We start from the raw sequence: 120,000 nt of genomic DNA, 5'->3' as shown, positions 1-120,000 counted from the left end.
AGGGATAGAGCCGAAAAAAACCAAGAAAAGCAAAGTTAGAAAGGAAGACAACCAAGAAAAACAGGGTTAGAGCCGAAAAGAATCAAGAAAACCAGGGTTAGAGCCGAAAAAAACCAAGAAAACCAGAGTTAGATTGGAAAAAAACCAAGAAAAACAGGATTAGAAAGGAAGAAAACCAAGAAAACCCGGGTTAGAACGGAAGAAAACCAAGAAAAACAGAGTTACACCGGAAGAAAACCAAGAAAAGCAGGGTTAGAGCGGAAGAAAACCAAGAAAAGCCGGATTAGAAAGGAAGAAAACCAAGAAAAATAGGGTTAGAGCCGAAAAAAACCAAGAAAAACGGGGTTAGATCGGAAGAAAACCAAGAAAAACAGAGCTAGATCCGGAGAAAACAAAGGAAAGCAGGGTTAGAGCGGAAAAAACCAAGAAAAGCAGGGTTAGAGCCGAAAAAAACCAAGTAAAACAGGGTTAGAGCCAAAAAAACCAAGAAAAGCCGTTTTAGAACAGAATTAAACCAAGAAAAACAGGGTTAGACCGGAAGAAAACCAAGAAAAGCGGGGTTAGAACGGAAGAAAACCAAGAAAAACAGGGTTAAAGCCGAAGATAACCAAGAAATACCGGGTTAGATCCGAAAAAAACGAAGAAAAACAGGGTTAGAGCGGAAGAAAACCAAGAAAAACAGGGTTAGAGCCAAAGAAAACCAAGAAAAACAGGGTTAGAGCCGAAAAAAACAAAGAAAAACAGGGTTAGAGCAGAAGAAAACTAAGAAAAGACGGGTAAGAATGGAAGAAAACCAAGAAAAACTGGGTTAGACCGGAAGAAAACCAAGAAAAACAGGGTTAGAAAGGGAGAAAACCAAGAAAAGCCGGGTTAGAACGGAAGAAAACCAAGAAAAACAGGGTTACACCGGAAGAAAACCAAGAAAAGCAGGGTTAGAGAGGAAGAAAACCAAGAAAAGCCGGGTTAGAACGGAAGAAAACCAAGAAAAACGGGGTTAGAGCCGAAGAAAACAAAGAAAAACGGGGTTAGAGCCGAAGAAAACCAAGAAAAACAGGGTTAGAGCCGAAGAAAACCAAGAAAAACAGGGTTAGAGCCAGAAAAAACCAAGAAAAGCCACAGTTAGAGCCGAAATAAAACAAGAAAACCAGGGTTAGATCGGAAAAAAACCAAGAAAAACAGGATTAGGAAGGAAGAAAACCAAGAAAAGCCGGGTTAGAACGGAAGAAAACCAAGAAAAGCAGGGTTAGAGAGGAAGAAAACCAAGAAAAGCCTGGTTAGAACGGAAGAAAAGCAAGAAAAACAGGGTTAAAGCCGAAAAAAACCAAGAAAAACAGGGTTAGAGCGGAAGAAAACCAAGAAAAACAGGGCTAGATCCGGAGAAAACCAAGGAAAGCAGGGTTAGAGCGGAAGAAAACCAAGAAAAACAGGGTTAGAGCCGAAAAAAATCAAGAAAAGCAGGTTTAGAGACGAAAAAAACCAAGAAAAACAGGGTTAGAGCGGAAGAAAACCAATAAAAGCAGGGTTAGAGCGGAAGAAAACCAACAAAAACAAAGTTAGAGCCGAAAAAAACCAAGAAAAACAGGGTTAGAGCAGAAAAAAACCAAGGTAAACAAGGTTAGAGACGAAAAGAAACAAGAAAAACAGGGTTAGAACGGAATAAAACCAAGAAAAACAGGGTTAGAGCAGAAGAAAACCAATAAACCCGGGTTAGAACGGAAGAAAACCAAGAAAAACAGGGTTAGATCCAAAAAAAACCAAGAAAAGCCGGGTTTGAACGGAAGAAAACCAAGAAAAACAGGGTTAGAACCGAAGAAAACCAAGAAAAACAGGGTTAGAGCGGAAGGAAACCAAGAAAAACAGGGTTAGAGTCGGAGAAAACCAAGAAAAACAGGGTTAGAGCGGAAGAAAACCAAGAAAAACAGGGTTAGAGCCGAAAAAAACCAAGAAAAACTGGGTTAGAGCCGAAAAAAACCAAGAAAAGCCGGGTTAGAGCGGAAGTAAACCAAGAAAAACAGGGTTAGAGCCGAAAAAAAACAAGAAAAGCCGGGTTAGAACGGAAGAAAACCAAGAAAAGCAGGGTTAGAACGGAAGAAAACCAAGAAAAACAGGGTTAGAGCCGAAAAAAAACAAGAAAAGCCGGGTTAGAACGGAAGAAAACCAAGAAAAACAGGGTTAGAGCTGAAAAAAACCAAGAAAAACAGGTTTAGAGCCAAAAAAAAACCAAGAAAAACAGGGATAGAGCCGAAAAAAACCAAGAAAAGCAAAGTTAGAAAGGAAGACAACCAAGAAAAACAGGGTTAGAGCCGAAAAGAATCAAGAAAACCAGGGTTAGAGCCGAAAAAAACCAAGAAAACCAGAGTTAGATTGGAAAAAAACCAAGAAAAACAGGATTAGAAAGGAAGAAAACCAAGAAAACCCGGGTTAGAACGGAAGAAAACCAAGAAAAACAGAGTTACACCGGAAGAAAACCAAGAAAAGCAGGGTTAGAGCGGAAGAAAACCAAGAAAAGCCGGATTAGAAAGGAAGAAAACCAAGAAAAATAGGGTTAGAGCCGAAAAAAACCAAGAAAAACGGGGTTAGATCGGAAGAAAACCAAGAAAAACAGAGCTAGATCCGGAGAAAACAAAGGAAAGCAGGGTTAGAGCGGAAAAAACCAAGAAAAGCAGGGTTAGAGCCGAAAAAAACCAAGTAAAACAGGGTTAGAGCCAAAAAAACCAAGAAAAGCCGTTTTAGAACAGAATTAAACCAAGAAAAACAGGGTTAGACCGGAAGAAAACCAAGAAAAGCGGGGTTAGAACGGAAGAAAACCAAGAAAAACAGGGTTAAAGCCGAAGATAACCAAGAAATACCGGGTTAGATCCGAAAAAAACGAAGAAAAACAGGGTTAGAGCGGAAGAAAACCAAGAAAAACAGGGTTAGAGCCAAAGAAAACCAAGAAAAACAGGGTTAGAGCCGAAAAAAACAAAGAAAAACAGGGTTAGAGCAGAAGAAAACTAAGAAAAGACGGGTAAGAATGGAAGAAAACCAAGAAAAACTGGGTTAGACCGGAAGAAAACCAAGAAAAACAGGGTTAGAAAGGGAGAAAACCAAGAAAAGCCGGGTTAGAACGGAAGAAAACCAAGAAAAACAGGGTTACACCGGAAGAAAACCAAGAAAAGCAGGGTTAGAGAGGAAGAAAACCAAGAAAAGCCGGGTTAGAACGGAAGAAAACCAAGAAAAACGGGGTTAGAGCCGAAGAAAACAAAGAAAAACGGGGTTAGAGCCGAAGAAAACCAAGAAAAACAGGGTTAGAGCCGAAGAAAACCAAGAAAAACAGGGTTAGAGCCAGAAAAAACCAAGAAAAGCCACAGTTAGAGCCGAAATAAAACAAGAAAATCAGGGTTAGATCGGAAAAAAACCAAGAAAAACAGGATTAGGAAGGAAGAAAACCAAGAAAAGCCGGGTTAGAACGGAAGAAAACCAAGAAAAGCAGGGTTAGAGAGGAAGAAAACCAAGAAAAGCCTGGTTAGAACGGAAGAAAAGCAAGAAAAACAGGGTTAAAGCCGAAAAAAACCAAGAAAAACAGGGTTAGAGCGGAAGAAAACCAAGAAAAACAGGGCTAGATCCGGAGAAAACCAAGGAAAGCAGGGTTAGAGCGGAAGAAAACCAAGAAAAGCAGGGTTAGAGCCGAAAAAAACCAAGAAAAGCCGGATTGGAACAGAAGAAAACCAAGAAAAACAGGGTTAGAGCAGAAGAAAACCAAGAAAAGACGGGTTAGAACGGAAGAAAACCAAGAAAAACAGGGTAAGAGCCGGAAAAAAACAAGAAAAGCCGGGTTAGAACGGAAGAAAACCAAGAAAAGCCGGGTTAGAGCCAAAAAAAACCAAGAAAAGCCGGGTTAGAACGGAAGTAAACCAAGAAAAACGGGGTTAGAACCGAAGAAAACCAAGAAAAACAGGGTTAGAGCGGAAGGAAACCAAGAAAAACACGGTTAGAGTCGGACAAAACCAAGAAAAACAGGGTTAGAGCGGAAGAAAACCAAGAAAAACAGGGTTAGAGCGGAAGAAAACCAAGAAAAACAGGGTTAGAGCCGAAAAAAAACAAGAAAAGCCGGGTTAGAGCGGAAGTAAACCAAGAAAAACAGGGTTAGAGCCGAAAAAAAACAAGAAAAAAAATCCTAACCCTCACCCTAACCCTAACCCTAACCCTAACCCTAACCCTAACCCTAACCCTAACCCTAACCCTAACCCTAACCCTAACCCTAACCCTAACCCTACTCTAGCCCTAACCCTAACCCTAACCCTAACCCTAACCCTAACCCGAACCCTAACCCTAACCCTAGCCCTAACCCTAACCCTAACCCTAACCCTAACCCTACCCTAAACCTAACCCTAACCCTAACCCTAACCCTAACCCTAACCCTAACCCTAACCCTAAACCCAACCCTAACCCTAACCCTAACCCTAACCCTAACCTAACCCTAACCACTAAAACCAAGAAAAACAAGGTTATAGCCGAAAAAAAAACAAGAAAAACAGGGTTAGAGTGGAAGAAAACCAAGAAAAACAGGGTTAGAGCCGAAAAAAATCAAGAAAAGCAGGTTTAGAGACGAAAAAAACCAAGAAAAACAGAATTAGAGCGGAAGAAAACCAATAAAAGCAGGGTTAGAGCGGAAGAAAACCAACAAAAACAAAGTTACAGCCGAAAAAAAACAAGAAAAACAGGGTTAGAGCCGAAAAAAACCAAGAAAAACAAGGTTTGAGACGAAAAGAACTAAGAAAAGCCGGGTAAGAACGGAAGAAAACCAAGAAAAACAGGGTTAGAGCGGAAGAAAATCAAGAAAAGCCGGGTTAGAACGGAAGAAAACCAAGAAAAACAGGGTTAGAGCAGAAGAAAACCAAGAAAAGCCGGGTTAGAACGGAAGAAAACCACGAAAAACAGGGTTAGAGCCGAAAAAAAACAAGAAAAGCCAAGTTAGAACGGAAGAAAACCAAGAAAAACAGGGTTAGAGCCAAAAAAAACCAAGAAAAGCCGGGTTAGAACGGAAGTAAACCAAGAAAAACGGGGTGAGAACCGAAGAAAAGCAAGAAAAACAAAGTTAGAGCGGAAGGGAACCAAGAAAAACAGGGTTAGAGTCGGAGAAAACCAAGAAAAACAGGGTTAGAGCGGAAGAAAACCAAGAAAAACAGGGTTAGAGCCGAAAAAAACCAAGAAAAACAGGGTTAGAGCCGAAAAAAACCAAGAAAAGCCATGTTAGAACGGAAGTAAACCAAGAAAAACGGGGTGAGAACCGAAGAAAAGCAAGAAAAACAAAGTTAGAGCGGAAGGAAACCAAGAAAAACAGGGTTAGAGTCGGAGAAAACCAAGAAAAACAGGGTTAGAGCGGAAGAAAACCAAGAAAAACAGGGTTAGAGCGGAAGAAAACCAAGAAAAACAGGGTTAGAGCCGAAAAAAACCAAGAAAAACAGGGTTAGAGCCAAAAAAAAACCAAGAAAAGCCGGGTTAGAACGGAAGTAAACCAAGAAAAACGGGGTGAGAACCGAAGAAAAGCAAGAAAAACAAAGTTAGAGCGGAAGGAAACCAAGAAAAACAGGGTTAGAGTCGGAGAAAACCAAGAAAAACAGGGTTAGAGCGGAAGAAAACCAAGAAAAACAGGGTTAGAGCCGAAAAAAACCAAGAAAAACAGGGTTAGAGCCGAAAAAAACCAAGAAAAGCCGGGTTAGAGCGGAAGTAAACCAAGAAAAACAGGGTTAGAGCCGAAAAAAACCAAGAAAAAAAACCCTAACCCTCACCCTCACCCTAACCCTAACCCTAACCCTAACCCTAACCCTAACCCTAACCCTAACCCTAACCCTAACCCTAACCCTAACCCTAACCCTAACCCTAACCCTACTCTAGCCCTAACCCTAACCCTAACCCTAACCCTAACCCTAACCCTAACCCTAGCCCTAACCCTAACCCTAACCCTAACCCTAACCCTACCCTAACCCTAACCCTAACCCTAACCCTAACCCTGACCCTAACCCTAACCCTACCCCTAACCCTAACCCTAACCCCAACCCTAACCCTAACCCTAACCCTAACCCTATCCTAACCCTAACCACTAAAACCAAGAAAAACAAGGTTATAGCCGAAAAAAAAACAAGAAAAACAGGGTTAGAGCGGAAGAAAACCAAGAAAAACAGGGTTAGAGCCGAAAAAAATCAAGAAAAGCAGGTTTAGAGACGAAAAAAACCAAGAAAAACAGGGTTAGAGCGGAAGAAAACCAATAAAAGCAGGGTTAGAGCGGAAGAAAACCAACAAAAACAAAGTTAGAGCCGAAAAAAACCAAGAAAAACAGGGTTAGAGCAGAAAAAAACCAAGGTAAACAAGGTTAGAGACGAAAAGAAACAAGAAAAACAGGGTTAGAACGGAATAAAACCAAGAAAAACAGGGTTAGAGCAGAAGAAAACCAATAAACCCGGGTTAGAACGGAAGAAAACCAAGAAAAACAGGGTTAGATCCAAAAAAAACCAAGAAAAGCCGGGTTTGAACGGAAGAAAACCAAGAAAAACAGGGTTAGAACCGAAGAAAACCAAGAAAAACAGGGTTAGAGCGGAAGGAAACCAAGAAAAACAGGGTTAGAGTCGGAGAAAACCAAGAAAAACAGGGTTAGAGCGGAAGAAAACCAAGAAAAACAGGGTTAGAGCCGAAAAAAACCAAGAAAAACTGGGTTAGAGCCGAAAAAAACCAAGAAAAGCCGGGTTAGAGCGGAAGTAAACCAAGAAAAACAGGGTTAGAGCCGAAAAAAAACAAGAAAAGCCGGGTTAGAACGGAAGAAAACCAAGAAAAGCAGGGTTAGAACGGAAGAAAACCAAGAAAAACAGGGTTAGAGCCGAAAAAAAACAAGAAAAGCCGGGTTAGAACGGAAGAAAACCAAGAAAAACAGGGTTAGAGCTGAAAAAAACCAAGAAAAACAGGTTTAGAGCCAAAAAAAAACCAAGAAAAACAGGGATAGAGCCGAAAAAAACCAAGAAAAGCAAAGTTAGAAAGGAAGACAACCAAGAAAAACAGGGTTAGAGCCGAAAAGAATCAAGAAAACCAGGGTTAGAGCCGAAAAAAACCAAGAAAACCAGAGTTAGATTGGAAAAAAACCAAGAAAAACAGGATTAGAAAGGAAGAAAACCAAGAAAACCCGGGTTAGAACGGAAGAAAACCAAGAAAAACAGAGTTACACCGGAAGAAAACCAAGAAAAGCAGGGTTAGAGCGGAAGAAAACCAAGAAAAGCCGGATTAGAAAGGAAGAAAACCAAGAAAAATAGGGTTAGAGCCGAAAAAAACCAAGAAAAACGGGGTTAGATCGGAAGAAAACCAAGAAAAACAGAGCTAGATCCGGAGAAAACAAAGGAAAGCAGGGTTAGAGCGGAAAAAACCAAGAAAAGCAGGGTTAGAGCCGAAAAAAACCAAGTAAAACAGGGTTAGAGCCAAAAAAACCAAGAAAAGCCGTTTTAGAACAGAATTAAACCAAGAAAAACAGGGTTAGACCGGAAGAAAACCAAGAAAAGCGGGGTTAGAACGGAAGAAAACCAAGAAAAACAGGGTTAAAGCCGAAGATAACCAAGAAATACCGGGTTAGATCCGAAAAAAACGAAGAAAAACAGGGTTAGAGCGGAAGAAAACCAAGAAAAACAGGGTTAGAGCCAAAGAAAACCAAGAAAAACAGGGTTAGAGCCGAAAAAAACAAAGAAAAACAGGGTTAGAGCAGAAGAAAACTAAGAAAAGACGGGTAAGAATGGAAGAAAACCAAGAAAAACTGGGTTAGACCGGAAGAAAACCAAGAAAAACAGGGTTAGAAAGGGAGAAAACCAAGAAAAGCCGGGTTAGAACGGAAGAAAACCAAGAAAAACAGGGTTACACCGGAAGAAAACCAAGAAAAGCAGGGTTAGAGAGGAAGAAAACCAAGAAAAGCCGGGTTAGAACGGAAGAAAACCAAGAAAAACGGGGTTAGAGCCGAAGAAAACAAAGAAAAACGGGGTTAGAGCCGAAGAAAACCAAGAAAAACAGGGTTAGAGCCGAAGAAAACCAAGAAAAACAGGGTTAGAGCCAGAAAAAACCAAGAAAAGCCACAGTTAGAGCCGAAATAAAACAAGAAAACCAGGGTTAGATCGGAAAAAAACCAAGAAAAACAGGATTAGGAAGGAAGAAAACCAAGAAAAGCCGGGTTAGAACGGAAGAAAACCAAGAAAAGCAGGGTTAGAGAGGAAGAAAACCAAGAAAAGCCTGGTTAGAACGGAAGAAAAGCAAGAAAAACAGGGTTAAAGCCGAAAAAAACCAAGAAAAACAGGGTTAGAGCGGAAGAAAACCAAGAAAAACAGGGCTAGATCCGGAGAAAACCAAGGAAAGCAGGGTTAGAGCGGAAGAAAACCAAGAAAAGCAGGGTTAGAGCCGAAAAAAACCAAGAAAAGCCGGATTGGAACAGAAGAAAACCAAGAAAAACAGGGTTAGAGCAGAAGAAAACCAAGAAAAGACGGGTTAGAACGGAAGAAAACCAAGAAAAACAGGGTAAGAGCCGGAAAAAAACAAGAAAAGCCGGGTTAGAACGGAAGAAAACCAAGAAAAGCCGGGTTAGAGCCAAAAAAAACCAAGAAAAGCCGGGTTAGAACGGAAGTAAACCAAGAAAAACGGGGTTAGAACCGAAGAAAACCAAGAAAAACAGGGTTAGAGCGGAAGGAAACCAAGAAAAACACGGTTAGAGTCGGACAAAACCAAGAAAAACAGGGTTAGAGCGGAAGAAAACCAAGAAAAACTGGGTTAGAGCAAAAGAAAACCAAGAAAAACAGGGTTAGAGCCGAAAAAAAACAAGAAAAGCCGGGTTAGAGCGGAAGTAAACCAAGAAAAACAGGGTTAGAGCCGAAAAAAAACAAGAAAAAAAATCCTAACCCTCACCCTAACCCTAACCCTAACCCTAACCCTAACCCTAACCCTAACCCTAACCCTAACCCTAACCCTAACCCTAACCCTAACCCTAACCCTAACCCTACTCTAGCCCTAACCCTAACCCTAACCCTAACCCTAACCCTAACCCGAACCCTAACCCTAACCCTAGCCCTAACCCTAACCCTAACCCTAACCCTAACCCTACCCTAAACCTAACCCTAACCCTAACCCTAACCCTAACCCTAACCCTAACCCTAACCCTAAACCCAACCCTAACCCTAACCCTAACCCTAACCCTAACCTAACCCTAACCACTAAAACCAAGAAAAACAAGGTTATAGCCGAAAAAAAAACAAGAAAAACAGGGTTAGAGTGGAAGAAAACCAAGAAAAACAGGGTTAGAGCCGAAAAAAATCAAGAAAAGCAGGTTTAGAGACGAAAAAAACCAAGAAAAACAGAATTAGAGCGGAAGAAAACCAATAAAAGCAGGGTTAGAGCGGAAGAAAACCAACAAAAACAAAGTTACAGCCGAAAAAAAACAAGAAAAACAGGGTTAGAGCCGAAAAAAACCAAGAAAAACAAGGTTTGAGACGAAAAGAACTAAGAAAAGCCGGGTAAGAACGGAAGAAAACCAAGAAAAACAGGGTTAGAGCGGAAGAAAATCAAGAAAAGCCGGGTTAGAACGGAAGAAAACCAAGAAAAACAGGGTTAGAGCAGAAGAAAACCAAGAAAAGCCGGGTTAGAACGGAAGAAAACCACGAAAAACAGGGTTAGAGCCGAAAAAAAACAAGAAAAGCCAAGTTAGAACGGAAGAAAACCAAGAAAAACAGGGTTAGAGCCAAAAAAAACCAAGAAAAGCCGGGTTAGAACGGAAGTAAACCAAGAAAAACAGGGTGAGAACCGAAGAAAAGCAAGAAAAACAAAGTTAGAGCGGAAGGAAACCAAGAAAAACAGGGTTAGAGTCGGAGAAAACCAAGAAAAACAGGGTTAGAGCGGAAGAAAACCAAGAAAAACAGGGTTAGAGCCGAAAAAAACCAAGAAAAACAGGGTTAGAGCCGAAAAAAACCAAGAAAAGCCGGGTTAGAGCGGAAGTAAACCAAGAAAAACAGGGTTAGAGCCGAAAAAAACCAAGAAAAAAAACCCTAACCCTCACCCTCACCCTAACCCTAACCCTAACCCTAACCCTAACCCTAACCCTAACCCTAACCCTAACACTAACCCTAACCCTAACCCTAACCCTACTCTAGCCCTAACCCTAACCCTAACCCTAACCCTAACCCTAACCCTAACCCTAACCCTAGCCCTAACCCTAACCCTAACCCTAACCCTAACCCTACCCTAACCCTAACCCTAACCCTAACCCTAACCCTGACCCTAACCCTAACCCTACCCCTAACCCTAACCCTAACCCCAACCCTAACCCTAACCCTAACCCTAACCCTATCCTAACCCTAACCACTAAAACCAAGAAAAACAAGGTTATAGCCGAAAAAAAAACAAGAAAAACAGGGATAGAGCGGAAGAAAACCAAGAAAAACAGGGTTAGAGCCGAAAAAAATCAAGAAAAGCAGGTTTAGAGACGAAAAAAACCAAGAAAAACAGGGTTAGAGCGGAAGAAAACCAATAAAAGCAGGGTTAGAGCGGAAGAAAACCAACAAAAACAAAGTTAGAGCCGAAAAAAACCAAGAAAAACAGGGTTAGAGCAGAAAAAAACCAAGGTAAACAAGGTTAGAGACGAAAAGAAACAAGAAAAACAGGGTTAGAACGGAATAAAACCAAGAAAAACAGGGTTAGAGCAGAAGAAAACCAATAAACCCGGGTTAGAACGGAAGAAAACCAAGAAAAACAGGGTTAGATCCGAAAAAAACCAAGAAAAGCCGGGTTTGAACGGAAGAAAACCAAGAAAAACAGGGTTAGAACCGAAGAAAACCAAGAAAAACAGGGTTAGAGCGGAAGGAAACCAAGAAAAACAGGGTTAGAGTCGGAGAAAACCAAGAAAAACAGGGTTAGAGCGGAAGAAAACCAAGAAAAACAGGGTTAGAGCCGAAAAAAACCAAGAAAAACTGGGTTAGAGCCGAAAAAAACCAAGAAAAGCCGGGTTAGAGCGGAAGTAAACCAAGAAAAACAGGGTTAGAGCCGAAAAAAAACAAGAAAAGCCGGGTTAGAACGGAAGAAAACCAAGAAAAGCAGGGTTAGAACGGAAGAAAACCAAGAAAAACAGGGTTAGAGCCGAAAAAAAACAAGAAAAGCCGGGTTAGAACGGAAGAAAACCAAGAAAAACAGGGTTAGAGCTGAAAAAAACCAAGAAAAACAGGTTTAGAGCCAAAAAAAAACCAAGAAAAACAGGGATAGAGCCGAAAAAAACCAAGAAAAGCAAAGTTAGAAAGGAAGACAACCAAGAAAAACAGGGTTAGAGCCGAAAAGAATCAAGAAAACCAGGGTTAGAGCCGAAAAAAACCAAGAAAACCAGAGTTAGATTGGAAAAAAACCAAGAAAAACAGGATTAGAAAGGAAGAAAACCAAGAAAACCCGGGTTAGAACGGAAGAAAACCAAGAAAAACAGAGTTACACCGGAAGAAAACCAAGAAAAGCAGGGTTAGAGCGGAAGAAAACCAAGAAAAGCCGGATTAGAAAGGAAGAAAACCAAGAAAAATAGGGTTAGAGCCGAAAAAAACCAAGAAAAACGGGGTTAGATCGGAAGAAAACCAAGAAAAACAGAGCTAGATCCGGAGAAAACAAAGGAAAGCAGGGTTAGAGCGGAAAAAACCAAGAAAAGCAGGGTTAGAGCCGAAAAAAACCAAGTAAAACAGGGTTAGAGCCAAAAAAACCAAGAAAAGCCGTTTTAGAACAGAATTAAACCAAGAAAAACAGGGTTAGACCGGAAGAAAACCAAGAAAAGCGGGGTTAGAACGGAAGAAAACCAAGAAAAACAGGGTTAAAGCCGAAGATAACCAAGAAATACCGGGTTAGATCCGAAAAAAACGAAGAAAAACAGGGTTAGAGCGGAAGAAAACCAAGAAAAACAGGGTTAGAGCCAAAGAAAACCAAGAAAAACAGGGTTAGAGCCGAAAAAAACAAAGAAAAACAGGGTTAGAGCAGAAGAAAACTAAGAAAAGACGGGTAAGAATGGAAGAAAACCAAGAAAAACTGGGTTAGACCGGAAGAAAACCAAGAAAAACAGGGTTAGAAAGGGAGAAAACCAAGAAAAGCCGGGTTAGAACGGAAGAAAACCAAGAAAAACAGGGTTACACCGGAAGAAAACCAAGAAAAGCAGGGTTAGAGAGGAAGAAAACCAAGAAAAGCCGGGTTAGAACGGAAGAAAACCAAGAAAAACGGGGTTAGAGCCGAAGAAAACAAAGAAAAACGGGGTTAGAGCCGAAGAAAACCAAGAAAAACAGGGTTAGAGCCGAAGAAAACCAAGAAAAACAGGGTTAGAGCCAGAAAAAACCAAGAAAAGCCACAGTTAGAGCCGAAATAAAACAAGAAAACCAGGGTTAGATCGGAAAAAAACCAAGAAAAACAGGATTAGGAAGGAAGAAAACCAAGAAAAGCCGGGTTAGAACGGAAGAAAACCAAGAAAAGCAGGGTTAGAGAGGAAGAAAACCAAGAAAAGCCTGGTTAGAACGGAAGAAAAGCAAGAAAAACAGGGTTAAAGCCGAAAAAAACCAAGAAAAACAGGGTTAGAGCGGAAGAAAACCAAGAAAAACAGGGCTAGATCCGGAGAAAACCAAGGAAAGCAGGGTTAGAGCGGAAGAAAACCAAGAAAAGCAGGGTTAGAGCCGAAAAAAACCAAGAAAAGCCGGATTGGAACAGAAGAAAACCAAGAAAAACAGGGTTAGAGCAGAAGAAAACCAAGAAAAGACGGGTTAGAACGGAAGAAAACCAAGAAAAACAGGGTAAGAGCCGGAAAAAAACAAGAAAAGCCGGGTTAGAACGGAAGAAAACCAAGAAAAGCCGGGTTAGAGCCAAAAAAAACCAAGAAAAGCCGGGTTAGAACGGAAGTAAACCAAGAAAAACGGGGTTAGAACCGAAGAAAACCAAGAAAAACAGGGTTAGAGCGGAAGGAAACCAAGAAAAACACGGTTAGAGTCGGACAAAACCAAGAAAAACAGGGTTAGAGCGGAAGAAAACCAAGAAAAACTGGGTTAGAGCAAAAGAAAACCAAGAAAAACAGGGTTAGAGCCGAAAAAAAACAAGAAAAGCCGGGTTAGAGCGGAAGTAAACCAAGAAAAACAGGGTTAGAGCCGAAAAAAAACAAGAAAAAAAATCCTAACCCTCACCCTAACCCTAACCCTAACCCTAACCCTAACCCTAACCCTAACCCTAACCCTAACCCTAACCCTAACCCTAACCCTAACCCTAACCCTAACCCTACTCTAGCCCTAACCCTAACCCTAACCCTAACCCTAACCCTAACCCGAACCCTAACCCTAACCCTAGCCCTAACCCTAACCCTAACCCTAACCCTAACCCTACCCTAAACCTAACCCTAACCCTAACCCTAACCCTAACCCTAACCCTAACCCTAACCCTAAACCCAACCCTAACCCTAACCCTAACCCTAACCCTAACCTAACCCTAACCACTAAAACCAAGAAAAACAAGGTTATAGCCGAAAAAAAAACAAGAAAAACAGGGTTAGAGTGGAAGAAAACCAAGAAAAACAGGGTTAGAGCCGAAAAAAATCAAGAAAAGCAGGTTTAGAGACGAAAAAAACCAAGAAAAACAGAATTAGAGCGGAAGAAAACCAATAAAAGCAGGGTTAGAGCGGAAGAAAACCAACAAAAACAAAGTTACAGCCGAAAAAAAACAAGAAAAACAGGGTTAGAGCCGAAAAAAACCAAGAAAAACAAGGTTTGAGACGAAAAGAACTAAGAAAAGCCGGGTAAGAACGGAAGAAAACCAAGAAAAACAGGGTTAGAGCGGAAGAAAATCAAGAAAAGCCGGGTTAGAACGGAAGAAAACCAAGAAAAACAGGGTTAGAGCAGAAGAAAACCAAGAAAAGCCGGGTTAGAACGGAAGAAAACCACGAAAAACAGGGTTAGAGCCGAAAAAAAACAAGAAAAGCCAAGTTAGAACGGAAGAAAACCAAGAAAAACAGGGTTAGAGCCAAAAAAAACCAAGAAAAGCCGGGTTAGAACGGAAGTAAACCAAGAAAAACAGGGTGAGAACCGAAGAAAAGCAAGAAAAACAAAGTTAGAGCGGAAGGAAACCAAGAAAAACAGGGTTAGAGTCGGAGAAAACCAAGAAAAACAGGGTTAGAGCGGAAGAAAACCAAGAAAAACAGGGTTAGAGCCGAAAAAAACCAAGAAAAACAGGGTTAGAGCCGAAAAAAACCAAGAAAAGCCGGGTTAGAGCGGAAGTAAACCAAGAAAAACAGGGTTAGAGCCGAAAAAAACCAAGAAAAAAAACCCTAACCCTCACCCTCACCCTAACCCTAACCCTAACCCTAACCCTAACCCTAACCCTAACCCTAACCCTAACACTAACCCTAACCCTAACCCTAACCCTACTCTAGCCCTAACCCTAACCCTAACCCTAACCCTAACCCTAACCCTAACCCTAACCCTAGCCCTAACCCTAACCCTAACCCTAACCCTAACCCTACCCTAACCCTAACCCTAACCCTAACCCTAACCCTGACCCTAACCCTAACCCTACCCCTAACCCTAACCCTAACCCCAACCCTAACCCTAACCCTAACCCTAACCCTATCCTAACCCTAACCACTAAAACCAAGAAAAACAAGGTTATAGCCGAAAAAAAAACAAGAAAAACAGGGATAGAGCGGAAGAAAACCAAGAAAAACAGGGTTAGAGCCGAAAAAAATCAAGAAAAGCAGGTTTAGAGACGAAAAAAACCAAGAAAAACAGGGTTAGAGCGGAAGAAAACCAATAAAAGCAGGGTTAGAGCGGAAGAAAACCAACAAAAACAAAGTTAGAGCCGAAAAAAACCAAGAAAAACAGGGTTAGAGCAGAAAAAAACCAAGGTAAACAAGGTTAGAGACGAAAAGAAACAAGAAAAACAGGGTTAGAACGGAATAAAACCAAGAAAAACAGGGTTAGAGCAGAAGAAAACCAATAAACCCGGGTTAGAACGGAAGAAAACCAAGAAAAACAGGGTTAGATCCGAAAAAAACCAAGAAAAGCCGGGTTTGAACGGAAGAAAACCAAGAAAAACAGGGTTAGAACCGAAGAAAACCAAGAAAAACAGGGTTAGAGCGGAAGGAAACCAAGAAAAACAGGGTTAGAGTCGGAGAAAACCAAGAAAAACAGGGTTAGAGCGGAAGAAAACCAAGAAAAACAGGGTTAGAGCCGAAAAAAACCAAGAAAAACTGGGTTAGAGCCGAAAAAAACCAAGAAAAGCCGGGTTAGAGCGGAAGTAAACCAAGAAAAACAGGGTTAGAGCCGAAAAAAAACAAGAAAAGCCGGGTTAGAACGGAAGAAAACCAAGAAAAGCAGGGTTAGAACGGAAGAAAACCAAGAAAAACAGGGTTAGAGCCGAAAAAAAACAAGAAAAGCCGGGTTAGAACGGAAGAAAACCAAGAAAAACAGGGTTAGAGCTGAAAAAAACCAAGAAAAACAGGTTTAGAGCCAAAAAAAAACCAAGAAAAACAGGGATAGAGCCGAAAAAAACCAAGAAAAGCAAAGTTAGAAAGGAAGACAACCAAGAAAAACAGGGTTAGAGCCGAAAAGAATCAAGAAAACCAGGGTTAGAGCCGAAAAAAACCAAGAAAACCAGAGTTAGATTGGAAAAAAACCAAGAAAAACAGGATTAGAAAGGAAGAAAACCAAGAAAACCCGGGTTAGAACGGAAGAAAACCAAGAAAAACAGAGTTACACCGGAAGAAAACCAAGAAAAGCAGGGTTAGAGCGGAAGAAAACCAAGAAAAGCCGGATTAGAAAGGAAGAAAACCAAGAAAAATAGGGTTAGAGCCGAAAAAAACCAAGAAAAACGGGGTTAGATCGGAAGAAAACCAAGAAAAACAGAGCTAGATCCGGAGAAAACAAAGGAAAGCAGGGTTAGAGCGGAAAAAACCAAGAAAAGCAGGGTTAGAGCCGAAAAAAACCAAGTAAAACAGGGTTAGAGCCAAAAAAACCAAGAAAAGCCGTTTTAGAACAGAATTAAACCAAGAAAAACAGGGTTAGACCGGAAGAAAACCAAGAAAAGCGGGGTTAGAACGGAAGAAAACCAAGAAAAACAGGGTTAAAGCCGAAGATAACCAAGAAATACCGGGTTAGATCCGAAAAAAACGAAGAAAAACAGGGTTAGAGCGGAAGAAAACCAAGAAAAACAGGGTTAGAGCCAAAGAAAACCAAGAAAAACAGGGTTAGAGCCGAAAAAAACAAAGAAAAACAGGGTTAGAGCAGAAGAAAACTAAGAAAAGACGGGTAAGAATGGAAGAAAACCAAGAAAAACTGGGTTAGACCGGAAGAAAACCAAGAAAAACAGGGTTAGAAAGGGAGAAAACCAAGAAAAGCCGGGTTAGAACGGAAGAAAACCAAGAAAAACAGGGTTACACCGGAAGAAAACCAAGAAAAGCAGGGTTAGAGAGGAAGAAAACCAAGAAAAGCCGGGTTAGAACGGAAGAAAACCAAGAAAAACGGGGTTAGAGCCGAAGAAAACAAAGAAAAACGGGGTTAGAGCCGAAGAAAACCAAGAAAAACAGGGTTAGAGCCGAAGAAAACCAAGAAAAACAGGGTTAGAGCCAGAAAAAACCAAGAAAAGCCACAGTTAGAGCCGAAATAAAACAAGAAAACCAGGGTTAGATCGGAAAAAAACCAAGAAAAACAGGATTAGGAAGGAAGAAAACCAAGAAAAGCCGGGTTAGAACGGAAGAAAACCAAGAAAAGCAGGGTTAGAGAGGAAGAAAACCAAGAAAAGCCTGGTTAGAACGGAAGAAAAGCAAGAAAAACAGGGTTAAAGCCGAAAAAAACCAAGAAAAACAGGGTTAGAGCGGAAGAAAACCAAGAAAAACAGGGCTAGATCCGGAGAAAACCAAGGAAAGCAGGGTTAGAGCGGAAGAAAACCAAGAAAAGCAGGGTTAGAGCCGAAAAAAACCAAGAAAAGCCGGATTGGAACAGAAGAAAACCAAGAAAAACAGGGTTAGAGCAGAAGAAAACCAAGAAAAGACGGGTTAGAACGGAAGAAAACCAAGAAAAACAGGGTAAGAGCCGGAAAAAAACAAGAAAAGCCGGGTTAGAACGGAAGAAAACCAAGAAAAGCCGGGTTAGAGCCAAAAAAAACCAAGAAAAGCCGGGTTAGAACGGAAGTAAACCAAGAAAAACGGGGTTAGAACCGAAGAAAACCAAGAAAAACAGGGTTAGAGCGGAAGGAAACCAAGAAAAACACGGTTAGAGTCGGACAAAACCAAGAAAAACAGGGTTAGAGCGGAAGAAAACCAAGAAAAACTGGGTTAGAGCAAAAGAAAACCAAGAAAAACAGGGTTAGAGCCGAAAAAAAACAAGAAAAGCCGGGTTAGAGCGGAAGTAAACCAAGAAAAACAGGGTTAGAGCCGAAAAAAAACAAGAAAAAAAATCCTAACCCTCACCCTAACCCTAACCCTAACCCTAACCCTAACCCTAACCCTAACCCTAACCCTAACCCTAACCCTAACCCTAACCCTAACCCTAACCCTAACCCTACTCTAGCCCTAACCCTAACCCTAACCCTAACCCTAACCCTAACCCGAACCCTAACCCTAACCCTAGCCCTAACCCTAACCCTAACCCTAACCCTAACCCTACCCTAAACCTAACCCTAACCCTAACCCTAACCCTAACCCTAACCCTAACCCTAACCCTAAACCCAACCCTAACCCTAACCCTAACCCTAACCCTAACCTAACCCTAACCACTAAAACCAAGAAAAACAAGGTTATAGCCGAAAAAAAAACAAGAAAAACAGGGTTAGAGTGGAAGAAAACCAAGAAAAACAGGGTTAGAGCCGAAAAAAATCAAGAAAAGCAGGTTTAGAGACGAAAAAAACCAAGAAAAACAGAATTAGAGCGGAAGAAAACCAATAAAAGCAGGGTTAGAGCGGAAGAAAACCAACAAAAACAAAGTTACAGCCGAAAAAAAACAAGAAAAACAGGGTTAGAGCCGAAAAAAACCAAGAAAAACAAGGTTTGAGACGAAAAGAACTAAGAAAAGCCGGGTAAGAACGGAAGAAAACCAAGAAAAACAGGGTTAGAGCGGAAGAAAATCAAGAAAAGCCGGGTTAGAACGGAAGAAAACCAAGAAAAACAGGGTTAGAGCAGAAGAAAACCAAGAAAAGCCGGGTTAGAACGGAAGAAAACCACGAAAAACAGGGTTAGAGCCGAAAAAAAACAAGAAAAGCCAAGTTAGAACGGAAGAAAACCAAGAAAAACAGGGTTAGAGCCAAAAAAAACCAAGAAAAGCCGGGTTAGAACGGAAGTAAACCAAGAAAAACAGGGTGAGAACCGAAGAAAAGCAAGAAAAACAAAGTTAGAGCGGAAGGAAACCAAGAAAAACAGGGTTAGAGTCGGAGAAAACCAAGAAAAACAGGGTTAGAGCGGAAGAAAACCAAGAAAAACAGGGTTAGAGCCGAAAAAAACCAAGAAAAACAGGGTTAGAGCCGAAAAAAACCAAGAAAAGCCGGGTTAGAGCGGAAGTAAACCAAGAAAAACAGGGTTAGAGCCGAAAAAAACCAAGAAAAAAAACCCTAACCCTCACCCTCACCCTAACCCTAACCCTAACCCTAACCCTAACCCTAACCCTAACCCTAACCCTAACACTAACCCTAACCCTAACCCTAACCCTACTCTAGCCCTAACCCTAACCCTAACCCTAACCCTAACCCTAACCCTAACCCTAACCCTAGCCCTAACCCTAACCCTAACCCTAACCCTAACCCTACCCTAACCCTAACCCTAACCCTAACCCTAACCCTGACCCTAACCCTAACCCTACCCCTAACCCTAACCCTAACCCCAACCCTAACCCTAACCCTAACCCTAACCCTATCCTAACCCTAACCACTAAAACCAAGAAAAACAAGGTTATAGCCGAAAAAAAAACAAGAAAAACAGGGATAGAGCGGAAGAAAACCAAGAAAAACAGGGTTAGAGCCGAAAAAAATCAAGAAAAGCAGGTTTAGAGACGAAAAAAACCAAGAAAAACAGGGTTAGAGCGGAAGAAAACCAATAAAAGCAGGGTTAGAGCGGAAGAAAACCAACAAAAACAAAGTTAGAGCCGAAAAAAACCAAGAAAAACAGGGTTAGAGCAGAAAAAAACCAAGGTAAACAAGGTTAGAGACGAAAAGAAACAAGAAAAACAGGGTTAGAACGGAATAAAACCAAGAAAAACAGGGTTAGAGCAGAAGAAAACCAATAAACCCGGGTTAGAACGGAAGAAAACCAAGAAAAACAGGGTTAGATCCGAAAAAAACCAAGAAAAGCCGGGTTTGAACGGAAGAAAACCAAGAAAAACAGGGTTAGAACCGAAGAAAACCAAGAAAAACAGGGTTAGAGCGGAAGGAAACCAAGAAAAACAGGGTTAGAGTCGGAGAAAACCAAGAAAAACAGGGTTAGAGCGGAAGAAAACCAAGAAAAACAGGGTTAGAGCCGAAAAAAACCAAGAAAAACTGGGTTAGAGCCGAAAAAAACCAAGAAAAGCCGGGTTAGAGCGGAAGTAAACCAAGAAAAACAGGGTTAGAGCCGAAAAAAAACAAGAAAAGCCGGGTTAGAACGGAAGAAAACCAAGAAAAGCAGGGTTAGAACGGAAGAAAACCAAGAAAAACAGGGTTAGAGCCGAAAAAAAACAAGAAAAGCCGGGTTAGAACGGAAGAAAACCAAGAAAAACAGGGTTAGAGCTGAAAAAAACCAAGAAAAACAGGTTTAGAGCCAAAAAAAAACCAAGAAAAACAGGGATAGAGCCGAAAAAAACCAAGAAAAGCAAAGTTAGAAAGGAAGACAACCAAGAAAAACAGGGTTAGAGCCGAAAAGAATCAAGAAAACCAGGGTTAGAGCCGAAAAAAACCAAGAAAACCAGAGTTAGATTGGAAAAAAACCAAGAAAAACAGGATTAGAAAGGAAGAAAACCAAGAAAACCCGGGTTAGAACGGAAGAAAACCAAGAAAAACAGAGTTACACCGGAAGAAAACCAAGAAAAGCAGGGTTAGAGCGGAAGAAAACCAAGAAAAGCCGGATTAGAAAGGAAGAAAACCAAGAAAAATAGGGTTAGAGCCGAAAAAAACCAAGAAAAACGGGGTTAGATCGGAAGAAAACCAAGAAAAACAGAGCTAGATCCGGAGAAAACAAAGGAAAGCAGGGTTAGAGCGGAAAAAACCAAGAAAAGCAGGGTTAGAGCCGAAAAAAACCAAGTAAAACAGGGTTAGAGCCAAAAAAACCAAGAAAAGCCGTTTTAGAACAGAATTAAACCAAGAAAAACAGGGTTAGACCGGAAGAAAACCAAGAAAAGCGGGGTTAGAACGGAAGAAAACCAAGAAAAACAGGGTTAAAGCCGAAGATAACCAAGAAATACCGGGTTAGATCCGAAAAAAACGAAGAAAAACAGGGTTAGAGCGGAAGAAAACCAAGAAAAACAGGGTTAGAGCCAAAGAAAACCAAGAAAAACAGGGTTAGAGCCGAAAAAAACAAAGAAAAACAGGGTTAGAGCAGAAGAAAACTAAGAAAAGACGGGTAAGAATGGAAGAAAACCAAGAAAAACTGGGTTAGACCGGAAGAAAACCAAGAAAAACAGGGTTAGAAAGGGAGAAAACCAAGAAAAGCCGGGTTAGAACGGAAGAAAACCAAGAAAAACAGGGTTACACCGGAAGAAAACCAAGAAAAGCAGGGTTAGAGAGGAAGAAAACCAAGAAAAGCCGGGTTAGAACGGAAGAAAACCAAGAAAAACGGGGTTAGAGCCGAAGAAAACAAAGAAAAACGGGGTTAGAGCCGAAGAAAACCAAGAAAAACAGGGTTAGAGCCGAAGAAAACCAAGAAAAACAGGGTTAGAGCCAGAAAAAACCAAGAAAAGCCACAGTTAGAGCCGAAATAAAACAAGAAAACCAGGGTTAGATCGGAAAAAAACCAAGAAAAACAGGATTAGGAAGGAAGAAAACCAAGAAAAGCCGGGTTAGAACGGAAGAAAACCAAGAAAAGCAGGGTTAGAGAGGAAGAAAACCAAGAAAAGCCTGGTTAGAACGGAAGAAAAGCAAGAAAAACAGGGTTAAAGCCGAAAAAAACCAAGAAAAACAGGGTTAGAGCGGAAGAAAACCAAGAAAAACAGGGCTAGATCCGGAGAAAACCAAGGAAAGCAGGGTTAGAGCGGAAGAAAACCAAGAAAAGCAGGGTTAGAGCCGAAAAAAACCAAGAAAAGCCGGATTGGAACAGAAGAAAACCAAGAAAAACAGGGTTAGAGCAGAAGAAAACCAAGAAAAGACGGGTTAGAACGGAAGAAAACCAAGAAAAACAGGGTAAGAGCCGGAAAAAAACAAGAAAAGCCGGGTTAGAACGGAAGAAAACCAAGAAAAGCCGGGTTAGAGCCAAAAAAAACCAAGAAAAGCCGGGTTAGAACGGAAGTAAACCAAGAAAAACGGGGTTAGAACCGAAGAAAACCAAGAAAAACAGGGTTAGAGCGGAAGGAAACCAAGAAAAACACGGTTAGAGTCGGACAAAACCAAGAAAAACAGGGTTAGAGCGGAAGAAAACCAAGAAAAACAGGGTTAGAGCGGAAGAAAACCAAGAAAAACAGGGTTAGAGCCGAAAAAAAACAAGAAAAGCCGGGTTAGAGCGGAAGTAAACCAAGAAAAACAGGGTTAGAGCCGAAAAAAAACAAGAAAAAAAATCCTAACCCTCACCCTAACCCTAACCCTAACCCTAACCCTAACCCTAACCCTAACCCTAACCCTAACCCTACTCTAGCCCTAACCCTAACCCTAACCCTAACCCTAACCCTAACCCGAACCCTAACCCTAACCCTAGCCCTAACCCTAACCCTAACCCTAACCCTAACCCTACCCTAAACCTAACCCTAACCCTAACCCTAACCCTAACCCTAACCCTAACCCTAACCCTAAACCCAACCCTAACCCTAACCCTAACCCTAACCCTAACCTAACCCTAACCACTAAAACCAAGAAAAACAAGGTTATAGCCGAAAAAAAAACAAGAAAAACAGGGTTAGAGTGGAAGAAAACCAAGAAAAACAGGGTTAGAGCCGAAAAAAATCAAGAAAAGCAGGTTTAGAGACGAAAAAAACCAAGAAAAACAGAATTAGAGCGGAAGAAAACCAATAAAAGCAGGGTTAGAGCGGAAGAAAACCAACAAAAACAAAGTTACAGCCGAAAAAAAACAAGAAAAACAGGGTTAGAGCCGAAAAAACCCAAGAAAAACAAGGTTTGAGACGAAAAGAACTAAGAAAAGCCGGGTAAGAACGGAAGAAAACCAAGAAAAACAGGGTTAGAGCGGAAGAAAATCAAGAAAAGCCGGGTTAGAACGGAAGAAAACCAAGAAAAACAGGGTTAGAGCAGAAGAAAACCAAGAAAAGCCGGGTTAGAACGGAAGAAAACCACGAAAAACAGGGTTAGAGCCGAAAAAAAACAAGAAAAGCCAAGTTAGAACGGAAGAAAACCAAGAAAAACAGGGTTAGAGCCAAAAAAAACCAAGAAAAGCCGGGTTAGAACGGAAGTAAACCAAGAAAAACGGGGTGAGAACCGAAGAAAAGCAAGAAAAACAAAGTTAGAGCGGAAGGAAACCAAGAAAAACAGGGTTAGAGTCGGAGAAAACCAAGAAAAACAGGGTTAGAGCGGAAGAAAACCAAGAAAAACAGGGTTAGAGCCGAAAAAAACCAAGAAAAACAGGGTTAGAGCCGAAAAAAACCAAGAAAAGCCGGGTTAGAGCGGAAGTAAACCAAGAAAAACAGGGTTAGAGCCGAAAAAAACCAAGAAAAAAAACCCTAACCCTCACCCTCACCCTAACCCTAACCCTAACCCTAACCCTAACCCTAACCCTAACCCTAACCCTAACACTAACCCTAACCCTAACCCTGACCCTACTCTAGCCCTAACCCTAACCCTAACCCTAACCCTAACCCTAACCCTAACCCTAACCCTAGCCCTAACCCTAACCCTAACCCTAACCCTAACCCTACCCTAACCCTAACCCTAACCCTAACCCTAACCCTGACCCTAACCCTAACCCTACCCCTAACCCTAACCCTAACCCCAACCCTAACCCTAACCCTAACCCTAACCCTATCCTAACCCTAACCACTAAAACCAAGAAAAACAAGGTTATAGCCGAAAAAAAAACAAGAAAAACAGGGTTAGAGCGGAAGAAAACCAAGAAAAACAGGGTTAGAGCCGAAAAAAATCAAGAAAAGCAGGTTTAGAGACGAAAAAAACCAAGAAAAACAGGGTTAGAGCGGAAGAAAACCAATAAAAGCAGGGTTAGAGCGGAAGAAAACCAACAAAAACAAAGTTAGAGCCGAAAAAAACCAAGAAAAACAGGGTTAGAGCAGAAAAAAACCAAGGTAAACAAGGTTAGAGACGAAAAGAAACAAGAAAAACAGGGTTAGAACGGAATAAAACCAAGAAAAACAGGGTTAGAGCAGAAGAAAACCAATAAACCCGGGTTAGAACGGAAGAAAACCAAGAAAAACAGGGTTAGATCCGAAAAAAAACAAGAAAAGCCGGGTTTGAACGGAAGAAAACCAAGAAAAACAGGGTTAGAACCGAAGAAAACCAAGAAAAACAGGGTTAGAGCGGAAGGAAACCAAGAAAAACAGGGTTAGAGTCGGAGAAAACCAAGAAAAACAGGGTTAGAGCGGAAGAAAACCAAGAAAAACAGGGTTAGAGCCGAAAAAAACCAAGAAAAACTGGGTTAGAGCCGAAAAAAACCAAGAAAAGCCGGGTTAGAGCGGAAGTAAACCAAGAAAAACAGGGTTAGAGCCGAAAAAAAACAAGAAAAGCCGGGTTAGAACGGAAGAAAACCAAGAAAAGCAGGGTTAGAACGGAAGAAAACCAAGAAAAACAGGGTTAGAGCCGAAAAAAACCAAGAAAAGCCGGGTTAGAACGGAAGAAAACCAAGAAAAACAGGGTTAGAGCTGAAAAAAACCAAGAAAAACAGGTTTAGAGCCAAAAAAAAACCAAGAAAAACAGGGATAGAGCCGAAAAAAACCAAGAAAAGCAAAGTTAGAAAGGAAGACAACCAAGAAAAACAGGGTTAGAGCCGAAAAGAAACAAGAAAACCAGGGTTAGAGCCGAAAAAAACCAAGAAAACCAGAGTTAGATTGGAAAAAAACCAAGAAAAACAGGATTAGAAAGGAAGAAAACCAAGAAAACCCGGGTTAGAACGGAAGAAAACCAAGAAAAACAGAGTTACACCGGAAGAAAACCAAGAAAAGCAGGGTTAGAGCGGAAGAAAACCAAGAAAAGCCGGATTAGAAAGGAAGAAAACCAAGAAAAATAGGGTTAGAGCCGAAAAAAACCAAGAAAAACGGGGTTAGATCGGAAGAAAACCAAGAAAAACAGAGCTAGATCCGGAGAAAACAAAGGAAAGCAGGGTTAGAGCGGAAAAAACCAAGAAAAGCAGGGTTAGAGCCGAAAAAAACCAAGTAAAACAGGGTTAGAGCCAAAAAAAACAAGAAAAGCCGTTTTAGAACAGAATTAAACCAAGAAAAACAGGGTTAGACCGGAAGAAAACCAAGAAAAGCGGGGTTAGAACGGAAGAAAACCAAGAAAAACAGGGTTAAAGCCGAAGATAACCAAGAAATACCGGGTTAGATCCGAAAAAAACGAAGAAAAACAGGGTTAGAGCGGAAGAAAACCAAGAAAAACAGGGTTAGAGCCAAAGAAAACCAAGAAAAACAGGGTTAGAGCCGAAAAAAACAAAGAAAAACAGGGTTAGAGCAGAAGAAAACTAAGAAAAGACGGGTAAGAATGGAAGAAAACCAAGAAAAACTGGGTTAGACCGGAAGAAAACCAAGAAAAACAGGGTTAGAAAGGGAGAAAACCAAGAAAAGCCGGGTTAGAACGGAAGAAAACCAAGAAAAACAGGGTTACACCGGAAGAAAACCAAGAAAAGCAGGGTTAGAGAGGAAGAAAACCAAGAAAAGCCGGGTTAGAACGGAAGAAAACCAAGAAAAACGGGGTTAGAGCCGAAGAAAACAAAGAAAAACGGGGTTAGAGCCGAAGAAAACCAAGAAAAACAGGGTTAGAGCCGAAGAAAACCAAGAAAAACAGGGTTAGAGCCAGAAAAAACCAAGAAAAGCCACAGTTAGAGCCGAAATAAAACAAGAAAACCAGGGTTAGATCGGAAAAAAACCAAGAAAAACAGGATTAGGAAGGAAGAAAACCAAGAAAAGCCGGGTTAGAACGGAAGAAAACCAAGAAAAGCAGGGTTAGAGAGGAAGAAAACCAAGAAAAGCCTGGTTAGAACGGAAGAAAAGCAAGAAAAACAGGGTTAGAGCCGAAAAAAACCAAGAAAAACAGGGTTAGAGCGGAAGAAAACCAAGAAAAACAGGGCTAGATCCGGAGAAAACCAAGGAAAGCAGGGTTAGAGCGGAAGAAAACCAAGAAAAGCAGGGTTAGAGCCGAAAAAAACCAAGAAAAGCCGGATTGGAACAGAAGAAAACCAAGAAAAACATGGTTACAGCCGAAAAAAACCAAGAAAAACAGGGTTAGAGCGGAAGAAAACCAAGAAAAACAGGGATAGATCCGGAGAAAACCAAGGAAAGCAGGGTTAGAGCGGAAGAAAACCAAGAAAAGCAGAGTTAGAGCCGAAAAAAAACAAGAAAAACAGGGTTAGAGCCGAAAAAATACTAGAAAAGCTGGGTTAGAACGGAAGAAAACCAAGAAAAACTGGGTTAGAGCCGAAGAAAACCAAGAAAAACAGGGTTAGATCCGAAAAAATCAAAGAAAAACAGGGTTAGAGCGGAAGAAAACCAAGAAAAACAGGGTTAGGACTATAGAAAAGCAAGAAAAGCCGGGTTAGAGCGGAAGAAAACCAAGAAAAACAGGGTTAGAATGGAAGAAAACCAAGAAAAGCCGGATTAGAACGGGAGAAAACCAAGAAAAACGGGGTTAGAGCCGAAGAAAACCAAGAAAAGCAGGGTTAGAGCGGAAGAAAACCAAGAAAAACAGGGTTAGAGCCGAAAAAAACCAAGAAAAACAGGGTTAGAGCCGAAAAAAACCAAGAAAAGCCGTTTTAGAACAGAATTAAACCAAGAAAAACAGGGTTAGACCGGAAGAAAACCAAGAAAAGCGGGGTTAGAACGGAAGAAAACCAAGAAAAACAGGGTTAAAGCCGAAGATAACCAAGAAATACCGGGTTAGATCCGAAAAAAACAAAGAAAAACAGGGTTAGAGCAGAAGAAAACTAAGAAAAGACGGGTAAGAACGGAAGAAAACCAAGAAAAACTGGGTTAGACCGGAAGAAAACCAAGAAAAACAGGGTTAGAAAGGGAGAAAACCAAGAAAAGCCGGGTTAGAACGGAAGAAAACCAAGAAAAACAGGGTTACACCGGAAGAAAACCAAGAAAAGCAGGGTTAGAGAGGAAGAAAACCAAGAAAAGCCGGGTTAGAACGGAAGAAAACCAAGAAAAACGGGGTTAGAGCCGAAGAAAACAAAGAAAAACGGGGTTAGAGCCGAAGAAAACCAAGAAAAACAGGGTTAGAGCCGAAGAAAACCAAGAAAAACAGGGTTAGAGCCAGAAAAAAACAAGAAAAGCAACAGTTAGAGCCAAAATAAAACAAGAAAACCAGGGTTAGATCGGAAAAAAACCAAGAAAAACAGGATTAGGAAGGAAGAAAACCAAGAAAAGCCGGGTTAGACCGGAAGAAAACCAAGAAAAGCGGGGTTAGAACGGAAGAAAACCAAGAAAAACAGGGTTAAAGCCGAAGATAACCAAGAAATACCGGGTTAGATCCGAAAAAAACAAAGAAAAACAGGGTTAGAGCAGAAGAAAACTAAGAAAAGACGGGTAAGAACGGAAGAAAACCAAGAAAAACTGGGTTAGACCGGAAGAAAACCAAGAAAAACAGGGTTACACCGGAAGAAAACCAAGAAAAGCAGGGTTAGAGCGGAAGAAAACCAAGAAAAGCCGGGTTAGAACGGAAGAAAACCAAGAAAAACGGGGTTAGAGCCGAAGAAAACCAAGAAAAACGGGGTTAGAGCCAGAAAAAACCAAGAAAACCACAGTTAGAGCCGAAATAAAACAAGAAAACCAGGGTTAGATCGGAAAAAAACCAAGAAAAACAGGATTAGAAAGGAAGAAAACCAAGAAAAGCCGGGTTAGAACGGAAGAAAACCAAGAAAAGCAGGGTTGGAGCGGAAGAAAACCCTGAAAAGCCGGGTTAGAACGAAAGAAAAGCAAGAAAAACAGGGTTAGAGCCGAAAAAAAACAAGAAAAGCAGGGTTAGAGCGGAAGAAAACCAAGAAAAACAGGGCTAGCTCCGGAGAAAACCAAGGAAAGCAGGGTTAGAGCGGAAGAAAACCAAGAAAAGCAGGGTTAGAGCCGAAAAAAAACAAGAAAAGCCGGATTGGAACGGAAGAAAACCAAGAAAAACTGGGTTAGACCGGAAGAAAACCAAGAAAAACAGGGTTAGAAAGGGAGAAAACCAAGAAAAGCCGGGTTAGAACTGAAGAAAACCAAGAAAAACAGGGTTAGAACAGAAGAAAACCAAGAAAAGCCGGGTTAGAACGGAAGAAAACCAGGAAAAGCCGGGTTAGAACGGAAGAAAACCAAGAAAAACAGGGTTAGAGCCGAATAAAACCAAGGAAAACAGGGTTAGAGCGGAAGGATACCAAGAAAAACAGGGTTAGAGTCGGAGAAAACCAAGAAAAACAGGGTTAGAACGGAAGAAAACCAAGAAAAACAGGGTTAGAGTCGGAGAAAACCAAGAAAAACAGGGTTAGAGCAGAAGAAAATCAAGAAAAGCCGGGTTTGAACGGAAGAAAACCAAGAAAAACAGGGTAAGAGCCGGAAAAAAACAAGAAAAGCCGGGTTAGAACGGAAGAAAACCAAGAAAAGCCGGGTTAGAGCCAAAAAAAACCAAGAAAAGCCGGGTTAGAACAGAAGAAAACCAAGAAAACCCGGGTTAGAACGGAAGAAAACCAAGAAAAACAGGGTTAGAGTCGGAGAAAACCAAGAAAAACAGGGTTAGAGCAGAAGAAAACCAAGAAAAGACGGGTTAGAACGGAAGAAAACCAAGAAAAGCAGGGTTACAGCCGACAAAAACCAAGAAAAACAGGGTTAGAACAGAAGAAAACCAAGAAAACCCGGGTTAGAACGGAAGAAAACCAAGAAAAACAGGGTTAGAGTCGGAGAAAACCAAGAAAAACAGGGTTAGAGCAGAAGAAAACCAAGAAAAGACGGGTTAGAACGGAAGAAAACCAAGAAAAACAGGGTAAGAGCCGGAAAAAAACAAGAAAAGCCGGGTTAGAACGGAAGAAAACCAAGAAAAGCCGGGTTAGAGCCAAAAAAAACCAAGAAAAGCCGGGTTAGAACGGAAGTAAACCAAGAAAAACGGGGTTAGAACCGAAGAAAACCAAGAAAAACAGGGTTAGAGCGGAAGGAAACCAAGAAAAACACGGTTAGAGTAGGACAAAACCAAGAAAAACAGGGTTAGAGCGGAAGAAAACCAAGAAAAACAGGGTTAGAGCGGAAGAAAACCAAGAAAAACAGGGTTAGAGCCGAAAAAAAACAAGAAAAGCCGGGTTAGAGCGGAAGTAAACCAAGAAAAACAGGGTTAGAGCCGAAAAAAAACAAGAAAAAAAATCCTAACCCTCACCCTAACCCTAACCCTAACCCTAACCCTAACCCTAACCCTAACCCTAACCCTAACCCTAACCCTACTCTAGCCCTAACCCTAACCCTAACCCTAACCCTAACCCTAACCCGAACCCTAACCCTAACCCTAGCCCTAACCCTAACCCTAACCCTAACCCTAACCCTACCCTAAACCTAACCCTAACCCTAACCCTAACCCTAACCCTAACCCTAACCCTAACCCTAAACCCAACCCTAACCCTAACCCTAACCCTAACCCTAACCTAACCCTAACCACTAAAACCAAGAAAAACAAGTTTATAGCCGAAAAAAAAACAAGAAAAACAGGGTTAGAGTGGAAGAAAACCAAGAAAAACAGGGTTAGAGCCGAAAAAAATCAAGAAAAGCAGGTTTAGAGACGAAAAAAACCAAGAAAAACAGGGTTAGAGCGGAAGAAAACCAATAAAAGCAGGGTTAGAGCGGAAGAAAACCAACAAAAACAAAGTTACAGCCGAAAAAAAACAAGAAAACCAGGGTTAGAGCCGAAAAAAACCAAGAAAAACAAGGTTTGAGACGAAAAGAACTAAGAAAAGCCGGGTAAGAACGGAAGAAAACCAAGAAAAACAGGGTTAGAGCGGAAGAAAATCAAGAAAAGCCGGGTTAGAACGGAAGAAAACCAAGAAAAACAGGATTAGGAAGGAAGAAAACCAAGAAAAGCCGGGTTAGACCGGAAGAAAACCAAGAAAAGCGGGGTTAGAACGGAAGAAAACCAAGAAAAACAGGGTTAAAGCCGAAGATAACCAAGAAATACCGGGTTAGATCCGAAAAAAACAAAGAAAAACAGGGTTAGAGCAGAAGAAAACTAAGATAAGACGGGTAAGAACGGAAGAAAACCAAGAAAAACTGGGTTAGACCGGAAGAAAACCAAGAAAAACAGGGTTACACCGGAAGAAAACCAAGAAAAGCAGGGTTAGAGCGGAAGAAAACCAAGAAAAGCCGGGTTAGAACGGAAGAAAACCAAGAAAAACAGGGTTAGAGCCGAAGAAAACCAAGAAAAACGGGGTTAGAGCCAGAAAAAACCAAGAAAACCACAGTTAGAGCCGAAATAAAACAAGAAAACCAGGGTTAGATCGGAAAAAAACCAAGAAAAACAGGATTAGAAAGGAAGAAAACCAAGAAAAGCCGGGTTAGAACGGAAGAAAACCAAGAAAAGCAGGGTTGGAGCGGAAGAAAACCCTGAAAAGCCGGGTTAGAACGAAAGAAAAGCAAGAAAAACAGGGTTAGAGCCGAAAAAAAACAAGAAAAGCAGGGTTAGAGCGGAAGAAAACCAAGAAAAACAGGGCTAGATCCGGAGAAAACCAAGGAAAGCAGGGTTAGAGCGGAAGAAAACCAAGAAAAGCAGGGTTAGAGCCGAAAAAAAACAAGAAAAGCCGGATTGGAACGGAAGAAAACCAAGAAAAACTGGGTTAGACCGGAAGAAAACCAAGAAAAACAGGGTTAGAAAGGGAGAAAACCAAGAAAAGCTGGGTTAGAACTGAAGAAAACCAAGAAAAACAGGGTTAGAACAGAAGAAAACCAAGAAAAGCCGGGTTAGAACGGAAGAAAACCAGGAAAAGCCGGGTTAGAACGGAAGAAAACCAAGAAAAACAGGGTTAGAGCCGAAAAAAAACAAGAAAAACAGGGTTAGAGCAGAAGAAAACCAAGAAAAGCCGGGATGGAACGGAGGAAAACCAAGAAAAGCAGGGTTAGAGCCGAAAAAAACCAAGAAAAACAGGGTTAGAGCAGAAGAAAACCAAGAGAAGCCGGGTAAGAACGGAAGAAAACCAAGAAAAACAGGGTTAGAGCAGAAGAAAACCAAGAAAAGCAGGGTTAGAGCGGAAGAAAACCAAGAAAAGCAGGGTTACAGCCGACAAAAACCAAGAAAAACAGGGTTAGAACAGAAGAAAACCAAGAAAACCCGGGTTAGAACGGAAGAAAACCAAGAAAAACAGGGTTAGAGTCGGAGAAAACCAAGAAAAACAGGGTTAGAGCGGAAGAAAATCAAGAAAAGACGGGTTAGAACGGAAGAAAACCAAGAAAAACAGGGTTAGAGCAGAAGAAAACCAAGAAAAGACGGGTTAGAACGGAAGAAAACCAAGAAAAACAGGGTAAGAGCCGGAAAAAAACAAGAAAAGCCGGGTTAGAACGGAAGAAAACCAAGAAAAGCCGGGTTAGAGCCAAAAAAAACCAAGAAAAGCCGGGTTAGAACGGAAGTAAACCAAGAAAAACGGGGTTAGAACCGAAGAAAACCAAGAAAAACAGGGTTAGAGCGGAAGGAAACCAAGAAAAACACGGTTAGAGTAGGACAAAACCAAGAAAAACAGGGTTAGAGCGGAAGAAAACCAAGAAAAACAGGGTTAGAGCGGAAGAAAACCAAGAAAAACAGGGTTAGAGCCGAAAAAAAACAAGAAAAGCCGGGTTAGAGCGGAAGTAAACCAAGAAAAACAGGGTTAGAGCCGAAAAAAAACAAGAAAAAAAATCCTAACCCTCACCCTAACCCTAACCCTAACCCTAACCCTAACCCTAACCCTAACCCTAACCCTAACCCTAACCCTAACCCTACTCTAGCCCTAACCCTAACCCTAACCCTAACCCTAACCCGAACCCTAACCCTAACCCTAGCCCTAACCCTAACCCTAACCCTAACCCTAACCCTACCCTAAACCTAACCCTAACCCTAACCCTAACCCTAACCCTAACCCTAACCCTAACCCTAAACCCAACCCTAACCCTAACCCTAACCCTAACCCTAACCTAACCCTAACCACTAAAACCAAGAAAAACAAGGTTATAGCCGAAAAAAAAACAAGAAAAACAGGGTTAGAGTGGAAGAAAACCAAGAAAAACAGGGTTAGAGCCGAAAAAAATCAAGAAAAGCAGGTTTAGAGACGAAAAAAACCAAGAAAAACAGGGTTAGAGCGGAAGAAAACCAATAAAAGCAGGGTTAGAGCGGAAGAAAACCAACAAAAACAAAGTTACAGCCGAAAAAAAACAAGAAAAACAGGGTTAGAGCCGAAAAAAACCAAGAAAAACAAGGTTTGAGACGAAAAGAACTAAGAAAAGCCGGGTAAGAACGGAAGAAAACCAAGAAAAACAGGGTTAGAGCGGAAGAAAATCAAGAAAAGCCGGGTTAGAACGGAAGAAAACCAAGAAAAACAGGGTTAGAACAGAAGAAAACCAAGAAAAGCCGGGTTAGAACGGAAGAAAACCACGAAAAACAGGGTTAGAGCCGAAAAAAAACAAGAAAAGCCAAGTTAGAACGGAAGAAAACCAAGAAAAACAGGGTTAGAGCCAAAAAAAACCAAGAAAAGCCGGGTTAGAACGGAAGTAAACCAAGAAAAACGGGGTGAGAACCGAAGAAAAGCAAGAAAAACAAAGTTAGAGCGGAAGGAAACCAAGAGAAACAGGGTTAGAGTCGGAGAAAACCAAGAAAAACAGGGTTAGAGCGGAAGAAAACCAAGAAAAACAGGGTTAGAGCCGAAAAAAACCAAGAAAAACAGGGTTAGAGCCGAAAAAAACCAAGAAAAGCCGGGTTAGAGCGGAAGTAAACCAAGAAAAACAGGGTTAGAGCCGAAAAAAACCAAGAAAAAAAACCCTAACCCTCACCCTCACCCTAACCCTAACCCTAACCCTAACCCTAACCCTAACCCTAACCCTAACCCTAACCCTAACACTAACCCTAACCCTAACCCTAACCCTACTCTAGCCCTAACCCTAACCCTAACCCTAACCCTAACCCTAACCCTAACCCTAACCCTAGCCCTAACCCTAACCCTAACCCTAACCCTAACCCTACCCTAACCCTAACCCTAACCCTAACCCTAACCCTGACCCTAACCCTAACCCTACCCCTAACCCTAACCCTAACCCCAACCCTAACCCTAACCCTAACCCTAACCCTATCCTAACCCTAACCACTAAAACCAAGAAAAACAAGGTTATAGCCGAAAAAAAAAACAAGAAAAACAGGGTTAGAGCGGAAGAAAACCAAGAAAAACAGGGTTAGAGCCGAAAAAAATCAAGAAAAGCAGGTTTAGAGACGAAAAAAACCAAGAAAAACAGGGTTAGAGCGGAAGAAAACCAATAAAAGCAGGGTTAGAGCGGAAGAAAACCAACAAAAACAAAGTTAGAGCCGAAAAAAACCAAGAAAAACAGGGTTAGAGCAGAAAAAAACCAAGGTAAACAAGGTTAGAGACGAAAAGAAACAAGAAAAACAGGGTTAGAACGGAATAAAACCAAGAAAAACAGGGTTAGAGCAGAAGAAAACCAATAAACCCGGGTTAGAACGGAAGAAAACCAAGAAAAACAGGGTTAGATCCGAAAAAAACCAAGAAAAGCCGGGTTTGAACGGAAGAAAACCAAGAAAAACAGGGTTAGAACCGAAGAAAACCAAGAAAAACAGGGTTAGAGCGGAAGGAAACCAAGAAAAACAGGGTTAGAGTCGGAGAAAACCAAGAAAAACAGGGTTAGAGCGGAAGAAAACCAAGAAAAACAGGGTTAGAGCCGAAAAAAACCAAGAAAAACTGGGTTAGAGCCGAAAAAAACCAAGAAAAGCCGGGTTAGAGCGGAAGTAAACCAAGAAAAACAGGGTTAGAGCCGAAAAAAAACAAGAAAAGCCGGGTTAGAACGGAAGAAAACCAAGAAAAGCAGGGTTAGAACGGAAGAAAACCAAGAAAAACAGGGTTAGAGCCGAAAAAAACCAAGAAAAGCCGGGTTAGAACGGAAGAAAACCAAGAAAAACAGGGTTAGAGCTGAAAAAAACCAAGAAAAACAGGTTTAGAGCCAAAAAAAAAACCAAGAAAAACAGGGATAGAGCCGAAAAAAACCAAGAAAAGCAAAGTTAGAAAGGAAGACAACCAAGAAAAACAGGGTTAGAGCCGAAAAGAAACAAGAAAACCAGGGTTAGAGCCGAAAAAAACCAAGAAAACCAGAGTTAGATTGGAAAAAAACCAAGAAAAACAGGATTAGAAAGGAAGAAAACCAAGAAAACCCGGGTTAGAACGGAAGAAAACCAAGAAAAACAGAGTTACACCGGAAGAAAACCAAGAAAAGCAGGGTTAGAGCGGAAGAAAACCAAGAAAAGCCGGATTAGAAAGGAAGAAAACCAAGAAAAATAGGGTTAGAGCCGAAAAAAACCAAGAAAAACGGGGTTAGATCGGAAGAAAACCAAGAAAAACAGAGCTAGATCCGGAGAAAACAAAGGAAAGCAGGGTTAGAGCGGAAAAAACCAAGAAAAGCAGGGTTAGAGCCGAAAAAAACCAAGTAAAACAGGGTTAGAGCCAAAAAAACCAAGAAAAGCCGTTTTAGAACAGAATTAAACCAAGAAAAACAGGGTTAGACCGGAAGAAAACCAAGAAAAGCGGGGTTAGAACGGAAGAAAACCAAGAAAAACAGGGTTAAAGCCGAAGATAACCAAGAAATACCGGGTTAGATCCGAAAAAAACGAAGAAAAACAGGGTTAGAGCGGAAGAAAACCAAGAAAAACAGGGTTAGAGCCAAAGAAAACCAAGAAAAACAGGGTTAGAGCCGAAAAAAACAAAGAAAAACAGGGTTAGAGCAGAAGAAAACTAAGAAAAGACGGGTAAGAATGGAAGAAAACCAAGAAAAACTGGGTTAGACCGGAAGAAAACCAAGAAAAACAGGGTTAGAAAGGGAGAAAACCAAGAAAAGCCGGGTTAGAACGGAAGAAAACCAAGAAAAACAGGGTTACACCGGAAGAAAACCAAGAAAAGCAGGGTTAGAGAGGAAGAAAACCAAGAAAAGCCGGGTTAGAACGGAAGAAAACCAAGAAAAACGGGGTTAGAGCCGAAGAAAACCAAGAAAAACAGGGTTAGAGCCGAAGAAAACCAAGAAAAACAGGGTTAGAGCCAGAAAAAACCAAGAAAAGCCACAGTTAGAGCCGAAATAAAACAAGAAAACCAGGGTTAGATCGGAAAAAAACCAAGAAAAACAGGATTAGGAAGGAAGAAAACCAAGAAAAGCCGGGTTAGAACGGAAGAAAACCAAGAAAAGCAGGGTTAGAGAGGAAGAAAACCAAGAAAAGCCTGGTTAGAACGGAAGAAAAGCAAGAAAAACAGGGTTAGAGCCGAAAAAAACCAAGAAAAACAGGGTTAGAGCGGAAGAAAACCAAGAAAAACAGGGCTAGATCCGGAGAAAACCAAGGAAAGCAGGGTTAGAGCAGAAGAAAACCAAGAAAAGCAGGGTTAGAGCCGAAAAAAACCAAGAAAAGCCGGATTGGAACAGAAGAAAACCAAGAAAAACATGGTTACAGCCGAAAAAAACCAAGAAAAACAGGGTTAGAGCGGAAGAAAACCAAGAAAAACAGGGATAGATCCGGAGAAAACCAAGGAAAGCAGGGTTAGAGCGGAAGAAAACCAAGAAAAGCAGGGTTAGAGCCGAAAAAAAACAAGAAAAACAGGGTTAGAGCCGAAAAAATACTAGAAAAGCTGGGTTAGAACGGAAGAAAACCAAGAAAAACTGGGTTAGAGCCGAAGAAAACCAAGAAAAACAGGGTTAGATCCGAAAAAATCAAAGAAAAACAGGGTTAGAGCGGAAGAAAACCAAGAAAAACAGGGTTAGGACTATAGAAAAGCAAGAAAAGCCGGGTTAGAGCGGAAGAAAACCAAGAAAAACAGGGTTAGAATGGAAGAAAACCAAGAAAAGCCGGATTAGAACGGGAGAAAACCAAGAAAAACGGGGTTAGAGCCGAAGAAAACCAAGAAAAGCAGGGTTAGAGCGGAAGAAAACCAAGAAAAACAGGGTTAGAGCCGAAAAAAACCAAGAAAAACAGGGTTAGAGCCGAAAAAAACCAAGAAAAGCCGTTTTAGAACAGAATTAAACCAAGAAAAACAGGGTTAGACCGGAAGAAAACCAAGAAAAGCGGGGTTAGAACGGAAGAAAACCAAGAAAAACAGGGTTAAAGCCGAAGATAACCAAGAAATACCGGGTTAGATCCGAAAAAAACAAAGAAAAACAGGGTTAGAGCAGAAGAAAACTAAGAAAAGACGGGTAAGAACGGAAGAAAACCAAGAAAAACTGGGTTAGACCGGAAGAAAACCAAGAAAAACAGGGTTAGAAAGGGAGAAAACCAAGAAAAGCCGGGTTAGAACGGAAGAAAACCAAGAAAAACAGGGTTACACCGGAAGAAAACCAAGAAAAGCAGGGTTAGAGAGGAAGAAAACCAAGAAAAGCCGGGTTAGAACGGAAGAAAACCAAGAAAAACGGGGTTAGAGCCGAAGAAAACAAAGAAAAACGGGGTTAGAGCCGAAGAAAACCAAGAAAAACAGGGTTAGAGCCGAAGAAAACCAAGAAAAACAGGGTTAGAGCCAGAAAAAAACAAGAAAAGCAACAGTTAGAGCCAAAATAAAACAAGAAAACCAGGGTTAGATCGGAAAAAAACCAAGAAAAACAGGATTAGGAAGGAAGAAAACCAAGAAAAGCCGGGTTAGACCGGAAGAAAACCAAGAAAAGCGGGGTTAGAACGGAAGAAAACCAAGAAAAACAGGGTTAAAGCCGAAGATAACCAAGAAATACCGGGTTAGATCCGAAAAAAACAAAGAAAAACAGGGTTAGAGCAGAAGAAAACTAAGAAAAGACGGGTAAGAACGGAAGAAAACCAAGAAAAACTGGGTTAGACCGGAAGAAAACCAAGAAAAACAGGGTTACACCGGAAGAAAACCAAGAAAAGCAGGGTTAGAGCGGAAGAAAACCAAGAAAAGCGGGGTTAGAACGGAAGAAAACCAAGAAAAACAGGGTTAAAGCCGAAGATAACCAAGAAATACCGGGTTAGATCCGAAAAAAACAAAGAAAAACAGGGTTAGAGCAGAAGAAAACTAAGAAAAGACGGGTAAGAACGGAAGAAAACCAAGAAAAACTGGGTTAGACCGGAAGAAAACCAAGAAAAACAGGGTTACACCGGAAGAAAACCAAGAAAAGCAGGGTTAGAGCGGAAGAAAACCAAGAAAAGCCGGGTTAGAACGGAAGAAAACCAAGAAAAACGGGGTTAGAGCCGAAGAAAACCAAGAAAAACGGGGTTAGAGCCAGAAAAAACCAAGAAAACCACAGTTAGAGCCGAAATAAAACAAGAAAACCAGGGTTAGATCGGAAAAAAACCAAGAAAAACAGGATTAGAAAGGAAGAAAACCAAGAAAAGCCGGGTTAGAACGGAAGAAAACCAAGAAAAGCAGGGTTGGAGCGGAAGAAAACCCTGAAAAGCCGGGTTAGAACGAAAGAAAAGCAAGAAAAACAGGGTTAGAGCCGAAAAAAAACAAGAAAAGCAGGGTTAGAGCGGAAGAAAACCAAGAAAAACAGGGCTAGATCCGGAGAAAACCAAGGAAAGCAGGGTTAGAGCGGAAGAAAACCAAGAAAAGCAGGGTTAGAGCCGAAAAAAAACAAGAAAAGCCGGATTGGAACGGAAGAAAACCAAGAAAAACTGGGTTAGACCGGAAGAAAACCAAGAAAAACAGGGTTAGAAAGGGAGAAAACCAAGAAAAGCCGGGTTAGAACTGAAGAAAACCAAGAAAAACAGGGTTAGAACAGAAGAAAACCAAGAAAAGCCGGGTTAGAACGGAAGAAAACCAGGAAAAGCCGGGTTAGAACGGAAGAAAACCAAGAAAAACAGGGTTAGAGCCGAAAAAAAACAAGAAAAACAGGGTTAGAGCAGAAGAAAACCAAGAAAAGCCGGGATGGAACGGAGGAAAACCAAGAAAAGCAGGGTTAGAGCCGAAAAAAACCAAGAAAAACAGGGTTAGAGCAGAAGAAAACCAAGAGAAGCCGGGTAAGAACGGAAGAAAACCAAGAAAAGCAGGGTTAGAGCGGAAGAAAACCAAGAAAAGCAGGGTTACAGCCGACAAAAACCAAGAAAAACAGGGTTAGAACAGAAGAAAACCAAGAAAACCCGGGTTAGAACGGAAGAAAACCAAGAAAAACAGGGTTAAAGCTGAAGAAAACCAAGAAAAACAGGGTTAGAGCAGAAGAAAACCAAGAAAAGCAGGGTTAGAACGGAAGAAAACCAAGAAAAACAGGGTTAGAGCTGAAAAAAAAACAAGAAAAACAGGGTTAGAGCGGAAGAAAACCAAGAAAAGCCGGGTTAGAACGGAAGAAAACCAGGAAAAGCCGGGTTAGAACGGAAGAAAACCAAGAAAAACAGGGTTAGAGCCGAAAAAAAACAAGAAAAACAGGGTTAGAGCAGAAGAAAACCAAGAAAAGCCAAGTTAGAACGGAAGAAAACCAAGTAAAGCAGGGTTAGAGCCGAAGAAAACCAAGAAAAACAGGGTTAGAGCGGAAGAAAACCAAGAAAAACAGGGTTAGAGCCGAAAAAAAACAAGAAAAACAGGGTTAGAGCGGAAGAAAAACAAGAAAAGCCGGGTTAGAACGGAAGAAAACCAAGAAAAGCAGGGTTAGAGCAGAAGAAATCCAAGAAAAGCAGGGTTAGAACGGAAGAAAACCAAGAAAAACAGGGTTAGAAAGGGAGAAAACCAAGAAAAGCCGGGTTAGAACGGAAGAAAACCAAGAAAAACAGGGTTACACCGGAAGAAAACCAAGAAAAGCAGGGTTAGAGAGGAAGAAAACCAAGAAAAGCCGGGTTAGAACGGAAGAAAACCAAGAAAAACGGGGTTAGAGCCGAAGAAAACCAAGAAAAACAGGGTTAGAGCCGAAGAAAACCAAGAAAAACAGGGTTAGAGCCAGAAAAAACCAAGAAAAGCCACAGTTAGAGCCGAAATAAAACAAGAAAACCAGGGTTAGATCGGAAAAAAACCAAGAAAAACAGGATTAGGAAGGAAGAAAACCAAGAAAAGCCGGGTTAGAACGGAAGAAAACCAAGAAAAGCAGGGTTAGAGAGGAAGAAAACCAAGAAAAGCCTGGTTAGAACGGAAGAAAAGCAAGAAAAACAGGGTTAGAGCCGAAAAAAACCAAGAAAAACAGGGTTAGAGCGGAAGAAAACCAAGAAAAACAGGGCTAGATCCGGAGAAAACCAAGGAAAGCAGGGTTAGAGCAGAAGAAAACCAAGAAAAGCAGGGTTAGAGCCGAAAAAAACCAAGAAAAGCCGGATTGGAACAGAAGAAAACCAAGAAAAACATGGTTACAGCCGAAAAAAACCAAGAAAAACAGGGTTAGAGCGGAAGAAAACCAAGAAAAACAGGGATAGATCCGGAGAAAACCAAGGAAAGCAGGGTTAGAGCGGAAGAAAACCAAGAAAAGCAGGGTTAGAGCCGAAAAAAAACAAGAAAAACAGGGTTAGAGCCGAAAAAATACTAGAAAAGCTGGGTTAGAACGGAAGAAAACCAAGAAAAACTGGGTTAGAGCCGAAGAAAACCAAGAAAAACAGGGTTAGATCCGAAAAAATCAAAGAAAAACAGGGTTAGAGCGGAAGAAAACCAAGAAAAACAGGGTTAGGACTATAGAAAAGCAAGAAAAGCCGGGTTAGAGCGGAAGAAAACCAAGAAAAACAGGGTTAGAATGGAAGAAAACCAAGAAAAGCCGGATTAGAACGGGAGAAAACCAAGAAAAACGGGGTTAGAGCCGAAGAAAACCAAGAAAAGCAGGGTTAGAGCGGAAGAAAACCAAGAAAAACAGGGTTAGAGCCGAAAAAAACCAAGAAAAACAGGGTTAGAGCCGAAAAAAACCAAGAAAAGCCGTTTTAGAACAGAATTAAACCAAGAAAAACAGGGTTAGACCGGAAGAAAACCAAGAAAAGCGGGGTTAGAACGGAAGAAAACCAAGAAAAACAGGGTTAAAGCCGAAGATAACCAAGAAATACCGGGTTAGATCCGAAAAAAACAAAGAAAAACAGGGTTAGAGCAGAAGAAAACTAAGAAAAGACGGGTAAGAACGGAAGAAAACCAAGAAAAACTGGGTTAGACCGGAAGAAAACCAAGAAAAACAGGGTTAGAAAGGGAGAAAACCAAGAAAAGCCGGGTTAGAACGGAAGAAAACCAAGAAAAACAGGGTTACACCGGAAGAAAACCAAGAAAAGCAGGGTTAGAGAGGAAGAAAACCAAGAAAAGCCGGGTTAGAACGGAAGAAAACCAAGAAAAACGGGGTTAGAGCCGAAGAAAACAAAGAAAAACGGGGTTAGAGCCGAAGAAAACCAAGAAAAACAGGGTTAGAGCCGAAGAAAACCAAGAAAAACAGGGTTAGAGCCAGAAAAAAACAAGAAAAGCAACAGTTAGAGCCAAAATAAAACAAGAAAACCAGGGTTAGATCGGAAAAAAACCAAGAAAAACAGGATTAGGAAGGAAGAAAACCAAGAAAAGCCGGGTTAGACCGGAAGAAAACCAAGAAAAGCGGGGTTAGAACGGAAGAAAACCAAGAAAAACAGGGTTAAAGCCGAAGATAACCAAGAAATACCGGGTTAGATCCGAAAAAAACAAAGAAAAACAGGGTTAGAGCAGAAGAAAACTAAGAAAAGACGGGTAAGAACGGAAGAAAACCAAGAAAAACTGGGTTAGACCGGAAGAAAACCAAGAAAAACAGGGTTACACCGGAAGAAAACCAAGAAAAGCAGGGTTAGAGCGGAAGAAAACCAAGAAAAGCCGGGTTAGAACGGAAGAAAACCAAGAAAAACGGGGTTAGAGCCGAAGAAAACCAAGAAAAACGGGGTTAGAGCCAGAAAAAACCAAGAAAACCACAGTTAGAGCCGAAATAAAACAAGAAAACCAGGGTTAGATCGGAAAAAAACCAAGAAAAACAGGATTAGAAAGGAAGAAAACCAAGAAAAGCCGGGTTAGAACGGAAGAAAACCAAGAAAAGCAGGGTTGGAGCGGAAGAAAACCCTGAAAAGCCGGGTTAGAACGAAAGAAAAGCAAGAAAAACAGGGTTAGAGCCGAAAAAAAACAAGAAAAGCAGGGTTAGAGCGGAAGAAAACCAAGAAAAACAGGGCTAGATCCGGAGAAAACCAAGGAAAGCAGGGTTAGAGCGGAAGAAAACCAAGAAAAGCAGGGTTAGAGCCGAAAAAAAACAAGAAAAGCCGGATTGGAACGGAAGAAAACCAAGAAAAACTGGGTTAGACCGGAAGAAAACCAAGAAAAACAGGGTTAGAAAGGGAGAAAACCAAGAAAAGCCGGGTTAGAACTGAAGAAAACCAAGAAAAACAGGGTTAGAACAGAAGAAAACCAAGAAAAGCCGGGTTAGAACGGAAGAAAACCAGGAAAAGCCGGGTTAGAACGGAAGAAAACCAAGAAAAACAGGGTTAGAGCCGAAAAAAAACAAGAAAAACAGGGTTAGAGCAGAAGAAAACCAAGAAAAGCCGGGATGGAACGGAGGAAAACCAAGAAAAGCAGGGTTAGAGCCGAAAAAAACCAAGAAAAACAGGGTTAGAGCAGAAGAAAACCAAGAGAAGCCGGGTAAGAACGGAAGAAAACCAAGAAAAGCAGGGTTAGAGCGGAAGAAAACCAAGAAAAGCAGGGTTACAGCCGACAAAAACCAAGAAAAACAGGGTTAGAACAGAAGAAAACCAAGAAAACCCGGGTTAGAACGGAAGAAAACCAAGAAAAACAGGGTTAAAGCTGAAGAAAACCAAGAAAAACAGGGTTAGAGCAGAAGAAAACCAAGAAAAGCAGGGTTAGAACGGAAGAAAACCAAGAAAAACAGGGTTAGAGCTGAAAAAAAAACAAGAAAAACAGGGTTAGAGCGGAAGAAAACCAAGAAAAGCCGGGTTAGAACGGAAGAAAACCAGGAAAAGCCGGGTTAGAACGGAAGAAAACCAAGAAAAACAGGGTTAGAGCCGAAAAAAAACAAGAAAAACAGGGTTAGAGCAGAAGAAAACCAAGAAAAGCCAAGTTAGAACGGAAGAAAACCAAGTAAAGCAGGGTTAGAGCCGAAGAAAACCAAGAAAAACAGGGTTAGAGCGGAAGAAAACCAAGAAAAACAGGGTTAGAGCCGAAAAAAAACAAGAAAAACAGGGTTAGAGCGGAAGAAAAACAAGAAAAGCCGGGTTAGAACGGAAGAAAACCAAGAAAAGCAGGGTTAGAGCAGAAGAAATCCAAGAAAAGCAGGGTTAGAACGGAAGAAAACCAAGAAAAACAGGGTTAGAACGGAAGAAAACCAAGAAAAGCCGGGTTACAATGGAAGAAAACCAAGAAAAACAGGGTTAGAGCAGAAGAAATCCAAGAAAAGCAGGGTTAGAAAGGAAGAAAACCAAGAAAAACAGGGTTAGAGCGGAAGAAAACCAAGAAAAGCCGGGTTAGAACGGAAGAAAACCAAGAAAAACGGGGTTAGAGCAGAAGAAATCCAAGAAAAGCCGGGTTAGAAAGGAAGAAAACCAAGAAAAACAGGGTTAGAGCCGAAAAAAAACAAGAAAAGCAGGCTTAGAGCCGAAAGAAACCAAGAAAAACACGGTTAGAGACGAAAAAATCCAAGAGAAACAGGGTTAGAACAGAAGAAAACCAAGAAAAGCCGGGTTAGAACGGAAGAAAATCAAGAAAAACTGGGTTAGAGCCGAAAAAACCTAAGAAAAACAGTGTTTTAACAGAAGAAAACCAAGAAAAGCCAGGTTAGAACGGAAGAAAATCAAGAAAAACTGGGTTAGAGCCGAAAAAACCTAAGAAAAACAGTGTTTTAACAGAAGAAAACCAAGAAAAGCCGGGTTATAACTTAAGAAAACCAAGAAAAACAGGGTTAGAGTGGAAGAAATCCAAGAAAAGCCGGGTTAGAAAGGAAGAAAACCAAGAAAAGCAGGGTTAGAGCGGTAGAAAACCAAGAAAAGCAGGGTTAGAGCCGAAGAAAACCAAGAAAAGAGGGGTTAGAGCGAATGAAAACCAAGAAAAGACGGGTCGGAGCAGATGAAAACCAAGAAAAGCAGGGTTTGAGTGGAGGAAAACCAAGAATAGCAGGGTTAGAACGGAAGAAAACCAAGAAAAGCAGGGTTAGAGCAAAAGAAAACAAAGAAAAGCATGGATAGAGCGGAAGAAAACAAAAAAAAGCAGGGTTAGAGTGCAAAAAAAACACAAGAAAAGCAGGGTTATAGTGGAAGAAAACCAAGAAAAGCAGGGTTGGAATGGAAGAAAAATAAGATGTGGTAAGGAGTGATATTGGGATCAGACATTAACAGTATCAGCTGAGAGGATCTGCTCCTTATGGGGTGATGGGGTGATATTGGGGATCAGACATAACAGTAACTGCTGGGAGGATCTGCTCCTTATGGGGTAATATTGGGTGTCGGGCAGTAACAGTAACTGCTGGGAGTATCTGCTCCCTGTTTATGGGATGCTGGGGAGTGAACTGGGGGGTAACATCAAGGGGTGACACTGCTGTGAGCAGTGAAGGTGTTGGTTAATGTTGGGGTGATGCTGTGAAGGGATGTTGTGGTGATGTTGGGGTATCAGTGGGGGTGACATCAGGGAGTGGTGTTGAAGGAAGGCAGAGGGGTGACGTGGAGGGGAGGTGATGGGTGTGACAGCAGTGGATGGTGGGGGACAACGGTGATGAATGAGAGAGAGGTTCCAGTGGGGGGCGATAGTGGGGGGACAATGGTGGGGTAATGGGGGTGATGGTGATAATGGGCGTGATGGGGGTAATGGGGGTGATGGGGTTGATGAGGTTGATGGGGGTAATGGTGGGGGGCAGTGATGTGGGTGGTGTGAAGGGAATGATGGTGGTGACAGTGGAGGCCCCACACAGCCACACACAGCCACACAGAGACACATAGCGCCCCATAGAAGCCCTACAGAGTCCCATAGAAGCCCCATAGAGCCCCACAGTGCCCGATAGAAGCCCCACAGTGCCCCATAAAGCCCCACAGTGTCGCGGCACGTCGCGGGCGCCATTTTCATACTGAGGAATAGCGTCACTTCCGGCAAGGTGGATTGTGGGATATAAGGCGGCATAACGCGGCATAACGCGGCATCTGGAGATCGCCATTTTGATCATGCGCAGTAGCGTCGCTTCCGATATGGTGCATTGTGGGATATAACGCGGCATAACGAGGCATCTGGAGATCGCCATTTTGATCATGCGCAATAGTGTCGCTTCCGGTATGGTGCATTGTGGGATATAACGAGGCATAACGAGGCATCTAGAGATCGCCATTTTGATCATGCGCAGTAGTGTCGCTTCCGGTATGGTGCATTGTGGGATATAACGCGGCATAACGAGGCATCTGGAGGTCGCCATTTTGATCATGCGCAGTAGCGTCGCTTCCGGTATGGTGCATTGTGGGATATAACGAGGCATAACGAGGCATCTGGAGGTCGCCATTTTGATCATGCGCAGTAGTGTCGCTTCCGGTATGGTGCATTGTGGGATATAACGCGGCATAACGAGGCATCTGGAGGTCGCCATTTTGATCATGCGCAGTAGCGTCGCTTCCGGTATGGTGCATTGTGGGATATAACGGGGCAAGTAGCGGTCGCCATTTTGATCATGCGCATTCGCGTCACTTCCGGCAAGATGCATTGCGGGATATAACGCCTCAATCGGAGGTCGCCATTTTGTTCGCCAGCAATGGCGTCTTTTCCGGCGGAGGGGATTGTGGGATATCACTGAGACCGCCTTCTTATTTCCGGTTCCGGCTGTGGGGGGTGCAGTTCGGTTTCCGGCTGCCCGTTGCCGATGTTTCCGCCATGGGGCTGCGGGGGGTTCGGGGGTCCCGGTTGGACCCGGAAACGGCCGCTTATTTCCAACGGGAGTCACGAGCAGATGGGGGAGGAGCCAGAGGGACCCGGCGTCCCATAGAGACCCAGTGAGCCCCGTAGAGCCCCACAGGGAGCCTATAAGGATACGCGGCGCCATTTTGGGGCCAAATCCGGGTTTTTTTGGGGGGGGGTTTAGTGGTTGGGTTGCTGGGTTATGGGGCAGGTTATGGGGGGGCAGGAAGGAACGTTTTGGGGGCAAATTAAGGGATTTGAGGGCTTGAAGTGAAAGTAGGAATCAGGTAAATAGGGGCCGTCCATGAATATGAAGTATCCTGGGCTTTGGGGAATGTCAGAAGGACCAGGGGGACACGTGGACATTGCGAACACAGCTGGGACAGCACAGCTGAGACTATGGGTAGGACAATACAGCTGGAAGGGAAAGGGAGCCAAAGAAACTGGCTTTGGCTGATTGAGGAGCTGGGTCCAAGTAACCTGAGGAAGACTTCTGACTTCATCCCAACCACCACCAGAGCGAGACCCCCACTATGGACTGTGCACGCGTCAGTAGGAGGGACAGCACGGAAATGAGTTCCCAGATAAACAATGAATATGTTAATGAGTTCTCAGAAATGTGATGAATATGGATACGCTTGCTCTATAACTTTGTAACGCTGCTGCCTTTCAGGACGCATGATAGGAGGAGTGATCCCCATGTGCCGAGCGCTGAATAAACACAAACCTGCTTTATAACCTAATTCTGGTTATAGACTCTGATTCCGGACGACAGAAGGGCGTCAAATATCGGCCCCGTTGGGTCTTTTGTTCTGTTCTGATCTTCTGTTACTGCTGTGCTTCCCATCTGGTTGTGGAGGTAACACTTTGGCGATGGCACTTTGGTGATGGAGGGGGATCAATGGGGGGACAGCAGGGAGTGATGCTGGGGATGGGGGTGATGGGGGCGGGATGCTGAGGTCATGTTGGGGAGTGATACTGGGGTGTGACGTCGTTGCAGTGATGCTGTTGGTTGCAGTGATGCTGTTGGTTGCAGTGATGCTGTTGGCTGCAGTGATGCTGTTGGCTGCATTGGGTTAATGCTGGAGAGGAGCAGTTGGTGAAGCTGGGGTTACTTTGGGGAGTGAAATGGGGAGACATTGTTGATCTGACATTGTGATGTTGGGCTAAACCTGGAGCTGACCCTGCAGTGATGTTGGGAATCACTGATGTTTAACATCAAGGAGTGATGCTGGAGTGACACTGAGGGTGACATTGTTGGAGTGATGCTGGGGGTTGATACTGTGCTGAGATTGGGGTGATGCTGCAGTGATGGGGTGGGTGACACTGGGGTGATGCTGGGGTGGCACCAGGGGGTGATACTGGGGGGTGATAGTGCTGGGGTGATATTGAGGTGATAGTGCTGGGGTGATGCTGGGTTCCGGTTGGGGAGTGACTCTGGTTGGTGATTTTGGGGTGATGCTGGGTGACACTGTTCATGTGATGCTGGGGATGCACTGGTGTGAAGCTGGGGGACATTGAGGAGTGATGCTGGGGGGTGTTGTTGGTGTAATGTGGGGTGGGGATGCTGGGGTGGTGCTGAAGTGACACCAGGAGATGGTACTATTGGGGTGAAGTTGGTGGTGATGTTGGGGTATCAGTGGGTGGGTGCAATCAGATATTAACGATGTTGGAGGGTGGTTGTTGGGGTTCTGTTCCACTTGAGCTCTGGACCAGGCGCTGGCCACGCCAGTACAGCGTGCAATGGAACAAACCCTGCAGACCCTGGGCAGAATCAAAGCAGGAGAGAGGCTGCGGTGGGGTGAAAGGCAAAGTGCCCTTTGAAGCAGGGGACGCCGTGCTGGCGCTGCCTGTCACATCCACATTTTCTGAAGGGCACTACGCTTTACCCAGTGCCAGAAACACAATACACATTTGGCAGTTCCAGAATGGCAATAAAAAGCATCAGTTTTAACTCCAGTTCCACAACAGCAATACGCATGCGCCCGCTGCTGCACATTCCTGAACAAGCCCCTCAGAGACTCACAGTGCCCCCCCAGTGCCACTCGAAGCACCACAGTGCTCCTCAGTGTCCCCCAGACCCCCTGAAAGACCTTACGAGCCCCCAAACACCCTGCAGAGCCCCCGTAGCAGGGTCGGGCGCTGAGGACGCACACCAACACGCTGCATTGTGGCACATGTTTACTGCGGACACAGCGCTCAGTGCCCCCAGGCCAATGCGTGCAGGCGCTGCGCCGCGTCGCAGAGGCGCTGGCGGTACTCGAGGTGGCGGTGCATGCCGGGGGGGACGCGTTGCAGCCCCCAGCGCAGCCCCCAGCAGCCGGCGGCGATGGTTCCGGTGGAGTCGTTGTCGCCGCCGTGCAGCACGGCGCGGGCACACAGCTCTTCCCAGCTGTCCCCCGCTGCCAGCAGAGCTTCCAGGGCCACCATGGGGGCGTCGTGCCCGCTGCGCCCGGCCCAGCCCCCCAGTGCCCAGCGCACGTACTCAGCATCGCGCTCCTCCGGCGTCGGCAGAGATGGCACCTGTGGGGCGCTGCCGCCCCCCAGGAGACCCCGCGACTCCAGGTACCTGCGGGGACAGGGGGCACAATGGAGGCGGTGGGGACAATGGGGGCAATGAGGAGAACAGAGTGAATGGGGACTCTGGGGACGGTGGTGGCACTGGGGTCAATGGGGACAATATGGGGAACAGGACACAATGGGGACACGGGTCAGCAGGGACACGGGTGGCACTGGGAGCACTGATGTCCCCACAGACACCGACAGCTGCGGGTGATGTGGACGGATTCTGGCCCCTGTGTCCCACCCCCATGCCCCCATCACCCTGCTGCCCCTCACCGGCGCCAGCTGTCCCCAAAGAAGTCCCACGCAGCGGCATTGTCCTCCACGGCCACCCTTTCACCCTCCACGTACTCCCACGCCTGGGGCAGAACGCGCAGCAGCTCAGCGCCCCACACCTCGGGGGGTTCCCCGCGCACCCCCAGCGCCCCAAACAGCGCCACGGCCAACGCACCCAGGTACCCTGCAATGGGGTGGGGGTTGGGGGGGATGGGGTGAGCGCCATCCCCATATGATGGGGACCACCCCTCTCCCCCCACCCCATGGCACTCACCTGTGGGGTGGTGGTGGGTCATGCGCCCACTCTCAATGCTCACCCTAATCAGCATCGGCAACTCCTCCGGGCGTGGGTACCTGGGGGCACGGCCCACATCCCATAATACCCTGCCTCCCATAATGTCCCCCATCCAATAATGTCCCACGGCCCATAATTTCCCACAGCATGTATCCCAGGATACTCTATAATATCCCACATAATACTTCATCATGCCTCATAATATCCCATATCCCGCATCTCATAATGTCCTACACCCCACATCACCTGTCCTGCAGCATCCCATAGTACCCCATGATGTCCCTCATTCCATAATATTTCCCATCCCACCCCATCCCATAATACCTTACCCCACAGTGCCAATGTCCCCACTGCCCCCACAGCCCCGCCCCCACCTCTGCCCCATATCTCAGCCCCACACCCCCACCTCTGCCCCACTGCCGCACCCCGACCTGAGCCCTATAGCCAGGCTGCGCATGGCTGCCCCACAGCCGGTGCCGGTGGGATTGAAGGGGATGCGGTACCCCTGGGGCTCCCCGGGGCGCAGCTGCGACGTTCCTGTGGGGCAGAGCGGTGGAGGGGAGGGCAGGGGGCGCTGACCCCACAGCTTCGCCCCACAGCGCCCCACAGCGCCCCACACATACCCAGGATGCTGCTGGGTCCCGGTTTGCGGCCCTCCATGTCCCCCATGGCCGCCACGTAGCGCCGTGCCAACTCCTGCAATAGTTCATCGCCCTCCAGCCCTGGGGGGGGCAGCCCCGCTCAGACCCACACGTGTGGGGCGGGGACCCAAAGCGCCACCCGTAGCGACACCTTACACGTGTGGCTCTGCCCCCCCAGCTCCCCACTAACGGGGCTGAGACCCCCCAAACCACCCCCATCGTTGGGTTCCCGTTATCCAGCCCCACCCCACGCCGCTGGTTCTCAGCTCCCCCTCATCCCCCCCCACCCCCTGGTCTCTGTCCCCCCCATCACTCACCGCTGTTCAGTCCCTCCGCGGTCGCGAGGTGCAGGACGGTGTCGTCGCTCAGCGGCCACTCGGGGGGGCGCAGTTCGATGCTGCCCAGCCCGCCCAGCGCGCGCAGCTCGCGGTGGATGCGCGCTCCCGCGGTGCAGTACTCCCACAGCCCCGCGCGGAAACCGAGCGCGTCCCCGGCGGCCGCCAACAGCAGCGCGGCCTCGTAGCGATCGGGGGGGGGGCTGGGGGCAACGGGGGGGGGCGGTCAGGAGGGGGTTGGGGTTATGGGGGGTGGGGGGTTATGGGGTTATGGGGGGGTTATGGGATGTGGGGGGTTATGGGGTGGGGGGGGTTATGGGATGTGGGGGGGGTTATGGGGTGGGGGGGGTTATGGGGTTATGGGGTGTGGGGGGGAGGTTATGGAGTGGGGAGGTTATGGGGTGGGGGGGTTATGGGGTGGGGGAGGTTATGGGGTGGGGGGGGTTCTGGAGCTGTGTGGTTCTGGGGGCACGGTGCAGTTTTGGGGCTGGGAGTTACGGAGTCACCGTCATCCGGGGCTTTGGGGTTATGGGGGGGGGGTCGTGTGGGACTGTGGGGTTCCGGAGCGGGGCTCTGTGGGGCTATGGGGGCAATAGGGGGTTATGGGGAGCACAGCGGGGACACAGTGCGGTTATGGGGGGACACCGGGGGTTACAGGGACGTGTGTGGGGCTGGGGGGTGGTTATGGGGCAGTGGGGCTGGTTATGGGGCTGGTTATGGGGCTGGTTGTGGGGCTGGTTATGGGGCTAGTTATGGGCTGGTTATGGGGCTGGTTGTGGGGCTGGTTATGGGCTGGTTGTGGGGCTGGTTATGGGCTGGTTATGGGCTGGTTATGGGCTGGTTGTGGGGCTGGTTATGGGCTGGTTGTGGGGCTGGTTGTGGGGCTGGTTGTGGGGCTGGTTATGGGCTGGTTATGGGCTGGTTATGGGCTGGTTATGGGCTGCTTGTGGGGCTGGTTGTGGGGCTGGTTATGGGGCTGGTTATGGGCTGGTTGTGGGGCTGGTTATGGGGCTGGTTATGGGCTGCTTGTGGGGCTGGTTATGGGCTGGTTATGGGGCTGGTTGTGGGGCTGGTTGTGGGGCTGGTTATGGGGCTGGTTATGGGCTGGTTATGGGGCTGGTTATGGGGCTGGTTGTGGGGCTGGTTATGGGGCTGGTTGTGGGGCTGGTTGTGGGGCTGGTTATGGGGCTGGTTGTGGGGCTGGTTGTGGGGCTGGTTATGGGGCTGGTTATGGGCTGCTTGTGGGGCTGGTTATGGGCTGGTTGTGGGGCTGGTTATGGGGCTGGTTGTGGGGCTGGTTGTGGGGCTGGTTGTGGGGCTGGTTGTGGGGCTGGGGGCTCGTGCCCACTCACGGTGCCGTCATGGCGGTCATGGCCGGGTCGGTCCGTCAGGGGGCGCAGCGCCAGCGGGGGGAGGGGCGGCTTAAGGGGACCGCGCTGGGGGAAGGCCCGATGTGCGCCACAGCGCCCCATAGCGCCCCATAGTGCCCCATAGTGCCCCACAGCGCCCCATAGCGCCCCATAGCACCCCACAGTGCCCCATATCCCCATGGTGCCCCATATCCCCACGGTTCCTCTCCCCTCGTCCCGTCGCTCCCCGCCCTGTCCCACATCCGGGCCCTTCCTGCCCCACATTCGCATCCCGCGGTAACCATGGCAACGCCGGCAGCGCGGCCGAAGCCCTCGCGAGATCCCGCGCACGAGATCTGCGGGATCTCATCTCGCGATTTCTCGTGCGCCGTCTCGCCGGGCGCTTCCGGTTCCGGTGCGTGCGGCCATGCGGCTGCGTGTGTTGCCGGGCAGCCCCGCGGCGCTCAAGGTGGTGGCGGCCGCGCGCTCCGCCGCCGCCGCGGTGCAGCTGTGCTGGGCCCGGCCCGGAGGTGAGGCCCGACCCGGGGCCGGGGGCGGCGCGGTCCGTTCCGGGCCGGTCGGTGCCCGCGGTTCCCGTCCCCTGACGGACGCTCCGTCCCGCAGAGCCGCCGCCGTCCCCGCTGTGCGCCCCGTGGGCCCCGGCCCTGCAGCTGGAGAGCGGCGCGGTGCTGTTCTCCGCCAACGCCATCTGCCAGTGAGTCCCGCGGAGCCGCCCACATCCCCCCGGTTCCGTTCCGTTCCCTCTCCCCGGTTCCGTTCCGTTCCGTTCCCTCCCGTCCCCGTGTCCCGCAGGTTTTTCTTCCTGCAGCGCGGTGAGGAGCCCAACGAGCTGAGCACGCAATGGCTGGAGTGGGAGGCGACCGAGCTGCAGGTGGGGCCGGGCCGGGCTGCGGGGCGGGGGCTGCGGCGCGTCCCGGCCGTGACCCCCCGTAACCCCCCGTGTCCCCGCAGCCCGCCGCGCTCCAGGCCCTGTACGCCCGGCTGGTGCTCGGCAGGACCGAGGCGGCGGCGGCGCTGGGGGAAGCGCTGGGTCACGTGGAGCGGAGCTTGGCGGGGAGCGGCACCGCGTTCCTGGCCGGGGTGAGCGACGTCCCGAGCGACGGGGGGATGGTGGGAGCGGCCGGGAACAGCCGGGGCTCAGCTCCGCTCGTTGTGCTGCAGGACAAACCGTCGGTGGCGGACGTGGTGGTGTGGGCCACGTTGTTCCCTTTGCTCCGAGATGAAGCTGTTCCTGCAGGTACCAGCCGGGTGCTGCCGCTCCGCTGTGCTCCCGGGATCCTGCAGGGCTGGGAGCTGGGGAGCTGTGGGGCTGTGGGGCTGTGGAGCTGTGGGGCTGTAGGACTGTGGAGCTGTGGGGCTGTAAGGCTGTAGGGCTGTAGGGCTGTGGGGCTGTAGGGCTGTAGGGCTGTAGGGCTGTAGGGCTGTGGAGCTGTTGGGCTGTAGAGCTGTAGGGCTGTAGGGCTGTGGAGCTGTGGGGCTGTAGGGCTGTGGAGCTGTAGGGCTGTGGGGCTGTAGGGCTGTGGAGCTGTGGGGCTGTAGAGCTGTAGGGCTGTAGGGCTGTGGAGCTGTAGGGCTGTAGGGCTGTGGAGCTGTAGGGCTGTGGAGCTGTGGGGCTGTAGGGCTGTGGGGCTGTAGGGCTGTGGAGCTGTGGGGCTGTAGGGCTGTGGGGTTGTAGGGCTGTGGGGTTGTAGGGCTGTGGAGCTGTGGGGCTGTGGAGCTGTGGGGCTGTGGAGCAGTGGGGCTGTGGAGCAGTGGGGCTGTAGGGCTGTGGAGCTGTGGGGCTGTAGGGCTGTAGGGCTGTAGGGCTGTGGGGTTGTAGGGCTGTGGGGCTGTAGGGCTGTGGGGTTGCAGGTCCTACTTTATTTTTCCTACTGGATTTTAGGGGGTCAGGTGGGTGCTGGCCTGGGGGTCTCCAGCGTTGCTGGATTGGCGTCACGCTGCTTTGTGCCCCCTCCCAATGACAGCTGAGCCACTGCAGAACTGGTTCCGGAACATGACGCTCTCAGAGGCCTGCAGGAGCGCTGCCGACACCGTGCTGCTGCCTCAGCACCTGCAGGAATTCACCGCCTGCCTGCAGAAGCTGCCACGCCCGCTGCTGGATGCAGCCTCAGGCTGTAAGGTGTGGGCACGGTGCTGTGCACACCCCCCCGTCATCCCCCTCAGTGCTCAGCCATCCCCCCCTGGTGGTCCTCAGCCATTCAGCGGTTCCCTCTGCAGGAGGATGATGTGTTGGAGCAGGCGCTGACGGAGGAGGACGTGGCAGCAGCTGCCGATGCCTGGACTCGTGGTGCTGCTGCGCTGCCCAAACCGTGGCGGCCTCCGAAACCCGTGTGAGTGCCACTGTGGGGCTGGGGGGGACCCACGGCGCTCCGAGCTGCGGCGGCGCGGTCTGAAGGGCTCCATGCGGCGCAGGTTGCCGGTGGAGGGCATGAGGAACGTGCTGATCACCAGCGCGCTGCCCTACGTCAACAACGTGCCCCATCTGGGCAACATCATCGGCTGCGTCCTCAGCGCCGACGCCTTCGCCAGGTGAGCGGCCGGGGGATGTGGAGGGTGGTGACACAGGAGCCGCCGTGCCCAGCACCCGCACCGTGTCCCACCCCACCCACGTGCAGGTACAGCCGCCTGCGGAACTGGAACACGCTGTATGTGTGCGGCACCGACGAGTACGGCACGGCCACCGAGACCAAAGCGGTGGAGGAGGGGCTGACGCCGCGGGAGATCTGTGACAAGTACCACGCTGTGCACGCCGACATCTACCGCTGGTTCGACATCTCCTTCGATTACTTCGGCCGCACCACCACCCCGCAGCAGACCGTGTGAGCATCAGCGAGTGGCCCACAGGGAGGGCCTCCACTCTCCAGCACCTCCAGCTGCCGACACCTCTCTGCTTTCTCTCATCCTGCAGCATTTCACAGGACATCTTCCAGCGCCTGCAGGCCCGCGGCTTTGTGCTGCAGGACACGGTGCAGCAGCTGCACTGCGCCGCCTGCCAGCGCTTCCTGGCCGACCGCTTTGTGGAGGGCATCTGCCCCTTCTGCACCTACCAGGAGGCACGTGGTGACCAGTGTGACAAATGTGGCAAACTCATCAACGCCGTGGAGCTGAAGGTGAGCTGCAGGGGAGCGGGGCTGTCCTGCTCTGCCTGCAGGCTGCTGTGGGGCCGGGTGCCATCTGAATTGTTCTTCTCTGACAGGCTCCTCGCTGCAAGCTGTGCGGCGGCAGCCCCACAGTGCGGCCCACCCGGCACCTCTTCCTTGACCTCCCCAAGGTGAGCGTACCCCCCTGCGGGCAGAGGGAGCAGCGCTGCCCCTGTGCTTTGCTCATTACTGCGCACTGCCCGCAGCTGGAGGAGCGGCTGCAGCCGTGGCTGGAGAACTGCTGGGCCACGGGGAACTGGACGGCCAACGCCCGCTACATCACGCGCTCCTGGATCCGCGACGGGCTGCGGCCGCGCTGCATCACACGGGACCTGCAGTGGGGCACACCTGTGCCTCTCGATGGCTTCCGGGACAAGGTGGGTGCTACGTGGCAAAGCAGGTGCCGGTGGGCAGCTGGGCCATGGGCTTCGGCCCCAGTCCATCCCATCCCACGTGGGGTGCACTGAGCACATCTCCCCCCCTTGCCATGCAGGTGTTCTACGTGTGGTTCGATGCTCCCATTGGATATCTGTCCATCACTGCCAACTACACAGAGCACTGGGAGCGCTGGTGGAAGAACCCGCAGCAGGTGGGGCTGGGGGTTGGGGGGCAGGGTGGGGGGACAGGGGGGCTCTGCTGACACTGAGTCCCTCTCAGGTGGAGCTGTACAACTTCATGGCCAAGGACAACGTGCCCTTCCACAGTGTTGTGTTCCCCTGCTCGCTGCTGGGCGCTGAAGACAACTACACGCTTGTCAACCACCTCATTGCCACAGGTGCTGGGAGGGTCAGGGGCCCGGGGGGAGGCCTGGGGGGTTTCCGTGCTCAGAGGGATGGGGGTGGCGCACTCAGCCCCGGCTGCCATCATGGTGGTGCTGCTGCTGAGCCTGGTGTGGGGCTGTGATGCCTCTGTGGGGCTGTGACTGCTCCGTGGGGCCATCCCCTGCCTCCCCCTGCAGAATACCTGAACTATGAGGATGGGAAGTTCTCCAAGAGCCGCGGCGTGGGGGTGTTTGGGGACATGGCCAAGGACACGGGCATTGCGGCCGATGTGTGGCGCTTCTACCTGCTGTATGTGCGGCCCGAGGGCCAGGACAGTGCCTTCTCCTGGGGAGATCTTATGCTGAAAAACAACTCGGAGCTGCTGAACAACCTGGGCAACTTCATCAACAGGTGGAGTACGTCAGGGTGGGGGCCAAGCATCCATCTCTGTGCTGCTCTCACACCCATCCGTCTGTCCCTGTGTCCGCAGAGCCGGGATGTTTGTCTGCAAGTTCTTTGATGGTGCGGTGCCCCCCATGGTGCTGACTCCGGGTGACCACCGGCTCTTGGCTCGTGTCACCATGGAGCTGCGGCAGTACCACCAGCTGCTGGAGAGGGTCCGGTGTGTGGCTGCAGGGCTGGGCTCGGGGTGGGGGTTGGGCACCCCCCAAGCAATCACTGATCCCCTCTGTCTGTCCATCCGTCTGTCTGTCCATCCCCCCCAGCATCCGTGATGCTCTGCGCTGCGTTCTCAACATTTCCCGCCACGGCAACCAGTACATCCAGGTGAACGAGCCCTGGAAGCGCATCAAGGGTGGCGAGGAAGACAGGTAGAGGGGGAAAGCACGTGGGGTGGGGGTGGATGTGGGGCCAGGACCTGGTGCCCATGTGGGCCTTGTGCCCCACAGGCAGCGTGCTGGCACCGTGACTGGTGTGGCAGTGAACGTGGCGGCGCTGCTGGCTGTGCTGGTGCAGCCCTACATGCCAGCAGTCAGTGCAGCCATCCAAGCACAGCTCTGCGTGCCCCCGGAGTGCTCAGTGCTCAGCCACGTCTTCACCTGCACACTGCCGCCCGGCCATCGTGTGGGCACGGTATGGGGGGCAACATGGGGGGTTGGAGGGGGGGGGGGTCCTACAGTGCTCAACCTGCTTCTCCTTTGGCCCCAGGTGAGTCCACTCTTCCAGAAGCTGGAGAGTGAGCACATCGATGCCCTCCGCAAGCGCTTTGGAGGAGGGCAGGTGAGTGGGGGCTGCTCAGCCATGGCATTCCCTCCTCCCTCTGCCTGTCCTGGTCCTCCTTCCCACCATTCCAGCCACAAGCATTTATTTCTCCATCTTGGTGCTTCTTCATCCCTCTGCCTCGGCACCTTGTTGTCCCTCTCCTGTCTCCTCTGTTTCCCCTTCTTACCCAGGCAGTGCTCCTCTGCCATGGCATCTCCTCCCTCTCCCTCTTCCAGTTCTTTTTCCTGCCGGTCCTTCCCTGGCCTCCAGGACCCCTGTAGCTCCCCTCAGCACAGACATCTCTCTCTCTCTCTCTCTCTCTCTCCTTCCTCAGGCAAAGCCCCCCAATCCCCCTGCACAGTCAGATCCCCCCTCGGTGCCAGGCCTGGCTCCCACTGACCCAAACCGCATCCAGGAGCTGACAGAGCAGGTGGCCGAGCAGGTGAGTGTGGGCAGTGAGCAGCCCCAGCCCCCCCCCCGTTCCCCCTCCCCATCCCCCCCAGCCCTCACCCCGCTCTGTCCCAGGGTGACTGTGTGCGGCGGCTGAAGGCGAGTGGTGCAGACAGAGCGCGCATCGACAGCGAGGTGGGCAAACTGCTGGCACTGAAGCGGGAGCTGGCGCTGGCCCAGAACAAGAGCCCTGACACCCCCAGGGGCAAAGGGAAGAAGTAACACAACGGGCCGTACTGAGACGAGTGTAATAAAACAGATGCTGTACAAAGGTGCTGTAAGTCCTTGCTGTGGGGCTGCCCCCCAGGTGCCGGCTGTCCCATCCCATCCCATTAAGTGCGGCGGAGGCTGAGGACGCGCTCGATGAGGGCAGCCCGTGCCCGCTGCACCTCTGAGCTCAGCCGCCCGACCTCGGCCCGCAGCCACTCGTTGTGGGCACTGAGCTGCCGCAGCCGCTGCTCGCTCTGCTGCTCCCCCCCCCCACGCTTCCGCTTGGCCCCGCGCCCCACAGGCCGCCCCTCAGCCTGCGCGGGGGGTGACATGGGGGGCTGGGGGGGCTCCGGCACGGTGCTGTCCGTGCTGTCCGTGCCCAGCAGCTGCAGCAGCTCCGTGCTCAGCGCCTCGTCCAGCTCGCAGCACACGGGGGCTGTGGCTGCACCCCACGGCGGGGCCGGCTCTTCTTCCTGCAGGGACACACGAGGTAAGTGGTGACGGGGCTCCGTCCGTCCGCTGTCCTGGAGGGCGCCCCGCGCTGCTCACCTGCTGTGCCCCCCCAGGCCCGGGGGGCTCGAGGGGCTCCGCTGCCACCAGCAGCTCCTGCAGCTCCTGCAGCTCCAGGAACCAGGCGGGCAGCTCATCGGGGGGCGGCTCCCCGGCGGCCGCCATTGGCGATGGGGACACGCGGGGATGTAGAGACACAGCGATGGGGGGGGGCAGGACGGGGCTGTGCCCCCTGCGGCCCGCGGCGCTCACGTGTGCTGCCCTACGAGGCCGCTCTTCCTTCTCGATGCCTGCGGGGCAACAGCGGGGTCCGCGTGCGCCGGGCAGAGCGGAGGGACCCGGGAACACGGGGGAGCTGCCCCCCCCCCCCCAGCCTCCATGGACCGGAGCCCCCTCCCGGGATCCCCCCCCCCCATCCCGCCCCTTTGCAGCCCCTCCCCCTGGAGCCCCCGCCCCGGAACCGCAGCACAGAAACCTCCCCCTGCAGGACCCGCAGCCCCGCCCTGGGCTCCCCGGGACGCGTCTGCCCGCAGCCTTGGAGCCCCCCCCCTCCAATGGGAATCCCCCCGCCCCCCCCCCGTACCTTCCTGCCCGGTCCCGGCTCCCCGCAGCCCGGCCCCGCCCGCAGCGCCCGGTTCATCCTACACCGCATCGTGCTCCGCCGTTCAGCCGCTCTGCGCCGCCCCCGCCGCCGACAGCCCCTTTTATAACCCCCGCATGACGCAAAGCTGCGCCATCTGCGGCCAATCAGCGCTCCGCAGCGCGGCGACGTCACGGAGAAGCGAGCCAATGAGAGCGGAGGGGCGGGGCGAACGGCAGGGTGATGCAAGGGTCGGAAAGCGCGAGCCGCCGGGCCGCCAGGGGGCGCTGTGCCCATAGGGGGCGCTGTGCCGGCAGGGGGCGCTGTGCCGATAGGGGGCGCTGTGTCGGTAGGGGGCGCTGTGCCCATAGGGGGCGCTGTGCCCATAGGGTCGCTGTGCCGGTAGGGGGCGCTGTGCCCATAGGGGGCGCTGTGCCGGTAGGGGGCGCTGTGCCCATAGGGGGCGCTGTGCCGGTAGGGGGCGCTGGGTGGGGTCATGTTTGGGTTTGAGGTCGGGTTCTGGTTCTGGGTGGGGTTGTGGTCGCTCTCAGGGTCACCCTTTGCGTGGCCGTTCACCGTTACTATTGACCCTTCATTATTCAGACACGCTTTGCTCTGTCCCGGACTCCGCTCTCTCGATAGGGTCGATCCGGGTCCCATTCGCTCAGTGGTGACTCGCTCTCGGTTCCGTCTCTCTCCGCCCATCCCTACTCCCCCCGTATCCTCCGCATCCACCGGCTCACGGCTCCTCCCCCGGTTCCGCCGGGCGGCGCATCCTCCAGCGCGGTGAATGTCAGCAGCGTCTGCTGCACGAGGCAGCGCACGGCCGGCTCCGAGTCGTCCCTGGCGCCCTGCAGGGCTGCGGCGGAGCGGGGCCGTGTCGCCACGTGGGTCCCGCGCGGCACGTTCCGGTGCGGGGCTGCGGGGGGGGGTCTCACCTTCCCGGATGTCCAGCGCCACCTGCGGGTTCTCGTTCCTCAGCTTCCGCCCCATCATCCCTGCGCACACAGCCGCTGTCAGCCTGGAGCCCCCAGGGAGACCCGCAGAAACCCCGCGGTACCAACAGCGCCTTCGTCAAACACGGCGACCCTGCAGCGTCCCAGGGACCCTGTGGTTCCCCAGTGACACCCGTGGTGCCCCGGTGAACCCCCGAGACCCACACAATGCCCCGACGATCCCAATGTCGCCCCAGAACCCATCGGTTCCTCATTGACCCGCCAGCCCCCCCCCGCTCACCGACCCCGCAGCGCTCAGCCGGAGGGATGGGGACCCCTCGGGGCCGGGACCCACCCAGGAAGCGCACGGCCGCCTCCCTGACGGGCGCCTGGGGGCTGAGCAGGTGCAGCACGGTCTGCTTCAGGTACTGCTCCAACACTCTGCCCCGCTTCTGAAGCTGCAGAGAACAGCACGGTGAGAACTGCAGAGCACCCCCCCCCCCCCCCCTCCGCTTCTGCAGGGGAGCAAGGAGGGTCCCGGCATAGGGGGGGGTTTGCCGGGTGGGGGTCCTTACCAGGCAGTCAGCGATCTTCCACACATCCGCCGCGCCGGCCAAGCGTTGCAGTTGCTGCCAGCCCAGGAGTTTGGCGGCGTGGATCAGAGCTTTCTGAGCGGCCTGGGGGGCAGCGACACAGGGGGAGGGTGTCGGTGGGAGATCCTGGGGGGCCACCCCCATCCCCACCCTGGGGCAGCACCACAGCCGGACCCGGTCACAGGCAAAGGGGTGGGGGGGTGGGAGGGTTTTCCTAACCTTAATGACAGTATGGGCAGGTGTGGCTGAGGAGGGGACTGGGAAGAACGTATGGGTGGATATAACGGGGGTCTGGTAACTAGAAGGGCTGTAAGAGTGAATAAGGGAGGGGGATCTGGGAGGGCTGCGTGGGTGGGGGGGGGGGGGTGCTGGTGAGACCCAGTGACCTCAGAGGCCCCTTCCAGCCTTCACAATGCAGTGACTCCATGGGGGGGGGCTGTGGTCATGCTGACTTTGTGACCCCACGAGCTGCCCCCACCTGCGCCACGTTGGGGATGTCCTCGTTCATGTGGATGAAGAGCGGCAGCAAACTCATCTTTGCCTGCGGCAGCAGCTGCTTCCTGCCCTGCGCCTCCAGCAGCAGCGCAAAGAGCTCCATGGAGCGGCAGCGCAGCTCCGCGTTGTCCTGGGAGGGGGCACAGCGCACGGGGTGGTGCTGAGCTCTGCACGGGGGGGGGGTTGTGTGCTCCTCGCTGCCCCTCACCTCGTTGAAGCAGGACAGCAGATGCACGGCCAGCTGCCCAATCACGGCTCGGATGCTGGCGGGGTGCTGCGCCGCGATGTCCCGCAGCAGCCGCATGGCCTGCAGTCTGACACCGGCCTGAATGTCCTGCAGCCACAGCAGCACGTCGGGCAGCAGCAGCTGCATCCTCCCGCAGTACAGGTCCCGCAGCCCGCGCAGCGCCAGCTCCCTGCTCTCCGCCTTTCTGCTGCGGATGTATTTCCTGAAGATCCTCCTGGCGCGGCTGTTGTTCTTGTGCTGCCCCTGGCAGCTCCACAGCTGCAGTCAGGGCCGGTCAGGGGACGGGGCTCAGCTCCCACCCCCCCGAGCGGACCCTCCCCATCCCCACACCCACCTCCGTGTAGAACGTCAAGGCGGGGACCTCCCTCCACTGCAGCTGGTGGAACTGCAGCAGCTTCTGCAGGTGGCTGAAGGTGCGGCCGCGCTGACCCCGGCAGCTCTTCAGCATCATCCTGTGGATGGGGGTAAGGCTGGATCTGGGCTGGGGTCAAGGGGACCAGAACACCCCATCCCGCCCCACAGGGGGCTCTTCCTTCTGCCCACCACACCCCGGCACCCCCAGAGCGCTGCCCCCCTTGTTCCCTACTTAATTCAGGAGGGCAGCGCTGGGGCACCATGTGGGGCAGCATGTGGGGCGCTATGGGGCAGAACGTGGGAGGGGTTGGGGCCGTACTTGGCCAGGGACTTCATGCTGCTCCGCCACGTGGCAGCGCCCAGCAGCCGTGCCCACAGGTCGTTGGTCTCCATGGAGGTGGCCAGGCCGTCCATGTCAGCGCCCCACATCAGACTGCGCGCCGCCTCCACCACCATCCTGCAGGGATGTGGGGCAGTGTGGGGTCAGCACACGGCCAGGGGTCAGCACACGGCCAGGGGTCAGCACACGGTCAGGGCTCAGCACACGGTCAGGGCTCAGCAGACCATCAGGGGTCGGTGCGGGCACAGCGGTGTCACCTGATGGTGGAGGTGGGTGCAGACGGGCTGAACGGGTCCTTCATGATGGTGGTGACCTGCAGCTGACCCAGCTCCCCCGAGGACACCACCTGGATGACGAGCGCCACGAAGAGCTCCGGGAAAAGCAGCCGCACCTGCGGGCTGTGCTGCAGGTACCGCAGCAGCTTGTGCAGCGCCGTGGCCGCCTGCAGAAAGCACCCGGACAGCGCTCAGCTCTGAGCTGCTCCCCGGTAGGGGACGGGGGGAGGGGGCGCCCCCAGGGGACCCCAAACTGACGGCCAGGGGAAGGACGCCGGCCTTGGTCTCCTGGCCCAGCGGGGAGATCTCCAGCAGACGCAGCAGCTCCTGCACCATCTTTGGCACCACGTCCACCGAGGACAGAGCCAGCTCCCACAGCTCCCATATGTCCCTGCAGCACAGGGACATCCTCAGCAGGAACCCCTCTATGAGTGGGGTGGGGGTCCTTCAATACGTGGGGTGAGGGTCTCTATGTGTGGGGTGGGGGTCCCTCTCCACAGGGGTGGGGGCAGCGCACTTTTCACAGGTGGGAGAGCAGTGCAGCAGGCTGAGTGTCAGCGCACGAGGGCTGGTGGTGGCCAACCAGGGGAAGGTGCCGCGGATGGTTCTCAGCGCCTGCTCCTCCGTGATCAGCTTCCTGCTCCTGTGAATGGCTGCCACGATGCGCTGCACCTGGGAGGGTCATGGGGACAGCAGAACTTCACTCCAGGTATCTCCAAGTCTCAAATCAGACCGATGCTGTGCAGGACAACCCAACGCAGCACGGCTTTCCTGCACCCAGCCCGACCCAACTCTAACCATCACGACCCAAACTCAGCCCCCAGCACCCAACCCAACAAAAACCCAACATCCAGCACCCAACCCTAACCCCCAGCCTCCAATTCAACCCTAATCCCACCCCCACATGCACGCAGCCCCCCAGCAAGCAGCTGCTGGTTTCTCACATCATTGGGCATGGGGTTGAAGTCGACCATCAGGACGGCCATCAAGGTGGAAGCCACCTGCGTGTTGTGGTTGCTGCAGTCCCTCATGCCCTGCAGCGCCAGGAGGATGAGGTCAGTCCTCTCTGAGGAGTGGAAGTGCTTCGCAAAGCGCTGGGGAGCAGCAAACACAGAGGAGCAGAAGGGATGTCAGCTGAGCTTCCCCCATCCCCGCAGACCCTGCGGCCAAGATCCCCAGCACAGAGATCCCTCCTGACCAGCAGAATGACTGTGGTGTTGGTGCTCCAGGAGAGGGAGAACTCGTGGTCATCTTTCCACTGCTCCTGTTTCTCCTTCTCATCCGGCTGCGCTTCCCAGCCTGGAAAGGAGAGTGAGGTGTGTGAGTGGTGGGTGCCCTGCAGGGAGCGGAACAGCTGCCCCCACCCTGAGCCGTGGGGCCGTGGGGCACCGCTCCCCAACACCAAGGGGTTCTTCACTGCGTGGAGTGGCAGCTGACGCAGCGCCATCCATGCCCGGCCCTGTGGGACGTCTGCGGTGGATGGAGGCAGACAGAGGCTGTTTCCTTACGGCTTCTCCCCAGGATAAAAGTGTAGAGGTGATGGAGGGCGCCCAAAGCGCAGTGGTGTGTTTTCTCCTCCTGGAAGGCGCAGCACAGGATGAGGGTCCCCACCAGCTGCCCCAGCACGGGCAGGCAGAGCTGGTCATAGGGGACGGGTCTGGATTGTCCCGAGTGATGAGGCTGTGAGTGGAGAGTGGAACATTGAGTGCACCCCCAGAGTGGGCAGAGCAGGGAAAAGGAGGGACAAAGAGCCCACACCGTGGGGGTCGAGCCCTTACCGTCTCCTGACAGTGAAGCACCAGGGAATGGGTCAGCTTCCAGATGCGCCCCACTGCCCTCTCGCGCGCGGCCGCGCTCTGCAGGGAGGTGAAGGGCATCAGCACCTGCGGGAAGAGGAGCCGCTGCTCTGCCCTGCAGCCCCCAGGACACCCCAGAAGGTTTTTGGGGTGGTGAGGGACACCCCTCCTCCGTGTGGCCCCCGTGGGCAGAGCTCACCTGGAAGACGTTTTTCAACTCCTCTCCAATGCTGGCGTTGTGGTGGATGAACACCAGTGTGTGCAGCATCTCATCCAGAGCCATCAGGATCTGCAGGACAGACAGAGTGGGGGGGATCAAAGGGGAGGGGGAGGGGGGGTGCACAGCAAGACCCCTCCTGCACGGCAGAGGGATCCTGCAGCTCCCAGCACCCACCTTGGAGTAAAGTTTGGTGTCCAGGTCCTGCTCTGAGGGAAGCAGGAGGATGCTCCGGAAACACACGATATAGAGCGGGATCTTCTCCTCCAGCACCCCATCCACCTTGCTGCAAAAACAGGGGCAGTGGGAGCGCGGTGCTGTGGGACGGGGAGTGGACCCCCCCCATGGGCAGCACTCTGCAGAGCAGGGGGGGGCAGTGCCAGGAGGGTCCCCCAGGATCATCCCCTGGGGCTGTGGGGCCACGCAGGCACCGCGGGGCCGTCCCGGTGTGTGTCAGTACCTGAGGGCGGTGATGGAGTCTATCGCTTGCAGCCACAGCTCGGAGCTCAGCTTCCCCCTCGGCTCCTCCGCCAGCAGCACCTGCAGCACAGCGGGACGCCCCGGCGCTCAGTGCAGCTCCGGGAGGAGCGGAGCCGCCCCCCGCCCCCCGCCGCCCCCCACCATGATGTTCTCCGCCACTTCGTTCCGGCGGCAGAAGACGCGCAGCTCCTGCGCCTTGTTCCCGGCCGCTGCGCTGTCGCAGAGGGCGCGGACGCTCCGCAGGAACTTGATCTTCTGCTCCTCGTTCTGAGGCTGACACGGAGCAGGGCGGCGTCACGGGGGGGCCCGGGGGGCTCAGCCCTCCCGCAGCTGAAATGGGTCCGGGGGGGGATGGAGAACCGTCACCTCTGTGCTCCGGGCAAAGGCCTCGATGTTGTCCATCGCGTAACGCCCCACGGCACACATGGGCAGCCCAGAGGGGTCCAAGGGGGGAGCTGGAATTGGGGGCAGAAGGATGGAATTAGAGTTGGGTTTAGGGTTGTGGTTATGGTTAGGATTGAGGTTGGGGCTGGGTCAGTGTTAGGGTTAGGGTTCTGGGTAGTGTTAGGATTGAATTTGGGGTTGGGGTTAAAGTTAGGGTTACAGTTGGGGTTGGGGTTAGGATTAAGGGTTGGGGTAGAGGAGCCCAGAACAGAGAGTGGAGAGGAGGGGACTCTGCCCTCTGCCGCCCCATGCCGCCCCATGCTGCGCTTTGGATGCTGCCCCCCAGCCCTGTGGGTTCCCTCACTCACCAGGTGGCACAGCACGGGGCTCCTGGGGGGGGTCGTCCTTCTTGTCCTCCATGGGGCAGGAGGGGTTTTTCTCCTCCATGGCAGAGGATGAGGGCTGAGGTTGGGGGTCGGCCATGACCTGGGCAGCCACGAGCACAGAGAAGCGCGGCGGTTTGACCTGAGTTTGCATTGCTGGCCTGCTGTCATCAGCGAAGTGAGGGGCACAGCGCCAGCACCGCTGGACATGGGGGGCAGGGGGACGCCCCACTGTGACCCGCTGCCCCACCCACATGAGTTCCACAGTCTGTGCTGGGGAATCTATAATTACGATGGGCATCTCATTGTAATTCATTCATTAAATCATCAGAAAGAGGGCAATGGATGCAGTTTCCAGAATGAGAAAATGAAAAACATTCACTCCCACCAGGTGCTCTGGGCCCAGCTCTTTGCTGACCATGGCCAACAGTTGGAGCACTGGGCCCGGTGCTGGGTACCCCAGGGCAGAGTGGGAACTGCTGGGAGAGACCCCTGGGGACACAGGGCTGGTGGGGGCCTGGAGGTGTGAACCATGGACAAAGAATCCCATGGAGCCAGAGATGAAGGTGGTCAGGGCTGCACAGATGAGATGAGCCTCTTGAAGTACGTGAACAGCAAAGGAAGAGGGAAAACGTGGTCTGCTGCTGGAAGAGATGGGTGTGCTGGTAATGGGCTGACAGCAGAGGTACCGAATGCTGTCTTTGCTTCAGTGGACAAGTGGGGGGTATGGACAGGGCGGTCCCACAGATCCCTGCAGCCCCCGTGGATCTGGGATTGTGGGCTCTGTGCCCCACAGAGGTGCCAATGCAGACACACTTGGAGCCACCACGTTTATTTGGATCATCAGGGTGTGAAATGTGGCCACGCGGCCCCAGGGGAAATCGAGGGGGGGAAGCACAGCCAGGTAGACAGGAGCAGGGGCTGGTTCCTGCAGGGGAGGGGGGGATTCCAGGGGGCGTCAGGCAGGGGGGACACACACGGGCCCTCGTGGCTGGGTGCAGAGCTGCTCTCATTTCTGCAGCCGCTTGATGCGAGCCTCCACTTCAGCAAAGTTGTCCTCTACGACAGCCAGGTTCTCCTTCATCGTCTTCTGGACCTGTGTGTGTGGGGGGGGTGTGAGCAGAGGGGGCAGAACAGGGACCGCTCCCACCCCAACCCCCCCAGGACCCACCTCTGCCAGCAGCACAGTGTTGTCCTTCAGAGTGGCAGCCACCTCCTGCTGCGTGGTGTCAAGGTGCACCAGCACCTGCACGAACCGTGAGGCTTCGGGGGGGGGAAGGGGGAAAAGCTCAGCATTAGGGACAGGCACAGCCCCCCCCCCGCCCCCCATGTCTGCCCCCAGGACCCCGCAGCCCCTCACCCTGTTCGTGTAGGTCCCGGAGGGTCAGCAGCCGCTGCACCACGTCGGGCAGACTGCTGGCCATGTGGTCCCAGCGCTGCATCATCTCATAGACCTGATGGATCTGGGGCAGGGGGGGATGACAGGAGGAGGGGGAGGGGTCAGCACTGTCCGCGTGGGGGCTGCATCCCCCACAGCCCACGCTGGGTTTGCACTGGGGGCTCTCCCCACAGCTCTCACCTTGCTCTGTGTGTCAGCATCCTGCACGATTGCTTTGTGCTTGGCGATCTCATTCACCTTCCCCAGGACACTCTGCAGGGGGGCAGCAGATGGGACCCCAAACTACACAGTGACCCCCCCCACTGCTGGCATCAGCCCCATTCCCCCCCCAACCTCCCCTCGTTCTCCCCACCTGCAGCCGGGCCTCCACTTGGTCCAGCACAGCCGCGTCCAGGATGTTCACCTTGGCCTGCAGGATCTGCACGGTCTCCTGGGGAGGGAGAGTGGGGCAGGGGAGGGGTCAGGTGCTGCCCCACAGCCATGGGGTGAGGTGCTGCTCCCCAGCACCACCCAATCCAGCTGCAGCCAGCAGTGCCACCCAGGCCGGAGAATACAGCCGGACAGCAGGACTCACCACAAGGCTGGTGCCCTTCAGCCCAACCAGCAGAGGGTTCTGCAGGGAGGAAATGCACATCAGTGGGGCACGGGAGGGGGTGGGAAGGGGGCAGGGAACACGGGGGTATAATCTGGGGAAGGGGTCGGAGGCGCAGGGAGGAGCCGTCCCCAGACCTGGCTGTCGGGCTCGCAGCGCACCATGGCCTCCAGCTGCGCCAGGCGCTTCTCCAGCTCCGCGACCTGCAGGGAGACGGGTGGTCGTTGGGACCCCACCCCAACAAAGGGCAGCGCAGCCCCTGGGGGCCGGACACCGCCATCACCTTGGCAGCCTGGGAGAACTGGTCCTGCTCCGGCCTCCAGAACAGCTCGAAGGTCAGTGTGTCGGTGGGGGGCGCGGGGGCTTTGGGGGGGCTCTTTGCCGGCGCTGCCTTCTTGCACTTGGCCACTTCCAGCTGCTGCTGCAGGCGCCTGCGGGGGGAGATGTGGGGTGGCTGAGTTTGGGGGTTGGGGGGATCTCAGCACCGTCAGCTCAGATCCCCCCATCCCACTGCCAAAGCTGCTCCCTTTGACTGCACTGAGTGACCCCGTCTGGAAGTACTGCTGGATTTTTATCTGAAATCTGTTATTTAAGCTGTGCTGTGCAGTTGCCTTAGTTTCATAATGACCAACAAAGCAAGGAACACCAGGAAAACACCCCCTTCCTGCTGACAAAGCACCTGGGAGAGCTGCTCCGTGTGCCTCCCACAGGAGGAACAGCCATGGCCACAGCCCACCCCTCTGCTCAGTGGGGCTGGGTGGGACTCAGCTGCCCCCCACAATCACACTCACTTTGCCAAGGCACCTTCGGGGTCTGCAAAGTCGATGGTGGCGCTGGGGCCCAACAGCTTCTGCAGGTGGCACGAAACCAGCTGCTGCTTCAGCCCCTCCAGCTGCCGGGCCAAAGCCATCGGTGTCAGCTCCTCCTCGGCCGCCGACTCCTTCATGGCGCTCTGTGGGGGGGGGGGGGCAGGCAGTGTTACCCCCAGCTCCGTGTGTCACCCCCCCCCACGGGTCGTGGTGCTGTGACCCCACTCACCTGGATCTGCTCCACGTCACGCATCAGCTCCTGCACCTCGTGCTGCAGCCGCTGGTACCGCTGCTGGGGGGTCTCTTTGGCACCCAACCCCTCTCCCAGCTGTGGGGACAGAAAGGAACGGGGGGGTCACAGAGTGGCTGAGGGGGCACAGAGCAGTTCAGGGTCACAGAGAGGCCATGGGACGGGGGGTCCCTCCCTGGGTAACCCCGCACTGCGCACTCACTATTTCGTACTCCCCGGACTCGTAGCCGGTCGTTCTGCTCTTGCTGATGCGGTCGGAGAAATCTGCGAGAGTGGAGTGGAATGGAGTGGAGTGTGGCGCCACCTGAGCCCCCCCGCGCCCCCACCCCCGGGGCCACCGCTCACCCACACCATCGGTGCCCAGGCGTTTGTCCTTGAACTTCTCGAAGGCGGCGTTGGGGTTGATGATGAGGTGCTCCACGCTGGTGCTGGTGAGCTCCTCCTGCAAGCAGAGCAACAAGTGAAGGACGTGGGGCTGGGGGGGCTCCCCTGTGTCGGGAGAGTGGGGCTGCCCCCGAGCAGCGCCGGGGCAAAGTGCAGCCCCCCAACACCCCCCGGCTGGGAGCTGCACGGCGCTGAGTGGCGACTGGACGCAGCAATGGCTCAATGTGGGCAGCGAGGGCACAGTGCGACCCCCAACCCAGCGTGGGGACATTGGGTCCGGCCAGCAGGGCACCCCCAGCGGTGGGAGCACGGCACGCTCAGCCTTCACCCCCAGCAGCCCCACGGCCCACACTGCGGAGCCCCCACACTGCGGAGCCCCCACACTGCAGAGCCCCCACACTGCGGGGCAGAGCATCCCTGGCCCCATGATGGAGCTTTGGGGACTTCACCCCTTCCAGGACCGCAGCACAGGGTGTGTGTGGGCAGCCATGGGGGGCTCTGCTCTCGCCACAGGAGCCCCCCCAGGTCCTGCTCCCCCCTCAGCCCCACGCTCGCAGTGCAGAGGGATGGAGAGCTGTGGGGCGGGGGGGCAGCGGTGGGTGCCCGCGAGTGGAGCAGAGCGTGAGGGGTGGGCGGGCTCTTACCAGCTCCTTGCGTTCCCCAGGGGTGAGAAAGGCAGAGCAAAGTTAGGAGAGGAGAGAGAAAAAACGCTGTTAGAAGGTCCATCCCGGTGGGGCGGCCCCACATCCCTGCACCGGCAGTGGCTGAGGAAGGGGGGGGCACCAGCATTGGGGGGACACGGCAGCACCCCGGGTATGGCAGCACCGCCCCATAGATCCCTGCAGCCACCTGGGAATGATGTGGAGAGCCCCATAACCATCCCCCCATCCCCATCAAACACAGGGCTGTGACCCACGGCTGGAGGGGGGGGTGGGGGGGACACTGCACAGCAACTGCATGTAAAGGGAGCAGCAAAGGGAGCAGCAAAGGCGCTTAATTGTGCAAACCAGTGTCTGGGTGGGGGGAGCGGGGGGGGAAACTGCAGCCAGTTCCATGCAGAGCAGGGAGGTGGGGGGGGCAGCAGGGAGGGCAGCCCCAGGGGGGGCGCAGAGCTGGGGGGGGGGTCACCCCACAGCCCCACAACTGCTGATGGAGGGGAGCAAGTGGTGCAGGGGGGAACGACCGCTGTGCCCCTGTGTGTCCCACCGCCCACATTGACCCCAGCACAGCGCCAGGAGGACAGCGGTGCCACCAGCAGCACACAGCTCACAGCACGGCTGATGTGGGGCAGGCTGAGCTGTGGGGCAGCCCATGGGGCTGGTTGTGGGGCAGCCCATGGGGCTGGTTGTGGCCCCCCCCGCCCCCCATGTATCCCGGGGATGCCTCACCGCCTCGAACTCGGCCTGGTCGTCCTCGGGGAGGTCGCTGGTCTCGTACACGTCGGGCTCATTCCGGGCCTGGGGCAGGGTGCTGCTGGTACCTGGCCTCCTCCAAGGCCACCGGCCCCACGAGCCCCCCCCGCTTCTCCCCACAGCCCCCAGTGCCCCGCAGTAATTCCCCATAGCTCATAACCCCATAACCCACCCCACAGCCAGACCCCCATAACCAGCCCCACATCCAGACCCCCACAACCAGCCCCACAGCCATAACCCCATAACCAGCCCCACATCCAGACCCCCACAACCAGCCCCACAGCCAGACCCCCATAACCAGCCCCACAGCCATAACCCCATAACCAGCCCCACAGCCATAACCCCATAACCAGACCCACAGCCATAACCCCATAACCAGCCCCACAGCCATATACCCCATAACCCACCCCACAGCCAGACCCCACAGCTGCACCCCACCCCACAGCCCCGCACCCACAGTTGTGCCCCACGGTCCCCACACCCCCCCCCCACCCCCCAGCCCGGCCCCACACCCTACAGCTGGGCCCCAACCCCACACCCCCCCCATACCCTCACAGCCCCCACTCACGATGCCGGGCAGATCCGCGTACTTGGGATCCGCCATCGCTGCGGCGGAGCCGGGCGGGGGGCGGCACCGGGTGGGGCCGCGATCGCGAGAGTTGGGCTGGATCTCGCGAGAGTTGGGCCTCGGGTGGAGATGGGAAATGTAGTCCGAGCTGGGGGAGGACGGGGGGGGGCAGAGTCAGCGGGGGGGAACATGGGGGGTAATAGGGGAAATAGGGGAAATAATAGGGGACATGGGGGGACATGGGGATGGGGGTGTCACGAGTGGGGAGCAGTGGGATGTGGGGGATACAGGGGGAACATGGGGGGTGCAATGGTGGGGGCGAAGGAACGGGGGGGGAGCACACGGGGGGTGGGGACATGGGGGGATACACGGGGGGGGCAGGACGGGGCTGGGGGCACAAGGGGGGTCACGTGGGAGGGACACGGGTGGGGGGGCACGAGGGGTCGTTCGTCCCCATCGGACCCCGAAGGACGCGGGAGGGGGGGGGGATAGGGGGGGGGAGGGGCCGTGACTCAGAGCCGCTGAGTGGGGGGGGCAGCACCGAGACCCCGAAAAGGCCACCGGGAATCGCCCCCCCCGCTGCTCCCCCCCATCATTACAACGAGGATCCAGCCGTGTCCCCCCCCCATGATTCAGCACTATGGGGGCTCTCAGCCCCCGCTCCCTCGCACCTCTGTCCACCTTAAGGGCAGCTCCTCCTTATTGGGGGGGAAGGGAGGGGGGCGCGTGACGCGGTGGGGGGGGCGGCCTGCCTTCCCCCCCCCCCCCCCCCCCCCGCCTTTTCCCACCCCCCACCTCCGGTGCCGGCGCTGCAGTGGCGACAGAGACGCGGTGACAGAAGCGGCTGCAGCGCTGCGGAGCATCCCGGGCCGCGCCGCCGCCTCCAGCATCCAGCGTCCAGCAGCCCGAATCCAGCACCCAGCATCCCGCAGCCCCGACCCGCAGCCCGGTATCGCCCCCAGCCCCGGTTCCCGTCCTTCAGCCCTCGGGTCCCGCCCGCTGTACAATCCCGCATCCCTGGGCAGCGTCCCCGGGGCCGCATCCTCGGAGCCGCGTTCTTCACCCTGGTACCACCCGGCCCCGCATCCCTGAGGATCCCGCATCCCCGGGTGCCGCCCCGCAGGTCCCGCATCGCTCCGCACCCCGCGTCCCCGACCAGGATCCCACGGGATCCCGCACCCTCAGGTGCCCCCGCTCCCCCCCCCGCTCCCTCCGGTACCACCCGCACGTCTCGGTCTCTCCCGCACCCCGCGCCCCCCCGACATGGCGGAGCCCGGCGCCGAGTGCAGCATTAAGGTGCTGTGCCGCTTTCGGCCCCTGAACCAAGCGGAGATCCTGCGGGGCGATCGCTTCCTGCCCGTGTTCCAGGGCGATGACAGCGTGGTGGTTGGGGTGAGTCGGGGGGGTCGGGGCTGGGGGTCGGGGGGGTTGGGGCCGGGATTGGGAACCCCCCGCTCCCACCTTGGTCTTAAGATCTGGGGGTATTTGGGGAGCGGGGGCCCTGCGGCAGAGGGGGGAGGGATGGAGGAGGTGGGGGGGGTTTGATGTGGGGGGGTCATTCTGTGGGAAGGGGGGGCCAGGTAATGGCGGCGTGGGGGTTGGTCAGGGTGTGGCCGCTGGAGACGGTGCCCAAACATCCCCATCCCCCCGCCCGCATCTCCCTCCCTCCCCCCCCCCCGCTTTGCTCCGAGTTCTCCCAGTCTGTCCCAGTGACTGGGGGGGGGGGCGTTGTTTACAATGAGCCCCCGGCTCCATGGGGGGCTGCCTCCCTCCACCCCACACTCCCCCGCTCCGTCAGCCCGAGGGGAGTCCCGGGGGGAGGGGCGTTTGCCGCAGATCTGCCCCCCCAACCCCCCGCCCTCCCCTCCCCACCAGCTGCGGCCCTTTGTTAGTGCCGGGCCCCCCCCGGGGTATAACGGGCCGGGGGGGTCAGGGGTGGAGACCAACCACACGCTCCCCCCCAAACAGCAGCCACCCCATAATGGGGCGCTCAGTGCGTGGAGGGGGCTCTCCTGCAGGGGGGGGTTCTCTGACTGAGGGGGTGTCTCCTGAAAGGGGAGGTCAATGAATGGGGTGTTCCCCTGACTTCGGGGCGTCTCCTGAACTGGGGGGGGGGGGGTGTCTCCTGTGTGGGATTCTCCTGAATGGAGGGGTCTGATGAATGGGGGGGGGGGGGTCCCGTGAATGGGGGGGGGTCCTCAGTGATCCCATCCGGCCCCTCTGGAGGGTTCATAAAGCGGGGATCCCACAGGGGAGGTGGGGGCTGCAGAGTGCTGCTGTGCGGTGCCGCTGTGCCGGCGCATTGCGTGCTGCTGCGGAGCCGGGCGTGCTCGGGGACTGCGGGGGGGCTGCGGCCGGGACCCCCCCCCTCCATCCCCCCGCTGTAACCCGGTGTAACCGAATCCCCGGGGGGATTCCGCCGGACCCGGGGCGGAAGCGGACATTCAGCACCGCGGAGATGGACAGCTCCCGGCGGGCGGGGAATGAGGGGGAATGGGGGGGGGGGATATGGGGGATATGGGGGATATGGGTCAATGGGGGGTTAGGGGATGTGGGGTCTGTTGGAGTCTGAAGGGGGTCTGGGGGTTCTATAGGGTCTATAAGCCAGTTAAACTGTATGAGGTGTGCGGAGGGTGATGGGGGGCCGAGGGGGGGCATGTAGTATCAAGGGCTCTGGGAGCTGAGGGAGTGTGTGCGACCCTGTGGGATCTGTGGGTGTTGTGGGGTCGGTGTTTGGGATGGATGGAGTGTGAGGAGGGGCTGTGGGGGCTGTGGGGGTGGGGGGGCTGTGGGGTTAATGAGGGGCACATGGTGGGGTAGGGGGAGGTAAAGGGGGGGTGGCGAATTGCACTCACTGGGATCAACTGGAATGTACCGGTACCCCCCGGTGGGGAACTGCAGCCCCTGCCGGGGGTCTCCACTGAACACAGCCCCCCCGTGTCCCCCACAGGGCAAACCCTACGTCTTCGACCGCGTCTTCCCCCCCAACACCACGCAGGAGCAGGTGTACCGCGCCTGCGCCATGCAGATCGTCAAGGGTGAGGGGGGGTCTGGGGGAGCTCGGGGGTCTGCAGGGCTGGGGGGGGGGTCTACAGGATGTGGGGGGGGCTGTAGGGTGGGGGGGGTCTGTAGCATGTGCGGGGGCTGCAGGTTTGGGGGTTTGTAGGTTGGGGCGGTTTCAGAGCTCGGGGGGGTCTGCAAAGCTGGGCAGGGGTCTGTAGGATGGGGGGGGGGTCTGTAGGTTTCGGGGGTCTCTGTAGGATGTGGCACATAGGAAGTGGGGGGGACCTGCAGGGTGTGGTATGGGAGGGTTCTGAATGCCTGGGGGCCTATGCAGGGCATGGGGGAGGTCTGTAGGATGGGGGGGTCCATCGGGTCTGAGGCTCTGTGAGATCCCTTGGGGGTCCCGGGGGCTCCGTTCACTGCCGCCCCCTCCCCCCCAAGATGTGCTGGCAGGGTACAACGGCACCATCTTTGCCTACGGGCAGACATCGTCGGGGAAAACCCACACGATGGAGGTAAGGGTCGGGGTGGGGGGGGGGGGAGGTCCTCAAATCCCCCCCGGGTGACTCCCCCTCCCCCCCAGGGGAAGCTGCACGACCCCCAGCAGATGGGCATCATCCCCCGCATCGCTCAGGACATCTTCAACCACATCTACGCCATGGACGAGAACCTCGAGTTCCACATCAAGGTGGGGGGGGGGGGCACTGGGGGAACTGGGAGCACTGGGAGGTTGGGTCCTGGGCCCCCCCACCCCCCCGGCCCCGGTGACACCAGAATCCCTCCTGCCAGGTTTCCTACTTTGAAATCTATCTGGATAAGATCCGGGATCTGCTGGACAGTGAGTGGGGGGAATTGGGGGGGGGGGGGGAATGGGGGGTGCGGTGGAGACTGAGAGAGTACTGGGGGGCACTGGGGGGCACTGGGGGGCGCTGGGGGGCACTGGGTGGATACCGGGAGGCACTTGGAGCCCCCAGTTCTGGGGTGTCACCACCATCCCCCTTACAGTGACCAAGACCAACCTGTCGGTGCATGAGGACAAGAACCGCGTCCCCTACGTCAAGGTGGGGGTCCCGGGGGGGGGGTTCCAGGGGCAGCCCCACAGAGGGGGGGGGTTCTGACCCTCCCAACCCCCCAGGGCTGCACGGAGCGCTTCGTCTCCAGCCCCGAAGAGATCCTGGATGTCATCGATGAGGGGAAATCCAACCGGCATGTGGCTGTTACCAGTGAGTGCAGGATGGGGGCTGTGGGGGGATGCAGTGGGGCTCTCTGGGGGTCTGGGGTCCTCAGAGTGGTGCAGCCCCCCCCGCCATGTCCCCACAGACATGAACGAGCACAGCTCCCGCAGCCACAGCATCTTCCTCATCAACATCAAGCAGGAGAACGTGGAGACGGAGCAGAAGCTCAGTGGGAAGCTCTACCTGGTCGACCTCGCCGGGAGCGAGAAGGTGGGGGGGCCTCGGGTTGGGGCTTTGGGTTGGGGGTGTTTGGGTTGGGGCTTTGGGTTGGGGGTGTTTGGGTTGGAGGGTTGGGGGTGTTTGGGTTGGAGGGTCTTTAGGTCGGGGTGGCTTTGTGTTGGGAGGTCTTTGGTTTGGGGGGGTCTTTGGGTTGGGATGTCTTCTGGCCGGGGGTCTTTGTGTTGGGGGTCTGTGTTGGGGTCTGAGCCGCGGCCCCACAGGTCAGCAAGACGGGGGCAGAGGGCGCAGTGTTGGACGAGGCCAAGAACATCAACAAGTCGCTGTCGGCGCTGGGCAACGTCATCTCGGCGCTGGCGGAGGGCACGGTGAGACCCCCAGCCCCGGCCCCACCCCCAGCCCCACCGCGCAGCCCCCCGCCCCCCCTGAGCTCTGCCGTGCCCCCCCCGCAGAAGGCGTATGTGCCGTACCGGGACAGCAAGATGACGCGCATCCTGCAGGACTCGCTGGGGGGGAACTGCCGCACCACCATGTTCATCTGCTGCTCCCCCTCCAGCTACAACGACGCCGAGACCAAATCCACGCTCATGTTCGGGCAGCGGTACGGGGGGGGGGGGGCACCCCACGGCTCATTATAGACCCCACAGACCCGTTATAACCCAGTGACACCCCATGACACCCCACGCACCTCAACGGCACCTCCTGCACTGATTTTACCCCAATTGCTCCCCATTGCCCCACTGCCCCCTAATAGCGCACCCTCCCCCCGCTGCCCCCCACAGCCCCACAGGTGGAGCTTCCTCCCCCCGGGGTCCCCTCCTGCAGGTCCCCTTGGGGTGGGGGCACCGGGCTGAGCGGGTCCTAAACTGGAACCAGGGGTTGGGGGTGGAGCTGGAATTGAGGGGTGGGGATGGGGAGGGGGATCGTGACAGGACCCCCCCGCGAAGGGCAAAGACCATCAAGAACAGCGCGTCCGTCAACCTGGAGCTGACGGCGGAGCAGTGGAAGAAGAAATACGAGAAGGAGAAGGAGAAGAACAAAGCGCTGAAGGAAACCATCGCCCGCCTGGAAGCGGAGCTGAGCCGATGGCGCAGCGGTGAGGGGGGGGCAGGACCCGGGGGGGGGGGGGTTGGGGGCTCCGGGACCCCCCCCCTTCCCCAGCAGCGGAGGTCGGACGGCGCTGTGCCCGCAGGGGAGGCTGTGCCTGAAACGGAGCAGCTGAGCGGGACGGAGACGGAGACGGAGAGCGGAGGGGGAGAGGGGCCGCGCCGGGGGGGGCCGGGCGGTGAACCCCCCCGCACCGACAACGACAACAGCTCCTCCATCGTCATCCACATCTCTGAGGAGGAGCGGCACAAATACGAGGAGGAGATCCGCAAACTGTACAAGCAGCTGGACGATAAGGTGCGGGAAGCCCCGACCCGCCCCCAGCCCCCAGGACGGCCCCGGGGATGCGGGACCCCCACCCACCCCCGCCCTGTGCCCCTCCAGGACGATGAGATCAACCAGCAGAGCCAGCTGATGGAGAAGCTCAAGCAACAGATGCTGGACCAGGAGGAGGTGCGACCCCCCCTCCCCCCATCACCGTCTGATCTCAAACCCACCGGGACCCCTTGGGACCAGCACCCACTTGGGGACCCCGCTGACCCCCGGGACCCCCCGCCCCCCCCCTTCCAGGTGCTGGCGGCAGCACGGGGGGGCGGCGAGGCGGCGCGGCGGGAGCTGGCAGCGCTGCGGGCTGAGCACGGCGCCGCACGGGCCGAGGTGGCGGAGGTGCTGGCGGCGCTGGAGGAGCTGGCGCGGAGTTACGACCGGAAAGCGCAGGAGGCGGAGGACACCGGGAGACACAACCGGCACCTGGCGGATGAGCTGGCGAGAACCGAGGTGAGCGCGGAACGGGGAGACCCAAATGGAGCCCAAATGGGACCTCAAAGGGAGCCTCAAAGGGAGCCTCAAAGGGAGCCCATAGATGGGACCCCAGATGGGACCCCGCCGGGAAACCGAACCGGGAGCCCAGTGGGATCCCAAACTGGAAACACGGCGCGGGGCTGGGACGCAGCCCCTGAAACGTGGGTCGGGTTTGGGCCGCAGGCGACAACGTTGTCACTGGAGACGGAGCTGCAGCGAGTGCGGGACCTGGGCGGGCAGCAGCGCAAAAGGGCGGCCGAGGTTCTGAACGGGCTGATGAGGGAACTGAGCGAGTTCAGCGTCATCGTGGGCAACGGGGAGATCAAACTGGTGAGCGGGGGCGGCTGAGTGTGAGTGTGAGTGTGAGTGAGTGTGAGTGAGTGTGAGTGTGAGTGAGTGCGAGTGTGAATGTGGGTGTGAGTGTGGGTGTGAATATGGGTGTGGGTGTGAGCCGTGTGTGCCACATCTGTGTGTGCCATGCTGTGCTGACTGTGCCGTGCTATACCGTGCCATATCGTGCCATACCATGCCATACCATGCCATACCGTGCTATACCGTGTCATACCATGCCATACCGTGCTATACCGTGTCATACCGTGGCATACCATGCCATATCATGCCATACTGTGCTATACCGTGCCGTACCGTGCCATACCGTGCCATATCGTGCCGTACCATGCCATACCGTGCCATACCGTGCCATACCGTGATATACAATGCCGTACCGTGCCGTACCGTGCTATACAATGCCATACCATGTCATACCATGCCATACCGTGCTGTAACGTGCTGCCCACGCTGTGCCCCGGCAGCCGGTGGAGGTGAGCGGCGCCATCGAGGAGGAGTTCGCGGTGGCGCGGTTGTACATCAGCAAGATCAAGTCGGAGGTGAAGTCGGTGGTGAAGCGCTGCCGGCAGCTGGAGGGGCTGCAGGTCGAGTGTCACCGCAAACTGGAGGTGACGGGCCGCGAGTTGTCCTCCTGCCAGCTGCTCATCTCACAGGTGGGGTCGGTGGGGGGTGGGGGGACCCCCGGGGTCGCTGCCCCCCCCGGCTGATCTCGCCCCCCCCCCCCGCAGCACGAGGCCAAGATCCGCTCGCTGACCGAATACATGCAGAGCGTGGAGGGCAAAAAGCGGCACCTGGAGGAGAGCTACGATGCGCTGAGCGAGGAGCTGGCGCGGCTGCGGGCACAGGGTGGGAGATGGGGGGCACGGCTGGGAGGTGGGGCTTCGGGGGGGCACAATGGGGCTGGGAATGGGGGGCACAGCAGCGATGTGGGGATGGGGTGGCGCGGTGGGAGCTGGGGATCGCATAGCCACGACCTGGGACGGGGGGCACAGCGGGGACTTGGGTCTGGGGGGGTCACAACATGGATTGGGGCTGGGGGGCAGACAGAAGGGTTACAGGTTCAGGGTGATCCCGGTGCAAACTCCGCCCCCAGAGACGGCGCACGAGGCAGCACGGAAAGAGCACGACGAGACCCCGGAGAACGATGAGGTCAAGGTGAGGGGAGGGAGGGGGGGGGGTGCAGGGGGCGGGGGGTCCTGGGGCTCAGGAGGGTCCTCGGGAGGACGGGGGGTGGGGGGGGGACTCCAAAGGCTGAGGGTGGGCGGGGTCTCCAAAGGGCGGCGGGGCGGCGGGGATACGGGGGGGCACCGTGGGGTTCCTGGCACTGACCCCCCCCGCAGAAAGCGCTGGAGCTGCAGCTGGAGAGTCACCGCGAGGCGCAGCACAAACAGCTGGCGCGGCTGCGAGACGAGATCAACGAGAAGCAGCGAACGATCGATGAGCTGCGAGAGTGAGTGTCGGCACTGCAACGTACGGACAGCGCCGGACACAACACAACACAACACAACGACACGACACAACACAACACAACAACACAACAACACAACACAACACAACACAACACAAACACAACAACACAACACAACAACACGACACAACACAACACAACACAACACAACACAACACAACAACACAACACAACACAACACAACACAACACGACACAATACAACACAACACAACACAACACAACACAACACAACACAACACAACACAACACGACACAATACAACACAACAACACAACACAACACAACACAACACAACACAACACAACAACACAACACAACACAACACAACACAACACAACACATCACAATACAACACAACACAACAACACAACACAACGACACGACACAACGCAACACAACACAACACAACACAACACAGCCCAATACAACACAACACAACACAACACATCACAACACAGCCCAATACAACACAACACATCACAACACAACACAACACGACACAACACGACACATCACAACATATCACAACACAACACAACCCAGCCCAACACAACACATCACAACATATCACAACACAACACAACCCCTCTCCCACTCCCAATCCCAGCCCCAATCCCAACCCAACCCCACTCTTACCCACCACCTCCCCATCCTGCCCCCCCTCCCCCCACACCCGGGGGTCTCCCCCTGTGGGCGGTGCCCCTTGACCCCCCCCCCCCCCCCAGCCTGACGCAGAAGCTGCAGTTGGAGCTGGAGAAGCTGCGCGCGGAGCACGAGGCGCTGCGGGGCGAGGAGCGCGCCAAGGCTGCGCGGCTGCAGGAGCTGACGTGAGCCCCCCCCCCAATGCCACGAGCACTGAGGACCCTCCTGAGGAGGCCTCAGAACCCCCCGCCAACATCCCTGTGCCTCCCAACATCCTCATGTGCCCCCCCGTGCACCCCCCAGATTTCTCCATGAGCGCCACGAGCAATCCAAGCAGGACCTCAAGGGGCTGGAGGAGACCGTGGTAAGTTGGGGGGGGGGCACGGAAGGGGGGGCGGGGGGTGTCCAGGGTCACTGTGCAGGGTGTGGGGGGTCCAGGGCTCCCTCATCTGTGCCCCCCCAACTCCCCCCAGGCCCGTGAACTCCAGACCCTCCACAACCTGCGCAAGCTGTTTGTTCAAGACGTCACGACTCGAGTCAAAAAAGTGAGGGGGGGGCAAAAATAAGGGGGCTGGGAGTGAAGGGGGGGGCTTGGGGGGGGGCTGGGAGGGCATTGGCAGGGTTTCTTATGGGGGGGTTCATGGCATGGAATGGGGGGGGTCATAGTATAGGGGGGTCATAGCTATGAAGGAAGGTGTCATGGCTGGGGGGTTATGGTCATGGGGGGGTTATGGGGCTGGCTGGGGGCTCATGGCCGTGCCCCCCCATGTTGTTCCTGCAGAGCGCAGAGCTGGAGCCCGAGGACAGTGGGGGGCTGCACTCCCAGAAACAGAAGATTTCCTTTCTTGAGAACAACCTGGAGCAGCTTACAAAGGTTCACAAACAGGTGGGTGGGGGAGGCTGGGGCAGCTCATCCCCCTCCGCTTCCCCAGTGCCCCCATTGGTCTCCCCCCACCCCATTGCCCTGTGCCATACTTTTCTATGGGGGGGTCCCTATAGGGCAGCCCGCAGCCCCCCATTGCCCACTGTGGGTGCCATGTGTTGATGCCCGCTCTGTTGCCCCCCTTGCTGCCTTCCCCCCCAGCTGGATCTCTGGGTGTCCAAGGTACCACGGCCCCCCCCCCCCACCCGGACCTCCCCAGTTTGACAGCGGGGGGGGGGGCACCGCCCCAACCTCCATCACATCCCCACCCTCCTCCCGCTCCGCCCCACACCCCGACACCGGCTGCGCCCCTCAGTGCCCCCGTCCCATCTCACCACCACTCCGCACCCCCCACCCCGAGCGCAGCTTCACATCCCCCCCCCCCCCCCCACTGCACGCGGCCACGGGCGCTGCCAGGTGTGAGACCCCCCCCCATTGTGTCCCCATCCCTCGGGGTGTCCCACCCCTTTGTGCCCCCCGTTACTGACCGTGTCCCCCCCGCAGCTGGTTCGTGACAATGCAGATCTGCGCTGTGAGCTTCCGAAGCTGGAGAAGCGCCTTCGGGCTACGGCTGCGCGAGTGCAGTCCCTGGAGGGGGCGCTGAGGGAGGCGAAGGAGGGAGCGCTGCAGGACAAGCGGCGCTACCAGCGCGAGGTGGAGCGCATCAAGGAGGCCGTGCGGGCCAAGGGCGCAGCGCGACGCGGGCACAGCGCGCACATCGGTGCGGGGGTGGGGGGGATGGGGGGGGATGGGGGGGATGGGGGGGGGTGTTGGGTGGGGGTCACCTGAGGACAAGGGGATGCGGGATGTGGGGTCAGGGGGATGCGGGGTGACGGGGTGATGGAGATGCTGGGGTGCGGGCACAGCAGCCCTGCTTTGCATTGGTGGGGTGGGGAGGTGGGGTCACCCGTGGACACCTCTTGTATCCCCCCCCCAATCCTACAGCCAAACCGGTGCGCGCGGGGCAGCAGCCCGCAACGTCCCCCAACGGCCCCGAAGGGCTCAGCTACAGCAACGGCCTCTTCAGGGGGTACCCCACTGCTCCCGGGTGGGTGGGGGGCGTGGGGGGCTGGGGGGGGCGTGGGGGGCCGGGGAAGGAGAAGGTGGGGGATGGGGGACAAGGGGGGCTCAGGGGCTGGGATGGGGGGTTGTGGGGGCACAGGGGAGAAAGGGGGGCTTGGAGATGGGGGGAGGGAAAGGATATGGGGGGGTCATGGGGAGAGGGTGGGAAGCACATGGGGACACGGTGTGTGGGGAGAAGGGACATGGGGTGGGGGCTTGGGAACAGGGCATGGGGGGGCCATGGTGGGGGTGGGAGGCACTGAGGACAAGGGGGCTCAGAAGAAGGATTGGGGGGGGGTTTGATGAGGGTGGGGGGCTCATGGGGACATGGAATGGGGGGGGGAAGGGAGTTGGGGAGCCATGGGGACAGGGTGGGGGGTGCAGGGAACAGGGGAGCACTGAGGGACAGGGGATGGGGGTAATCTCAAAGCCCCCCCCCCAGCTTTGCCATCAGCTCCAGCGTGATCCCCAGCAGCCCCCCCGCCGCATATCAGCTGAACGTGGATAATGGTGAGGGGGGGGCGCTGGGAGGAGGCTTTATTTGGGGGGGAGGTGTTCCTCGTGCCCCCCCTCTGGAGCTGATGCTCTTTCCCACAGGGAATGTGACAGACATCAACGACAACAGGTAGGGAAACAGTGGGGGCAGGTCGGGGGGCTTGGGGGGATCTGTGGAGGGGAACTGAGTGCTGACCCCCCCCCCAGGAGTGACCTCTCCTGTGCCTGTGAGGCCGAGGAGCCCTCCCCACTGCTCCCCCTGCGCCAGGAGACAGCAGCCAGCTAATGCCCCCCCGCAGGTACCCAGACCCCCCAGGATCCCCCGGGACACCCTCACCCTGCTCTCTCACCCCTCCTCATCTCTGGGGGTCCCCCTCCATCCCTTCAGCCCCCCTCAACCTCTTCATCCCTTTAGACTCCAAAGTCCCTGTGCCCTCTGCTCTACTGAGGTCCCCACACCCCCAGAGACCTCCCAATTTCCCCCCTCCTCCCCACAACCCCAATGGGGTCTCCAGCCATTCCCTTGAAGACCCCCCCCCAACCTCCACCCCACAACACTCTGTATCTCCGGGAACCCCCCACCCTTCAGGGCCCCCCCATCTCTCCCAGACCCCTCAATATCCCTTAGCCCCCCCATATCTCTGGGAACCCCCTCATATCCTTTGACCCCCCCATGTCTCCAGAGCCCCCCAGACCTCCTCATATCCCCTTACCCCCCCCGTGCCCTGACCCCCACCCCTGTCCCCCCCCCCCCACAGGTCCCACTGGACCCATCACTGCTCCGCATGTCCTGGTGCCACGTCTGTGTCTGTGTGCTCGCCCCTTCCCTGGAGCCCCCCCACTTCAAGATCCCCTCCCCAGGACCCCTTCAGAGGGGGGGTGGGGGGGGCATCACCAGGGCCGGGGTGGGGGAAGGGGGCGGGATGGGGGGGCAGCCCGGGGGCCGCTTTGAGATGCCTTAAACCGATACCTGGAGGAATGTCCGGCCCCCCCCAGCCCCACCCACGTAGGGGGCGGTGACGCTGTGACCCCCCTGGCCCTGCTGCGCCCCCCCCCACCCCAAGCCTCCCCCAAACACGCCCGGCCCCACACGCGCTGCATGTCCCCGCTGCGGGGGGGGGCCACGCTGGAGCCACTCAATAAAGGCTGAGATGCTGAGAGATGCCTGGGGGTCCTTTGGGCTGGGGTCTATAGGGGGCACAAAGGACCCCATGGGGAGCACACAGAGCCTGTAGGGGGCATGCAGGGTCCCATGGGGGGCACACAGGGTCTATAGGGAACATATAGAACCCTGTAGAGAGCACACATTCCCTATAGGAAGCCTATGGATCCATATGGGGAGTGACCCCTATAGGGACTGCATGAAGCCCTGTATGGAGAGAGCCCAGAGCCCATATGGAGCACAAGGGCCCCTATGGAGATCACTATATGGACCCTATAGGAACACAGACACCCAGGGTGTGCCCAGGGCCCCATAGAAGCACCTGGGCTCCTATAGAAAACACATGGAACCCTATAGGAGCATTTAGAACTCTATGGGAGAACACAGATCCATATAGGAGTGCCTGGACCCCTACAGAAAGTACTTGGAACCCCATAGGAGCCCACCAACACCCCATAGGAGCCCACCAACACCCCATAGGAGCCCACCAACACCCCATAGGAATCCACCAGCACCCCATAGGAGTCCACCAACACCCCATAGGAATCCACCAACACCCCATAGGAGCCCACCGACCCCATAAGAACAGGCAGATCCCTACAGAAAGCACACGAAGCCCGGAACAGAGCGCACAGCGCACGGGAACTACCCGGACCCCTTTAGGGTGAGCACCGCCGGGCACCACGTGACGCACCACGTGACTCAGCTCGGGCCCGCTCTGGATATTGAGACTTCCGGTCCCGGACCGTCCGCTTCCGTCGCCGCGGCGGGACGGGCGGAAGTGGGGCGGGCGGAAGCGGGCGGCCATGGCGGCGGCGGCGGCGGCGGGTCCGGGGGCCCCGCGCACCAAGACCAAGAAGAAGCAGAAGCGCTTCGTGCCGCAGCGCGTCAAGGTGCCGCGGGCGGCGGATCCGCTGCTGGCCGTGCTGGCCTGGGGCGTCAACCACCAGGTGCGGGACGGAACCGGAACCACCGGAAACACCGGAGCCACCGGAGCCCACCGGGCTCTGGACCCGCCGTGGGCCCGGGGCTTAACGAGGCCCTTTGGGGGGTCCCGGGGTCGGGACGGTCCGACCTGACGCCCCCCCCCCCCCCCCCAGATCAACGAGCTGAGCCAGGTGCCCCCCCCCGTGATGCTGCTGCCCGACGACTTCAAGGCCAACTCCAAGATCAAAGTGAACAACCACCTGTTCAACCGGTCAGCGGGGAAACGGGGGGGGCATAAAGGGTTGGGGGGACATAAGGGATATGGGGGGGTCATAAGGGATATAGGAGGGTCTGTAAGGGATATGGGGGGGCATAAAGGGTTGGGGGGGGCATAAGGGATATGGGGGGGGTCCATAAGGGATGTGGGGGGGTCCGTAAGGGATATGGAGGGGTCCCAAGGGGTATGGGGGGGACATAAGGGATATAGGGGGGTCTGTAAGGGATATGGGGGGGCATAAAGGGTATGGGGGGGACATAAGGGATCTGGGGGGGGTCCCGCAGGATGAACTGACCCCGCCGTGCCCCCCCCCAGGGAGCACCTTCCCAGCCACTTCAAGTTCAAGGAGTATTGCCCCCAGGTTTTCCGCAACCTCCGTGAGCGCTTTGGCATCGATGACCAGGATTACCAGGTGGGCTCCATCCCCCCCCCCCCCCCACCTGCCGTTCTGCCGCCATTCCCAGCAATAACGGCCCCCCCCGACCCCCCCCAGGTGTCGCTGACCCGCAGCCCCCCCCACGCTGAGGACGCTGACCGCCGCCTGCTGCTGTCCTACGACCGCACGCTGGTGGTGAAGGAGCTGTCGAGTGAGGACGTGGCTGACGTGCACGGGCTGCTGTCCCACTACCACCAGGTACAGGGATCTGCGGGGGGGGCACAATGCAAAAGAAGGGGGGGGGTGTTAATGCCGTGCCCCCCCCCCAGTACGTGGTGCAGTGCCACGGCAGCACCCTGCTGCCTCAGTTCCTGGGGATGTACCGCGCCAGCGTGGAGAGCGAGGAGAGTTACCTGCTGGCCATGCGCAACACCTTCAGCCACCGGCTGCCCGTGCACAGGAAGTACGACCTGAAGGTAACGGGGGGGCCCCCAGCCCGACCCCCCCCTCCTCACGTCCCCCCCTCCCCCCGCTGGCCCCACACTCCCTCACTTTATCTGTTTCTCCCCCCCCCATTGCGCACACAGGGCTCGCTGGTGTCACGGGAAGCAAGTGATAAGGAGAAGGTAAATGGGGGGGGGGGGGCACCAGGTTGAATGGGTGGGGGTTGGAGGGGAGCCCCGAAATGAATGGGACTGGGAGGAGCCCAAGAAGGAATGAGGGGCACTGAGGGAGTGAATGAATGAATGGGGCTGAGGTGGTGGGGGGAGCCCTGAAATGAAACGGGGCTTGGGGGTGGGATCCGGAAATGAAACGAGGTGTGGGGGATGGAGGAGCTGGGTGGAGGAGATGTGGGATGGGGCTTTGGGGGGGGGCTGCCCCACATGTGCCCCCTCCCCTCTTCCCCAGGGCAAGGAGCTGCCCACGCTGAAGGACGTGGACTTCCTGAATAAGAGCGAGAAGGTTTATGTGGGCGAGGACGACAAGCGGGACTTCATGGAGAAGCTCAAGAGGGACGTGGAGGTGGGTGGGGGGGGAGGGGGCAGGGGGGGCTGTGGGGAGCTCTGCTCACTGCTGTGCCCCACTTCGCCCCCCTCCCTCCCCACAGTTCTTGGTGCAGCTGAAGATCATGGATTACAGTTTGCTGCTGGGCATCCACGAGGCAGGACGGCCAGCGCCCGAGGAGGAGGAAGATGGGGAGGAAGAGGAGGGGGGTGGAGCGGGGGGTGGCGATGAGGGGGGGGGCACGGCTGGTTCCTATGGCACTTCTCCAGAGGGAATCGGGGCCTATTTCAACTGCCACCGCCCCCCGGGCCCGGAGAGTTTGATCCCACCATCGATGTCTACGCCATCCGCAGTGCTGACGGTGAGGGGGGGGGTTGGATCTGCCATTGGGGCTGGGGTGGGTTTGGGGTGGGGGGGCTGGGGGAAGGTCATTGTAAGGGACTCACTGGGCGATTTGGGGTGGAGGTTTGGGGGTGGGGAGGGTTGGCACAGGGAGCTGTGGGGGGATTTGGGGTGACGGCTGTTATGGGAGTTTGGGGGTGGGGGGTCTCACTATAGGAGGCTGAGGTGGGGAATTTGGGGGTGGGGGGGGTCCCCATACAGACCTGGGGGGGCAGGGAGGGGTTTGGTGGAGGGTGATGTCACTGTGGGGTGTTGGGTGGGGATGTGGGGCAGTGGGTCACCATAGGGGCTGACCCCCCCCCTGTGCCCTGCCCCACAGGAGCCCCCGGAAGGAGGTTTATTTCATGGGGCTGATCGACGTGCTGACCCAGTACGACGCCCGCAAGAAGGCAGCGCACGCCGCCAAGACCGTAAAGCACGGGGTGAGACCCCCCCCAAAACAAACGTCACGGTGGGGGCTGATGGGACCCCCCCCATTAATGAAATGGGGGCTGGGGGTTGGGGGGTGTTTCCTGTCTGGTGGGGTGAGAAGCAGAGGGAGCTGGGTTGGGGTGAATGGGGGGGTGGGGTGTACAGGGGGGGGCATGTGAGGGGTTACGGGTAAACCTGAAGGGGGGTTTTGTGGTGAGTTGGGGGGTCCTGACAGCTGCCCCCCCCCAGGCAGGGGCTGAGATCTCCACGGTGCACCCGGAGCAATACGCCAAGCGCTTCCTCGACTTCATCACCAACATCTTCGCTTAAAGGAACAACCCCCCAACCCCCCCCACCCCCATCACCCCCCCACAGCACCGGGACCAGAGACACCCCCCCCCCCTCCAACCCCCCACCTCAATCCTGGGACTGTGCCCCCCCCCCCGTGTGAGCCCCCCCCCATCTCTGGGTGTTTCTCAAGTGCCTTAATCTCCATTGGGGGGGGGGGGACATGCAATAACATTGAGTCCATGGGGGGGGGTCATACAATAACATTGAGTCCATGGGGGGGGGTCATACAATAACATTGAGTCCATGGGGGGGGTCATACAATAACATTGAGTCCATTGGGGGGGGGGGTCATGCAATAACACTGAGTCCATGGGGGGGGGGTCATACAATAACATTGAGTCCATGGGGGGGGTCATGCAATAACACTGAGCTGCCCCCCCCTCAATGTGAGTCATTGACACTAATGGGGGGGGGGGGGGGGGGGGGGTCGGACCCTTATTGTGAGTTTCCCCTCCAACCAACGGGACCCGGGGGGGCAGATCCCCCCCCCCCCCCAGTAGCTCCGTTTCCAGCCGTTTCCCCCCCCGGACACTGAATAAATTATTGAACCGAGCCCGTTTTGTTGCCGACCCGTCGGTTCCGCCCCGTCCATCGCTCTCCCCCTCCCTGCTCCATTTCGGGATCTCGCGATGATTCGCGCCGTTACTATAGTCCTTCCATCTTCTCGCGAGACTTGGAGAGGTCGCTGTAATCACCCCCCCGCATCTCGCGATGTTTCGCACCGTTGCCATGGTCCCGGTTCCCCGCAATCTCGCGATGTTTCGCGCGGTTCCCACGGTCCCCGCCCCCCCTCCATCCCCTCGGTCACGTGACGCCGCTCGGTGCTGGGCCGCCCCCGCCATGAAGCTGCCGCGGGGTGAGGGAGGGTCGGGGGGAGCGGGGGGGGGGCAGCGGTAACACGGCACCGGGATGGGGGGGGGGGGTGTCACGGTGTGAGAGCGGGGGGAGGGAGAGGGGGAGGGAGGGGGAGGAGGCGCTTTGTTGTTGTCGGGCCGTGGGGGGGGCGGTGATGTGGGGGGGGGGCGATGCTGTGACCCCCTTCTGCCCCCCCCCCCCCCAGCAGCCCCCGGGAGCGGCTGAACCCGCGTCCTCCGCTGCGCCCCATGGGCTCACCAGGTGGGTGCCCCCCCCACCCCATAACGGGGCTGTGGGACCCCCCCCTAAAACGGGACCGTCCTCAAACCGGGACCCCCCCATCGCAAAGCAGGGCCCTCCCCACATTGAGACCCCACCCCAAATGGGACCCCACCCCAAATGGGACCCCCCCCATCCCCACAATGGTGCTTCCCATCCAAACAACCCCCCCCCCCCCAAAAAAAATGGGACCTTCCTCAAAACGGGACCAACATCCAAATAGGAACCGCCCTCCCCCCCCCACCCCAAACGGGATCCCTGACCCCAAAATGGGACCCCCCCCAAAATAAGACCCTTCTCAGGATGAGGCCCCCCCCAAAATGAGACACGATGCCCCCCCCCCCCCCCCAAAGCAACGGGACCTTCTGCAGCCCGAGCTGGGGGCACGGTCTGCTCTGCAGCTTTTGGGGCTGGGGGGGCACATGGGGGGGGGGCGGCCCATCACGTGACCCCGGGTATTGGGGGGGGGTGTAAGTCAGTGTGAGACCCCTGTGTTGGGGGAGGGGCACAGTCAGGTGTGAGACCCCTGGGTTGGGGGGGGGGGGCACAGTGTGATCGGTCACCAATGGGTTGGAGTTGGGGGTGGGGATTGAGCTGCCCCACAGCGCGAGCCCGGGATTTTGAGGGGTGGGGGTGGGGATGTACATGGGGTTCCCCCCCCCCAACCTCCCTCATTCCCCTCTTCTCCATGACCCCCCCCCCCCTTTGATTTTGGGGGGTGGGGGTGGGGATGTACACGGGGCTCCCCCCCCCCCTTACACCCCCCTGACCTCCCTCATTCCCCCCCTCCTCCCTGACCCTGGGGGTGGGGATTTACACGGGCTCCCCCCCCCCTTACACCCCCCTTTTACCCCGCCCCCCCGCAGTGTCTTTGCTGCTGTCCAGGATGGCTGCGTGCGGAGGATCCACGGCCACGAGCGGCACCGCGACGGCGGCGGCTCCGGGTGGAGGGGGGGCGGGAGGAGGAGGAGGGGGAGGGGGGGGGGCGTTATGGGGGGGGGCGTCATGGGGGGGGGCGCAAAGACCCGGGTGACGGTTCCCCGCCGCGTGTGGGACGCGGTTCGGACGCAGCGCGCGGCGCAGCTCGCCCGGCTCAGCGAGGACGCGCGTGTCCGTGTCCGCGTGGACGCCGAAGCGTCCGACATCGTGGTGCTGCAGCTTTGCGCCGCGCCGCCCCACAACCGGCTGTGCGCAGCCAGGAAGGCGCTGAAGGCGCTGCTCAAGGAGACCGAGAAGGAGCTGAAAAAGGCGCAGCACAACCGGGGAACCGGCGCCGGGGCGGCGGGGGGGGCGGCGCCGTGCGCGGCGGGGAGCGGGGCCGGGGGGGAGGAGGACGGGGAGCGGCAGTGCCCGATCTGCCTCGGGGACATCGAGCAGCGCAAGACGCTGGAGCGCTGCCGCCACTCGTTCTGCGCCGCCTGCATCGCGCGGGCGCTGCAGGTTAAAACGGCGTGTCCGGTTTGTGGCCGGTTCTACGGGCGCCTGGTGGGGAACCAGCCCCACGACGGGCGGATGTTGGTCAGCCGCGACGCCGCGCTGCCGCTACCGGGCTACGAGCGGTACGGAACCATCGTCATCCAATACGTGTTTCCGCCCGGAGTGCAGGGGGTAAGGGGGGGAACGGGGGGGAACGGGGGGTCACGGGGTGGGACGGGGGTCAGGGGGGTCGTGGGGAGGATGTGGGGGGGGGGGGCTGTGACCCCTCGGTGCCCCCAATTGTCCCCGGGTGACCCCAGATTCTGACGCCCCCACGCTCACACAGGCGCCCCCTGGGCCGCCCCCAAGCGACCCTCAAACCTGAAACCCACCGGGACCCCCAGCCCCCCCCGGGTGGCCCCACATCCGGTTTGGGGGCAGCCGGGACCCCCAAGTTCCCCCCGGTGCCCCCTTAACCCCCCGTGCCCCCCCACGCTGCCATATGTCACCCCCAGGTGCCCCCACCTCCCCCCCAGCCCCTCCCTTGTTGCCTCCTGAGCGCCCCCAGGTCCCCCCCCCCCCCCCATACGTGACCGCTGTGCCCCCCCCAGGCCGAACACCCCAACCCGGGGGTGCGTTACCCCGGCACCACGCGCGTGGCGTATCTGCCCGACTGCCCCGAGGGCAACAAGGTGCTGGGGCTGTTCCGAAAAGCGTTTGAGCAGCGTCTCACCTTCACCGTGGGCACCTCCATGACCACGGGCCGCGCCAACGTCATCACCTGGAACGACATCCACCACAAAACCAACTGCTCCGGGGGGCCGCAGCTGTACGGGGGGGGGTAAAGGGGGGGGGGGAACAAGGGGAGGGGGCTGGGTGTGGGTTGAGGTGGGGCTGGGTGAGCTGGGGTGATGGGGTGGGAACGGGGGAGGTGTGGAGTTGGGGGGCTGGGGGGTGGGGGAAGCTGGGGGGGGGGCTGGCTGTGGTTTGGGGGCAACAAGAGTCTGGGGTGGGGGGGTTCAGTGTGGGGCTGCCGTGGGGTGGAGCCGTTGATGTGACCCCCCCCAACCCCCCCAGGTTCGGGTACCCCGACCCCACGTATCTGAGCCGCGTGCAGGAGGAGCTGCGTGCCAAGGGCATCACTGAGGACTGACGGGGGTCGCCCCGCACCGGGGGGTCCCTGGGGGGGCGCGATGCCCCCAACCCTGACACGGCCGGACGGACAGACAGACAGACAGACAGACAGACAGACGGACAGACAGCGGGACGCGGCGCTGTGCGGAACCGGGGGGGGATGGGGGGGTTCGGGGTAATTTATTTTTTGGTTTTTATTCCCCCCCCGCTCTGTAACTTCGACCCAATAAAGAAACGCAAAGGGAGCGTGGGGTCGGTATCGGGGGGGCTGAGCCGCTGATCCACGGCGTGAACCCAATTGAGCTCAATGAGACCCCAGGGCCCCCAACCCCCCCCACACGGCCCCACCCGCGGGACCCTTCATAACCCTCCCAGCCCCCACGGGTGCCCTCAGACCCCACCGCAGCCCCCCATTACCTCGCAGGGACCCCCGCCCCATGGGACCACCCCCACACACACACCCCGCAGCCCAGACTCCCCTTAATGGATCCCCACATCCCGGTGCCCCCCACCGCCCCATAAATGCCCCCCCTCCCCCCCCCATAGTATATTCCATGAAGAAGCACAGCGCCATCGGCTCTCGTTAAAACCTCACAGTTTGGGTAGAAAAGGGCGGGGGGGGGCAGCCCCCCACCCCGGGGGGTCCCGCGGCGATGGGGCGGGGGGGGGGGCACAGACTTGGCACAAAACGCCCCCACGGGGGGGGGGAGGGGAATAGAAAACAGTCCGGGGGGCGGCGACGGGACCACGACCCCCCCAACCCCCCCCACCCCGGTACAAAAAGAGCTAAAAACGGCACAGCGGGCACCGCGGCGGGGGGGGCGGTAACGGGGCGACGGGCCGCTCCTTCCCGGGTCGGTCGCGCTGCTCCACGCGTGGTACCCACGGCTGCCAACGTGGTGCCCACGGCAGACACGGCAGGGGCCCGAAGTACCGCAATACCCGCAATACCCGCCGTGCGGGCTAATTAATTGCCGTGCGGGCTAATTGCCGTGCGGGCTAATTAACTGCCGTGCGGGCTAATTGCCCAGCATGCACTTGAAGCGGTTCTTGAAGAAGAAGAGCCCATGTTTGAGCCTCGCTCCGTCGTCGCGGCTGCCGGGATACCGGTACCGGGCGTACAAACGCTCCGCCTCCGATTTGCGCCACGGCAGCGCCAGTTTGGACGCGTGATCCACCACCACGTCCTCGCAGGAGCCCACGTGCAGCACCCCCAGCCCGTCGATGAAGAACTCTGCGGGGCGACACGGGGCGTCACGGCCGGACGGAACGACGGGACCCGACGGCAGACACCAACACGGAGCCCCGTGTCCCCCCGGTGACGCCCCATTTCCCCCCCACTCACCGAGATGCGCCACGCGCCGCAGCCGCGGGTCGAACCCGACCTGCCGCACTTTGTCGGTGCGGGCCAGGAAGAAGTTGACGACGCCGTCGGTGACGACGCAGCCCGGGAAGCCCGAGAGGCGGTGATGGAAACCCGGCCGCGTCCACAGACAGTCCCCGCCCGCGCCCCCCGAGCGCACGGTCAGACGCTGCCGGTACGTCGTGGTGAAGCCCGTGATCTCCCGCACGGCGCCGCCAACCTGCGGGAACGGCGGGACGGCGCTGGGGAACGGGAACGGGCGGGGGGCGACCCGAACAACGGGACACACCGACCCCACGGGACACGCCGACCCCACGGGACACACCGACCCCACGGGACACACCGACCCCACGGGACACGCCGCCCCCACGGCTCCGCCCCGACCCCATCGAGCGCCCCACCGCGCTGCACCGACCCCACCGAACCGAAGGGAAATTGGGCCCCCCCGGCTCCGCGATTTGGGGTCGGTTTGGGGTGATCCCGGGGTGTCAGGTTTGGGGTGCGGGGATGCCGGGGCGCAGTGGGGTGTGGGGCGTTGTTGGGTGTCCTGTGGGGCGCTGTGGGCCGCCTCCGTACCAGGTCCAGGCTGGTTCTCTCCAGAACATCCACCAGCTTCTCCAGCCGCGTCCGCGCCGTGAAGATGAAATCGTCGTCCACCCACAGCACGTACTTGGTGCTCACCTGGGAGATGGCCAGGTTCCGCCCCGCGAACCAGCCCTGAGCCACGAGTCAGCCCCACAGCCGGACCCACACACAGAGCCCCGCACACAGCCCGCCCCATAGACCCCCGCCCCATAGAGCCCCCGCCCCATAGAGCCCCTGCCCCATAGAGCCCCGGCCCCATCGAGCCCCCGCCCCATCGAGCCCCCGCCCCATAGAGCCCCCACCCCACGGTGCCCCCGATCCTCGCTCCCACCGCCCCGTCGATCCCCTCCCCGCAGCCCCCCCACCCCAACGTTCCCACCCCTCGGTCCCATCAGACCCCGACGCCCCCCTCCCCTGTCGCCCCCCGCCCACCTTCCCGAAGGGCATGACGTAGTGCTCCACGTGCGGGCCCTGCAGACTCTCTGGCCGCTGACTGTCATCGGCCACCACGATGGTGACGGTGGGGTAGAAGCGGCGGATGCTGGCGATCAGCGCCCGCAGTTTGTCGTAGCGCAGGAACGTCTTCGTGGCGATGGTCACCAGCGCCGTCACGTTGTATCCTACGGGGCGGCCGTCAGCGCCCGGGGGGGGGGGGGGGGGGGAAATGGGGCTGGGGGGTTGGGGGGGGTCACTCACCGCCGTCCCCGTCGGTGTCCGCGGGGCCGTAGAGCCGCGGGGTGGGCGGGTGGCGGATGCGGATGGCGAAGGAGGCGTCATGGCCGGGGGTGGAGAACTGCACTGCAGGGCGATGGGGCGATGGGGGGGGGACACACACAGCGCCCCACACCGACCTGCAGCCCCCCCCCCCCCACGACTCCACCCCCATCCCCCCCACCCGCATCCCATTCCCCGCCCGCCCCCTCAGCGCCGCCCCCCCACTGACCGATGTCGGCGGTGTCGGGGTGGAACACGGTGTTGGTGTAAGTGACGAACTGCAGCTGCCGGTTCAGTCGGTCCAACTGAGCGGCCGCCAGCGACAGCTGGGACCCCCCCTCACCGCGCACCGACACCCCCTCAACCGCCGCCGCCAGCGCCAGCGTCCCCAGGGCGGCCGTCAGGTTCACCTGGGAATGGGACGGGAGTACAGACAGACACACAGACAGACACAGGTACAGACACACAGACAGACACAGGTACACACAGACACAGACACACAGACCCCCCCGCACACAATGCACACACAGGCTGCCCCCCCCCCCTTTGCCCCCCGTACCTCATATGCCGTCCTGCCCGCTGCCTGCAGGCTGAGCCCTGTGGATTGGGGGGGGTTGGGGGTCAATGGGGCCCATCGGACCCCCCCCATCACATCTCCCCAGACGTTCCCCCCTCGCAGCCCCCTCCGTTGTATCCCCGGTGTGACCCCCCCAACCCTCACTTCCCTCCAATGTGGCCCCCCCATGCCCTGCCCCCTATTGTGCCCCAAATTTGAACCCCCTGACCCCAAACATGGCCACCCCTCCCCCAAATTTCCCCCGTGCCCCCTTGTTTCAAACTCCCACCACCCCCCTCCCCCCCCACACCCCCAATTCCCCCCCACCCTCCATGTCCCCCCCCACCCCTCAGCTTTCCCCCCATGACCCCAATTTCCCCCCACGCCCCCCAACATCCTGTGCCCCCCCCACCCCATCACCCCCTACTTCCTCCCTCCCCCCTCATGACCCCCAGCCTTCCTCCCCCCTCCCCTCCCATTTCTCCCCTCCATTCTCCACCCCCCCCCCCATACCCGGACCTTTCCCCCCACCCCACCCCCCACCCCCAGCCCCCCCCGCCCCCCTCACCGGGCACCAGCACAGTCTGCAGCGGCCGCACCTCCACCCCCTGTGCCGGGTACTCCAGGGGGGAGTTGGCCCGGACCACCAGCAGGCGGTCAGCGGGGGACTGCACCCTGCGGGGGGGGGCAGGTCGGACGGAGGGTCCCCCCCACGCCTCCCCCCCACACACACCTCCCCCCCCACGCCTCCCCCCCCTCCCCAGACCCCACAGGTCCCCTCTTACCCAACATGGACCCCCTCGTTCCTTTCTGCCCTACAGGGACATCATGGTCTCTGCCCAGCCCCATATGGTCCCCACAGTCCCCCCACTCCTATATGGGACCCCACAGCCCCCCAGGGTCCCATTCAGCCCTGTATCTACCCTACATGGATCTCAGGGTCACACCCGGCCCCTCGCGGCCCGCAGGGTCCCGCTCTACTCCATACGGACCCCACGGTCCCGTTCGGCCCCACTCGGAGCCCACGTTCCCGTCAGACACGCGTGTCCCTCGGGCTCCGTTGGGTTCCACGCCGCCCCCCCGCGCCCCGCCCCGCACGGCGCCCCCTGCCGGCCGTGCCGCTCACCGCAGCCGGTGCCGCCGGAACTCGCCCTCCCGCAGCCGCTGCAGCCGGGGCAGCTCGTCGGGCCCGAAGGCGCTGCCGAAATCCACGGAGCGGCTCTGCCCGAACAGCGGCAGCGACAGCGACAGCCCCGGGTCCGCATCGCACGAGCACGAGTTGCGGGGCAGGAGCCTGCGGGAACCGCGGCCACAGCGGGGCAGCACCGGGTTATACAGCGCCATAGTGTTGTATGGGCACAGCATCATCATAACACATCATTATAGTGCCATTGTATGGCTGTATTGCCATTGCATTGTGTGGCTGTATTACCATAGCACTGTATGGCTGTATTGCCATAGCATTGTATGGCTGTATTGCCATAGCATTGTATGTATTGCCATAGCATTGCGTGGCTGTATTGCCATAGCATTGTATGGCTGTATTGCCATAGCATTGTATGGCTGTATTGCCATAGCATTGTGTGGCTGTATTGCCATAGCATTGTGTGGCCCTATTGCCATAGCATCATCATATCATCATATCGTATCATATCATATCATCATATCTCCATAGCATTGTATGGCCATGTCTCCATAGCATCATCATATCATATCATCATATCACCATATCACCATATCATATCACCACCCCGCCATTTTGCCCCCCCCCCATTGCCCCACCACCACACCACTACGACCCCATCGCCCCCCATTGCCCCCAATATCCCCCATTGCCCCCCATTGTCCCCCATCACCCCCCATATCCCCTTCCCCCCAGTGCCCCCATTCTCCCCACCCCCCCATTTCCCCCATAACCCCCCCAGTTCCCCCTCACCCCATGACGTCGTCCTTCAGACGGAATGGGATGTGTGGGTAGTTCCTGGGGGGGGCTCCTGGCGGGGGGGCGGGAGTCTCTCGCTCTGGGGGTGTCGCAGGTCCACGCTGCGGGGGGGGGTTGGGGGCACACAGGTGCAGCAGCAGCGCAGCCAGCGAGGCCAAGGCCAGCAGCAGCAGGCACAGCGGCTTCGGGCCCGGCCGCATCCTGCGGGGCTGCGGGAACAGCAGGAGCCAGTAAGGACCAGTAAAAGCCAATGGGAACCAGTATGGACCAATAACAACCAGTATGAACCACTATGAGCCAGTAAGGACCAGTAAAAACCAATGGGAACCAGTATGAACCAATAACAACCAGTAAGAACTGCTACAAGCCAGTATGAACCACTATGACCCAGTATGAACCCCTAAGAACCAGTATAAACCAGTGAGAAACAGAATAAACCAGTAAAAACCAGTACAAACCAGTAGGTGCAAGTAGGAACCAACGTGCACCAGCACAAATAAACCAGTGCACACCAGTATGAACCACTGGGAACCAGTACGGCCCCATTCACCCCAGTACAAAGCAGTGTGCACCAGTTGGAAGCAGTAGGAATGAGGGTGAGCACTGGTTTATATTGGTTCCCAGGAGCTGGTACGGCTCCTCACGGGTTCATAATGGTCCCCAGGGGGTTAAAGTGCCCCCCAGTGCCCCCCAGTGCCCCCCAGTGCCCCCCAGTGCCACCCAGTTCCATTCAGTTCTATTCAATACAAACCAGTGTCCCCAGTGCCTTGCATTGCCACCCAGTGCTCCCAGTTCCACCCATTGACCCCACTGCGAACCAGTACGACCCAATACAAACCAATATGACCCAATACAAACCAGTATGACCCAATACAAACCAATATGACCCAATACAAACCAGTACGACCCAATACAAACCAATATGACCCAATACAACCAGTACGACCCAATACAAACCAGTACCACCCAATACAAACCAGTACCACCCAATACAAACCAGTACGACCCAATACAAACCAATATGACCCAATACAAACCAGTACGACCCAATACAAACCAATACGACCCAATACAAACCAATACCACCCAATACAAACCAATATGACCCAATACAAACCAGTCTCCCCCCCCCAGCCCCCTCACCTCAGCGTGGACGCGGCTCCCGTTGGGGTGGGGGGGGCTCAGCCCACACTCATGGCTCTGCCCGCAGCGGCAGCCGGGGGGCGGCTGGGGATGGGGACAGGGGTGGCACCGGGGGCCGGGGGGGGGGCACACAACCCCATATCCCCCCCAACAGCCCCCGGTACTGAGGGAATGGGGGGGGGGGGGGGCACAGGTAGTGCGTGAATCCCCCCAACATCACCCCACCCCCCCCCCAAAGAAAAAGCCCCATAACCCACATGGAGATCTGTGGGAAAAGGGTGGCACCCCCATCACACCGCCCCCCCCCCGCATAAAAACAACCCCATCAGCCACACGGGGACACAAAATACCCCCCAACAACCCCCCCCTAAAAACCAGCCCCTTAACCCACATGGGGATCTATGGGGGGAACCCCCAGCAGCCTCCCCCCCCCCCGCATAAAAAATAACCCCACAACCTACATAGGGACCGACGGGGGGGGGATGGGGGGGATGGGGGGATGGGGGGGGATGGGGGTGAGGTGGGGGTGCAGGGGCGGGGTTGGGGGGGTGAGGTGGGGGCGGATGCTGGTGGGGTCGGGGGGGCCGAGTTGGGGGAAGGGCTGGGGGGGGCGGCGGCTGCGAGGCCCCGGAATGTGGTGGGTGTTGGGGGGGGGGGGGCTGCGGCTGGTGGCGTTGTAGGATTTTATCGGGCCGGTGCCGCGTTCCCCCCCCGCCCCCCGATATATCGCGATACGGTCGGGCCGTACCTGGCTCTGCCGGCGCCTCCCGGAGCTCCGCGGCCGCACCGGTACCGGGGGGGGGGGAGGGAATCAGTGCGCCCCCGATGGACCCGAACCGGAACCGCAACGCCGCAGCTCCGGGAGCGGCGGGAGGGGGGGCGGGTCCGGTACGTAAAGTGTGTGGGGGGGAATAAAGCGGGGCGGGGTCTGAGCCCACGGTGAGAGCGGAACGAACAACGGAGACATTGAGCGGCAGGACCGGGGGGGGGGCGACAAAGGGAGGGGAGGAAGGGGGGGAGAGAGAGAGAGAGAGAGAGAGAGAGAGAGAGAGATTGGGGGGTGATGGGGGTCAGGGGGGTGATGGGGGGTGGGGGGGCGACGTGTGGGGCTGGGGGACACGGGGGGACTGGGGGGGGGGAGGGGGCTTCAATGGGGTGTGACGGGGGGGCGTCAGCGCGGCGGGGCGGCGCCCGGTCCTGGCAGCAGCACGGAGCCCCCAGCCCCATTGAGCCCCATTGAGCCCCACTGAATCCCATTGAGCCCCATTGAGCCCCATTGAACCCCAATGGGCCCCATTGAATCCCAATGAGCCCCACTGAGCCCCATTATCCCCGCGGGGATCGGACCCCCAACCCCCCCCGCCCCCGATCCCGGTAGTCACGTGACTGCCGCCGCCTGTCTCCCCCCCCCCCCCCCCCGGGATGCTCCGCCGCCTCCACCAATCAGGAGGCGGGATTCGCCTGCATCCCGCTCGGCCAATGGGAGGCCGCGCTGCGCCTTTAAGGGGCGGGACCTGCGTCACCCCGCGGGGCGGAGCCGCGCCTTCTCATTGGCCGCCACCGCGATGACTCGGACCAATCGCCGCCCCGCACGGAGCCGCCACCGCCTCCCCTCAGCGACCTCAATCCGGGGGGCTCCCTCCCCTCCCGACAGCCAATAGGAAGCTCCCTCCTCCCTGACTGACAGCCAACCGCCCAATGGCGACGCGGCCAGCCGGGAGGGGCGGGCCTAGCGAGCGAGGCGGCGGGCGGAAGCGGGGCGGCGGGGCAAGATGGCGGCGGCGCTGGGGCTGGCGCTGTCGCTGCTGGCGGCGCTGCGGGTCGGGAACGGGGAGTTGAACGTGAGGGAACTGAGCGACATGGCGTATGGGGTGGAGATCAGCAGGGAGCCCGTCATGGCCGGGCAGGTACCGGAACCGGGGGGGCACTACGGGAACCGGGAGTGGGGGCGGGGGGACGGAACGGGGGGGGAACGGAACGAGATGGGAATGGAACGGGAGTGGGGTGGGATATGGACAATGGGATGGGAGGGGGGCAATGGAACGGGAATGGGATGGGTATGGGGGGGGGACTGGGAACGGACAGTGGTGGGATGGGACGGTGGGCACCGGGAACGGGAACGGGATGGGAAATGGGGACAGATAATGGGGATGGGATGGGTAATGGGGATAGATAATGGGGATGGGATGGGGTGGGATGGGATGGGATGGGGTGTGTAATGGGGGTGGGGTGTGTAATGGGGATGGGGTGGGGGTGGGGTGGGGGGGTGGGGGCAGCAGCTGCCCCGGGCCCGACCCGAAGCGGGGCCGGGTGTTGGGCTGGGGCCCAGATCCGACCTGGGCTCCATGGGCTGAGCTGTGGGGCCCGTTGGGGGGGGGGGGAGCAGCGCTGGGCCCAGGCAGGAAATGGGGGCAGGAAATGGGGGGTCGGGGGGGGGGCGGCGGATGTGGGGTGACAGCGGGGGGGGTTGGGGGGGGTTGGGGGATGGGGGCAGGTTCTGGGTGGGGGGTCCGTGTGGGGCCGTACCTGAGTCCGGTTGTGGCTGCAGCCGCCAGCACGAGGCCGGTGTCAGCGCTGCCGGGTGACAGCGCTGGTGACCCAGAGCAACGCTCAGTAACCGCTTCCGCAACGCTGTCAGCGCTATGGGGCACGGCACGGGGCAAAGTCTGCCCCATAGCGCAGTGCTGAGCGGGGCACCCCACCCCTCTGGGGCCACTGACCCGCCCCGCAACACCACAGGGCTCCGCTTGGGTCACACCCCCCTCAGCCCGGCCCTGGGGTCTCTTTGTGTCTCCAACCCCCCCATTCCAGCCCTGTGGTTTCCTTTGTGTCACTTGTCCCCCCTCAGCCTGGCCCTGGGGGGCCCCTCCTGTCACACCCCCCCCCCAGGTTCCCCTTGTGTCCCCCCCCCCAGCGGCGTCACCCTACAAACCCCCCCCCCTTTGTGCTGTGCCCCCCCAGCACCCGGCAGCCGACGTGGTGACGTTGTCCTCAGTGTTCCAGCAGCGCTACGAGTGCCGCCTGCCCCCGCCGCCCTCCACCACCCCCCCGAGCCCCCCCCCGAAGCGCGGCCCTACAACGGCTCCGGGGTGGCCGAGCTGCTGCGCCCCATGGGCACGGCGCCCTGCCTGCTCAAGGTCTGTGTGTGTGTTGTGGGGGGGGGGCACATCATGCTATGCTACCCCCCCACCTTGTTGTCCCCCAACCCCCCCCAACATCCCCTCTGCCGCAGACCAAGGACTGGTGGACGTATCGCTTCTGCTATGGGAAGCACATCCAGCAGTACCACGTGGAAGGTGCGTCCGTCCCCCCCCCCAGTTTCCCTTCCCCGGTGCCCCCCCCCCCTCAGCGCTGCCCCCAACACCCCGTGTGCCCCCCAGACTCAGAGATCAAAGGTGACATCCTCTTCCTCGGCCACTTCCAGTCGGCGTTTGACTGGGACGACGCAGCAGCGGCAGGTGGGTTCACAGCCCTGCGGGGGGGGCAGAGCCCGTGGGGGTCCCACACCCGCATCCATTCATCCATTGCTGTGTCCCCCCCCCATTTCCCCCCCAGGCCTCCACCCAGCACCGCCTGAAGCGCTACCACAGCCAGAGCTACGGCAACGGATCCCGCTGCGACCTCACGGGTGCACCCAGGGAGGCTGAAGTGCGGGTGAGCACGGAGCGGTTTGAGGGGGGGGCACAGGGCACAGACCCCCCCCAACCCCCTGCACACACTCTGTGTCCCCCCCCTGCCGTGTTGCTGCAGTTTGTGTGTGAGGAGGGGGCTGCGGATCACATCGCGCGCGTGGACGAGCCGCAGTCGTGCTCCTACGTGCTGACGGTTCACACTGCCCGGCTCTGCCTCCACCCCTGGCTGCGACCCCCCCCAGCGCCGCCCCCCTGCACATCCGCTGCCAGCCCGTCCTCAGCCCCCAGCAGTACGTGCACTACGTCCGAGCACAAGTCTGTGAGTGGGGGGAATGGGGGGGGTAAAGGGGGGGGGGTGAGGGTGATGGAGTCCAGGGGTTGGGGGGAGGTTTGGGGTTGGGGGGTTTCGGGAGGTGAATGGGGTCTGGGGGTGGGGGGGTTCAGGGTGGGGGGCTGTGGGAGTGGGGGGTCCCAGGGTTTGGGGGTGTTGTGACATTGTGCTGCTGCTGCTGTTGCCCAGCGGACACCAAGCGGAAGGTGGAGGAGATCTCGGAGGAGCTGCGCACACTCGACAGCCGCCTCTGGAGCGAGAGGGACGGACACGGGACCCCCCCGACCCCCCCCCCCGACCCCCCCAGCCCTGCACGGTGACACCGGCGCTGCCCCCACGGCTGCGGAGCTGCCCGACACACAGCGGGACGGCTCAGTGAGTGCCTGGGGGGGTTGGGGTGGGGGGGCTGAACGCGGGACCCCCCCCGCCCCACTGCTGCCCCACTGCTGCCCCATTGCTGCCCCATTGCTCCCCATTGCTGCCCTATTCCTGCCCCACTGCTGCCCCATTGCTGCCCCTTGCTCCCCATTGCTGCCCCATTCCTGCCCCACTGCTGCCTCCATCCCGCAGGGCGGGGACTCGGCGCTGGGACCGGACAGCAGCACCAGCTCGGCCGGTGGGTCCTCAATGCCGCCCCCACGGCGCCCCCTGGCGGCTCGGCGCGCCCCCCGTCCCCGCTGCATCCCCCCGCCGTCCCCCCCCATCCCGCCCCACTTTCTCCCCATCGCAGACAGCCCTAAGAAGATCCAGTTCAAAGTGATCCGGAGCCCCCGGGAGCTGCTGCAGTTCCTGGAGGAGCTGAAGTTGAGCACCCACAAGGTGTGTGTGTGTGTGTGTGTGTGTGTGTGTGTGTGTTTGTGGGGGGGGGTCTGGGCTGTGGTTCCCCCCACAGCCCCCCCCTCTGTGCCTCAGTTTCCCCATTACTGGCCTCTCTGGGGTTGTCCCTGTGGATCTGAGGGGAGCGGCCTTGTTTGCTGCCCCCCCCCTCCCCTGTCTGGGCCCCCCCAGGGCTGAGCCCTCCCTGTTCCTCCAGGCCCAGGAGAAGGGCAGGGAGCAGCAGGTGGAGAAGAGCCCCGAGACCCCCGGCCCCAAGGAGCCCCCCAGCCCGGAGCCCCCCAGCTCCGACCCCCCCGGCCCCGAGGAGGAGGAAGAGGTGGAGGAGGAGGAGGAAGAGGACGCGGAGCTGCTGGGGGGGTTCGAGAAGGAGCTGGGGGGGGGGGTCCTGCTGCCACGGGAGCAGATGGCGCAGCTGAAGGAGGAGGTGAAGACGGAGATGGAGAAGGAGTTCGACAACATCATCAACGAGGTGGGGGCGGGGGGGCCCCGATCCTCCCCATTGACGCCCCCCGACCCCCCCCATCCCCCATTGACACCCCCCGCCCCCTCCCGCAGGTGGAGGACGAGCTGGAGGCGGAGGGACTGAAGGGGGACTTTGACCGTCGCCGCGCCTCCTCCTCGTTGGCCGCCACGTTGCGGCGCCTGATGGAGCGGCTGGACGGGGCCGCCCCCCCGAGCCCCCCCCCCCGCCGCCAAGGACCCGGAGGAGGGAGAGGGCGCCAGGGGGGGCGCGGCTCAACCTGACCCCCCCGCCCCGCAAACGCCCGGTGAGCACAAACCGTCATGAGCGCAGCTGCGCCCTGTGCTCTATGAACCCCCCAGCTCCGCCCTTGTGCCCTGTGCCCCCCCAGCTCCGCCCTGTGCTCTATGAACCCCCCAGCTCCGCCCCTGTCCCGTTACTGGCACCACCCACGTTCTGTCCCCCCCCCAATACCACTCGTACCCCCCCCCCTTACCCCTCCTGTCCCCGCAGTGGGGGGGGGCCGCGAGCAGGAGGTGGCGCAGGGCCCCCCCGGCTGCAACAGCTGGAAGGAGAAGTGAAGGAGCTGCTGGCCAAGGAGGGGCTGAAAGCGGAAGGTAATAAGGGGGGGGGGGGCGGGGGGGGACGTGGGGGGGGGCGCGGTGCTCAGACCCCCCCCCTCAGTGCTCCCTGCCCCAGGAAAGATCCGGATCACCATCGTGACGGCGGGGGGGGACGCGGGGGGGGACGAGGCGCAGTGGCTGACGGATGAGGACACCAAGAACCTGAAGGAAATGTTCCTCAATGTCCTGGTGGGTGCGGGGGGGGCGGGGGCAAAGGGAAGGGGGGGGGGGGGGGGGCAACGGGGTGAAAATGAGTGGAAGGGGCTGGGGGTGAGCGGTGGGTGCGGGGGGGGTTGAGGCAATGGGGGGGGGGTGGGATGGGGGCGGGAGGAGGAAGTGACCGGGGGGAAATGGGGGGACATAAAGGCACGGGGGGGGGGGGAGCAGAATTGGGGGGCGGGGGGGGCAGGTGTGTGGGGAGGGGGGGCTGCTGTTGGGGGGGGGTCGGTGTGATGTGAGCAGCCGTTGTGCCCCCCCCGCAGCTGCAGGGCTCGGAGGAGGCGCAGAAGGAGCGACGGCGGCTGCAGACACTGGAGGACAATTATCGCTTCGTCTGGGGGGGGCGCAACGAGTCCCCCCCGCCCCCCCCCCACGGCGACAATGACGACCACGAGTTGTGACCCCCCCACCCACAGCGCTGCTGACCGGGGGGGGGGGTTATAATCTGCCCCATAATGGGTAAAACCAGGCCTGGGGGAGGGGGGGGGCAGTGATCTGAGCCCACATTGCCCCAAAGAGGAACTGAGACTGCGGGGGGGGGGGGGTGGCCCCATGGCCCCCCCGGGAGCCCCGCACTGAGGGGGGGGGGGGAGGGGCAGGAAGTGGAGGGGGGGGGGTGGTTCCGTTTTTGCTGTGGGGTGTTTGTGTGACACGGGGGGGGGAGGGGGGGGGTCCTTTCTCATAATGAGACGTGCTGCCCTGTACCCCTCCATCCCTGCTGTGCATTAATTAACTAATTAATTAATCGAGGGCTGTATCCTTCTGTGCCCCCCCCACCCCCCCATGGCTGTGGTGTCTTTGGGATGGCGGTGCCCCCCAGGCCCTCAATGGGGGTCAGTGCTGAGTGGGATTTGGGGGGGGGTCTCATTATCCCCCTCTGTCCCCCTAATCCCCCCCCGTGTCTCTGCACGTGGCGGCTCTGGCCCCGCCCCCTGTTTGCATTGCAGCCAATGGCGAAGTTCAGCACCGGGCGCTGTCCACCACGTGTCCCCGCGGCACTGCCGACAATCTTCCCCCCCCCCACCCCGTATGTCCCCCCCCATATCCCCCTATATCCCCCCCCTGCCCCCCCCCAACACAGCACACCCAGCACAGTGTCACAGCGCCGACTCCGACATTGTTACATACAGTTACACCCGAGAGCAGAAAATGCTGTACACGACCCCTCACCCCCCCCCCCCCCCCCCGACCCCCCCCCCCCGAGCGCCGGGGGGGCTCAGCTCAGCCCCACGGGGCCGCGGGGCGTCACGGCGGCGGGGCCCGTTACATTCATGGGGTCCTGGGGGGAGGGGGGGGGGCAACGAGACCCCGGACCCCTCCCCCGCCCCCCCCAGGGCCAGCGGGAGAGGCGGGGGGGTCCCGCTGGTTTTTCCCCCCCACCCCGTTGGGCACCGCGGTACCGTGGGGGGGGGGGTGGCTCTATATCCTAATGCTGAACAAAGGAATAAATTAAAGGGGTTCTCGAAGGGACAGAGAGAAAAATGGGGGGGGAGGGGGAGGGTAAAGGGGGCAAAGGGGGGGGGGGCATGTTCATAGCAAGGGGGTGTAGAAAAGGTCGTAGAAAAGGGGGGGGGGGGGGGTCTGCTCTGCTCCTGGTGAGGGATAATGGGGGGGTGCGGGGGGGGGTGGGGCACTAATTGGGGCGGGGGGGCTGCGGGGGGGGTGACGAGGGTGTGGGGGGGGCACAGCTGGAACAGCTACATGGGAACCAAGGGTGGGGGGCACTGACGGGGGGGGGGGCACCTCGGGGGGGGTCACATGGATCTGGGGATGGGGGGGGGGGGTTCTGTACACCTCATCCCCACTGCTCAGCACTGAGCACTGCGAGGTGGGATGGGGGGGGCACCAGGATCAGAAGAGACCCCTGCGGTGGGGGGGGATGGAGGGGGGAGGGGTCGGGTAATAAATAGAGCATCAAAAGTACAAACCGCGGGGCAGCCCCCCCCGTTATACCAGAGCGGTGCGCGGCTCCACGCACGGCCCCACGCTGGCGGCGCTGCTGCGGCGACGCAGCCCGGGGGTGGGGGGGCCGCGGGGGGTCGCGGGGCCGCCGGGGGTGGGGGGTCCGTCCCCGGGACAGCCGTGCTGCTGCAGGATCTCGGCGCACTCCCGGCTCCCGGAGCGTCGAGCGTAGAACAGCGCGGTGCGGCCCTGAGCGTCACGGGCACGAACGTCCGCGCCGTACTGAGGGACACGGCGTCACGGGGCCGCCAGCAGCGCCCTATGGCTGCTACCCGGTACCCACGGCCACCCCACAGCGCCCTATGGCCGCTACCCGGTACCACAACCACCCCATAGCGCCCTATGGCCGCTACCCGGTACCCACAACCACCCCACAGCGCCCTATGGCTGTTACCCGGTACCCACGGCCACCCCACAGCCCCTATGGCCGCTACCCGATATGTACAACCACCCCATAGTGCCCTATGGCCGCTACCGGGTACCCACCGCCACCCCACAGCGCCCTATGGCCGCTACCCGGTACCCACCACCACCCACACCCCCCCGGCCCCCCCCGGCGGTTCCCCCCCCTCGTACCCAGACCAGCAGCTGGGTGATGACCACCAGCGCCATGTCACAGGCCACGTGCAGCGCCGTGCGCCGCTCGGTGTCGCTGGCCGCGAGCTGCTCCCTCCTGCTGTGCGCCAGCAGCAGCAGAACCGCCTCCAGGTCCTTGTCCTGCACCGCCCGCAGCAGCCGCTCCCCCAGCGCCGCTTCGGCCGCCGGCAGCGGAGCCAGGAACAGCCGCTGCTCGTACTTAGCGCGGATCCACGCCTCGCGCTCCTCCCTGCGCACAGAGGGGGCGGGGGGGGGGGTGGGGGGGGCAATGAGGGGGGGGGGGGTAATGGGGGGGGTAATGGGAGGGGGGGCAATAGGGGGGGTAATGGGGCTGTACTGTAACCGGGTGGTGATGGGGACAGGAGGCACTGGGGGGATCCCACAGCCAGGGGGGCAATAAGCACAGCAGGAAGGTACGAGGGGCAGCGGGTACAGGGCAGGGACACACTCACACTCACACACTCACGGTCACCCACTCACACACACACTCACACTCACACTCACACTTACACACTCACACACACTCTGACTCTCACACACACCCACTCACACTCACACACACTCACGGTCACACACTCACACACACACTCACACACCCACTCACAGTCACACACACTCACGGTCACAAACTCACACTCACACACACCCACTCACACTCACAGTCACACTCACACACTCACACACCCACTCACACCCATCGGGGTCACGGCAGCCGCTCACCGGGACGATTCGTGCGTGGGTTTGCAGCGGCCGCGCGTGTTGTTCTCCCAGATGCTGTTGGCGGTGGCGTTGCCGATCGCGTTCAGCACCACGGTCAGCTCCCGCGGCCAGTCGTCCAGGTCGAGCGAGCGCACGCGCGACACGTGGGTGCCCAGATTGCGGTGGATCCCGGAGCACTCGATGCAGATCAACGCGCCCAGGTTCAGGCTGGCCCACGTGGGGTCTGCGGGCAGAACCGGGTCAGCGCCGAGCGGGACCGAGGCCCGGAACCGCCGTAATGGAGCCCGAATCGCCACGACCCGGCCCGACTCACTGGGAGCCCCGCAGTCCACGCACAACGAGTTACCGCGGGCGGAGCGAATCGCCTGAAGGGCCACGGCCTCGCTCTGACTGTCCGTGCGGGCCTGAAACGGGGACAACGGGGGGGCACGGTGAGTGGGAGACAATGATGGGAGACAATGATGGGAGACAATGAATGGGGGACAATGATGGGAGACAACAATGAATGGGAGACAATGAATGGGGGACAATGATGGGAGACAACAATGAATGGGAGACAATGATGGGAGACAATGGGTGACAATGGGTGACAATGGGTGACAATGGGTGACAATGGGTGACAAGGCCCCCCCCGGCCCCTCCCGTCCCATCTCCCCCCCCACCTTGTTCTTGCCGCTCTCGCAGCCCTGCAGACTGGCCAGGATCTGGCTCTCGATCGCCTGCACCCACGCGTCGCGCTCCTCGAAGCTCCCGGCCTCGAAGTGCCACGTCTGCCCCGTGCTGGACACGATCAGGAACTCGAAGTTTTCCTCCTCTGCGGGGCACAACGCGCTGCCTCGGGGCCGGGGGAACCGAGGGACCCCCCCGTGCGGCCCACACAGCACAGACCCCCCCCCAAATCCCACCTCCATCCCAGCGCCCCCCATTGACCCCCCCCCCCATCCCGGCAGTTCAGCCCCGCGGGTCGGGGGCGCAGCGATGCGAGGCAGGATAAGGGGGGAATGGGGGTTAAAGGGGGTTAAAAGGGGGTTAAAGGGGGTTAATGGGGGTTACTGGGGGTCTGGGGGCTGCAGCCGCGTGCGGGGCTCGAGCAGCACAATTACCTGTTTTATAAATATTTCTTAAACTACCAAAGCTTTTTAATTTCCACATTTTGCGTTTGGCTGCGCAGGGTCCGGCGGGAGGAAAAGAGAGAGAGGAAAAGGGGGCAGAGAATCAGGAGGAGCCCGCGAAGCCCCGGGAGCGGCGGAGGGAGGCGGCGGAGCACAGCAAAGAGGGGGGGGGGCGGCGTGGGGAGGGGGCGGCCCCGGGGTGGGGGGGGGTGGCGGCGTCGGCCCCGTTCTGACGCCCCCCCCGCGGCCCCGCCCCGCTCACCTTCCGCCTGCCCGGCCGAGCCCTCGGTCTTGGACGGCGTGGAGAGCTTCTTCCGCCGGTGCTTCTTACGGTCCATCAGCGGCGACGGCGGCGGATCGCGGCCCGAACTGCCGGGGCTGGACACGGTGTCGGGGCCGGAGGGTCCGTCTGACAAAGGGAGCGTGGATGGGGGGGGGCGGCCCCACGTTTGTCCCCAGGGCCGGGGCCGGGGATGGGGCTGAGAACGGGACCGAGAACGGGGCCGGGCCGGGCCGTGGCGCTCACCGGGCAGTTTGGCGCTGGACGCGGACGCGCAGCGCTGCAGGGGCCGCTCGCCCTTCCCCGCCCCTTTGGGGCCCGGATCCGGGGGGACGCTGAGCCCGACGGGCGGCGCCGCGGCTGCGGGCGGGGAGGGGCCGGTGAGGGCGGCGGGTCCCGGGGCGGCACCGGGCAGCAGCTCCCGCCCCCCGCCCTCACCGCCGCCGTCGGCGCCCGCGTCCTTCAGCCCGTTGACGCTGCCCGACGGGCCGCACGCAGAGATGGCGCGGGGCGGCCGCTTCCCGGGCACCTTGACCGTGGTGCGGAGCAGGTCCATCTCCTTGCCGTGTGTGCTGTGGATGTAATCCTGGGGGGGGGGGGGGGGGGTGAGACGGGGCAGGAGACGGGGGGGGGGGGGTAGTGGGGGGGGGGTGTGAGGGCACCCACGTTGATGGAGGGGTGGTAGAAGAGCAGCCCGTTGCTGGACAGGGTGACGTATTTCTTCTTCCACTCCTTGTTGAGGGAATTGCCGCTGCGCTTCAGCAGGAAGCTCTGAGAGAGGGGGGGAGTGAGAATGGGGTGGGGATGAGGCAGCCATGGGGCAGGGATGGGGCAGGGATGGGGCAGGGATGGAGCAGGGATGGGGTAGGGATGGAGCAGGGATGGGGCAGGGATGGAGCAGGGATGGAGCAGCCATGGGGCAGCCATGGGGCAGGGATGGGGCAGGGATGGAGCAGGGATGGAGCAGCCATGGGGCAGCCATGGGGCAGGGATGGGGCAGGGATGGAGCAGCCATGGGGCAGGGATGGGGCAGGGATGGAGCAGCCATGGGGCCGCCATGGGGCAGGGATGGAGCACCATGGGGCAGGGATGGAGCAGGGATGGAGCAGCCATGGGGCAGGGATGGAGCAGGGATGGAGCAGCCATGGGGCAGCCATGGGGCAGGGCTGTGCCCGCCGCGCTCCGTGGGGCTGTGCCGACCTGTTTGATGGGGACGCCCCGCCCGCCGCCCGCCGGCTCCAGGCTGCGCTTCTCCGAGTCGCTGCCGCGTCGCGTCTGCGGGGACAGCGGGACGTCGGGGCGGCGCCCGGAGCCGCGGACACTCGAGGGTCTCTGCCCCCCCCCCCCCCGCCCCCCCGGCCCCACTCACCGCGAACAGGCTCGTGCGGCGCTTGGCCCCGCGGTGCAGGGAGCCGGGGGTGCCCAGCGGGGCGGGGGGGTCACAGCGCAGCTCCCGGTGACTCACGTTGGGGGTGGACGGCAGCGAGGACGAGTAGTCGCTGGTGTGACCCCCATTGGTGGCCTGGAAATGGGGGGGGGGGTCAGTCCCGGAGGGGAAACAGGGGGGGCTGTGGGGTCGGGGGGTACCAGGGGGTATATGGGGGGGGATATGGGGGGGTATATGGGGGGGTATATGGGGGGTATATGGGGGTATATGGGGGGTACATGGGGGGATATATGGGGGGTATATGGGGGCATGGGGGGGTATATGGGGGGTATGTGGGGGTATATGGGGGGTATATGGGGGTATATGGGGGATACCTGTGGGGGGTGGGCGCCTCCGACAGGGGTGGACGCGGCCGAGTGTGTGGGGGAGCTGGGCAGGGACTTGCAGGACGCCACGAGCTGCTGCTTCCTCTGAGCCGCCACCTTCTGTGCCACTGTGGGACCGCGCGGCGTCACCGGGACCGGACGGGACCGAACGGGACCAAACGGGACCAAACGGGACCGAACGGGACCAAACGGGGCAGTACCAGACGGGCGGCACCGACACCGGATTCCCCGACCCCCCGGCACCGCCCGACCCGCCCCCAGCCCGCACAGCCCGCACCGCTCACAGCCCCCCCCCCACAGCTCCCCCCCCCCCCCCCCATCCCCGCCCTGCCGCCCACCCTCGGTGAAGACTCGCTCCACGTTGAGCCCGTACGTGGCGCAGGTCTCCAGGTAGAGGCAGCGCTTCATGGCTCCGCTCAGCGCCTGAGCGCGGCCGTCATCGACCACCCGCGGGTTGGAGGAGCTGATCTTGTCTGGGGGGGGTGAAGGGTGAGGGGGGTCCGTCCCCGCTGTGTTAATGATGGGGGGGTCGGGGGGTTATGGGGGTTATGGGAGGTTATGGGGGGGTCTCTCACCCTGTGTCCCCACCAGCGCCAGCACCAGCTCCCCGGGGTCCCGGTGGGTTCCCAGCAGCTGATGGAGCTGCGCCGCCTCCTGGAAGCTGCCCTCGTCCTCCAGGCTGAACACCAAGATGACGCCGTCCGCCCAGCTGCAGAACTGGGGGGGGGGGCACAGGGGGGGGTCAGGGCTCGGATCTACACGACCCCCCCCCCCCACATCAGGCTGCCGCCCCCCAGCGGCCGCACCGACCTGCGCGTCCGGAGCTCCGGCCTCTTCCCGGATGAGCAGCAGGTGGCTCCGCCCGTCCACCGTCACCTCGCGCTTGAACTGCCCGCCTGGGGGGGGGGCACCGGGGGTCCCACAGACACGGACACACCACGGACACCCCACGGCAAACCCAGCCCCATGGCCTCATCCATCCCATGGCCACGACCACCCCACGGCCCTGCCCACCCCACAGTCATCCCCATCCCAGCCACGTCCCTCCATCCCCCCCTCAGCCCCACGGCTGCGGCCCCCCCGCGGCCCCGCGGCCACTCACTCTCTGTGGGCTCCAGCCCCACGTAGGAGCCGGTGAGGAAGCGATGGACCAGCGCTGATTTCCCGCTGCTGCTGCTGCCCAAAACACCCTGGGGGGGGGAACAGGAACAGGAGAGTTGGGACATGGGGGGGGACAGGGGGGTGGGGGGCAATACGGGGCAGGGGGACATTATGGGGCAATATGGGGCAGGGGGACATGGGGCAATATAGGGCAATATGGGGCATTGTGGGACATTATGGGGCATTATGGGGCATTGTGGGGCAATATGGGGCAGGGGGACTCAGCACCCACCAGGCGGATCTCGGGCACGGAGCGGCCCAGCGTCCATTCCTGGCTGTTCACCAGCGCTTCTGTGGGGAGCAACGGGGTGAGGGGGGGGGGGGGGCACCGGCAGCAGCCCCACACCGGGGGGTCCCTGTCGTGCCCCCCCCAAACGCTCCCACCCCCCCATTCACACACGGCGCTGCCCCCCTCGGCCCCGGCGCTGAAGGGGTTAAAATCGCCACCCGGGACGGACCGACACACGGACGGACGGACGAGCAGCGCCGCCCCGCGGCCATTGGGACGAACCGACGGGAACCGGGACGGGGCAGCGCTGACGGGACACGACGGTAAAACCCCGAACAGCCCCCGCAGCATCAACGGGACAAAGCGGGACAACGAGGGGCAACGAGGGGCCACAGCGGCGCCCTACGGCACGGAACGGGGATAACGGGGGGTGGGCGAAGCGACCCCCGGGACGGGATGCCCACCCGACCGGGCTGGGGCTGAATGGGGCTGAACGGAGCTGGATGGGGATGAATGGGGCCGGACGGGGCTGGGGCTGGGGGCGGCCCGGCCCGTTACTCACTGGGGCCGCCTGGGGGGGGCTCGGAGCCGGGGGGGGTCGCGGGGCTCTTGGCGAAGATGCCGCTGATGAACTTGAGCATCTTCCGGTCCCGCGTGGACGCCCGTCCGCCCTCCCGGCCGCGCTTCAGCCCCGCTCCGGTGTCGGCGGGGCCCGGGGGGGTGGGGGGGCCGCGGGGCGGGGGGGGGGCGGCCGTGAGCGCGGCGGGGAACGGGCTCAGGTCGCTGTTGTCCAACGTTTTGCTTTTCCCTTTGCGGGGGGACAGACGCGCCCGAGGCGGCGCCCGAGCGACCCCCCCCGCGACCCCCCCCCCCCCCGCGTCCGGCCCCGCCGCCGCTTTGCCCCCCCCCGCCTTGGGCCGCCCTTTGGCTTCGCCCTCGGGCCACGACAGGCGGCAGCTTTTGGGGGGCGCCGCTTTGGGGGGTCGCCGCGGGTCCGAGGCCGCCGACGTGGTGACGGTGCGGAACGGTTTGGGGCCGGGCAGCCGGAGGCGCCGGGGGGCGGCGGCCGGGTGGGGGGACGAGGAGCCCGGGGGGCGGGGGGGGGCGGAGGGGTCCGGGGGGGGCTCGGGGCAGCCCCACGTGGATTGAGGCAGCAGCGGGGGGCGGCTCGGGGGGGGCGTCGGGCGGCATCGCTCCGCGGGGGGGGGCGGGACCTTGGAGGGGCCGCGGGGGTCGGGTCTGGGGGGGGCGGCGGGGGGGGGCGGCAGCAGCGACGGGTCCGGTTTGGGGGGAACGGCCGGAGGGGGCGGGGGGGGCGGCAGCGACGAGGGGTCGCGTTTGGGGGGCACCGCGGGGGGGGCGGGAGGCGGCGGCGGCGGCAGCGACGCGGGGTCCGGTTTGGGGGGGACGGCGGGGGGGGGCAGCAGCGAAGGGTCCGGTTTGGGGGGAACCGCGGGGGGGGGCGACCGGGGGCGGAACGAGCCGTGACCGCCGCCCCCGACCGACACGCGGACCGAGCTCCGGGCGGAGGAGGCGGGGGGGGGGGGGCGGCCCGGGGGGGCTGCGGGTGCCGGGGGGGCCGGTGCCGGGGGTACTGGTACTTATCCGCAGCGCGTCCTGCCGCTGGAAGAGCCGCTCGGGCCGTTTCCCGCGGCCGCCGCCGTCCTCGGGTCGGGGCGGGGGGGGCGGCGCGGCGGGGCCGGTCGGGGCGGGGGCGGGGGGGGGCGGCTCGTCCGGGGGGGCTCCATCGGCCGCCGCCTCCGCCGCGGGCTCCGCTTCTCCCGGCGCCGCCACCGACTCGAGTTTGACGAGGGTCAGCGAGATGAGGAACGTCGTCCTCCGCTGCGGCCCCGCCGCGCCGCTCATCGGTGCCCCCCCCCCCCAACACCCGGCGGCTCCGGGACCCCCCCCCCCCCCGCGGCCCCGCTTCGGTCCGGGGGCTCCGCGCGGCTCCTCGCGCCGCCGGTGCCGCTCTCGCGGTCCCCACCCCCGGCCCTCCCCGCCCTCCCCCCCCCCCCCGGAGCCGTCCCCGCTCTCCCGCCCCCGGAGGGGTTGGCAGCGCCGCGCCCCCCCCGGCCCCAAAAGCCGGGGATCGACCCCCCCCCCTTAAAAACCAGCCTCGCGAGACCCGCCCCCGGGACGCCGCTCTATGGGGGGGGGGCGATGGGGGGGGGGCGATCGGGCTCCGGGTTTTGGGGCTCGGGGCGGGGGGGGCGCGGAGCTGATGGAGCCGATGATGGAGCCGATGATGGAGCTGATGATGGAGCCGATGATGGAGCCCCCGAGTGGGAACAGCCCCCCCCACCCGGATCGCGCGTGACGGAGCCGACAGCGTCGCCATGGCAACGCACCCACGGTGTGACAACCGCGCGTGGGCAGCCCCCCATCCCCCCCCCCCCCAAATTCTATCCCTGTCTGAGCCCATCCCAGTATGTGCCCCCCCCCCCGACCCCCCCATCCCATCCCATTATCCCGTTCCATCCCGTTCCATCCCGGTTGTCCCCATACCGGACCATACCGGACCCGTTGCCCCATTGCGGGCTGTGGGGGGGGGGTCTCCATGTGCCGCACCGTGTGATGATCACGTGGGACCCCCCCGACCCCCTGTGCCCCCCCCACGATCAATGGGGACCCCCCGCCCCCCCCGTTCCATCCCATTATCCCATCCCATCCCATTCCATCCCATTATCCCGTTCCATCCCGTTCCATTGCAGCGCCCCCATCCAGGAGCTGCTGCCCCCGTTGCTGGGGGGGATGTTGAGCTCTGAGCTCTGCCCCCCCCCCATGTTCCCCCCCCCCCGTTTGTCCCCGTTCCCGTTATTGGGGGGTTGGGGCCGATCCGGGGGGGCCCATTTTCCCCCCCCCCCCCGTCCAGGTTCCGGCTGTTCGGGCGCGTAGCAACGCGGCATCCCCGCATCCCGTCACCATGGCAACAGCGGGAGATGCCGGAGCACGACGGGGGGGGGCGGGTGATGGGGGGGGGGGGGGGGAAGTGATGGGGGGGGCGGGATGTGGGGGGGGGATGTTGGGGGCGGGATGTGGGGGGGGGATTTGGGGGGGGCAGCGGCCGCCGGAGCTGAGGAAACGGCCACGTCACGAACCGCAGCGCTGCGACAGCACCGGAAACAGACAGAGACCGAGTGGAACTGCGGAGACGGAGCGGGGCCCCAACGGCCCCCCCAGAACAGAGCCCCCGTAACAGAACCCCCATAGCAGCCCCATTAACAGCACCCCCATAACAGCCACATTAACAGCCCCATAAGAGACCCCCATTAACAGGCCCATAACAGACCCCCCATAGCAGCCCCATAACAGCCCCATAAGAGACCCCCATTAACAGCCCCCCAGTAACGGCCCCATTAACAGCCCCATTAACAGCCCCATAACAGCCCCATAACAGCCCCATTAACAGCCCCATTAACAGCTCCCCATAACAGCCCCATTAACAGCCCCCCAGTAACAGCCCCATTAACAGCCCCATTAACAGCCCCCCATTAACAGCCCCCTCAATCACAGCCCCCCCCATCGCCCCCCATCTCCTCCATGGGGTCTCACGACCCCCCACCCCCCCCCTTGGTCGCCCCCCATCCCCCCATTGCTCCCCCCCATCGCCCCCCCGCTGCTGTTCGGACCCGGCGCTGTCCCTGTTTCCGTCCATCCCCCCCCGTCCCGGTCCCGGTCCCGGTTCCGGTCTCACCCTGTAGCGCCCTCACGGCGGTTCCGATGCGGCCCCGGAGCTTCGGATCCGGCACCGCGTCCCCGAGCCGCAGCAGCGCGTTGATGCCGCGCTTGGCCTCCTCGTGCCGCCGCACCTCGGCGCGGATGGCGGCCAGAGCGTGGCCGTGGGGCGGCCCCATCGTTACTCGTCCCGCCGCCCCATCGCGCTGTGGGTCCCGCGGTCCGTCCCGGCGCTGCGCCCCGACGTGTTTCCTGCCCCGGCGTCGGTGGGGCCGGACCCGTGGGGCCGGGCGGGGAGCGTGGGGTGAGCGGCTGCCGTGGGGCCGGGCGGGACCTGTGGGGCTGGGCGGAACTTATGGGGCCCGGCGGAACCTGTGGGGCCTGCTGGGATCTGTGGGGCGCAGCAGAACCTGTGCGGCCTGCTGAGATCTGTGGGGCACACTGGGATCTGTGGGTCCTGCTGGGATCTGTGGGTCCTGCTGAGATCTGTGGGTCCTGCTGAGATCTGTGGGGCACACTGGGATCTGTGGGGCACGCTGGGATCTGTGGGTCCTGCTGGGATCTGTGGGTCCTGCTGGGATCTGTGCGGCCTGCTGAGATCTGTGGGTCCTGCTGAGATCTGTGGGGCACGCTGGGATCTGTGGGGCACGCTGGGATCTGTGGGGCACGCTGGGATCTGTGGGGCCTGCTGGGATCTGTGGGTCCTGCTGGGATCTGTGGGGCACGCTGGGATCTGTGGGTTCTGCTGGGATCTGTGGGTCCTGCTGGGATCTGTGGGTCCTACTGGGATCTGTGGGTCCTACTGGGATCTGTGGGTCCTGCTGTGACCCATAGGCCTGTGCTAACTTATGGGGCCTGGCAGGACCTGTGGAGTCCAGTGCCACTTGTGGGTCCTGGTGTGACCTGTGGGTCCTGGTGTGAGCTGTGGGGTGAGCAGCCACCATGGTGTGGTGTGGGATGTAACTATGGGGGATGTGGGGTGTGTGGGGATGTGTGAGCAGCCCCATGGACACGCTAAGTACACGTGTGTGCAAGGAGGACACGCTAAGGACACGTGTGTGTAAGGAGGACACGCTAAGGACACGCATGTACAGTCAGACACAGCACTGGGGTTTATTGGGGCTGGGGGCAGCCATGATTGGGGTTATGGGGCTGGGGGGGGTCTGTGGGTCGGGGGTTTATAGGGTGTGGGGAGCTGTTGGGTGTGGGGGATGTGGGGGGTCAGTGGAGTTCGGGGGGGTTGTGGGGTCTATGGGGTGGGCTGTAGGGTTGGGGGGTCAGTGGGGTGGTGGCTCTATGGGGCGGTGTTTCTATGGGGCAGTGTTTCTATGGGGCGGTGGCTCTATGGGGCAGTAGATCTATGGGGCGGTGTTTCTATGGGGCGGTGGCTCTATGGGGCGGTGGATCTATGGGACGGTGGATCTATGGGACGGTGGATCTATGGGGCAGTGTTTCTATGGGGCAGTAGATCTATGGGGCGGTGGCTCTATGGGGCAGTGTTTCTATGGGGCGGTGGATCTATGGGGCAGTGTTTCTATGGGGCGGTGGATCTATGGGGCAGTGTTTCTATGGGGCGGTGTTTCTATGGGGCAGTGGATCTATGGGTCTCAGGGGCTGATGGGGTACGCGGAGGCCACGAATTTCTCCTGCTCTCCATCCCAGCTGTAGGTCTGCACGGCCACCGGCTGCCCACCCAGAGTCACATTGCAGCTAAAGGGGGGGGGGGGCAGCGTCAGTGTGGGGCACAATGGGGCTCAATGGGGCACAATGGGGCTCAATGGGGCACAATGGGGCACAACGGGGCCCCCCCCGGCCCCACTGCGTCCCCGTGACCCCCAAGTTCCCCCCAGTCACTCACACTCTGTCTGGTCTCGCGGTGAAGCAGAGGCTGTAAAGCGCCAGGTCCAACGCGGGGCTGGAGCCCAACAGGGTGGAACCCAACGACTTGAGGTGCCCGTCAACGCGGAACTGGAGGCCCAGAACCGACGGGGTGGGGGGCTAAAGGGGGGGGGGGGGTTATATGGGGTCACTGGGGGGGCACAATGACACAGTGACAATGTAACAACAATAGAACAACAATGTAACACAGCTCACCCCCCCCTTGTAGCTGTAGCTCAAGTAATTGAGGCGCCCGCGTCGCTCCAGCTCCAGCAGCTGCAGCCACGAGTGACAGCCCGAAACGCGGCCCTTCTTCAGCTCCCCTGCAGGAACACGCGTGTTATCGTATGGTACTGTATGTTATCGTATGTTACTGTATGTTACTGTATGTTACTGTGTGTTATTGTATGTTATTGTGTGTCAGTGCCCATCAATGTGTGTCACTGTGTCACCACGTGGCTCCTCCTGCCACCATTGACCCCCATTCAGTCCCTGTGTCCCCCCACGTCCCCCCCAGCCCCACGTGAGCCCACACTGTGACCCCATAGACCCCCACATGACCCCATATATCCCCCATATCCCCCATATATCCGCATATCCCCCATATCCCCCATATCCCCCCATATCCCCCATATCCCCCCATATCCCTCATATCCCCCATATCCCCCATATATCCGCATATCCCCCATATCCCCCATATCCCCCCATATCCCCCATATCCCCCCATATCCCCCCCTATCCCCCATATCCCCTATATCCCCCATATCCCCATATCCCCATATCCCCCATATCCCCCATATCTCCCCATATCCCCCATGTGACCCCATATCCCCATATCCCCCATATCCCCCATATCTCCCCATATCCCCCACATCCCCCCATATCCCCCATATCCCCCCATATCCCCTATATCCCCCATATCCCCCATATCCCCATATCCCCCATATCCCCCATATCCCCCCATATCCCCCCATATCCCCCATATCCCCATATCCCCCCATATCCCCCACATCCCCCATATCCCCCCATATCTCCCCATATCCCCCACATCCCCCATATCCCCCCATATCCCCCATATCCCCCATATCCCCATATCCCCCCATATCCCCCACATCCCCCATATCCCCCCGTATCCCCCCGTATCCCCCCGTATCCCCCATATCCCCCCATATCCCCCATATCCCCCCATATCCCCCATATCCCCCATATCCCCCCATATCCCCCATATCCCCCATATCCCCCCATATCCCCCATATCCCCCATATCCCCCCATATCCCCCATATCCCCCATATCCCCCCATATCCCCCATATCCCCCATATCCCCCCACATCCCCCCATATCCCCCATATCCCCCATATTCCCCCTACCCACAAACACGTGCTCGAATCCAGACGAGTCCAACGCGGCGCCGCCTGAGCGCGAATAGCGGCTGAACCACATTCGGTGCAGAGCAGAGCGAAGAGCTGAGCGGGACGGCCACAGCCCTGAGGGGACACACAGCGCTGCCCCATAGCTGACCCATAGAGCTGCCCCATAGAGCTGCCCCATAGAGCTGACCCATAGCACTGCCCCATAGAGCTGCCCCATAGAGCTGACCCATAGTGCTGCCCCATAGAGCTGACCCATAGTGCTGCCCCATAGTGCTGCCCCATAGAGCTGACCCATAGCGCTGCCCCATAGAGCTGACCCATAGAGCTGCCCCATAGAGCTGACCCATAGTGCTGCCCTATAGACCAGACCCATAGCACTGCCCCATAGAGCAGACCCATAGGATTGCCCCAGGGATCAGACCCACAACATCACCCCATAGACCAGACCTACAGCCCTGCAGAAGGTTCAGACCCACAGTGTTGCCCCATGGGTCAGACCCACAGTATCACCCCATAGACCAGACCCACAGCCCTGCAGGGGGATTCAGACCCATAAGCACTGCCCCATAGACCAGACCCACAGCGCTGCCCCATAGATCAGACCCATAGTGCTGCCCCATAGATCAGACCCATAGTGCTGCCCCATAGATCAGACCCACAGCACTGCCCCATAGAGCAGACCCATAGCACTGCCCCATAGAGCTGACCCATAGTGCTGCCCTATAGACCAGACCCATAGTGCTGCCCCATAGATCAGACCCACAGCTCTCCCTCCCCCTCGCCCCCCCCCCCGTTACCGCTGTCCATGAGCGCGGTGCTGAACTCGCCGTCCATCACGGCGTCAATGAACCTCAGCTGTTCGTCCTTCTCCTGCTCGCTCTCGGTCTCGTCCCGTCCCGTCTCCATCTCGTAATTGTCCAGCAGCGCCAACAGCTCCGGGTACGGGGCGCGGCTCAGCAGCGCCGGGGACACGTGATCGAACAGCCTGAGGGGGCGGGGCGTCAAAAAGGGGCGGGGTTAAAAGGGGGCGGGGCGTGAAAAGGGGGCGGGGCCACGGCGGGGCGTGTCCGTGTGTCGGGGCCGCGCTCACGGTAACGGCGCGTGATCCTGCCCGTCTCCATGTTCCACGCGCTGCTGCAGCCGGACCCGCAGTTCTCCCGGTGCCGCCCGGTTCCGGTCCGCAGCGTAGAGCTGCTCCGCGATGCGACGCAGCCCCGAGTCCGACAGCGACACCGACACCGACAGAACCGCGGCACAAACGGCGGCACAAAGCGCCGCCCGCACGGACAGCGACATCACGGACCTACGGCACAACCGGCCCCATAGACAACACAGAGCCCGGCCCCATAGACAACACATAGAGCCCAGCCCCATAGACAACATAGAGCCCAGCCCCATAGACAACACAGAGCCCGGCCCCATAGACAACATAGAGCCCGGCCCCATAGACAACACAGAGCCCAGCCCCATAGACCACATAGAGCCCGGCCCCATAGACAACACAGAGCCCGGCCCCATAGACAACATAGAGCCCGGCCCCATAGACAACACAGAGCCCAGCACCATAGACAACATAGAGCCCGGCCCCATAGACAACACAGAGCCCGGCCCCATAGACAACACAGAGCCCGGCCCCATAGACAACACAGAGCCCAGCCCCATAGACAACATAGAGCCCGGCCCCATAGACAACACAGAGCCCAGCACCATAGACAACATAGAGCCCGGCCCCATAGACAACACAGAGCCCGGCCCCATAGACAACACAGAGCCCGGCCCCATAGACAACACATAGAGCCCGGCCCCATAGACAACACAGAGCCCAGCCCCATAGACACATAGAGCCCGGCCCCATAGACAACACAGAGCCCGGCCCCATAGACAACATAGAACCCAGCCCCATAGAGCACATAGAGCCCAGCCCCATAGACAACACATTAGATCCCAGCCCCATAGCAGACCTGGATCTATAGCCACCCCATAGGTCCCATCCCAGCCCCATAGCAGACCTGGATCTATAGACACCCCATAGATCCCAGCCCAGCCCCATAGCAGACCTGGCCCCATGGCCACCCCACTGACCTTCTCTCTGCCCTTTACCCGCCCCACAGCCCCCCCAGCCCTCCAGCCGCCCCGCTGCTCTCATCTCTGCCCTCCAGCCACCCCGGCCCTATATCTGCCCCATAGATCCCGGCCCTATATCTGCCCCATAGATCCCCAGCCCTATAGTGGCCCCACTGACCTTGTCTGTGTCCTACAGCAGACCTGGCCCTACAGCGGAGCACGGCCCTATAGCAGCTCACTGCTCCCCACATTTATCCCTGCCCCATATCAGCCCCCAAGGCCACTGTCTCTATAGGGGGGGGGGGAGGAGCTTCTTTCGGTCCTTTTGGGGCAGCAGCGCAGCCCCCCAAACAACAGGGAGCCCCATTGTGGGTGGGGGCAGCACAAGGGACGGGGGGGTCCGTGTTGGGGCGGGGTCCCATGGGGTAAACGGCCCGACCCCCCCCACAGAGCGGCCCCCCCCCACCCCATTATCTGTGGGGCAATGACGTGACGGGAGCAGCTGCGGCCACACGTGGCCTTCCCATGGGGGGGGCTGAGCACAAAGAGCAACTGGGGGGGGGGATAAAAAGGGGGATTTGGGGCGGGGGGGGCTGGGGGTCGTGGGGACGGGGGGGGCACAGGGGGCGGTGAGGGGCTGGGGGGTGGGGGGATGTGGGGAACTGGGGTCACACGGGGGGGATGAAGGAGGGGGGGCTCCATGTGGGCGGGGGCAGCGCTGGGTTCGGATTAGGGTTGGGGTCCACGTGACGCTGCGGGTTTGTGGGCGGGGCTACGAGCCGCGAGGCCACTCCCCCCTTTTGGAAGCCCCGCCCACATCCGGGCATTACCGCCCGCTCCTCTGCGGATTCGAAGCGCTCACTGCGCATGCGCCGCTCGCTCCGCCGTCTCTTCCGCCCCGCCCTGCTGCGCGCGACCACGTGACGCCGGGATGTGGGGGCGTGGTTCCGTTGGCGCATGCGCCAGAAGCGGCGGCGCGATTTAAAGGGGCCGCATCGTACGGGCGCGGCCGGCGGGGGGGGGCGGGGGGACACGATGGGCTGCGGGGGGTTCGTGTGCTCCCGGAACGCGATCTCTCTCAACAACGTGGTCTACGTGGTGAGAGGGGGGGGGGGGCTGGCATGGGGGGGGTGATATGGGGGGGTGATATGGGGGGGGGTGATATGGGGGGGCTCCGTTGGGGGGGGGCGCTTCCCTCCTTGTCCTCCCCGTATCCCCCCCCCCGGGTCTCCGCCCGTTGCCCCCCCCCATCTCCCACCTTTCCGCCCCCCCCCCGTCCCCCTTTATCCCCATGTTCCCCATATACTCCCCTATTACCCCCCCCCCTCCCCATATCCCCCCCTTTGGGACCCCCCCCAGCCCCCTTTAACCCCACACTCCCCATATTCCCACCCATAGGATCCCCCCCCCCCCATAACCCCCCCTTCGGGTGCCCCCATTATCCCCATTCCCCCCATATACTCCCCTATTGCCCCCCTCCCCATGGCCCCCCCCCCTCCCCACCTCTGGGACCCCCCAGCCCCTTTATAGCCCCCCCCCCATATTCCCACCCATGGGACCCCCCCCCATCACCCCACCTTTGGGTGCCCCCCCCCCTTTACCCCTCACTCCCCACATACTCCCCTATTCCCCCCATCTCCCCCCGTTGCTGTGTGTCCCCACCGACCCCTTTCCCCCCTTATTCCCCCCCAGCTCGTGGGGCTGCTGCTGATCGCGGTGGCCGCGTGGGGTCGCGCCGTGGGCGTCGTGTCGTGGGTTCCGCTGGTCGGGGGCGTTTTGGCCGTGGGGGTTTTGCTGCTGCTCATCGCGGCCGTGGGGCTGGTGGGGGCCGCGCATCATCACCAGGTGCTGCTGTTCTTTGTATCCTAATGGGGCGCTGAGGGTCTCTGTGGGGCGCTGAGGGTCTCTATGGGGCGCTGAGGGTCCCTATGGGGCTCTGAGGGTCTCTATGGGGCGCTGAGGGTCCCTATGGGGCGCTGAGGGTCTCTATGGGGCGCTGAGGGTCCCTATGGGGCTCTGAGGGTCCCTATGGGGCACTATGGGTCTCTATGGGGCGCTGAGGGTCTCTATGGGGCGCTGAGGGTCCCTATGGGTCCCTATGAGGCGCTGTGGGTCCCTATGGGTCGCTGAGGGTCTCTATGGGGCGCTGAGGGTCTCTATGGGGCTCTGAGGGTCCCTATGGGGCGCTGAGGGTCCCTATGGGGCTCTGAGGGTCTCTATGGGGCGCTGTGGGTCCCTATGGGGCGCTGAGGGTCTCTATGGGTCGCTGAGGGTCTCTATGGGTCGCTGAGGGTCTCTATGGGGCACTGAGGGTCACTGTAGGTCCCTATGGGGTGGATGGGGACAGTGGGGGGGACATGGTGGGAGGGGGGATGTGGGGGACGGTGGGGTTGGGATC

At 57.3% G+C, this 120,000-nt stretch overlaps 12 protein-coding genes and 1 long non-coding RNA gene across 46 annotated transcripts; 7 read left to right on the top strand and 6 right to left on the bottom strand.

The window, feature by feature from the left end:
* Window positions 1-44,183: 44,183 nt before the first annotated feature.
* On the top strand, window positions 44,184-44,994 carry LOC146751566 (uncharacterized). Its single transcript, XR_014941355.1, has 2 exons — window positions 44,184-44,346; window positions 44,925-44,994. It is a non-coding gene; the product is annotated as an uncharacterized LOC146751566 (long non-coding RNA).
* Window positions 44,995-45,674: 680 nt separating this feature from the next.
* On the bottom strand, window positions 45,675-50,025 carry LOC107325783 (ADP-ribosylhydrolase ARH1-like). 7 transcript variants are annotated; one of them, XM_085534066.1, is made up of 7 exons: window positions 49,713-49,981; window positions 48,343-48,563; window positions 48,008-48,106; window positions 47,816-47,921; window positions 47,364-47,443; window positions 47,090-47,273; window positions 46,181-46,820 (listed from the first exon to the last, which is right to left on the bottom strand). In XM_085534066.1, exons 1-7 carry the CDS (start codon window positions 49,730-49,732, stop codon window positions 46,451-46,453), a joined length of 1,080 nt encoding a protein of 359 aa, XP_085390192.1. In that variant the 5' UTR covers window positions 49,733-49,981; the 3' UTR covers window positions 46,181-46,450. The 7 variants fall into 7 exon arrangements, 5 of the variants coding, with proteins under 5 accessions (XP_085390193.1, XP_085390190.1, XP_085390192.1 ...); XR_014941353.1 differs by lacking the exon at window positions 47,816-47,921 and having other exon boundaries at window positions 49,714-50,025; XR_014941354.1 differs by lacking the exons at window positions 47,364-47,443; window positions 47,816-47,921 and having other exon boundaries at window positions 47,090-47,172; window positions 49,714-50,025.
* Window positions 50,026-50,107: 82 nt separating this feature from the next.
* Window positions 50,108-55,573, top strand: MARS1 (methionyl-tRNA synthetase 1). Of its 10 annotated transcripts, none has more exons than XR_014941351.1 (21): window positions 50,108-50,239; window positions 50,334-50,424; window positions 50,523-50,601; window positions 50,682-50,810; window positions 50,892-50,967; window positions 51,695-51,844; window positions 51,925-52,060; window positions 52,143-52,259; window positions 52,346-52,549; window positions 52,639-52,840; window positions 52,927-53,001; window positions 53,077-53,247; window positions 53,364-53,459; window positions 53,528-53,645; window positions 53,829-54,047; window positions 54,122-54,253; window positions 54,357-54,461; window positions 54,540-54,723; window positions 54,799-54,870; window positions 55,187-55,294; window positions 55,378-55,573. XR_014941351.1 is itself a non-coding variant. In XM_085534056.1 (21 exons), exons 6-21 carry the CDS (start codon window positions 51,830-51,832, stop codon window positions 55,522-55,524), a joined length of 2,073 nt encoding a protein of 690 aa, XP_085390182.1. In that variant the 5' UTR covers window positions 50,108-50,239; window positions 50,334-50,424; window positions 50,523-50,601; window positions 50,682-50,810; window positions 50,892-50,967; window positions 51,695-51,829; the 3' UTR covers window positions 55,525-55,573. The 10 variants fall into 10 exon arrangements, 8 of the variants coding, with proteins under 8 accessions (XP_085390182.1, XP_085390179.1, XP_015742471.1 ...); XR_014941352.1 differs by having other exon boundaries at window positions 51,695-51,849; window positions 51,948-52,060; XM_085534056.1 differs by having other exon boundaries at window positions 51,948-52,060; window positions 53,829-54,042.
* LOC107325782 (maestro heat-like repeat-containing protein family member 7) lies at window positions 55,537-63,558 on the bottom strand. 7 transcript variants are annotated; one of them, XM_085534042.1, is made up of 21 exons: window positions 63,087-63,525; window positions 62,701-62,789; window positions 62,476-62,607; window positions 62,315-62,394; window positions 62,032-62,140; window positions 61,837-61,926; window positions 61,620-61,724; window positions 61,350-61,521; window positions 61,040-61,140; window positions 60,786-60,935; window positions 60,359-60,513; window positions 60,100-60,232; window positions 59,824-60,008; window positions 59,546-59,683; window positions 59,207-59,324; window positions 58,834-59,130; window positions 58,609-58,755; window positions 58,113-58,214; window positions 57,839-57,995; window positions 56,606-57,600; window positions 55,537-55,985 (listed from the first exon to the last, which is right to left on the bottom strand). In XM_085534042.1, exons 1-21 carry the CDS (start codon window positions 63,415-63,417, stop codon window positions 55,635-55,637), a joined length of 4,137 nt encoding a protein of 1,378 aa, XP_085390168.1. In that variant the 5' UTR covers window positions 63,418-63,525; the 3' UTR covers window positions 55,537-55,634. The 7 variants fall into 7 exon arrangements, with proteins under 7 accessions (XP_085390168.1, XP_085390169.1, XP_085390172.1 ...); XM_085534046.1 differs by lacking the exon at window positions 55,537-55,985 and having other exon boundaries at window positions 57,181-57,461; window positions 57,541-57,600; window positions 63,087-63,558; XM_085534048.1 differs by lacking the exon at window positions 55,537-55,985 and having other exon boundaries at window positions 57,181-57,461; window positions 57,541-57,600; window positions 57,893-57,995; window positions 63,087-63,558.
* A 359-nt stretch (window positions 63,559-63,917) lies between these two features.
* On the bottom strand, window positions 63,918-68,560 carry DCTN2 (dynactin subunit 2). Of its 2 annotated transcripts, none has more exons than XM_085534059.1 (14): window positions 68,516-68,560; window positions 67,180-67,992; window positions 66,497-66,593; window positions 66,354-66,415; window positions 66,131-66,229; window positions 65,884-66,044; window positions 65,376-65,523; window positions 65,230-65,295; window positions 65,075-65,113; window positions 64,853-64,930; window positions 64,681-64,752; window positions 64,462-64,564; window positions 64,273-64,364; window positions 63,918-64,197 (listed from the first exon to the last, which is right to left on the bottom strand). In XM_085534059.1, the coding sequence occupies exons 5-14, from the start codon at window positions 66,152-66,154 to the stop codon at window positions 64,111-64,113; spliced, it is 870 nt and encodes a 289-aa protein (XP_085390185.1). In that variant the 5' UTR covers window positions 66,155-66,229; window positions 66,354-66,415; window positions 66,497-66,593; window positions 67,180-67,992; window positions 68,516-68,560; the 3' UTR covers window positions 63,918-64,110. The 2 variants fall into 2 exon arrangements, with proteins under 2 accessions (XP_085390185.1, XP_085390184.1); XM_085534058.1 differs by having other exon boundaries at window positions 67,924-67,992.
* Window positions 68,561-69,308: 748 nt separating this feature from the next.
* KIF5A (kinesin family member 5A) lies at window positions 69,309-80,935 on the top strand. 2 transcript variants are annotated; one of them, XM_085534050.1, is made up of 30 exons: window positions 69,309-69,464; window positions 69,639-69,907; window positions 71,466-71,553; window positions 71,960-72,033; window positions 72,102-72,206; window positions 72,308-72,356; window positions 72,524-72,579; window positions 72,654-72,741; window positions 72,839-72,963; window positions 73,194-73,298; window positions 73,383-73,531; window positions 73,878-74,026; window positions 74,123-74,334; window positions 74,422-74,490; window positions 74,608-74,814; window positions 75,022-75,168; window positions 75,651-75,839; window positions 75,915-76,032; window positions 76,280-76,341; window positions 76,527-76,636; window positions 77,382-77,483; window positions 77,602-77,662; window positions 77,772-77,843; window positions 78,080-78,184; window positions 78,725-78,941; window positions 79,166-79,268; window positions 79,758-79,792; window positions 79,880-79,907; window positions 79,985-80,076; window positions 80,536-80,935. In XM_085534050.1, exons 2-29 carry the CDS (start codon window positions 69,779-69,781, stop codon window positions 80,061-80,063), a joined length of 3,033 nt encoding a protein of 1,010 aa, XP_085390176.1. In that variant the 5' UTR covers window positions 69,309-69,464; window positions 69,639-69,778; the 3' UTR covers window positions 80,064-80,076; window positions 80,536-80,935. The 2 variants fall into 2 exon arrangements, with proteins under 2 accessions (XP_085390176.1, XP_085390175.1); XM_085534049.1 differs by having other exon boundaries at window positions 79,725-79,792.
* Window positions 80,936-81,646: 711 nt separating this feature from the next.
* Window positions 81,647-85,241, top strand: PIP4K2C (phosphatidylinositol-5-phosphate 4-kinase type 2 gamma). The gene is given in 11 exon segments (XM_085534072.1): window positions 81,647-81,889; window positions 82,040-82,137; window positions 82,459-82,555; window positions 82,637-82,777; window positions 82,849-82,995; window positions 83,107-83,145; window positions 83,429-83,542; window positions 83,628-83,826; window positions 83,829-83,882; window positions 84,242-84,348; window positions 84,587-85,241. Coding segments are annotated over 11 exon segments (1,221 nt in total). The 5' UTR covers window positions 81,647-81,745; the 3' UTR covers window positions 84,668-85,241.
* Window positions 85,242-85,421: 180 nt separating this feature from the next.
* DTX3 (deltex E3 ubiquitin ligase 3) lies at window positions 85,422-88,617 on the top strand. 3 transcript variants are annotated; one of them, XM_085534071.1, is made up of 6 exons: window positions 85,422-85,544; window positions 85,749-85,804; window positions 86,689-86,728; window positions 86,839-87,430; window positions 87,850-88,067; window positions 88,316-88,617. In XM_085534071.1, the coding sequence occupies exons 2-6, from the start codon at window positions 85,792-85,794 to the stop codon at window positions 88,389-88,391; spliced, it is 939 nt and encodes a 312-aa protein (XP_085390197.1). In that variant the 5' UTR covers window positions 85,422-85,544; window positions 85,749-85,791; the 3' UTR covers window positions 88,392-88,617. The 3 variants fall into 3 exon arrangements, with proteins under 3 accessions (XP_085390197.1, XP_085390195.1, XP_085390196.1); XM_085534069.1 differs by having other exon boundaries at window positions 85,479-85,544; window positions 85,752-85,804; window positions 86,689-87,430; XM_085534070.1 differs by lacking the exon at window positions 87,850-88,067 and having other exon boundaries at window positions 85,502-85,544; window positions 86,689-87,430.
* Window positions 88,618-88,950: 333 nt separating this feature from the next.
* B4GALNT1 (beta-1,4-N-acetyl-galactosaminyltransferase 1) lies at window positions 88,951-97,340 on the bottom strand. Of its 3 annotated transcripts, none has more exons than XM_085534060.1 (12): window positions 97,202-97,340; window positions 94,676-94,759; window positions 93,527-93,741; window positions 92,717-92,884; window positions 92,159-92,265; window positions 91,594-91,631; window positions 91,264-91,444; window positions 91,017-91,118; window positions 90,753-90,940; window positions 90,312-90,452; window positions 89,718-89,955; window positions 88,951-89,606 (listed from the first exon to the last, which is right to left on the bottom strand). In XM_085534060.1, exons 3-12 carry the CDS (start codon window positions 93,730-93,732, stop codon window positions 89,392-89,394), a joined length of 1,584 nt encoding a protein of 527 aa, XP_085390186.1. In that variant the 5' UTR covers window positions 93,733-93,741; window positions 94,676-94,759; window positions 97,202-97,340; the 3' UTR covers window positions 88,951-89,391. The 3 variants fall into 3 exon arrangements, with proteins under 3 accessions (XP_085390186.1, XP_085390189.1, XP_085390188.1); XM_085534063.1 differs by having other exon boundaries at window positions 90,312-90,416; XM_085534062.1 differs by lacking the exon at window positions 97,202-97,340 and adding an exon at window positions 95,424-95,548.
* On the top strand, window positions 96,340-101,518 carry OS9 (OS9 endoplasmic reticulum lectin). Its single transcript, XM_085534074.1, is given in 17 exon segments — window positions 96,340-96,582; window positions 97,637-97,703; window positions 97,706-97,812; window positions 97,908-97,971; window positions 98,056-98,129; window positions 98,228-98,329; window positions 98,426-98,540; window positions 98,543-98,626; window positions 98,828-98,913; window positions 98,915-99,013; window positions 99,209-99,254; window positions 99,369-99,457; window positions 99,672-99,944; window positions 100,031-100,218; window positions 100,449-100,552; window positions 100,635-100,747; window positions 101,041-101,518. Coding segments are annotated over 17 exon segments (1,884 nt in total). The 5' UTR covers window positions 96,340-96,447; the 3' UTR covers window positions 101,179-101,518.
* A 356-nt stretch (window positions 101,519-101,874) lies between these two features.
* AGAP2 (ArfGAP with GTPase domain, ankyrin repeat and PH domain 2) lies at window positions 101,875-113,204 on the bottom strand. Of its 5 annotated transcripts, none has more exons than XM_085534037.1 (19): window positions 112,309-113,204; window positions 108,615-108,673; window positions 108,324-108,411; window positions 108,032-108,117; window positions 107,797-107,938; window positions 107,560-107,694; window positions 107,210-107,328; window positions 106,818-106,970; window positions 106,649-106,723; window positions 106,115-106,219; window positions 105,887-106,034; window positions 105,695-105,808; window positions 105,431-105,577; window positions 105,160-105,219; window positions 104,719-104,870; window positions 104,370-104,460; window positions 104,057-104,279; window positions 103,316-103,565; window positions 101,875-102,961 (listed from the first exon to the last, which is right to left on the bottom strand). In XM_085534037.1, the coding sequence occupies exons 1-19, from the start codon at window positions 112,466-112,468 to the stop codon at window positions 102,725-102,727; spliced, it is 2,544 nt and encodes an 847-aa protein (XP_085390163.1). In that variant the 5' UTR covers window positions 112,469-113,204; the 3' UTR covers window positions 101,875-102,724. The 5 variants fall into 5 exon arrangements, with proteins under 5 accessions (XP_085390163.1, XP_085390161.1, XP_085390164.1 ...); XM_085534039.1 differs by lacking the exon at window positions 112,309-113,204 and adding exons at window positions 109,174-110,087; window positions 110,152-110,841 and having other exon boundaries at window positions 101,882-102,961; window positions 105,695-106,034; XM_085534035.1 differs by having other exon boundaries at window positions 105,695-106,034.
* A 601-nt stretch (window positions 113,205-113,805) lies between these two features.
* On the bottom strand, window positions 113,806-117,849 carry LOC107325765 (uridylate-specific endoribonuclease A-like). Of its 3 annotated transcripts, XM_085534041.1 has the most exons (7): window positions 117,781-117,849; window positions 116,629-116,841; window positions 116,336-116,523; window positions 115,536-115,652; window positions 114,384-114,490; window positions 114,148-114,287; window positions 113,806-113,999 (listed from the first exon to the last, which is right to left on the bottom strand). In XM_085534041.1, exons 2-7 carry the CDS (start codon window positions 116,832-116,834, stop codon window positions 113,897-113,899), a joined length of 861 nt encoding a protein of 286 aa, XP_085390167.1. In that variant the 5' UTR covers window positions 116,835-116,841; window positions 117,781-117,849; the 3' UTR covers window positions 113,806-113,896. The 3 variants fall into 3 exon arrangements, with proteins under 3 accessions (XP_085390167.1, XP_015742406.2, XP_085390166.1); XM_015886920.3 differs by lacking the exon at window positions 117,781-117,849 and having other exon boundaries at window positions 116,629-116,890; XM_085534040.1 differs by lacking the exons at window positions 113,806-113,999; window positions 117,781-117,849 and having other exon boundaries at window positions 114,139-114,287; window positions 116,629-117,246.
* Window positions 117,850-118,516: 667 nt separating this feature from the next.
* Window positions 118,517-119,505, top strand: TSPAN31 (tetraspanin 31). Its single transcript, XM_085534034.1, has 2 exons — window positions 118,517-118,700; window positions 119,295-119,505. The coding sequence occupies exons 1-2, from the start codon at window positions 118,560-118,562 to the stop codon at window positions 119,469-119,471; spliced, it is 318 nt and encodes a 105-aa protein (XP_085390160.1). The 5' UTR covers window positions 118,517-118,559; the 3' UTR covers window positions 119,472-119,505.
* Window positions 119,506-120,000: the final 495 nt, after the last annotated feature.

This window comes from Coturnix japonica, unplaced genomic scaffold (genome assembly GCF_054131305.1).
Source record: "Coturnix japonica strain WE unplaced genomic scaffold, WE-NBRP24 Scf074, whole genome shotgun sequence".
Lineage (NCBI taxonomy): Eukaryota > Metazoa > Chordata > Aves > Galliformes > Phasianidae > Coturnix > Coturnix japonica.
Note: the sequence above shows the minus strand (reverse complement) of the source record. Positions and strands in the feature narration are given on the sequence as shown.

Bases quoted from the DNA above. Each gene is read 5' to 3' on its own strand.
- LOC107325783 (XM_085534064.1), bottom strand. From the start codon at position 50,000: ATGCGAATGTGGGGCAGGAAGGGCCCGGATGTGGGACAGGGCGGGGAG. The intron at 48,564-49,713 runs CGTGAGTGGGCA...CGTTGCCCCCAG, and splicing joins CATGACCGCCATGACGGCAC to CCCCCCCCCCGATCGCTACG. The intron at 46,821-48,342 runs GTGAGTGATGGG...CTGTCCCCGCAG, and splicing joins CGCGGAGGGACTGAACAGCG to GTACCTGGAGTCGCGGGGTC.
- MARS1 (XM_085534051.1), top strand. From the start codon at position 50,137: ATGCGGCTGCGTGTGTTGCCGGGCAGCCCCGCGGCGCTCAAGGTGGTG. The intron at 54,871-55,186 runs GTGAGTGGGGGC...CTCCTTCCTCAG, and splicing joins AGCGCTTTGGAGGAGGGCAG to GCAAAGCCCCCCAATCCCCC. The intron at 55,295-55,377 runs GTGAGTGTGGGC...GCTCTGTCCCAG, and splicing joins CAGAGCAGGTGGCCGAGCAG to GGTGACTGTGTGCGGCGGCT.
- LOC107325782 (XM_085534042.1), bottom strand. From the start codon at position 63,417: ATGAATTACAATGAGATGCCCATCGTAATTATAGATTCCCCAGCACAG. The intron at 60,233-60,358 runs GTGCGCTGCCCC...CCTGTGCTGCAG, and splicing joins TGCTCTCCCACCTGTGAAAA to GGACATATGGGAGCTGTGGG. The intron at 58,756-58,833 runs GTGAGGGGCAGC...GCCCCCTCCCAG, and splicing joins TGCTGTCCTGCTTCAACGAG to GACAACGCGGAGCTGCGCTG.
- DCTN2 (XM_085534058.1), bottom strand. From the start codon at position 68,551: ATGGCGGATCCCAAGTACGCGGATCTGCCCGGCATC. The intron at 66,416-66,496 runs GTGAGCGGTGGC...CCACTCTCGCAG, and splicing joins CCTGGGCACCGATGGTGTGG to ATTTCTCCGACCGCATCAGC. The intron at 66,230-66,353 runs GTGAGTGCGCAG...CTGTCCCCACAG, and splicing joins AGTCCGGGGAGTACGAAATA to CTGGGAGAGGGGTTGGGTGC.
- KIF5A (XM_085534049.1), top strand. From the start codon at position 69,779: ATGGCGGAGCCCGGCGCCGAGTGCAGCATTAAGGTGCTGTGCCGCTTT. The intron at 74,491-74,607 runs GTGCGACCCCCC...CCCCCCTTCCAG, and splicing joins AGATGCTGGACCAGGAGGAG to GTGCTGGCGGCAGCACGGGG. The intron at 77,844-78,079 runs GTGAGGGGGGGG...TTGTTCCTGCAG, and splicing joins TCACGACTCGAGTCAAAAAA to AGCGCAGAGCTGGAGCCCGA.
- DTX3 (XM_085534071.1), top strand. The intron at 86,729-86,838 runs CACGGCCACGAG...CATGGGGGGGGG, and splicing joins ATGGCTGCGTGCGGAGGATC to CGCAAAGACCCGGGTGACGG. The intron at 87,431-87,849 runs GTAAGGGGGGGA...TGCCCCCCCCAG, and splicing joins TTCCGCCCGGAGTGCAGGGG to GCCGAACACCCCAACCCGGG.
- B4GALNT1 (XM_085534060.1), bottom strand. From the start codon at position 93,732: ATGCGGCCGGGCCCGAAGCCGCTGTGCCTGCTGCTGCTGGCCTTGGCC. The intron at 91,119-91,263 runs GTCAGTGGGGGG...ATCGCCCTGCAG, and splicing joins CCCCGACACCGCCGACATCG to TGCAGTTCTCCACCCCCGGC. The intron at 89,956-90,311 runs GTACGGAGGCGG...CCGTTCCCGCAG, and splicing joins AGAGAACCAGCCTGGACCTG to GTTGGCGGCGCCGTGCGGGA.
- AGAP2 (XM_085534039.1), bottom strand. From the start codon at position 110,477: ATGAGCGGCGCGGCGGGGCCGCAGCGGAGGACGACGTTCCTCATCTCG. The intron at 106,035-106,114 runs GTGGGTGCCCTC...CCCCCCCCCCAG, and splicing joins TCTACCACCCCTCCATCAAC to GATTACATCCACAGCACACA. The intron at 103,566-104,056 runs GTGAGCGGCTGC...CTCTGTGCGCAG, and splicing joins CCCACGCACGAATCGTCCCG to GGAGGAGCGCGAGGCGTGGA.
- LOC107325765 (XM_085534040.1), bottom strand. From the start codon at position 117,224: ATGGGGCCGGGCTCTATGTTGTCTATGGGGCTGGGCTCTGTGTTGTCT. The intron at 116,524-116,628 runs GTGAGCGCGGCC...CCGCCCCCTCAG, and splicing joins CAGGATCACGCGCCGTTACC to GCTGTTCGATCACGTGTCCC. The intron at 114,491-115,535 runs GTAGGGGGAATA...GTGTTCCTGCAG, and splicing joins ATTCGAGCACGTGTTTGTGG to GGGAGCTGAAGAAGGGCCGC.
- TSPAN31 (XM_085534034.1), top strand. From the start codon at position 118,560: ATGCGCCAGAAGCGGCGGCGCGATTTAAAGGGGCCGCATCGTACGGGC. The intron at 118,701-119,294 runs GTGAGAGGGGGG...ATTCCCCCCCAG, and splicing joins TCAACAACGTGGTCTACGTG to CTCGTGGGGCTGCTGCTGAT.